General features: G+C 40.7%; 1 protein-coding gene across 1 annotated transcript; it reads left to right on the plus strand.

Annotated features, from left to right (window-relative positions):
* Positions 1 to 2,810: 2,810 nt before the first annotated feature.
* On the plus strand, positions 2,811 to 98,082 carry LOC310943941 (alpha-1,6-mannosylglycoprotein 6-beta-N-acetylglucosaminyltransferase B-like; the record flags this gene model as incomplete). The annotated part of the gene is made up of 17 exons (XM_083909637.1): positions 2,811 to 2,878; positions 9,136 to 9,248; positions 33,151 to 33,301; positions 39,323 to 39,432; positions 42,937 to 43,016; positions 43,178 to 43,357; positions 44,071 to 44,235; positions 52,908 to 53,077; positions 76,841 to 76,972; positions 86,752 to 86,885; positions 88,034 to 88,164; positions 90,470 to 90,625; positions 90,722 to 90,868; positions 91,522 to 91,638; positions 93,483 to 93,557; positions 96,607 to 96,890; positions 97,884 to 98,082. 17 exons carry the CDS (start codon positions 2,811 to 2,813, stop codon positions 98,080 to 98,082), a joined length of 2,412 nt encoding a protein of 803 aa, XP_083765763.1.
* Positions 98,083 to 144,179: the final 46,097 nt, after the last annotated feature.

The raw sequence follows: 144,179 nt of genomic DNA on the forward strand, positions 1-144,179 counted from the left end.
TTTTTTTTTACTTTATAAACTTCTTCTGTGTCTGCGGTGACTTTACAGAAGCTGCTTAGCTCAGCCTCAGTCAGGTTTAGATGCTGTGTGAAAGTAGAGACAGCTCATTAAGAGCGGTGACAAGTGCTGCAGACGACCGAACTTAACCGGCTGAGAGGGAGGAGGAGGAGGAGGAGGAGGAGGAGGAGACCAGGGCAAAAACAAAAGAAACGCTGCGTATTATCTGTGACAGGACCTGTGACACTTTAGAAGTGGAGAGCTGGACTTAATGCCTCATCCACTGAAATAATAGGCTTCTCTTCACCATTACAGTGGTCAGCTCCTGCCACATTTAAAATCCCCCACACACACCCACACACACAGAAAGAGAGAGCACTGCTTTCTAAATATTTGGCCTAGCATTATAACCTTTATAACATCTTTGTTTGCAGTCTAAGTATTTAACGTGAGGTGAAGCATCCTTGCCTTTGGGTGTTCTCTGGATCTGACAGAGTGCCTTTCAGACTTCACTGGTTTCTATACTGTGCGGAACTGTTCACACAATCCACAGAGAGGGGGACAGCATGGGTGGCAGGCCTGTCAGTCATATCCCCGTGTACCAGCGGCAAGTGATGCGTGAAGGGAGTTTCTGGTTTTTACTGTCATCTTCACTCTGGTTCCCTGTAGAACTCCACCTTCTGCCTCCGGTTCTGCTCCAACGCTCGGCTGGCTGCAGACTGAGTAATCTGTGCCACAGCTAAAAGTGAATGCTGATTATTTCACTCACTGAGCAAATAAGGTTGTCTTAAGTTGTACATGAGCCAGTCTATCTATCTATCTATCTATCTATCTATCTATCTATCTATCTATCTATCTATCTATCTATCTATCTATCTATCTATCTATCTATCTATCTATCTATCTATCTATCTATCTATCTATCTATCTATCTATCTATCTATCTATCTATCTATCTATCTATCTATCTATCTATCTATCTCCTTCCTTCCTTCCAGTGCCAATCCTGTGGCTGCAGTACCACAATCGGCCGCTGAGTGCCGCAGTTGCAGTGCTGATCTCATTCGCTGTCCGTGGTGCTGAACAACTAGGCACAACAAAATACAGACAAAACCAGCACCAAACACATGGATACTGACAATGTAGATCCTAATGAGCTAAATCTGTTCACAGGGAATCATAAATAATCACAGAGTTTTAATAAACACAAGTGTAACGCTTGAGGAAATATAAGATATAGATTTTTTTTTTTGATTAGGAATCAATTAAAGTGCAATTTTAATGGGCTACATACAAGAACATGTGGCCACAGTAAAGGCGTAGACAGTAAAAGTTGACTTTCTTGTGTGTCACAACAGCGCAGTGGAAAAGCCCATAGAGGCGGCGCCATCCAGAGACGACTGCTGCTGCTACAGAGAGGCTTCACATTCAGATCAACACATCTTTCTATTTTACTGTGCAGCCGGACCAGCTTGTCAAGTGAGCGGGAGGAAGATGCAACTGTGGAGGAAATGAGGGGAAAGCAACCTCCCAAATAAAAGAATACTCACAATACAATAATACTAACCCTAAACCTTTGATATAATGTCACCATAACACAATCAAAGAAGAATATACTTTGTATTTATTTATTTAAAATAGGTAACAGGCATATTACTAGACATTTTCATGTATATTTACAAGAATATAAAAAATGAAAAAAAAAATTGAAAAAAAACAGAAAGAAATCCCATTTGTAATAATTTTAATGATCATATTGCAGTTATACAGTTTAGCTTTAAGTAATATAAGTGTAACTATAATGTAATTTAAGCGTTAATATAATAACGCTTTATAATTTACTGGGTAATTACCCAGTATTTTGGCCATTGTTCTTACCTTCTAATTACAGGTTAATACCAAGTAACACATTTCTGTTACCATATATTTACTGGGTAAATTGCTAGTAATTGGGGGCTGTAGCTACCTGCTTATTACCAGCTTATAACCCAATAATACACTAAAATTCACCATATAGAAACCAGGTAAATACCCAGTATTTTTGTTTACACTTATTGGTCTGTATCCAGTAATGTCCAATAAATATTTAACAAGCTACTGTAGCTCCTGGATTTAAACTAGCATATTATGCTACTACACAAACTACATTTTTAGCATATTGTAAACCGTTTAATGTCAAATATATACATATATATATATATACACATAAAAATATGAAGCCTTGATTTCATTCACAAGCATAATATGTTCTCCTACATTAGAATATTGATAAATATATATTTTTTAATTTCCCGTAAAATATAGGCTCTTATCGTGAAAGGACTAACCGGACGTAGCAGACGTGACGTCATCACAGAGGAAACCCACGGCTCACTCGACTCACTCACTCGCTCCCTCGCCACGCTCGCGCAGTGCTGCTCGGCTACACTGTGAAGTTGAGACGCGGCGCGTGCACCCAGCTCCTCTTCTTCATCACGAGAGGAGGAAAGACGGCACGAGGACACACTTTTATTGACACGTTTGGACAACAACAACCAGGTTTCTATTATCATTTATCTCGCGCAGGATACACACACACACACACACACCAGCAGCAGCAGCAGCAGTTTTAGCTTCTCGGTGTTTTTCCTCGACACGAACCGGGACTTGGTGAATTAAACTTTCTACCTTTTCCTCTTTTCGGAGCGATAAAGGAGCGTTTCGTGGACGCTTTGGACCGTGGACTGTGGACCGCGGACCGCGATGTTTGGTCAGCTGAAGTTCAACCAGGACGAGAGGTCTACAACGATGTCAGGGGTCGCCCTTTTTGGAAAATGATTAGTGGCTACATCGACGGTACAATAATGGTCCGAAGATGTCTAGTCACGTTCAAACCGTTCAGGTAAGAAACAGCGATGATTTTTTTTTTATTATTATTTTTTAAATATATGAATCCATGTTTTATTTGAGGGTAAATTCACAGAACCATCATTTACTGACCCTGTAGTCCTCATGGAGACCGAAACCCAGGTCCTAATGAGGCAGAAGCGCAAGTGTGGAGAGGATTAAGATGATTAACGTGGATGAAATTGTGTTTTCAGTACCTGTTATTGAACAATTTCCACTGCGTTTCCTTTAAAATTGACTTTTTTGCATTTGTCTTTTACAATAAATGTGGTTCCTAGTTGGTACAAATCCCATATTGTGCACAGTTGAGTTTAAACCTATTTAACTGGTTTAAGGTGTTTTCCCCTGCTCCAACACACCTGATTCAAATAGTTAATCAGGCTTCAGCAGAGCTTAATGATCATTTGAATCAGGTGTGTTGGAGCAGAGGGAAAACGTGCAGGACTATGGCTCCTCAGGACCAGGAGTGAGAAACCCAGGGCTAGACCGTCCAGATAGTGTGTGTTTTTGTGTGTCATCCTGTCAAGGAGAAGCTGAACTCCTTTATATTAGAGCTGCATCATTGAAAGAGCGGTTGTTCATCATAATCCCGTTTTTATCAGTCAGCCGAGCTCTAACTTAGTTCTCTCGCTGCATGGATGGCTCCGTTATCGCTGTGTAGCAACGCTTTGTTTGTGATGATGTGAAGAGAGAGAGAGAGAGGGAGGGGGAAAACTGGAGGGGGATTTATTACACGTTAACCACTTTAACAGCTGATATTTTTTACAGTCCATTGAGCCATGATGTGCCAGTCTGCTTTATGTTATTTGCCTCGATGGGGCCAGAGTTATAGCAGCCTTCAAGTCATCAAATATCCATCTTTTTTTGTGTTAGTCTGCGCTGCTTTTAATCTCAAATTCTCTCTGTGGCAGAAGAACGAAGGACCTCCTCGAGTGTTTACCACCTTTCACTTACTCCTCGCCACAGTGCAGCTGCACCTGTGCAGCGACTGTCATCCAGAACAAACATCTATATCTGCTCAGTCGATGAGCATTAATTCAGGCACATTTAATTCAGCAGCTTTGTCGCGCAGCTGCACTAGTCTTGAGAGAGAGAATTTACCCAAAATCAAACCATATCACCATCCCAAGACTTAGTTTTCTGCTGTGGATGGAGGGAAAATATTGAAGTGCCACTTCCCTAGGCAGCTTTAATGAGGGATATAGTGATATAGTTATACATATAATACAGTATACTTGTCCAGTTAAAGCTGTAGTGCTTAACTTTGTAATGTAAACAAGTGTCTGTTTACATTCAAACCATTTCCAAATGAGTTCAACCAATGCTGATTGAGCCCATCTCAGTATGGCATTTTGGAAGAAGCACACCGCTCGTGTAAAGCGAGACGCCGTCATACAGCAGCACCATGGCTGGAAAACACCAAGAAGCTTGCCCTAAAAGGATTTTACTTAAACAAAAATAAAACCTGGATGTTCAGAAGAGCTTCACAATCGTATTTTAACCACAATCCTGACTCTAGCTTAGCTCACAACCGTGATTTCTATATTGAAAAATGCATGCTACTGCTACAAAAAAACTGCTTATTTACAGGCTTGCATGTGTCAATCTGCCTGTGTTTCCTGGAAGCAGTAATTCTGCAGTAAAAAGCAGACCGCTTCATACACTAAGTGTCCACTAAATGCTCCAGAAGTGGATCCATCTTAACCCCCTTGACAGCACTTGAAGAAATAAAGTGTTATAATAAATCCTGCTCGTCATACTCTCAAAACCGTAGGCGGCGTACGGATGCTACGATGTGACAATCGTGCCCACACTTCAGGCGAGTTCCTGTTACAGGAAAAAAAAAAGTTTTATTAGAAATCCCCAAAACGCCACACGGCTCCTCCCTTTCCTGACAAAACTGCTCGCTTCAGAAATAATCTACCTAGAGGCGCGTGGAGGAAGCCAATTAGCTGATAGCAGATCTCTCCTTCTGATCCAATTACAGCGAGCGGAGCGTTCACTTTTAAGCGTATTAATTAAAGGCTCGTCAGGCAGGACCGGGGCCTAATCCTCTCGTATCACCCACCTAACGCCACTGTGGAGAGCGGATAAATGATTGAAAGATCAGAGAAGGGAAACGCTAGACTAACATCAGCAGACCCCACATGAGCTGACGCTCGTGTCTCCGTAATTGTTTGTTTTTACTTCCTAGCATAAATTGCTGCTGTCCGTCAATCCTTTATTCACAGACTCTATCAAACCCATCACAGAACTTGTAGACCACACGGTCGGCGTTGTGGTTAGCACTCTTGCGTTTTGCAGTTCTCCCCCGTGTGCGTAGGTCTTCTCCGGGTTCTCCAGTTTCTCCCCCACAGTCCAAAACGGGGATTTACCTAAATTGGACACTCTTTTCCATTAAAAGTCACACTTTTATTCATCAAAAGTGTTGCATGATGAATAGAAAATGTAGTCAAGACATTGGCAAGATTAGAAATAACAGTTTTGCCCTTTCGTCAAAGAGCCAGCAAAACTGTTTTAAGCTGTGCTAACATCATTGCACAAGGATTTTAGAATCATCCAATAGCTTTCTAACGCGATTAGCAAACACAATGTACCATTAGAACACTGGAGAGATGGTTTAACAATGTATAGAGTGTATTTCTGATTAATTTAATGTTATATTAATTGAAAAAAAAGTGCTTTTCCTTCAAAAATAAGGACAACGGTAATGTATGTTCCCATGACCCTCATGTGGAGGATAAAGCGGTAGAAGACGGACATATTTAGATTGTTGGCTTCCATTTCCTCGGCCTGCTGGCCAGATGTTTATATATAAAGTGTGTCATCCATGCAGGTATAAGTCTTCCTCCCGTGGCTTCATATTTATGACTAATAATCCTTTGAGCTTAATGATCGTATGGGATTGGATTCACACCAGTTCCCATATCGCTGCTCTGTGGGTCCTCCTGACAATGATTGAGCTTTTCCAATTCATTCCACAATATGCCTGGAACAGATGGGGGGTAATATTTCATTATTTCATAACGCCAAAGTATCCTGGGAGAAGCACAGAGCAGGCAGAGGCACAGTATACGACGTTATGGAGTGGATAAGAACAGACTCTTATATAGAGGCTGGGTGATAACAGTCTTCTGATGCTTTCAGTGTAAACTGGTGACACATTTACACGCCGACACTTTGCTTTCGAAACCTCTTCCCGTCGTCCCGATGATCGCGCTGATCATCTCGTTGAAGTGTCTGCGTCCGCCGCCAGCCAATCGTGACGGTAATCAGATCTGAGAAGTTGACATTCAACACGTATTCATGCGCAGCCTCATCCGTCTGCCTCCTAAGTGCAATCAGTACAGTAATTCATTATGTCCAGCTCGGGCTGAAAATGGAGTCAAATCGCTTCGGAACACGATGATGAATTACTGCTTTGCGTGATCAGGTAGCCGTTGGCGTGTTTGACGGTGGCGGCGACGGCGGTGATTCCTCGTTATCAATTGTTTTGCGTGTTGCCTGAGACTAAAAAGCCCGTCCTTGAAGCCATCACAGTGTATAACAACCCAGGGGCGAGACACTTTTGGCTCCATCTGTGCATATAAAGTCACCCTGGGAGCTCGCCAAACCACCACGCTCTATACTTAACGGATTATTCAACATCATCTTGATCCCGTTGGGGTCAGTCGCACCAGTTCAACAATGGCTTTTGCGTTGGAACTCATTTCCTTTTCGTTGCTCATCAATATTAAGAGGGCTTTTGTTCTGAACTTTGCGTGACTGGAGCTACTTAGCATTCCAGTAGTGCTGTCAGATTTTTACACTGGCCTGTGCGTTCAAGCAAACAGCTTTTGTCTGAAGACAAAGCAATATCTTTGAATAATGCATTCACATGTTCACGTTCAAGATTAAGTTTTCTAACCTCAAGTTAAAGGAGACGTATTATACCCTATTTCTCCACGTTAAGCTACTTCCCTGGTGTCCTAATAAACATGTCGTACCTTAAGGATGAAGCACCACAGCAGTTCAATCACCCTGCCAAAACAGCCCTGCTCAGAACGCTCGTTTTTGAGTGCCTGTCTCTTTAAATGCAAATATGACACAGGAAACTACGTCAGCGTCACTGAGGCTAACGGTAGCTAACAGCAGTTAGCATTCGGAAAAACCATAATTTGCCAACTCTAGCCAGCACATTGCCGTCATATATAAAATGTAAATCCTCTGAGGCTGGAAGTTTGTGTAGAACTCTGTGCTGCACTGTGCAGCCAAGAATAGAACACTTCGCTGACTTCCGCTCTTCCGGATACTATTGCCCTCGCCTGCGCTCTCACGTTTTTTAGGGACAAAGCGGGACAACAATTATACTAATTATGTCACTTCCGGGTATTGGCCAATCACAAGACAGTTGGGAAGGCTCTAGCTGACTGGCCAATCACAACACAGTTCTGTCTTCTGGGTGTGAGATTTCAGTCTGAAACACCGCGGCTGACGAGAGCTTCAGCGAGGAGAGATTTCTATCTGCTCATTTACAGCAACTAGGAGGTTGTCGACCATAAAACATGTCCTCCATAACTCACATATATGTGCGATAGGACCACTCTGTGTGACCTTTAGAAGTTTAAGCAGCAATTTTGAACTGTAATAATTGTTTTGCAAAGAAAAGTTTCTTTATTTCCCGCTGTTTTATTCCTGCGTTTCCTCACACGCTGGAAACGGATTAGCATGACTGAGAATTGAAAATTAAACATTTTTGAAAAACATCAGCTGCTGAAGCCATATGGTATAAGTAAGTGCTGCAGTGTGAGCCATTGGGGATCGCAGCAGAGCAGCAAGCCTTTCTGGGGTTTTTTTAGAGTAGGGCTTAACTTGTTAGTCATGGAGGCTGACAGGTATTTTGTCCAGTGGATATGAATCAGCGTTGCCTTTTCTGCTTCCCCAAAGAACCGCGCGTAAAATAGCAACCCCTGATCCACATACACCTGAAGAAAGTAGCTTAAGTAGGGCAGGATTTTACACCGATAAAGAAAGACCTGATTTTCAACTCCTTTTAAGTCAAACATCTCATTCTCTCGTGGCTGTAACAAGGGAGATGCTCACAACAACACGTTTAACTTTAACAAAGCCAGGTGTGCAAAGTAGATGTGAGGCGACGTTTTCTAAGAAAACGATCACCTGAGACCGATTTACTGCTCGTGTCCCACCAGGAACTGATTTGAGCAACAAGAACTTCGTCTCTGAGCGTAGTTGTTTTTGATATGTGAGGACGACATGGTGTGAAGTTACATCGGAGTGCAGAAGATGGAACAATAGCAATAATTATCTGCGTAATTTTCTATCTAAATGTCATGTAATGTAAGGTTTCTTAAACACTTCTACACTTTAGATTAGGAACACATATTCACCATTAACTAGGTGTTTACTAACGTGTGTATAAGTCGCATACTAGCCCTTTATTAGTAAATATTAGTCACGAATTAGCACCTAATATAGAAAGAATCTTAATTCATGTCATAATAGAGGTAGAATAAGGACTATTATGCTACTTATATGTTAGTAAGCACGTAGTTAATGGTGAATATGTGTTCCCTAATCTAAAGTTACCAAAAATTAACATTTATCATGATAATTATCACGGTTTTCTGATAGTTTCATCACATTCTTTGAATGAAATCCAGTATTGTTGCTGTGCTTTGTGTGGTTCAGACTTTCAGGGTGAACACTCGTTATTTAAGCTGTCTTTAAACGCTCTTTACTCGTCATCTCCTGCTCTCTCCTTCCCCTTCTCCGCTCTCCTTTGTGTGCCTCCAATATTTTTAATTTATGATGAGAATAACCAAAATAACCTGCTTTTACCCTTTATATTATATATATATATTTTGCCTTGCCCTAGATTTATGCGAGGCAGTAATATCGTCGCGCTAAAAATGCTTCAAGTGCCTCTTCGCTTCCAAGTTCTTCTTTCCTGCATGTGATCAGTGCTCTATTTAAACGCTGCCTTCAAGAAGAGCCGCCTGCTGTTTCACGACCGTCTCTTCGTTTCTCTTCTTCTTGTTGCCACATTTACTCTCATCTTTGCCTGTTGATAATTCACCTTCGTTTTTATTATCGTCAAAACCTACATCCTCACCCAGAATTCGTCTCGCGCCTCTTGAAATGTCGCCGGTGGCACCCAAAACACCAATTTACCTGCCCGTGCCCTCAAATATGTTTCCCTGTTTCACCTCCTCCTCTTTAATGTGTGCCCTCCTTCCTTCCCTTGTGTTGCAGGATATTCGTGGTGGGAATAGGATTTTTCAGCCTCTGCTTTCTAATGACCTCTCTTGGGGGACAATTCTCAGCCAAGAGATTGGGGGACTCCCCGTTCACCGTCCGCACAGAAGGTACTTACATGTGTCGTGCGTGTGTGTGTGTGTGTGTTACCATATAAATAGTCCCTTCACTGCTCTATCTATGTGGCGTCGCTGGTGCTTCACAGCCACAGGAAACCCCATGATACATCAGGATGAAGCCATCAAATCATAAATGTAAATGCCACTCGTATAACCCTTGGCAGAAGAGGCTTTTCCCCCCCCCCCCTGTAGCTGTTGTCAAGATTTAAATGCTTACAAATGAAGATTTATCGTTACGTGTGGTGCATATAGGAGCAGAGAGTAGATGGGAAATTACCGGTCTGATCCGCAGCGGTGACAGGGGAAGCGAAGTGGGTGGCTATTATACAGAATCTGTGGCTTTCACCTTGACTTCTCCAGGGGATTCTGCACCGAAGACAGTCGAAATGTTTGTAAATACACTTTGGTGAGCTCTTTTCTGACTCCATCTTTGGTGATTTTCGAGTAGAGGTAAACTACCATTGAATAGTTTGTGGTCACTTAGAGATATCCTTATTTTTGAAGGATTTTTTTCCACTGAATATAACGTTAACGCCGCGTCATTTTATGCGGCCCGCGAGTGATTAATTAGTCTTAAAAATCTATGCTAAAATAGGTATATGCTGCCTTAAGGCGTGCGTTGACCATAAACTACATTTCCCACAATGCATGGCGATCACGTTACACGCAAAGTGACGCCACTAGATCGCAGTGCATCATTGTATATGCATCGTGCGATGAGTGAAATTGAATAAGTAATAAATACAGAAAGTTATTTAGCAATATGTTACGGAGTAGTTACCTTTATTTTACACTATATTTGGTTACATTTAGTTACATTTATTCTGTATGACAGTTACATCTGGCCCTTTGAGGGTCACCATTATGCTGATGTGAAAATGAGTTTGTCACCCCTGCTGTATACATTGTTAATGTGGTAAACGACTGTTCTAGCTGCAAATGTCTGGTTTTGGAATAGAATATGTACATAGGTGTATAGAGGCCCATTTGTTCTAATGGTACATTTTAGTATAACTTTGTCTGTGTCTGGCCGAATATAAAAATGAAATTCCATTGAAGAAAGCACCTGAACAAAACGTGTGCACTTATCAATTTGCAAGGTGAAATAAGAGGAAACGCACCGACCTTGCCTCGCTCTGCCTTCTAAATAACAGAGAGATGTATCTGAACGTGTGGTTAAACGTCATTAACACTTTAGCCGGCCAATGTCGCGTCACACGACCCAAAGCGAAGGCTAAGTGCCAGTAGTAAGGAAGGATAAAAGAAAAGGCACCACTCTAATAATCCCCCTGCTGTACAAGGTGCTGAGATTGAAAGGCAGAGGTCACGTTGTGGAGGCCGACCGTTTTTCCTCTCCCTCTATAGTTTGAGTTAAAATAAGAACTCCTGTGTCGCTTCTATATGTGTGTGCATGCTCTTTATAGTGGAAGCATGCCGTTAGTCAGCTGGCTTGTGCGTGAAATGCAAATAACAAACAAAGCAAATGGAATAAATGCAACCTTTTTGCATCCAGATATTGAAAAAATGACCAGACTAATGTTATAGTTTTGAAAATGAACCCTTAACACTCCTCTGTGAATGTAAATGGAGTGCTTTCACTTTGAAACAGACTCTGGATGTGTTGTGTTCGAGATGATGGCGGCAGGAATTATAGTCCACGCTCGCTCGCTCGTGTCGTAATCCGTCGCGGAGAGAGATGAACACACGGGAAAATGGAGATGCTTAAATAAGGAGAATGCAGAATACGTGAAAGCGTTATTAAAAAAACCAGATGCACTGTGTGTAAGTGAGAGGTAATGGAACAGTGGAGGGGGGGGGGGGATTTGGGATTATTGCGCTTGTGATTAATAGAGATTACTGTGTTTTTTTTGTGTCTGGTAAATTATGAATCGCGTGCGTCTGTTTACTTGATTAATCAACTGCTCGTGCACTGCGGTTTTGGGTAAGACATCTGCTCAGCTCATTAAAATCTGTGCAGTGTCCAACCGTGATTCCTTCTTAGGAGATTGGTGTGCGAGAGCGAGACGCCACGTGGATCCGTTAATGTACTTAAATACTTTTCTGCTTGTCTGTGCACAAAAGATTCCTGTATTGCTATAATCAACAGTGTGTTGATGTTGTGTGTGTGTGTGTGTGTGTGTGTGTGTGTGCGTCACACCCAGTTCTCTGCGTTTATGTTCGCCTCCGTGGTCGTCTCGCACACGCTGTTTTTTTTCGCAGTTCTCTCCCCCTCGAGTACGGTTTTATGTACGTTTGTGATGAGCCGGCAGGAAATTGGCTGTTCAATGGGGCGACGGCGGCAGCAGCGTGGGGACGCGATTGAGACCAGAGAGAGACTGCGAGACTGATCCATCTGCTCTCGCAAAATCAGCCCCCCGTGAAACAACTGGCCCTCTCATTAAGCCTGCACTCACCACCTGCAGACACACACACACACAGGAGGAGGGAGAGAGTTTTCCACCGTGTTTCATTATGTGAAACTGTGTAATTTCTGGCTCACGTTCAACAGTAAAATTAGAAAATGTTGCCAAATCTATAAATGTTAAAGGACTGATTTAAACTGAGCAGAGCTGAGGAGCGAATTCTCTTTATTACTTTTATTTGACCCCTTTATAATCAACTGTTTACTACCTGACCGGATCATATTTACCATTTACCCATGACCGTGTTTGTGACCGATGATCTGATTCCTTGTTGTCATTTCTGTCGCATGACCACATAGCTGGTAGTGCTGTGCAAATTAATGCAGGTTAATGCACGTTGATGCACGTTAATGCACGTTGATGCACGTTGATGCACGTTAATGCACATTAATGCAAGTTAATGCACGTTAACGCAGGACACGTTTCCATGACGACTGACCGGAAAAAGACGCGCATGACGTCATGTTTACGTGCCCCGACACCGGAGTCCAGGCACCGTTTACCAGTTAGCTCCGTTAGCTGCATTAGCTCCTTTTATCGCCAGTTAGCGCACCTACAGTCGAACTGGAGCGGTCTGTTTATTAAAGGAAAAGAGCAGCGCTACAAATAACCAGCTGCACCTGTGTTACTGCGTATGTGCGTAGTTTAGCGCTACTTTAGAGACTCGTTTTAACAATCGGGAGTCACGCAAACGTGACGTCACGCGCGGCATGTTCTCCCCCTGTGTGTGCGTGGGTTTTGTCCGGGTTCTCCGTCTTCCTCCCACTGTCCAAAAACATGCAGATTTGGGGATTAGGTGAATTGGTCACTCTAAATTGACCGTAGGTGTGAGAGTGTGCGATGGACTGGCGAACTGTCCAGGGTGTTCCCCGCCTATCGCACTATGTCAGCTGAGATTGGCGCTGGTGTATGGTGGAGGATAAAGCGGTAGATTGAGGTGGATGGAACAGCATGTTATTCAATAAGTACTGAAACATTGACCAAGAGTTTAGAGAAGGTTAACTTTGGTTTTGGTTAGAGAAGTTAAGAGTGCATTTCAGGTGCATTCTGACACTTTTTGTGAGTAGTGTACAGAGATGGATGTGTTGGTTGAAGCCAGTTTTCTTCGTCTACAGAACTTGGTTTTATTCCCACATTGTTGAGGAGGAATTGTCAGGTGTGAGCGCTTTTCACATTTGTGTAGGGCTTTGTCGCATTAGCGGGAGTTGTGTTGGTAGCAGCTGTTTGGGTATTAGCTCCACGTTTTTACCACCACATCATGATACTTCTCGGCTTATTGGCTTACAGTGAAACTTAGAGTTACATGTTCTGTTTTTTAAAACTCAAATCTTTGTAACTGACTGACATCAAGAGCTTGTTTTCCCAGAGATGGGAAAAGCCTTGACTTGTAGATGCTGGAAAGGATGAATGAATGTGCAACACCAAATATGGACTATTATCAAATCCTTTAATTTCATTCTTTAACTTTCAACACCTGTAGATAAATCAAAAGTCAAAATTTAAATGCTCTGTATTCCAGAATGAAGTTTGGAAAAACGTTTTCTTAGTTTTTAGTTGACTAAATTGTTTTTTCACTGCTAGTTTTAGAGTTTCCACTCGTGGTTGTAAATACAGTTAACAGGCGTACACGTTACACAGTCATGCGTGTACACATTAACGCGTGTATTTCCACTGGTACGGGTCGAATTGTACATTTGTACATCTCCCGCTCTGTGGTCCCCTATCATCATGTTTTTTTTATTTTTCTTCTTCTCCACACTGGATGTTAATGTCTATCACACGTTCCCTGCAGATGTGTCTTTCCTTCCTTTCCCTGTCACTTCGTGTTGAACAAACCTGGCGTGACAATCGCTTACGTGTGTGTGTGGCACTAGATACAGTACAGCTGCAGAGCCACTGTATCACTGCACTCCTGTAGCCTGTGTTTGTGTGCGTATGAGCAACTGGATTCATCGGCATGTGAAGGGTTAGACAGAGTGTTTCTTGAAGACAAAATGTGTCAAACTACCATTTTTAGATTAAATATTGTGCCGACAGACCGAAGAAAACACATTTGTTTCTCGTGCGTCTGCACAAATATCACATAATAATCATTTTAAATATGTGATTCAGATGAAAATTAGAATATTATGTATCGCAAATCATATCGCAGTCGCGATTTCAGTCAAAAATAATCGCAATTAGATATTTATTCAGAATGGTTCAGCCCTATAGTGTATGCACGTGTGGCTACACTGCTTTCCTGACCAAGCGGAATGATGGAATTCTTTTTTTCTTCTTCTTTGGTGTTTAAAAGCTGTTGGAATCCATAATGTTGCTCTTGTCTTTTCTTGGCTTGCTTGATCACACTGACGAGATGTCTTTTTGCCACCAGTGTGCTGTAGACTCCAGTTTTAAGAGAGTCAGGTAGTAGAGCAGATTATTGCATTTATTTCAGGAAAATCTTTGTGGAAAGAAGCACCAACATTTGGCACAAAAACTCCCCGGGGATTATTCTTTTGTTAAAAACCCATTAGTTGCACAAAAAATCACAATGGCTGCCATTTTTTCCCAAGATGGCTGCCAATACAAGCTCTGAAATGCTATTTTTGAGGCAACTTTGTATAAAATTGCCTAATGGGTATAAATAAGACCACAGAGAAGTCAGATTTATTATGCTGGAGAGAATAAGAAGCTTCTATTTATATTCATCGTTTGACACCAAAATCACTGAAATCGGCCCAGGTTGGAGAAGGCGGCCATCTTTAAAAATGGTCGCCATTTAGATGTTTACTTGGGTAATGGGATTTTTCAAAAGAATGACCTAAGAGGTACATTCAGTGCTTCTTCCAGACGTAAAATATTATTTTGCTAATCTGCTCGACTAAGGGTCATGCTATTGTTCAGGTGTAAGCGTAGAAGCTCGGTTTTTTCCCCCCGCCACAAGATTTGTTAGCTTAAAACAGCATGCGTTTCAATAGTGATTGAGAAATAATAGTCATAATAGCATTGCTAAAACAACAAATCTGGAGTTTTAGTTTATATTTTACTTATAATTGGTTTCTGAATGAGGAAATTGTAGTACCTATCCCAAAAGAACAAAGTATAATCCCTTATACATCCCACACTGTTGGCTCTTGGATGGCGTCGTCTGCTCGACACATCTGTAAACTCTGTATTTATCCCCCGATTCCCCCTGACCTTTATTTCCCCTCTGTTTAAACTTAGGCCTGCCGTGTTATTCCATCCTAAGGCCATTGCGAACACCAACACACATTAACCAGAAAGCCGATTCGTTTTACAAGCGGAGAGGGGGCCGCTGTTCTGCCCTAAGTGTTATTACCCGCTTGTAATTGAGAAATTTCTCCACAGTGAGTTTTATGATGGTTATGTCTCTGCGAAGGTTACGGTGCTCCCTCAATTAACCAGTCTGCATCCAGTATCGCCTATAAGTCGCTGGCTCATCGTCATCGTCGTCGGCGCCCTCTGACGTAATCCGGTCGTTTTTCGGGGTCCTGGTCGTTCACAGTCGAGCGTGCTCACGATCTCCTCCTGCAGATGAACGCTAACGGTGTTTGTGAAGACACGGCCTTGAATGGTTTTGGCGAGAGCTCTGATTGTATTATTGTCTGTGTTGACAACAGTGGCAGCTGTATTTGTCTGGTGTCTTTACTGGCGTGGCTGATAAGGTTATAGACTGCACACACACCCAGAATGAATTCAGATTATATCTTGTCCTCAAGCTACCTCCTTGTCTATTCTCATTTTCTCTCATTTACTTCCCTCAGACATGATTTGTTTTCTGAATAAGCACAGACTGTTGCTTTTTTCTTCTCCTCACCACCCTCCACCTATTCCCTAATATTCCCGCTTTCACATGCACGCCATTGTCGGCTCACTCCTCATCCTATAAAAGAAACGTCTCCCTTTGTCTGATAAGTGACAGTAATGGTCACTGCAATGCAGCGGAATTAATTTATTTGACACAAAGTGTATAGGAGACGGCAAGGAAATAATGGCTGCGTGGACCCATTCAATTATCTTCAAAGTGACAGATTTAACCCAAATAAATAAATTACAAACCTTGGTTTTCAGATGGTGAGCACTGTTCATACTCAGTTTATCACAGAGGCAGCACTTTTAGCTTTTTCTCATGTCAATTTAACGCCGTCTCTCACTCCCCCAGGAAAAAAACTGTACCATAAATAATCAAATAATATAATAATAAAAAAATGTCATACACTTGAAACCTGAAAAGATAGAACACTCAACAGTTGTATTGCTAACAAATTAAGTGGATTTTTACACTGCTGACCCCATTCTGATCTTTTAGTGGCACAAATCAAAGCACATGGATTCAGCCTCTGTTTGATTGGTTTCAAGCCTCAATTATGTGTAAGTAAATCAGATGTGATTTCAATTTTGGAAAGTTAAGGCCCTTTAAATAGTCTTAATGGCGATTTCACGAGGTATTACATTTTGTCCATAGAGTTCGACTGCAAAAAGTATGCGTAAATGTATTTATTTTCAGTGAACGTGTCGTCCTGGCGCAAAAATAATATCTGAAATCGCACGAAATGAACTCCAAAATCATCAGATATAGGGAAAATGTATGTTTCCTAAAAATTCAAATATGTGTTGCTGATTGATTGCAGCTTGAAGTGGCGATAAGGTCATAAAATATTATCAGACGGTCTTGAAAAAGTCTTTAAAAGGGTATTAATATAAATACCCTGAACTCCCAGAGGACGAGGGCTCAAACCAGTGGACTCATGCTAACGTCTTTTAAACCCTTGGAGTGAAGATTTAAAAAAATCTCAAACTAACGCTACTTTCCGACTTTGCCGACCCTGAGTTGTCTCCCCAAGTTTTCACGGGGGGATTTGTGCGCGACGGTGATTAAAATCAGCGCATGACGTGCCACACTCTAATTGTAGACACGGATGATAGAAAGCAGACATAAAGCTGTTGTGAGACATGCATGCATAAAGCTACCGTAAATAAATCCTGCGAGCAGCGTCCTGATTTTTAGATTAGGCCGCGCCCATCTCATATACTTTTTTATGTACTGTATCGGAGCTGCTTTGTTAGATACAGCGCTTATGTTGGCAGTACGTCGCCCGTGAGGGCTCGCTGGTGCTATTTCAGGAAAACGCTGCTCGAGGAGGAGCCGACGCGTCTCTGAGGGCAGTGGAGATGCAGTATAGATTAGGAGGAAACAACAGATGAGGGAGATTTGCTGCGAGAAGACTGAACTGTGCGCTGCTCTGCCGATTTGTTTTTGTTTGATTTGCATAATTTGCTGCGTGCACACTGCAGCTTTGTCTATATACACTGCTCTTTTCTTTATGGCTTTTTGGTGCAGGTGGCATTTAAAGGACCGCTATGGTTTGGTGGATTACGACTGGCTGCATCATGAAGATGAACTTTTGAGTTTGTGTTGGGTTGAATGGGTTTCTTAAGACATAAATAGTGACATAAATGGTGTAAATGGCAGCCGGGTTGGTCCCGTTTTGATGCTCTAGACTAAAGAGGGCACACTGTACAGTAGTACAAATGTCTGCCTCCCTTCTTTCTTTCTTTCTCTTCAGGCAATACTTCTCTAATACTTGTGTGCAATTGCAATATGAGCAGAGAAAACAGCTCTTTCTTACAGGCAGTGGCATAAGAATACGCCTAAAAGACAAAGAGGGATGTGGAGGAGCAGCCCTACGGAGTCTCTGTGAACTTACCCTCATCTGCTTCCATGTGTTTCAACAAAGATTTAAGCCCCATAGATGGACTGCTTTTTGAGGGTTAAGACCAGATTTTATGGTTCCAGTTACACAAAGTTTTACTTTAAGGTTAGCTTTAGGGCAATAATAGTTTTGGTTCTTATCTTCAAACACCCCCCCTGACTGAAAGAATCCAGGCAGAGCAGTACAAAGCTCAGTCTAAGGCAGTTTGAGGTGTTTCCACTTGAAAGCCGCGGACACACACACACACACACACACACACGGGCACAAAGCTAAATTAAGATGCACGCAGGCTGCAAACAGAAAATGCAAAAACACTGTCTTTTGCACATTCGTCACACCGTCAGTTGAAATTAAGGTCAAACGCTGCATTCTCCAGTTCTGCTCTCTCTCTGTGTCTCTGAGTGTCCTCCACATGACTTGAGCACAAAATCACATGCATCAAGACGATGGGACAGTTTGTCTCTAGAATAACACTGGCCTGTGAACCAGACATTAACAATGTGATGCCGACGATGATTAGACAGGTGTGACTCAAGAAAGAAATGCCAACACAAATGGAACAAGGTTTGTTTTAATATAAAGTAAATGACGTAGGGTTTTGTGCTGTTTTTAGTAAAAGTACCATATCCCCAGTACCGCAGCGACAAAGGCGTCATAAAACCATATCAAACTTTAAGAAAGACAGACATGCTGCATACCAACAGAAAGGCCAGAAACTCGGCTAAAAGCTCATATAAACCATTCTTATGTTCACGAAACACAGTTAAAACACCACAACAACAAATGGCACAGATGGTGCCCAACTGTGCCAAAAGAGAGAACGCCTAGACATCTCTTTACTAAAACCTCTGTAATTTCACTCTGCTTCACTTCAGCAGCATCAGTCTTTGCGCAGCTCATGTCCACATGTTGTTGCATGACCTCCATGTGTTTTTAAGCTCCTACTGCATATTTTAAAGGTGATAAAATACAATTTAAATTCTTTAAAATGCAATATTTTTTTAGACGAGAGAAAAAAAATCCTTAATTTATGTTGTGTTCCATGTACATTTACTCTGACACAGTAGCATATACAGTGAAACTTACACTTCTGGTGGAATCTAACAACTGTAATCTTTATTTTGATACCAAGATAATCCACATAGAGCTTGTAACTGCAGAGATTTACTCTATTTAGTTTGGGCATGTCATTTTCGAGCAGGGACTCCAAAAAGAGGGTCAGGGAAGAATAGGTTAATGCACACATTGCATGATTAGGTCTTGTTTCGGAGTGAGATTATATGAACATTGGTGGTTAAAATTGTTCTAAAGCGCTCAAAAAAATCAGTTTGGTAAGAAATAAATCCATTTTATTTCATTGCAGATCCAATACATATTTTTGGGGATCACTTTAAAGAGAAGTGGGCGGATGTTACTACGGAAGAAATCTTTAAAGACAATTTAAGAACTTTAAACGCAACAACATTAACTATAGTAATTATGAATAAAGAAATTAGCTTTAATTAGCTTGTACTTAACTTAATAGAATCATGGCTTTTAACGTGGTATGTTCTAGTATTAGCAGACGCTTTTTTTGAATTTAATGGCTGCTTTAATGGAATCTGTGATAACTTTTTTTAGAGACTAGAGACCAGACAACATTTTGAAGATTCATTAAAGATGCTTTTTTTTCATCACAGATGATTTAATCTGGAGCTGTGTTTTAGTTTAATGCACATTCAGTCTTAAAAAAAAGCACATAATGAGTAATGTGTGTTCTTCATAGCTGTTGAGCAATGCTTGTGCATTCAGGTTAGTCTATACAATACTATTATTTGTGTCTCATGTATTAAGAAAGAAAAACCTTTTATTCTTTATTAAGAAAACCAGCATTTTCTACATGCTGATACTGTTCCTCCACTCAGGCATTTATTTAGCAGCTTACTGAGCTGATCTGCTGTGCTGTAAGGGCAGGCCTACGGCTATTCGCCCTCTCTGGGAAATTATAAATGGCATTACCTGTCATCTCAGATGATAGGTCCTATTCGTGTAAACGACACGGTGAGGCACAACCCCAAAAAAAAAAAAGGTTTTCCCCAAATCTCTCATTGTCTGTTTGTGTCATGTAACGTTCGGTTGGTTTTGTCTGCGTTTGAACGAGCACAACAATCTTTCCCTGTCAGACATGCTCACCTTTCAGATGATGTGATGGAGCGCAGTCACTTTTACAAATAATCTCGCTCGCTTCAAGCACACGTCGAGCTTCCGAAAGCGTGAAGCGCCATGTATGTATTCGTCTGGGTGTATATGTGGGAGTATGTTCTTCTACGTGTGCATCTTTGCTATAGTTATAATTACGCACTTTTCTCAGCCTTTAGCAGATCAAGTTGGATTAATGCATTCTGATTGATCAGTCTAATTTCCCTAATGGCTCCCACCGGGCCATCAGTCTGTGAAGAATGAAAACCGCGTCCGACTCAGCATCTCATGGCTGCGGAATCTTGGGAAAAAACGCACACGCCTGCCTGCAGTTTGACTGATTCATAATAAAATACGAAGCAGTGGTGTGATTTGCAACAAACAGTCAAACCATTGGTCACACACACACACACACACACACACACACACACACACACACACACACACACACACACACACACACACACACTCTCTCTCTAAGCAGCTGAGCTCCCACAGTTTACTAAGTCAATGGCGGAAATTGCCTTAGGTTCTGCTTTGTGCAAATAATATCCATGCTATGTTCACAACGAGTATATAAAAAAAAAAGTGTTTACAGCGATTAAATACACATCACACTTATTTAAATGTGCCCAGCTGCAGCGCACTGAGTGTTGTGAGCTGAGTTTTTACTGTAAGTGTAACCTCGACTGTACCACCGGGCTTCCTGTCGCACTTAACTTAGGCATTCGCACCGAATAGACGGAGCTTGACTCGGTACGATTGGGGGTTGTGACATTCAGCCGCTCCGAGTTTGCTTTCACACTTTGTCGCTTTAGAGAAACGAACCGAAACTTTTGAATAACGTATTCCCCTCCTCACCTGAGGTGGCGCTGCATCAAGAATTACTGAATGAGAAGACGAGACAACAATGAGCAAGAAAACTCGCTCATCGATGGCGTTGTTGGAGTTAAAATCCTATCGTTCTATGTCAACATACGACGCATATATACGCTGCAACAATGGACTCGGACATTTCCCCAGGCTATCGTTCAACACGCACGTATGTTTTGGTTGCGTTTACCCACAATGCCCTGCTTTGTAGTCTGCTTTCCTCCGTTTGGTTAGCTTGTTTTAGGCGTTTGATGCGGATCAGAGTTTCGGTTGCGCGGGCACACCTGACCAAACGAAACAAACCGGACTTTCCGAACAAACGAACTAGGATTCGAACTAACGATTCTTTTCGTAATCGATGAATCGTTTGGTCCGTAAAACCAAAAATGATTCAGTTTTAATGATTTCATTGTTATGTGGAGCAAAGAAACGAAGAAAATATTCACATTTAAGAAGCTAAAACAATCGGAAATCTTGTTTTAATCATGAAAAAAGCTTCAAACGATACGAGTAATTTGGTAATTAATACATTTGAATTGGAAGTAGCTGGTGTGAATACATTTGTTGGCTCCAAAAATGGATGAATCTTGAAATCACATTGAAGAAAAACCTTGAGAAATAAAAACAAGCTCTAGAGACACAAACATTCCAGTGCATACATAGGTTAACATTTGTATTTATTTTTTTTGCCATTAAGCCATAAAAACTGGAGAAGGCAGAAAACCTGCAAACTCACATAAAATATGCCATACACAAAGATCTGCTAATACAATTATATATTTATTCACACACACACACACGCACACGGGAAACACACTTGGCACTGTCTAGTCGCCATCATCAATATTTCAAAACAACATCATCCTCAGCAACACGGGAGAGTTGATAAATAATTGATTGTCCGTCCTGTGGGATTTAAATTGTGTTCTTTGCGTACGCGACGTTATGATTTCTGTGCTGTGCAAACTTTCACCTTTTTATAGGGGACAACGATTCCAACAACAGAAACTCGCTTATTCCAAACATCCAATGACATCTCAGCAAAGTTCTGCTGACGGAGACAATATTTCTTTATTGTTTTATAGAGACTCGGGTAACGGGAAGATAATGCCATTAGAGTTTCAGCTACAAACGGAGGATTATTGAAGCCGACACCATGGTCGGATTAAGCTGAGAGTGAGATAAATCAGAGCCTGAGCATTAGTGTGTGTAGAGAAAATAAGCTCAATTTGAGGGGAAATATGGTGTTAATTAGAATAAGCATGTGGAACCACTTTAATCGTTCATTGTAGTCGGGAGTCGGCACAATAAAACTGATGATTATTCCTCTAAGTGATCGATCAAGAGGGTTTAAACACAAGAAAGAACCTGAACTCAGGTAGAAGTCCTGGAAGTCAGACTTTATAAATGTTTTATTATAAATGCGGAGAGAGATTGAACAGCTGGAGGTACAGTGTAAATATAGTTTGGTTAAAAAAAAAGGGTGATGCTCTGTGGAGACGACGTGAAAACGACGTCTACACATGTTCACGCACATTAGCTGATCGATGTTGCTCGAAAACATTCTTGAGTTTCAGTACACTCTTAAAAATAAAAGTGCTAAGTTGAACCGTTCTTCGGCTTGTCCTCATAGGAGAATACTCCAGGTAGAACCTTTTCCAGAACCATTAGTGTTACCAAGAACCCTTGAAATACCCTTTCTTCGGGGAAAGCAAATGGTACCAGTTAGAACCTCAGCCCTTGTAGAAAGACCCTTTTGGAACCCTTATTTCTAAGAGTGTAGTGATGTGTGAGTGCCCTACATATTGGACATTTATCAGCATTTCTTGCCATAATGAGTTGGAAAATATACTCCGCCAAGGCTTTTATTTTTTATTTTTAAACCATGAATACATAAAACCATAATAGAAGCATTTCATTATTTAGTGCACATTGGAGAGTAGCTACCTGCTGCTGGCTATGGTTCTTGAAAATTTAAGCATGGTCCGCTGTTTTTCTAAAGTTACAAATTCATACATTGGGGGAACGGGGGGGGGGGGGAGGGCAATATCTGCTGTTTTATGGGTTTTGTTTATGAGCCACAAAGAAGCTGCTTTCACTCTAACAAAATGCTTGCAAGGAAATGTTCGTCGAGATTTAGTGAAGTCCTATTTTTCCCAGTTGAAGTAAATTGAATGGAAAAAAGAACGTATCTGAGAGGTTGTTGTTGGTCCTTTATGCTCGTGCCATAGCCGTCACATACCTGAACACTTATTCCCTTATTTGCACTGTAAACATTTGTATAATATACCCAGCATGCAGCTCAACAGCCTCAGCCAGATGTCCATTTTGGCTCTCAGAACGCTTATATATCTTTTCTCCCTCACACATGGTTTCACCGGTCCTCTGCTTCATTACCTGTAAGTCAGAGTAAATAACGGCGTGAATGAAAGTGCCAGGTTTGCCTCGGAACCAAACGGGGTTGTGTCTGCCAAAGCTCTCAGTGCAAAGAAAAGACTTTGATATTAATTTATCTGCTAATGGCTGAATTATAGACTTCTAAACTTACAGGTTCATACGGAGGAGGAAGCGGGAGAAACGCTAGGATAATATTTATGGGCAAAGTCCTCATTGAGAGATCACCGAACAGATTTATTTCAAGGAAATTGATGTATTATTCATAGCTGAAAAAGCTGTTTAAGTTTAAGTATGGGCACCAGGACGAGAGTGGCACAGGCTGATGAGGACTTTTTCTTTTGTTCCACGGCAATCACCATAAAACTCTTTTTACAACAGCTGCCAAAACATCACCGATAGTTGCCAGGAAGTGAAAGTTAAGATTACTCCAACTTGGCCTGGGTATCTGTACGCTCCCCGCTGCTTTTCTACTACTCTCTTCTGCAGCTTTACATATAAATCCAACCCGGTTGCACTGTTTCAGGAAGCCGGAAAATCTGTTGTTCACGGACAACTGCAGCGTTTTATAATAAAACGTTGTGTTTTTCCGTCGTTATAAATTGATAAAACGGTATTTTAACATGCGGTAACTGCCAGATATTGAAAGTTACTCCGGAAAAATGGCACTTAGTTACAGGACATTTTCTTGTCCTGCTATGGTTAAAATAAGAAAAAAAAGGCAGACATTTTGAGGGTGTTTCTGCTGCTGGTGAAGAATTAAATGGAGAACTTCTGCCGGGCTGACAAGTTTTGGAAAAGGTCAAACTTCACAGGAATGATCCTAGCTGGAGAAAGACCCCGAGCAAAGTGAGCCCTCCACATTTATACCTGAGCAACTCCCCTTTTGCAGTCCTCCAATAGGCAACGAGTCTGCCATTCCAGGCTGTGTTTTCACACCTCTTTGTCTACTGTAGGTATCGGGGAGCCGACTGTTGTGGGGTGGTGTCAGTTTAGGCTAGACACTAGACACAATATACAATACACTATACACAAATGACCTGGTATTCTGTGTTCGGCAGGTATCGGGTGATGGGCAGTTGTAGCTCTGAGTCAGAGGAATTGAATTTACCATTACAATGGTTGTGTTTAAGGGCTAAGATAGACAGTTAATTGATTTTCGGTTATTTTAACCCATCTTCTACCTCTGTATTGCTTGCCATCGCCCTCATCTTTCCTGTGAACACACAGCATACACTAAACATACTTCCAAGTCTATGTAAAGGAGACTTTTGTAAAGGATGCTGGCTGCACTACACTTTGAGGCATTGCTCTCTATTGCGCGGCTAAATGATGCCTCTTATAATGCTATAATTGCCGCTATTATTCCATTAGCGTCGGTGTTTGCGAATAGTCAAGTGATGAGTGCTTTCAATTAGCCGTGTTATTTTGGATATGTATTATTTCTAATGTGAAAGGTATGTGGGTCATTTCACTCTTTCAGGTTTACTTCCAGTCATGTGTGTGTGTGTGTGTGTGTTTTGCGATTTTGTGCGATTTAAGTCAGTAGAGTCTGATGAAGAAATCCATTGTTTTGTATTCCATTTGAAAAAAAAAAGCATGGTTCCAAACGGCGGTTGCTCCATCACCCCGTTTCATCACGCTTTCATCAAGAAACAAATGCGCCCACGCACAAGACGAAACTGCGCTTGTCAACAGATTAACCTTTCATGCTGCACGTGTGTACACGCAATTTGCTCTCGACTCAACTATTGTTTTTTTATTTTTTTTGTGCTTTTGTGTGGAAGCTCAGTTGATGCCAGTGTTTCAACCTGTGTCATCATAATATAAAGATAAGCCCCGTAGACGGTGACGGAGGGAAAATTAAAGTAAGAAAGTGCATGAAAGATAAGGATAATGGGCATAATATGAAAGGATGCTGCAGAGATGTCTGGGAAATGACGAACGCTGCGACGACTCCTGTAAGCCAATCAAAATGCAGGAAATGAGGGCAAAGGGACAGAAGTTGTCAGCATTAATATGCAGTGTCTGTATGTTTTAATATCCTCTCATATCTGCCATCTCCCATCAGGAAATCCAATTTGTTGCATATTTCAAAAGCTGAACCTTTATAACCTTTTACATGTTAATCACCAGCTGATTCTATTCTATAGCTAATGCAGGGGTACGAATCAGCTTCGTAATCTTCCTTTAAGTTCTGGCCTTACGTCTGACTAAATTGTCCCTCGGATAATTTGCTATTCATAATGTTTACTTTATTGCCGGTTCAGCGTTTCGCTCCCTTCACGCTCCATTTGTCGTATTTGCGTCTGCTCCGGCTCACACCGAACCAACGCTTTCGTTCCCAGAACTTCCATCGCACAAATTTCCGTGTTGTGCTTAAATCTTTCACTTCTGTTGTTTGTTTAGCTGTAACGCTGCTCCTGCAACGTAATAATTAAACCACATGTAATTTGCGCTAATTGCGCGTAGGGAGGAGAAATGAGCGAGATTGTAGCGGAAGTGTGGCGTTGAGCACCGCCGTCTGTGCGCCGGGGGATGGCGTTGTGGCGAAGGAGTGAGCGAAAACCATGCGTTAGGAGGATAATATAAACATGAGGATTGTATTCTATATGTGAGGTTTCTTGCTCGACTCTATAGTCCACGGTCTCTCTCTCTCTCTCTCTCTCTCTCCTGAGGAGCGTCGGTTACGCTGAAGCGATGATGTAATCTCTAGGCAAATCCTGCAGCCCGATTGCGACTAATGGAGAAACGACAGGCAGAAACCGGCGTGAACGCAGTGACTTTAGAGTCGCAGCTGGATGATTTGATTGTTCTCTCGGAGAGGGGGGTGTCTCTCAAACAGGACACGGTGAACCCACAGTTATTAAGCATTGATTAAAACGATCAATGTGTGTGTGTGTGTGTGTGTGTGTGTGGTGTAGCAGCGTCGACTCGAGTCTTTATAGCCCTGACTTTAAACTATGATATAAAATCACAGTTGTGTTGCTTTTTGTCACATTTTCCTGACTTTTTCCCCGCTCTTTCTCTGTGTATGTGTGTGTGAGATCGGTCTGACATCGGTCTCCGGTTAATTTAGCTTTGTCAACCTTTCTCCAGCAGCAGGCCCTTCCGTTGGCATTCATCAAACCTCAAATAGTTTCCCCCTCATAAATATTCACACAATCCCTTCACCCCTCCTCCCTAAACCAATCAAAACACCATTCTGTTATTCAGACGTGTGTGTGTGTCTGTGTGTGTGTGTGTGTGTGTGTGTGTGTACAGTAGATGATTGGCTGACTCACAACAAACCCAGCACACAGCATAGATGATCTAGATGTTGTTTACTTGTTTATTTATCTGCATTTGTGATTTTTGTAGGTCAATTGACCTCCGGCATTTTGTTTGTTTGTCTGTTTGTTCGCTAGCAACATAAAGCAAAAAAGTCACAGACGGATTTGGATGAAATTTTCAGGAAATGTCCCCATATGGACCAGGAACAAGTGATTCAATTTTGGGCGTGATCGGTGCACGCCAGCAAGGGTGTATTGTGTAGGCACTTGTGTAGGAGGTCTGCGCTCTCCGAGTGCTTTTCTAGTCTAGTTTAATTCAGTTATAAAAGATGACCCTGCTGTCCTTTCTGTGACTCCTGCAGTCCAAGAACCTCGAGGCTAATTTTTGTTTTTATCCAGTGACATGAAAGAGGTTGATGGGTGCGATGTCATAGATGTTATATCACTCTTTCTGTGTCATTCCCATTGTCACAAAGCCAGACATGTTGGTTTCATTCAGTCACTTTAAGTGTCGTGTTTTCCGTGTGACACTTTTATTAATAACCCTTTAACACCTTAGCCTCTAAATGTCCGTCTGGATTTTTATTTTGCTTATTTTAACCATAAAAGGGCCAGAAAAGGTGACTAAGATGGTATTAATATTTCAAAATGAAGAAAAACAAAAATAAGTTTTATTTAAAATGAGTGCTGGACGCGTTAGCGGCGTCAACGTTGACACACATTAACGCATGACACGTTTCCATGACCGGAAAGAGACGTGCGTGACGTCATGTTTACGTGACTCCTGATTGTTAAAGGCGCTATATGTAAGAATGTGGCCAAAAACGGTTACTACACTCAAATACTTCAAAATACCGAGGTCTTTTAGGTTTCGTTTTCTCTGCCACTGTAGCTCAGAAGTAACTGGCAACCCGTGGTTGCTCGGCAGCTGCGACGCGACTGACTGCAATGATTGGTAGATGGCGGTAGGTGGCGCCACATGCCAAAACATGATTTGCAGTCTGCAAAATGTTTTTTTTATGCAAATATTTTGGCTGTACTGTTAATAACAGGTACGCTGGTTATTTGTAGCGCTGCTCTTTTCATTTAACAAACGGATTGCTCCAGTTTGACTGTAGGCGCGCTAATGGCGCTAAACGAGCTAATGGAGCTAACTGGTAAACCGTGCCTGGACTCCTGTGTTGTGAAAATTTTCCAGTCAGTTGACATGGTAACGCGTCATGCGTAGTGCCTAGTGCCCTGGACAACAGACGTTTTTTTTCCCGTTATGGCATCAAATATGCTGATTAACCATCTTCCTGCAACAACACAAATGAAATAACCGCAATAACCACAAGGTGGCTTTGACGTGCAACTTCTCAGCTTTCAGAAACCGTTGCAAATTTTTCCAGTGCAAATGAGTTGAAAAGTTAAAGCTACATCGTGTTGCTTATTTAAATTGCCAGTCACTAATGTTAATACTTAGGATGTAGCTGTCGGTTACAGTCTGTGTGTGTGCATACATGCTACATATACACCGACACATAATGTCTCTTGTGTTTCCACTTGTCTCTTTGTAGACACGAACAAGATTTCTGTTTAAGCTTCACGCATTTCAGTCCTTGGCAGAGATACGATGTGCTGTGACATTAAATATTCAGCCCAGTGTGGTGGCTGAAGCTGGGCTCTTTGAGTGTGTGTGTGTGTGTGTGTGCTGATTGTATTCCATCCATGGCACTGGAGGAAGCCAAACTCAACAGGAAAAAAGCATTCCAGCAGGTTGGTCATGTTAGGTCACTGTTTTTTTACTTTTAATAACATTTTAATAAAATTCTCATATCTCTATCATGGTTATTGAAATAGCCTGGTGTGGTGACATGTAAAGCAAATACATGTACGGGTTAATTAAGATTTTAACATGACCATGGAGATGTTTTATGTGCCATTTCAAACAAGCCTTTGGAACATTGGCACTCTGCAATTTGTTCACCTGTGTCAAACGCGTTTAAAAACATTTCCAGTGAGTCTTTCATCGCCGAGCCTCATTGGTTACAGCTGGTCATTCTCACACAGCGTCGCCGTCGAGCTTCTGTGACTAAGTTTCGACGCGGAGATTTGTCCAGAGACGCAGAGACTGGCAGAGAACAATTAGCCCCCTGACCTTAAATGATATTTGATACACGAGAAACATGGGACACGTCTATTCTCCTGTACCTTCAGGCTCGTTGAATCAATTGACTGCTGGACAGCACAGCTGTTTGTTGGTTATCTATCAAGGGCCAAGGGTTTTGTATTACTTTGGTGTTTTTCCCTCCCCCGTCTTGTAATCGCTCACGTTATAGTTTATTAAAAGCCGTTTAGAAAGAGACTCCCTCATTTGAAACCAATCACACTCTAAGTGTGTGTGAGGTTATCTGAAATCACCATCACTATATATATATATACATATATATGCATACATGTATATGTATGTATATATGTGTATATGTATGTATATATGTGTATATGTATGTATGTGTGTGTATATATATATGTATATATGTGTATATATGTATAAATGAGTGTGTACATATATGTATACGTATGTATGTATACGTATGTATGTATACGTATGTATGTATACGTATGTATGTATTCGTATGTATGTATACCAGGGGTCACCAACGTGGTGCCCGCGGGCACCTGGTAGCCCGCAGGCAGCCAATAGGGTGCCCGCGAGCTCACTTCACTTCACCTCACTTGCATGTATCCGTATGATGGCTCAGTAAAATATCTTTGATATTCTCTCGCGTTTGTCCTCACAGGCTCCGGTAGAAACATGGCGTCTCGCTGCTAACAGTGGCTATGCAACCGCAGCCCGCGACCATGTTATTTTACATGACTTTTTGAAACACTACGAAAATGAAACAAAAACTATTATACAGCGACTTGACAATGCAGGAGCACATAATATGTATAAAAAAGTGGATTTTGGGTTATATAAACCCATAAATACTACACAGTGTCCCTTTAAATGGTAAAAAAATGGTGCATAAAATGTTAATGTGGTAGCCCTCCATATAATTTTTTACCCTTAAGGTAGCTCTCTGTCTCAAAAAGGTTGGTGACCCCTGATGTATACGTATGTATGTATGTGTATATGTGTATGTGTATATGTGTATATGTATGTGTATATGTATACATATGTATGTATGTATGTGTATATGTATACATATGTATGTATATATGTATATGTATGTGTATATATGTATATGTATGTGTATATGTGTATATGTATGTGTATATGTATACATATGTGTATATGTATACATATGTATGTATGTGTGCATATTATGTATACATATGTACGCATGTATGTATCCGTATGTATACGTACGTACATATATGTATATATGGGAACATACGTATATATGTGTACATACTTATATATGTGTACATACGTATATGTATACATACACGTATGTATGTATATGTACATGTATGTATATGTACTGTATATGTATTTGAATGAATTTGTTTAAATATTCATAAATTATATTATATAATATAATTATATTTTTAGATAATTTTTTTCATATAATATAGATGAAATAATATCATGATATAATTTCTCTCTAAATCACAAAAAAATCTGACAAAAAAGCCTTCTTTTTCTTTTTTTACCCTTTAACAGAAGTTATTTTATTTGCTCCTAACCCTTTACATGGATGATATCTATTCATTTATTCCATCAGTCAATCACACAAAGATAACACCCTGACACGACTGTTGATCACAGGCAGAGAGGATGTGACGCTCCTAAGTCTCGCACAAATACATCTGTCGCCGCGGCGATAACTTGCTGAACTTGGATTTGCCATCTGCTCCTGCGAGAGATCCAGGTAGACAATGACCTTGCGTGTGCGCTGCGTCAGGCACGGGAGAACCCTTGGCAGTAATTGCCTGTCAGGTAGCAGACGTGTGGTTTGACATAGTGGTCAGACGGTGTAATCCAGGTGTTTGCCGTGTCAATATATGACGGGCCCTATGTGCTCTGATGGGAGGATAGAGGTATAAACTCTGACCCGCTGTGGTCGCCTTATCTCCATAGATTTATCCTTTTTAGCTGCTTTCTTTCTTCGTCGTGTGTAGTAATTGAAAATAACTAACGATTATTTTCTCAATTAATCATTTGGTCCATAAAATGTTGATCAGTGTTTGTCAAACCTGGAAATGACGATGTTCTCAAATGTCTTTGTTTTGTCCACAAACCAAAATGATTCAGTTTTAATGATTTCTTTGTTATGTGGAGCAAGAAATAATATACAATAATTACATTTAAGAAGCTAAAACAATCAGAAATCTTGTTTTAATCATGAAAAAAGCTTCAAACCGATTAATAAATCGTTAAAATAGTATAAATTAATTGTTTCAGCTGTAGTTTTGGATGGTGGTCAGATCTCCTTTGGCTCTTTTTGTCATCATTGCCGTAACATGACGTTAATATGCTACAGTGCACATATGGACAGATCAGATTTCATACAGATCTTAAACAGAATATAATAAACACACAAAATGGCATTCTTGCTTTTAGTCTTTTTTTTGGATTTGTACACACAATTATGTCTGATGACATCAACTGACAAATCAAATACTTCATAGCAAAACACATCGTTGTTCTAACATTTTTAACAGCTTTGCACAGGTCAAAAATCTTAACAATAATAATAATACTTTGACTTTAACTTGAATTAAAGTGCACGGGACTAACTCGATATCTTTTGCAGAATGAACTCCTGAGTTGAATCGTGTGACGCCGGACACCCCCACGTTTTTATTTACTTCACTTATTAATTTACCGTATAATTGCACAGGCTCACATAATGATTGTGGTTAAGTTAATTGTGCGGCGACACAGTTCTTCCTGTCGCTGATTCTTTTTATGGATGCGATCATTGTGACTTCTTCCACAACCGTATCTCCACCTTTCAGCAGCCTGTGTGAACCCCTCCGTGTAATTATTCTAATGAGGTCGGGTTCATCTTTTATACAGCCACAATATAAATATATGCCTTCTTTATCTCCCTGTCTCCCATTATATGAAGAGAAATCAATGCTGCACTGAGAAACAAAGACGACTGTAGGGGAGAATTAAAGTTGCACACATCCAGAGGGGGGTAATGCTTTCATGGTTTTAAAGCAGTGCCACGGCGGGGGTCATCTCTCTGTCATGCCCACAAAAATGAATATTCTCTTTAGCTTCCTCTCCTACAATGAGCCGTGTTGTGTGTCCTTCCTTTGTCGTTCAGGGCACGAGTTGTGTAACTGTGTGACCACGAGACAATTTGGGACACAGTCCACATTCCCTCAACTGGAGTCTTAGCGTATCATTGGCTTTACTACAAGTATAGGGACCTCGGTTGCCATGGCAACCACCGTCGGGGGGAATTGGGAGTTTCTGAATTCTTTTAGCCGGCTAAAGAGACGGAGAATAACCCGGTGGTCACATGTGGCCGAGCTGGGAGGCGAATGAGGCGTAAAGTAAAATATGACGGCGTGACCTGTGATTAAATCGATAGCGCAACCTTTATTTTGGGCTGGCTCGATGCCACTTTTGCTGCCGATATTTAAACAACATAATGCTTTAACTACGTGGAAGATATTTGCATCCGTGTGGCCTGTGCTTGTTGAAGCCTTTGCGTCGTATTTTTTATGCTTTATGGATCATATTCCTTGTTTTTCTTTTGCCAATATCCAATTTTTGGCCAGTATCGGACTGATACTGAGTGTTTTATCAGCTCATTTCTAGCTTTATAGCAACAAAATGATGCTCACGATGATGGCAGGGAACCAAGTTGGAAGGGTTTAATGCTTCGCTTTATCAAACTGCCAAGCTGTTTCGTGTTTTTAGGGTAGAAAGTGTTTTTTTATCACTTCTTATGGAATATACCATATACAATAAAGTCAAAGGAAGTATCCATTTACTGTAGATGCCATTTTCACAGTCAATGTGTTTACATGCATGTTAAAAGTCTTATTTTAGTTGGATTAAGACAATAATTTGGTTTTCTTAATGTCATGAGAACTCCTTAGTCTAAAATCGAGCTAGTCTGAGTCGGACAAACTGGAAATCTGGATAATGCGATTCATAGTCCGATTAATCGCTTAGTCGGACTAGAGTCGGACTTGGCTTTATGTGCATTCACCAAAACTGCACCACCTCACTGATTTTTGACCCGGAAGTAGAAGGAGATGCATAAACGTCTTTCTTAGGACAATAATTTGGTTTTCTTAATGTCATGAAAACACGTTAGTCTGACTAAAATCCAGCTAGTCTGTCGGACTAACATATCTGGATAATGCGATTCATAGTCCGATTACTCACTTAGTCGGACTACAGTCGGACCTGGCTTTTTGCGCATCAACCACCTCGCTGATTTTTGACCCGGAAGTAGAAGTAAAAGTATTTCCTCGTACAACACAGCTACCACAAGTGGTTTGTTTTTCTATGACGTGAAGTTTCAACAGGAAACTGAGTCATTATTCACTAGCTCACAGAGGGATCCAGCGCCACCTACGGAGGCGGAGTCAGACGTACACAAACAATAAATCGGTATTCTCCTCCACGTTATACCCGGACTCGGCGAGTTGTCCGATGGCCTGCCTTAGTCAGACTACGTCCTAAGCTCTTCTGTTACATTCTCATGATTTTTTGGATACATTTGATAAACTGATGAGAGGTCAAATGTGAACATTTCAAAGTCCTTCAGTTTTTACCACATATAATATGATGCGAGTCTGCTGTTGATGGATTCACTGGTAGGAAAAACAGACATAATTCGTTGTGAGCTGGCACATGAAATAAAGAAGTTTACTTTTGATCTTCACTGCTGTGCTGAGAAAGTCATCCAAAACGCAACCGCAGCCAAAATCGGCGTGGTGAGCGAGAGGAAGCTGCAGGCTTTGATTTTTAATGTGCATGCTGTTCTGCAAGATTGTCTTGCACTTTGCTGTCCGACGTTTCATTCAACCCTCGTCTTCTGCTTCTCTGTCTCTCTCTCTCTCTCTCCACGCTCAGTCCTGGGAGGTGTGGAGTCGCGCGGCGTGCTGAGGAAGATCAGCGACATGCTGGAGGTGATTCTGAAGAAGATGGACAGCCTGTCCAAGCTCGACAACACCTCCACCACTGACGCGCGGCGTCTGGACGAGCTCAGTTCTGCGATCAACAGGTACGCTTATGAGTTACCGACGTTTTGATGTTATTGCTCCATCTATCCATCTTCTGCTGCTGTATCCTCCGCATGAGGGTCTCAGCTGACGTAGGATGAAAAGTAAACCCTGGGCAGATCACCAGTCCATCACAGGGACACAAATCATCCACTTTCACACCTACAGTCAATTTTAAGTGTCCAATTTACCTAATCCCATATTACATGTGTTTGGACTGTGGGAGGAAGCCAGAAAACCCGGGGAAAACCCATGCACACACTGAGAGAACATGCAAACTCCATGCAGAAAGACTCTTCTTGGTCTTCCAAGGCCACTAGACCAACTCGTAGATGTAAATTGTGTTATTCTCATGCCTGGATCTTTACAGTTTCACACATGTAAGCTTTCACACATGCAATGGGACAACAACTTTGTCAGAGAGCGCCGTTTGTGCTGTAGTGTTTGAGCTAAAACACGTCGATTTCCTTCGATTTGGATGGTGCTTTTGCTGCCACTTGGAAAAAGTTGAGCATTTCTCAACATCTGCCAATCAACAGACCCACATTGTCAACACTCAAAGTGAATTAGAAACATTTTTCTGGATGCCTCCATTCGCAGTGTTATGTTCTTTGAAAACGTAATGAAAATCCTTGACTGATATGTGATTGTTTCATTGAATGGCAGCTTTATTATAATACATTTCAGAGCTTTAAAAATCTAAAACAAAGCAAATCTATTCTTAGTATTAAATGAGGTGGTATAACTTTAAACTTGACGTCTAATCTTTAAACTATAAGCACTGTAATGAGATTCGATCACCTCTGTATTGTCCAGACTTCTGTCTTGACAACCATTTTGAGCCATTTACTTTGGTATGACCTTGCCGCCAGAGCGTTTATCACACTGCTCTTCTCTTAGCGCCAGAACGTTCAATTGTATTTTCCGTATGAAGTTCTTTTCTCCTTTCATTTCCATACAGCCCTGACTAAAAAGTCAGCGCAGGCACAGTGTTGATGTGATACGCGCCGACGTGAATGCCCCCTCACCTCCTCATACTTTGTTAAACGATACCAGATAAATGCTCACGCTGAGGCTATAGAGCGGAAGGACGGGAGCGACGAACGCGGCCCGACATCGGCGTTAACTACGATCAATGTCTAGTAATGGGCCTGTTTAATGTGAAGGGGGCTGTTCTTCTCTTTCTGTGTGTCGTAAGGGACTCTAACAAGGGCGGTATAAGAATGTGTAACTGTAAAAGAAATCAATTTGCAGTTATTGGCTTAAAAGCGGGGTCGTTTTGCCTGTGTGGGGAGTATAATTGGTGTCAAATACAAAAGCTTAGATCAAAGTTGTGCGACCATCCTCATCCATGTCGGCCCATAATTTATAAAATGACAAAGATTATCCTCGAATAATAATCCGTAATTGTCATTAGAGATCGGAGACGCTGTTCATATTCATTAATTAAATCATACAGTCGTATCAGTGTTGTCTGGAGTGAAATACAGAGATCAGAAAAGCGTCATAAAAAGGTTGAGTTAGGCTTTATCTGAGTGGCACAGAGGAGAATAAAAAAATCTATCTTCCCCCCGCTGCAGACAGTGAGGCTTAATCCACAGTAACTGTGCCTCTGGCTTGACTACACATCCCATTACACGCATGGCATTAAACCAATTACCCACATTTATATAGCGGACGACTGCAGTTTGCAATTTGGTGATTTGCCTCAGCCACATAATGGAAACGACAGTGACGAGATAATAACTAATAATCATTTGTAATATTTTAACACAATAAAACCCTATTAAAAACATTATTTCATTATGTTGTGTAACATATTATGTGGATTATTTATTTAAAGGTGCATAATATGTCACAGAGACTCCGGAATAATGTTCATATAACAAACTGAACTCGCCAACAACAACAGTACAGACAAAATATTTGCATTAAAAAATATATATTTTGCAGACTGCAAATCATGTTTATGTTTTGAAATCGTGTTTTGGCATGTGGCGCCACCTACCGCCGTCTACCAATCATTGCAGTCAGTAGAGTTTCAGCTGCCGAGCAACCACGGGTTGCCAGTTACGTCAGAAAACGAAACCTCAAAGACCTCGGTATTTTTATATGTAGTAACGGTTTTTTTGGCCACATTCTTACATATGGCACCTTTAATTATATATTTATGTCATGTACCTCTATTAGAGCCAGACAGAGTAGTGGATATGTTTGTGGATTATTAGCAGTAAATGTCATTATAAACCTGGTAGATCTGCACACAAACTTCACCGCGTCTGCCTTTTTCGTCTCCGATTGATTCTTTTTGAAAAGTTTCAGCACATCGGGAACAATATGCAATCGAAATCAGCACAAAAAAAAAAAATCCATTTCATTTTTCACAGCGCGGTGTTGTTGGGCATGGACTGAATGGATCCTTGGAGTGAAGCAGCTATAATAACTCGAGTGATTATGTTTGTTTTTTTTATTCAGGAAGCAAAAGGGGAAAAAGCTACTGACTCAAGTAAATTGTGGCGGACATGTTACACACACACACACACACACACACACACACACACACACACACACACACACACTGTCGCAGCAGCAGTCGTTGAAATGAAGTCTCTCCTCAGTCCACTGATTTTAATTTTATTGCTTATTCCTCCTCTTCTTTGTGCATTTGTCTTCCTGTCTTCTTTCATTAACTTTCTCTGCTTTTCATTTCATTGCTCGTAATGTCCATTTCCCAAATATTTGTCTATGATTTCTTTTTCTTTCCTCCTCTCCTTTTGCACTTCGACACACGAGGCAGACGCTAGGTGTGTGTGTGACTGTGTGAAGAAGGGGAAAAAAGGAAGAGAGAAAGCTCAATAAAAACAATCCCAAATCCAGGCCATTTGCAGGAGCACATACGCACACACGGGAGTCTAATCTTGACGTGAGCCTCATCGATGCTGACACGCTCTCCGACTGTGGCAAATGGGAGTGGAAGTCTGAAGCCTCAGCCGGTGATTCAGCCGTAGGGCTCGCCACTCGTTAAGAGCAAGAGAACGTAAGAGAAATAACGAGGGAGCGAAGGACGGATGAGGACAGGAGGAAAGGAGAGTTGATTCCACTCCGTTTTACTGCGTCGCAGATGAGACGACGGAAAGATGGGGAAATAAGTCTCTCTCCCCTCAGGTGAACACTTTCTTAAGATCACCGCTCTAGCTCGGCTTTACTTACGTCTCCTCCCCTAAGCGCCCATCTAACAGCCGTTTTTATCCCAGGAGGCCGTCTTTTCTGCAGCACTCAAGTCAATGTCACGTTGACCGCTCGCAAGTTTGCTGTAAGTGGGGAAGCGAGGGAAGCTCATGGCAGTCTCTGATTTCTTTGTTGATGTTTCAACCTTAAAGGGCCACTTTATCCAAAAAATATAGTTCTTTTTTAATTTGTGCTGGCACGTTAACGCGTGACGCGTTTCCTTGGCGACGAAAACAAGTCTCTAAAGTAAAGCTAACCTTTAAAAACAGGCACACAGACGCAAAGCGCGGGGACGCTGGCTATTACTGAGGATGTGAATCTTTGGATGGCTCACGATTCGATTCATACGATTCTCAATTCAAACCATTCTCAATTCAACCATTCTTGATTCAAAAATTTATACAATGCATAGTGTGTTGAGGCAAATTATGGCATCAAAACAATACAGTTTGTATAAGATAATGTAATAATGTGTAGGCATGCTAATGGCACTAAAGGAGCTAACGCAGCTAACTGGTAAACGGTGCCTGGACTCCGATATTTTATTTGATCATGAGACACTGGCTCCGAGATGCACGTTTCATTCCCACAATATTAGAGGACGTTGGGATTGGAACAAAATAAAACTGATGAATGGTTGACGTCAAAGGGACTTCCTTTAAAGAAAATAAAAGCCCTACACTGCTCTTCACTGTGTTTTATGAATAAAAGATGTGAAAAAAAATTAATTCAATTAAAAAAAAAAAAATAATAATAATTAAACTCTGTTATAGAATGTGAATTAAACAAACACAGCAGCATTGTACTTGTTTTAAGTTTACTCTTAGTTTGACCAAGTGGGGAAAAAATGGCTGATAATAAGCAGTGGAATAGAATCGGCGCTGCTGTAGAGTGTGAGGTTTTAACATTGTTACATCAGTTGGAAAAGAAGTCGGCTTACATGCAAATAAATGGGCATCATCCAAACATGCAAACACAGTGACACAATCATCTGGACAGCTTTAGAATCTTCCAGAACTCCCCACTTCCTCAAAGAGTTTGAGCTCCTTAGATCCAGAGGGGGAGGTAAATTCAAATGTTTAACCCTCAGGCTAACATTGAATTTATCCACAGTGTTCTGCCGGTGAATCCCCCCGCATGTTATTTCTTCTCCCACTTCCACTTTTTGTTTTCTCTTCCTCATTCCTTATTTGTTACCTCCATTTGTAGAAGAGCCAACTGTCTACAACGACTATCAAAGTGGGGGCAGGAAGCCGTTATTGCGAGCAGCGGGTAACAGTCGGCCATCAAATATGCATTTGCTTGTAAACTTTGATCATGATTATTATTTAATGTTTCAGTGAAGCGGGGTTTATTCGGCTTCCCCAGAATCTCTTTATAGAGTCGCTCTTTCACGTCCGTAGAGAGACGCTCCCCAGATGCTCTCGGTCTTGTTGCTGTTGATCTCCGCTCTGTTATCTGCCTGCTTTCATTCCAGCGTTTCCTCGGCTTCTCCCTCACTTTCTCCGGCTGCTTCCTGCTTTTGGATCTCATCGTGTGTTCAGGATCCACCTTTTTTCCCCCTTCTTTTGTCCATTCGTCTCCCGACGTGAGTCGCTTCCTTTTCCCCCCCATCTTCTGTCTGCTCCTCCCTGGGGACGAATTCACATCGTAGCAGACATTTGAGGCGAGATCAGAAGGTCGTGTCGAGTGGAGCTCACCCCCAACAAGAGCCCAGGTTTCGTCCTTCAAGTTTTAGATCACAGAGACTAAGGTCACTCTGAATGAAGGACTTACTCCCAGATTCTCTCTATTGGGTTTCCATACTGTAGTTTCCAGCTGGAAAACCTATATTTAAAGGGACAATGTGTAGTATTTATGGGTTTATATGACCCAAAATCCACTTTTTTATACATATTATGTGCTCCTGCATTGTCTAGTCGCTGTATTATAGTTTTTGTCTCATTTTCGTAGTGTTTCAAAAAGTCATAAAAAGTCGTAAAATAACATGGCCGCAGTTGCATAGCCACTGTTAGCAGCGAGACGATATGTTTCTACCGGAGCCTGTAAGGACAAACGCGAGAGAACAAATCAAGCGTCTCTTTACTTGTAGCAGAAGTCCCGCCTCCACTCTCTCGCTTCGTCTGCTACGGCCGTGGTAGCTCGCCCTCTCCCTCACCTCACGAACCTCATCTGCTGACACGGAGAACGACAACGAGGACGACATTTGACCAGCTGCGGATACCGTAGCGCTCAGGGAAGGGAGGGGGTGAGCAGAGCAGCAGGTCTTTGTTGTAAATTTCAGCCTCTCCTCTAGATGGCACTATAAACTACTTATTTCCCCTTTAAGACATTGACCGGGCACGTATGGACAGATTTCTGATGCGTTTCTTTCTTACCTTGGCTATCTTTTAGCAGTAACCATCCATTATTATGTCTGTGACAATAATGGAAAAATGCACACAGAAGTTCGAGATGCCATCTGAAAGAAATGCACATAACCAATATTATGGCATATGGAGAGAGAGACGTACAGATATATTTCTCATTATGTGAGTGCGAAGTCTCGCCCGTCAAAGGAAGGTAGTATTAACAGCTCTGGTCTTTCATGCCTCGACCAAGGGTCTTCCACTTTGCATCTCCCGCTAGCGCTACAGCTGTGTGATGTTGAAGAATGAAATAATGTGAAGGGGAAGCAGAGAAGAAAAGAAAATGACTCTGAAGTAAAGGAAGAGCAAAGAGTCTAAGACCAAAGTGAACGGGGAAGAATGTGAATAAGGGAGTTGTGATGTTGATCTTTTTGTCCTTGTGTGCAGGTTTCAGCCGGCCGGCCTGGTGGAGAGGATCCAAGCGATTGCCCAGAACGTCTCCAACATGGCCACCAGGGTCGAGCAAATACTGCAGAGCAGCATGGTGCACGGAAGAGGTGAAATATTTCTTTATCCTCATTTTTAGGACAAAATTTTTTATCCGTGTCCATGTAAGTCGACCTAAGTATCTTGGCTTGCCATCGAGTTGGGCTACTAGGAGTCGTACAGGAGTTGTTGGCGAGTTGTTTCCACGTTGAGCACCACTCTGTCTTTCTACCATTAATCGAGTCCACAATATTAAAGGTGCCATATGTAAGAATGTGGCCAAAAACGGTTACTACATTCAAATTCAAAACACCGAGGTCTTTTAGGTTTAGTTTTCTGACGTAACTGGCAACCCATGGTTGCTCGGCAGCTGAGACTCTACTGACTGCAATGATTGGTAGACGGCGGTAGGTGGCGCCACATGCCAAAGCATGATTTCAAAACATAAACATGATTTGCAGTCTGCAAAAGTTTTTTTTTTAATGCGAATATTTTGTCTGTACTGTTGTTGTTGGTGAGTTCAGTTTGTTATATGAACATTATTCCTGAGTCTCTGTGACATATTAGGAGGATTTTATGGCCAGTTGCTTTAGATTTATTACATAATGCACCTTTAAATAATTAAGGTTAAAAGCATATATTTTGTCTTTTCAATACTGACATTTCTCTTAGATCATTTTCTCTGGCGTATCTTTGATCCTGTAGAGATACTACATCTTAGACCTAATTGCAGACAGCGATATAAATAAATATAAAGCACATCTTTTACAAAAAAAAGAACAGTCGATAAGAATACAAGTCTTATGAGACACTAACAATTTTTTTTCACCGTGGACACACAATTGAATATACTCAACTAAAACATACATGCTGCCATATGACATGGCAGTTACACGTGAACACAAATCTATTTGTCCCCAAGGGGATGATTGATGTTGCAACAGCACACAAAGCAAAATATACAACACGCATGGCATGATAAATTACAATAAATTACAAATTGCGATACAGACCCAACATAAAAACAAACAAGTTAATCTGCTAAAAAATAATATACTGCGATTTCTGTATAACAAGCAAAGAAACAGGAACTTTAGTTACTAAACTGCCAGAATGTAGAAGTTGGAATTGAGGTTCAAAGAACTGTTTGCTAGTTTATCAGGACACAGATTGCTCACAAAATTCATGGAGAAACCAAAAAAATAACACAATTATATGTTAAAGGGACATGTTTCCATCCACTTTATAATTGGAGTGAGTTAAAGGGCAACGAGACACTTAAGAAATCTATCTCAGAACGATGAACACAGGACATCTGTACAACTTCAGCACAGCTGTAAAATAAACATGGATTTATACATTTATCCATGAATTCCCCATTTACACATAGACGTATGGAAGCAGTGTTGTGAAGTAAAGAGACGAACAATCACGCAGAAACATCTCGTCTTGTGTTTTTGCTGCAGTGGAATTCGACTCTGCAAAATCTGTCGTTATTTACCGTTTATTTACTGGACTGATTTGTTTTCACTCCAAAAGTCAGACAATGGGAACGATTAAGAGACATCAAATGTGAGGAGAAATTTACGGAGCCATAGTCACTGGCGCGTTTTTATCAAAACCTTAATTATTTCACGCTTATGACAGTTCTACACACACACACACACACGTGGAGTGTAATCATTCTTTCTTGTTTTCCTGTCCTGTTTCTCTTTTGTGTAATTGCTCAACTCTCAATATGAGAACAAATGAGAATCACGTCTTTTGTTTTCCTCTCCATCTGCAGCAGCAGGAAGTGAAAACACTGCTGCTTTTCTCTAATCACAGGCAAATTGAAAACACCGCTGGCAGACTTTATTATCACGTGGCTCTGTGATCGTTTATTTATCTCGTGGCCAGACATGTACTGTATGTACAACAGGAGAACAGACATGATTAGAATTTCATTCTCCCTCGAGCACCACTGAGGCTTTTATCTTCTGTCTTGCGAGGTGCAGGAGTCGTAGTATTATCTCGTTATACGACCACAATTTCCCATTGTTTCTGCAGCGGTTTCTAATGTAATCATATTTTAGGCTCTCTGTGAAAGTCAATGGAGGGAAGCTCCCCCGGGGAGGACTTATGTGGAGGAAATGTCTCTTATTCATTAAGCAAATGGAGACAAACGGAGTTTGGAGAGGGAGAATTTGTTGGTCGAGAGGGAAAGAAGGGAGAGAATGAAGCTGTGTTGGTTTTTGACGATGCGAATGACGCTTTTCTGTCATGCTCGCAGCAGAGAGGCAGTTAACGGAGTCAGTGGAACGATAATTAATGCAGCGATGTGCTGCCTAACCCCGAGAACGCTCGTCAGTGGAGGAAATAACAGCGAGCTATGGTGGACGATGCACATGATACGTCATGCTAGGGGTGGGAATATTTTGCTCATGATTGGATTCTGATTTTTGGGGTTGTGATTCGATTCAAAATTATTTGATTCATCGGCACGCCCCTATGTCAGACGCTGTAAATGATCGTGGAAAAAGCGGATATTACAAAATATCACGATGATCGATCCGGGGGCCGAGCCTGCAGGTCACACTGGGATCAAAATGTGATTTATTTTCCAAGTCTCTGCTGGTAAATGAGCTCATATAATAATATCCTATTGGCCCGATGGCTGTTGGAGTCAATGGAATTCATATTCACTGTAATCCCAAGAGGTCAAGTTTGGGAGAATCTCTTCAAGCCCAGGTTAAGCTGTATAGTGTGAAACTGAAACATTAAAGGCGCCATATGTAAGAATGTGGCCAAAAACGGTTACTACATTCAAATTCAAAATACCGAGGTCTTTTAGGTTTCGTTTTCTCCGTCATTGTAGCTCAGACGTAACTGTAACTGGCAACCCGTGGTTGCTCGGCAGCTGAGACTCTACTGACTGCAATGATTGGTAGACGTGGTAGGTGGCGCCACATGCCAAAACATGATTTCAAAACAAAAACATGATTTGCAGTCTGCAAAATATTTTTATGGCCAGTTGCTTTAGATTTATTACATAATGCACCTTTAAGCATGAAACAACTAAATAAAGGACATAAGATGCACATGTAAAAATAATTTTAGGGACTAAAAATAAAAAGTGTATATTAATTCTGTCTTTTTTTCTCCTGGGAGTTTTTATTATGCCATATTTATGTTTAAGTCCTGCTCTGTAATGCCAGGCCTGTGTCTCCATGGTGTCCATGCGTTGCTCTGTGACCCCACTTATGATAATAAGATTGGATCAGTGTCGTCATGGTGGTGATTTACAGCTCATATAAGTGTCTGCCTGGACCTGTAGTTCTGTAAAAGCAGCGCCAGATAAAATACAAACGCTTCACTGGCCTGTTATTTAATTATTTATGGTAATAGGTCTGGTTGTCCGGAAAGGACGGCATCTGGGTGTGGATCCGGACTGCGGTCTGGTGTAGTGGTGACCTAGGCTGTAGAGTTAGCGAAGTGGTTGATCACACAATGCAGATATTTATCGATTGTTCAGTGTTTGTCTGATGTTTGTAATAGTTTATCATATAATAATTTCACTCACTGTTTCTTTTCAGCGGTCAGCAGAGATGGAACGTCGAGTCAATGTGAAATTCCAAGAGACCCACGTTTTCCAGAGTGTCCTGGGAAAGTAGACGTGAGTATCATTGAGTTGGCACGGCATTTCCATGTTTTGTTTTCTTTGTTTTTCGTTTCGTTTTTTACATATTCTACACACATTGTTTTTTTTTTCAACTTTGTTAGTGTTTTTTCTTGCTGTTTTTATGACGTTTATGTTTACTTCCTGTCTTGGTACAGTGGATGCGTGCTCGTTGGACGTCGGACCCGTGCTACGCCTTCTACGGCGTGGACGGCTCAGACTGCTCCTTCCTCATCTATCTGAGTGAGGTGGAGTGGTTCTGCCCACCGTTGGTCTGGAGGAATCAGAGCAGCCCCCCCACACAACACACACAGCAGGCAAAGGCCCCTAAGAGACAGGTGAGGAGACCGTCTTAACAGTCTAATAAGACCTATAACCATGTAACCAGGATTCAAGCAGAAAATCAGGGGTGTGAGGTGTGTGTGTGTGTCCAGTTTGACCTTGACTCTTCACCCTTCATTTGTGATAGCAGTAAACTGGAGGTACAGCAGAATGTCTCTGTACATGAAGACCGATGTCTCCGTCCTGTACCCTGTGACCCAAATTACTGAACAATCTCCCAGTTTCAGATCAGAGCCAAGGTTGTTTGGACAGGAGAAAATAAATCCGGACTTTTTAATGTCCTCAATTATGAAACACAGGTGGATGCACCTTGTCGTAACTTCTCGCCACACTTTTAGTGAGCGGTGTTCTCCAAACAGTCGCAAAAAATGATGTTCCCTTTCTACAGATTCCTACAGGTGTTTTCCTGGCATTTACAGAGAATAATGAATTGCCATCGCACACGAGAAATAGAAAAGCACTCGGAGAGCGCAGACCTCCGCCAAGGCAGCTCAGTGCCTACAAAATGCATACATTTAATCACTTATTCCTGCTTCTATTGCGGTCATTTCCTGAAAATTGTACCCAAATCTGTCCAGACTGACATACCTCCTTGGTGGAGGTCAATTCTTTATATTATCTGATGTTGTAAGTCTGCACAGACCACAAACAGTACTCCCAACACACTCTGTCTTCACCTCGTCTCCATCTCTTTTCTTTTTCCACTCAGGCTGCCTTCCGCACAGATCTCTCTGTACTTCTGGACCAGGTCGGGACGGGAAAAGAGTCCCTCAGCTTCATGAAGCGCAGAATCCGCCGCCTTGCTCAGCAGTGGACGACGGCCGCCAACCGCCTGGATGTCAAGCTGGAGCAACGTTGGAGGGACCAGAAGAAGGTAAGAGAACGTTGAGGGACAGAGTGGAGTCTCTTTTTTTCTTTCAGTTATGATCAACGGCAGTAATTATGTTTTTTTTGGGGGTGGGGGGGTGGGGTGGCTAAATTCAAAATACACGGCCGGTGCAAAAGTTATATATTAGAAGTGCCAAGTAACATGATAATAGCATTGTGACCTATAAACTACAAGAACTCCCTGAACAAGCTGAACTTAATAAATCAGGGAATAATTTTAATGAATTTTTGAAATTCAGGAAATGATACATTTTCCCTGATGCACTTTGACAGTGAGCTGACTTTCTTCTCAAAAACAAAAAGTATCTCGGAATGACTTGAAATTTACCATCATAATAGTCGACATCGCCCGGAACAAGGATCCGTTGAAAATATTTGCAAACCTCTTAAGGAATAATTTTAATGAATTTTTGAAATTCAGGTGATGAACCATTTGCTCTGATGCACTTTGACAGTGAGCTGAATTTATTAAAAACTAAAATTTTGAAATTTTACACAGTAAAATAAAGTGCAAAGTTAACAATATTATAAATAATAGCGAGCATTACAACTTACAGATTACAGTGGATCTATAAAGGCAAAACACGTTTAGCCACAGGTTTCTGGAGCTGAGAAATCTACTGTTTCACATTATAATTAGATTCCAATTGTGTGCAATTTACACAAATTCATCCTGCGGCCACGTTTGACATCCGTGCATTAGAAGTATAAGATGCTCACGATTTAAAATGATCAACAAATGTTGCTGTTAGCTGATCATCATTTTCTTTAAATATGATATTTGTGCCACGCTATCCTTATTCAGATATATCGTGAAATATCTCAGGATCTCAGATGACATTTTCTCTTCTGTAATTGATGTATGTGTTCTATCTATTAAAATCTATGTTTCTTCTGTTATTACTGTGCTGGAATTTCAAAACATAATTTTTCAGTTTACGTTACACAATTCCAGAAAAGCTTTTGCAAGTGTAGTGAGAGCGAGGTAGAGCGGGACAGGAGAGGAGGAGGAAGATGAATGATTGCTTTTACATCAAAATGACAAGCATGTGCCAGATGGAGCAAAATAAGAGAAGTAGGGAAATATACTATGGAATATGTATTACTGAAGGATTGATGGATGAACATAGGGGAGTCGGGAGGCGCAGCTGAGATGAGTGAGCTACAAAGGATGGTTTGTGCCATGGTGCCTGTAGAGATTGGCAGTTTATGGAAAAAAACTAGTTCTAAATCAAACACAGTGTAAATGCTTTAAATGGGGTTTGGGAAACTTCTTCTTGCAGCATATACAGCAACATTTTCACGACTAATTAGACCTCCTCCAAGTTAACGTATGGTGTTTTAGTTGAGAAAGAAAAGGACAGATGAATGAGTTCATGTCAGATGGCAGATTGAGCACAAATTCTGCTTCTTTGTCGCTCTCTAAAATAAGTTAAGAAGTGTGGAAATTGTCATTATCTGCCGCTGTGATTGATTTCCCTCTGTGTTGTCGTGTAATTCTCGATCATGGTTCTGTGGCTGCTTGAACAGCAAATACGCCTTTAAAACCTACTGCTGCTATTCCAACAACAGATGTCCTGGTGGTTTTTAAGAGTTAGCCTTGGCTGTCAAAAGCTGTTCATCACAATAATTAGCAATGGTGTGTGTGTGTGCATGTGTGTGTGTGCATGCTTTTATGTGCATATTAATTGGATATCACTGCAATAAAAGCCAAGGGCAGAACCTCATGCATTTCATTTTAAAATTAAATCTCTGTCTGCTCGACTCAAATTTACCTTTCTTCCTTAATGAGAATATTAATCTTAACTTTAAAAAAAAAAAAAAAAAAGCTAATTTTAATTAAGTTGTACCTCAGAAAAATCCGTCCAATAGGAAGTGACTGCGGCCCAGAGCTTATTTAACCTCTCTGCCTTTGACGAATTCCCCTTTTCATTCTGATCGAGTGCAGCTGTTACTATTTGATTCACTGGAGTTTCCTTGTTTAGCTGTTTCTGTAAAACTCTTTCTTATCTTCTAGTAACTGTGTTGTTTTTATGATTTTATAGTGACAATTCTATTCTAACTAAGCCCCAAAACTACATTTTTGAAAAGCAGTGTGCATGGGTATGTAGTAATTGGAGCTGCAACTAATGATTGTTTTCGTTTGCTCCATAAAATGTTGATCAGTGTTTGTCAAACCTGGAAATGACGATGTTCTTGAATGTCTTTGTTTTGTCCACAAACCAAAATAATTCAGTTTTAATGATTTCCTTGTTATGTGGAGCAAAGAAACGAAGACAATATTCACATTTAAGAAGCTGAAACAATCTTTGAAAAAAACTTCAAACTGATGATTCGATTATCAAAATAGTTGATGATTAATTTATTAATCTATTTATTGTTTCAGCTCTAGTAGTAATACTGTATTATAACTTGATCGGTGATTTTGCACCTCAAAATTATACAGATTGTGATAATCGTACCTGCTGCATTCAAATTTTTGCCATTGGCTACTCTAGTCCATCACTGTTAACACCTGTTTGTCACTATTTTGTCTAATCGGCACAAGGTTCATTGTCCCCAGACTCCTTTCCTCGTCGACGGCTGCAACTGTCAGATTTCAGGCCACGCCTGGTTTAAGTGGAGCAAATCTTTGCTCAGAAATGAAATAAATGAAGTCGTACAGAGACACGAGTACAAATAAAAAGATAAGTAACCGAGGCAGAGAGGAAAATGATTATGGAAAGTCACAACAGAAGCAAAGGACGATTTCCTTTCAACTGTCAGCCGCGGAATCAAGGACGGGTAATGAATGGGTGAGGTGTGCGTGTGCACGAGACTGACAAAAGAATACGTTTCATTCGCCGTGATAAGGACACTTTACCTCAGGGAAAAATGTGGCGTTGTGTCGTAACAGTGTGGAAAAAGCAGAATATACTGAGTGTAATATACATATAATACCCCATGTTGAGTCATATTGTTAGTATCTTTCTGTATTATGCTTTCTTGGAAATGCATGTTTCTTGTTTATCTTTACTGTATCTTATCTCGAGTGTCTCAGCAGGAGTCTGTGGGCATCTGTGCTTTTGAGTGCATTTGTCAGCATATGAGAGTTAATTGACCTCTGACTACGGTGGCCCTGAGGTGCAAAACGCAAATCACAAAACACAGCACAAATCAAAAAACACAAACGCAAATCAAAAAACACAAATGCAAATCAAAAACCAGAAAACATTAACTCAAAACGGTAACACAAATCACACAACACAAAAGTAGAAAACACGAAAACATTAACTCACAACGCAAACACAAAAGCAGAAAACACGAAAACATTAACTCACAACGCAAACACAAAAGCAGAAAACACGAAAACATTAACTCACAACGCAAACACAAATGCAGGAAACACGAAAACATTAACTCACAACGCAAACACAAAAGCAGAAAACACGAAAACATTAACTCACAACGCAAACACAAATGCAGAAAACATTAACTCACAACGCAAACACAAAAGCAGAAAACACGGAAACATTAACTCATGGAAAAGCAAAAAGCAGTGTTTCCGTTTTGAGTTAATGTTTTTGTGTTTTTTTGATTTGCGTTTGTTTTGTGATTTGCGTTTGTGTTTTGCACCTCAGGGCCACCGTATCTGACCGACGAAGTGCACACAGTGTTCGAGACTAATGGGGGACATTTGAAATGAGGAAACGACAATAAGTGAAGAAGAGAAAGCAGCCTGTGCAGGAAGAACGGGGAGAAGGTTAAACTAAGGGTAGAGAAGTGATGCCAGCTTGAGTTGCCACCCGTGGACTTTTTATCAGACAGCTGTGACCTTCAAAAGAGCCACAGTGCACGACTGAACGAGGTCGGACGCAGACAGTGTTGGACTTTTTCTTGCAGACGCTGAGACGAGCATATTTGCATGTTTCTTCATTAGCTGGTTAGAGATGAGTGGAGCCGCGTCCTAAAGAGCTACTTCTACTCCTGTGCTTGTGCGGTTGAACCAAGGACTTTCCAGTGATGTTTGCTGAGACACGTTCCTGTTACAGTACATGAAAGACACAAGTAAACAAGATTTTTTTTTTGAACAGCAGCTTATTCCACTTAAATCATCAACAAGCAGAGTTCAGAGTCGAGAGGCTGTTGTGAAAGGACCATGCTTTGCTGTTTTAAAAGTTTCATGAAAAGGACGATGCATGAACACACAAACAGGCAGACGGTGGTGCAAAGGTGAGCAAGAGCTTTGAGCGCAATTATGTATATAGTATAGTATACCTCTCTGTCTGTGGGTTTGGCAGGTTTTTGCGCTCAGTCCCTGAGGGATATTAACTGTAGAGAGCAGCTTAAGATCCTGTTGAGAATCTCCCTTGAGCGCATGGTGAGCGTGTGGGCATCCATGCTGAACACACACACACACGTTCTTGTACTTGCTGCATACTGAGGACCAGTATGGTGGAAAAAGTACTAAAATATTGCACGCAAGTAAAAGTACCAATACATTGATGAAGTATTACTCAATTGTAGAAGTAAAAAGTAGTTCATTTGAAATGTACTTTCAGTAAAAGTTACTTGGTTACTTTGCGTGGGGTGTGAGGGGAGTAGAAATATGACAAGGGGTCAGAAATCCTAAACTATTTTGGAGCTCAAGCGTCCGGAGCGACACTGGATGTTACGTCACTTTTAGCGCTCGCCCTCTTTGTTCACGTGCCAGTGCTGGTGCTAATCACGTCATCACTCGTCTGGTTCTGGTGTATATTTTCCCCCCTGTAGGTCTTCATTGGGCTGAATTTTAATTTTTACTCAGTAACGGATAGGATTTATAAAGTAACTAAGTACAATACTTTAGTCAATATGTACTCAAGTAAAATAAAAAATCCTGATTTTAAATTGTACTTTTTTGTAAAAAATACAATACAAAATACACACAAAAAAGTATTCAATACAGTAACTTGAGTAAATGTATTTTTCGTTACTTTACACCTCTGCTGAGGACCAGGTAAAGGTGCTGACAAAGTGAGGACCAGCATTTCCACTTTATAAATCAACACAATTACAAATATCTACTTCATGAATGACATCTTTAAAGAACTACTGGGTGCAGTACCATAAGATGTCTGCAGGTGGAGCCCCAGAGCATACGTGTGTGAAACACCAGGGCTGGAAAACAGGTTTTTGTACCAAATTGAGAACCTCTGTTAAAAACAGAGTATAGCATGTTTACAGGAAGTGATTTTAATGACAACAAAGTGAGGACCGGCCAAAATGTCCTCACTTCATAAAAATGTCCTCACTTTGTTGGTTAAAAACCCTCACTGGTCCTCAGTATGCCGCAAGTTCAAGAACACACACACACACACCAGCTCATTGATGTAAGCCAGTGTGGAGAAAAATCAAACACAAACAAAAACTCCAACACCATCCGTACAAGTCCGCGACATGAAGAGCTCCTCACTTTGCCTGTGATCGTTTTTCCTGCGAGAGGAAGCTGGCGCCGATGCAGAGGTTCATGAGTGAAGTTGCAGCTTTAGCTTCAGAGTCGCTCCCTTCTGTTGCTAACTCCCCATTATGTGGCTTTTCCAGCCGTTCATTTTCAAGTGAGACCCTGAGCAAATATGCGAGATTGAGTTGGCGGTGACCGTGTGCACCAGTGATCCACAGGGGGAAAACAGCGCCAGCCACCCACACAGTGGAGAGTTTCCCTCTCCACTCTTTATTGATTCCCACTCTGTGATATAAAGGTTGCTTCCCTTGAAATGTTTAATTGAACGCCGCTCTAATTTCTTCACCTTACAACAGAATTGACTTTAGCAAATGGAGATTAACACGGTCTATTAGAGAGATAGTGAAACCCCCTCAGCAGCTTAGATTATCGATGCAAATTGCTTTCGAGCAGATAAACCGATTTACTGATTTATATTTAGGGTGAATTCCAATTCCTTGCTCAACCCTTAATCTCAAAAATGCGCGCTCCCTCTAGTGCAAGTGCTGTCCCGATTCTCAAAAAAATTAAGTTGAGGGCCAAGTTTAAGGGCTGAATTGCCCTCAATATTGAGATTTTCCGAGACCACCCTTGGGAGGAAGGGCTACCCAGAATGCATTGCATGTTTTGACATAACAAAGATGGCGCCGAAAGCAGCGAAACGAGTACGCTACAAATTAAGTATTTTCTTTGTTAATAGAGATATAAAAATGATGAAAACCATTGTATTATCTTAGTTTAGGCCCATATTATGGATTACTGACGTCATTGTTGCGTAACATTTATTTTTATTTTACGATCTTTTGTCAATAGCCGGCCGGTGCGGACAAGCGATGGTTTGCTATGGTTTACTTTTCAATAAGCCGTGGTGTGTGGTAACTGTCAGCTGAATATGTCCGTGGTTGTGGTATTTGTAGGAGTATCATCTTATAACTAACTGACAACCTAATAACTTGACCGACAAACGGATCGTAATAAATAATCCTGACGTAAATGTGTTCTTCTTCTTCTTTTTGGAGTTGACAGACTGGACGCAGCTTTCGCGTTATTCTGACCCCTACAGTCTGAAGACGTATCTGCATTTAAGGGGTGTCCCATTTCTAAGTGACAAAATAACCCTCAACACTTGGTTTTGAGGGTTAGTTAAGATTAAGGGTTGAACTTGAGGGGTAAGATAGGAATTGGAATTGGCCCTTAGTGTATAGCGTCCACTTCACGGTTATTCAGCGCCTTCTGTCGTACGACCAACATCGCTGCCGCCGCTAAGTCAACGAAGTATTGGTTCCATAAATTGTCACTCATCATCTGCCACCTGATCTGTAATTACATCTCGCATCTTTTTTCCTTTATGTAGCATGAGTTAATAGAGCAGGCTCATTAGATTCATGCCAGCTGGAGTCTCACTGGAGCTTGACACTGCAGCATTTTTACACATTTTTGTGCCATATTAACTGTGCATCGTCAATATAATGACCTGCCCGAGGCTTGTAACAACAACCACTTAAAACGGTATGTACATATTTAACTCTATGACTTTGTTCAGAGACGGTTTTGCTGCCGTTTTTTTTTTTTTCCCCCTCCGTTTCCATTTCCATAATCGTGGTTATGTGATGGCAGAGTTTTACAATAACTTGGTGCATAGAGGAAAATGTAATACGATGGGGAGAGCTCTGCCGCACGCTTGCATATTTGAAATTTGTCATCATTACAGCCGCAGCTGTGCACGCACATTGCAAAACATCAAAAACTTTCCTGTCCATTCTGTCCAATATCGACCCTGAGCTCATTAGCTATGTTGCATGGGGGGGGGGAGAAAAAGGTGTTTGCTCCATTTCCTCCAGCAAGGCCAGCGGGGAGGTGTCCATGCTGTGTTAGCTAATCAGGATTACTCAGCAGGGCAGCATTTGGACACGGGTGTGCGGCTAATCCGGTGTGGAAAAAAAAAAGGAACTTGTTGCAAGTTTCTCGGTGGGTTTGCGCTAGTTATATATATTGCCGGTCACATTTGGGGTCACCAATACAATTTATTTGTGTTTTCCATTAAAAGTCACACTTTTATTTACCTAAAGAGTTGCAAAATGATAGATAAAATATAGTCAAGACATTGACAAGATTAGAAATTATGACTTTTTTCCAAATTCGAACTTTGCTTTTGTCAAAGAACCAGCAAAAGTGTTTTCAGCTGTGCTAACATCATTGCACAAGGGTTTTCAAGGGTTTTCTAATCATCCAATAGCCTTCTAACGTCATCAGCAAACACAATGTACCATTAGAACACTGGAAATGGGCCTCTATACACCTATGTACGTATTCCATTAAAAACCAGACGTTTGCAGCTAGAACAGTCGTTTACCACTTTAACAATATATAGAGTGTATATCTGATTAATTTAATGTTATATTCATTAGAAAAAAGTACTTTTCCTTCAACAATAAGGACGTTTCTAAGTGACCTGTATAAACTTAGAACTATGTTTTTCCTTTCACCCCAACCGGTCGATGCACATCTTTGAGTCTGTTCCTGTTAAAGGGAGTTTTTTCTCTCCATTGATGCCTAGTGTTTGCTCATTATTGTGTGAATTGTTGTTTCTCATAGTCCACTGGCCAGTGAGTTAATGTATGTTGTGATTTGGCGCTATACAAATAAAATCTTATCGTATAATTATGCGGTTGTGGTTACATGCAGCGTAAAGTGGGATAATTCCTTCTCGTATTATGAAGGATGTTTTTCAACTGAGGGGATTTCCCCGTTGAGTTCTCCGAAATTGCTTCCAGTCGTTTGGACGTATGGTACATACTAAACGAGTCGTACGGTTGAGTCCATAATGATGGATTTCCCATTGGGACATGAAGGGAAACGTTCATTGAGGATTTCAAAGATTTTTTTTTTTTTTTTTTTTTTTTTATAATTTCTTTTTGGAAGAGACTGAAATTGCAATGATTTAAATCCGCAAACTCATTAAAAACAGTTTGAACTGCGGGAGATTAACTTTCAAGGAGCTTAACTGAAGTCGGAACGCACACACGCCGGATAATAAAGAGTATAATGTGAATCTAGTTAAATTATTATACTCTATACTATAAAAAAAAATACACATTATGACTGTCATCACAGCACACACTAAGAAATGACTGTGTACGCTTATATTATCGACAGTGAAGTTGGCTCAATTTCAATCCTTTTTTTTTCTTTTTTAGATCTTGATCCATGTGGGATTCCTGACTGAGGAGTCTGGAGATTTGTTCAGTCCCAAGGTGCTGAAGGGAGGTCCTCTGGGAGAGATGGTGCAGTGGGCCGACATCCTCACAGCTCTGCACGTTCTCGGACACAACCTGAAGATCTCCATGTCTGTCAAGGAGCTGCAGGGGTGAGTTACCGGCCGTTCTCCAAGTGTGCAAAAACCAATGCTGAGATACTTGAGATATTTTCTTGTGTGTGAGATTTGAGATAGAAGAACTGTTTTTTCTAATGAATCGAATCAACGCCTGAGCGCTTTCGATAGGTAGCAGCTCTATATTTGCCGTTGCTGCTGCTGAACCGCGTAAATTTTCAACAGATCGCACCAGACAGGAAGTCACAGACTCGAAGTAAAACACTTCCTCCCCCCTTTCAAAATAAAATACAAAATCGCAACTTGACATCAACATTACGTCGTGACCGGTGCTGCCAGGTCAACAGTCAATTACTCAGAGCCTCTCAGAGAGTCATAACGTACGATGAGAGACTGGTTGTTGAAGTGGAGAAACACCTGATCGACAGTTCTTCCACGTCGGCGAATGAAAAGAAGCTGTGTTGTTGTTGGTTCCTTTACGCACAGTCGATCGCGTCCGTTTCGAGATTATCGCGAGATCGTCCGTGAATACCGATGGCTCCCAAGGCACCGGGCCGATGCTGTAACGCGCTGCCGCTGGGCAGAGGACGAATCGGAACCGGCTGTAACGCGTCCAGTGGAAATCCGGGGGTTATTGATCGCACAGTTAATGCTGGAAACCCCTCTGTAATAATTCCATTGTGTCCTTGTTGGAATTACTCGGGAAACATGTTTGCTTTTGAGAAGAGAACGTGTTTATCGATCGACAAGGCCATAAAGACGTGCTAAATGAAACCAAAGTTTGACACCATTGTCCATTAGTGTCACGCTGTTGAACACAGGTCACACAGTATGCGTCTGCCGCAGAGTAAACCCTTGATGACAGCTGTGACAAAAAACCAATGACCTTTTAGCAATCCTGCGCTCTCGCGACGCCACATATTATATTCAGAATGCGTAAAAGCGGCAGCATCGTGCTCCAATTACGCCCTATTTCCACTTAACCCGAGGATTAGGCGCGAGAGCCGTGAGGTCCTGTTGATATATTTGTCGCCGCATTGATCCGATATCGACGCCCTCGGCAGCTTCCTGTCAGTGTGACTGCGCTCGTCTTTTTATCCGCTGCATCAGCAGCCTCGCATGTTTCTGCTGACGGATACAGCTGTGGAGCCAACACACACACACACACACACACACACACACACACTCTCTTGTTGTGGGAGAGACCGCTCAGTCTTGTCCTGTCCACGCTTTCTCCTGAATAAATCACTGTGTCCATCAAGCTGAAGATGAATGACTTATGTTAAACAGCTGATGTATGAATAGGTATGAGTGTGAGGACACTTTCATTCATATTCACTGATTCACACTTTGGAGAGGAAACATCTTTGCTCAACTTTGACTGTGCCAATATGTGTCTTTGTCTTCCTGCCAACGCTGATCACTGCCATGACGTTGGCACAGCATGTAGATCAATATAATTCATGACGTTTTGAAGCTTTTTTTCATGATTAAAACAAGATTTCTGATCGTTTTAGCTTCTTAAATGTGAATATTTTCGTCGTTTCTTTGCTCCACATAACGAAGAAATCATTTAAGCTCACATAGAGTGGTCCTGTTGCACATATATGTTAGTTATGGAGGTCTACTTACATACATTAACTTGTTTTTATGGACAAAAACCTCCTAGTTGCTGTAAAAGAGCCGATAGAAATCTCTCCTTACTGACGCTCTCCTCAGCCGCGGTGTTTCAGACTGAAATCTCACCCCCAGAAGACAGACTGTGTTGTGAAGTGTTGTGGAAGTGACATAATCAGCACACCAGCTCTCAGAAGCGCAGCTCCCCCCTCTGGAACGGTGGATGCACTGCGTCTCATTATCAAAACATTGTTTTAACAATGTTTAAAAATAGCTTCTTCACGACTCCCCGCCACAGTCCCTTTTATGACTTTGACCCAGAGTCAGAAGACACTGTCTCTCGTGAAACACCTCCACAACGGACGTTATTCTTCTTCTGCGGTTCAATGTACGCAACCGGATGTGCCCGGACTAGTGCCCGGAGCAGGAGGATCTGCTGTTCAGGAGAACCGGTGTTTACTTAACCGGACCGGGTTTTTTCAGAGATCTTGCTGAGCCCGAGATTACAATAAAACACAGCGTTCTCAGCAGTGGCTGAACTGTTTGTTTAGAACCTTCAGGGCTTGGTAAACGAGTTAATGACGCAGATACACACTAAAAAACAGCATTAATTGGAACTTACGGTCTAGGTCCGCTTTAAAAACTGAATCATTTCGGTTCGTGGACATATACGAGACATTGGAGAACATCGTAACTCCCAGGTTTGACACTGATCAAACGATTAATCGAGAAAATAATCAACAGATTAATCGATCACGGTAATAATCGTTGTTGCAGCTCTAATAATGACGTCTACAGAGAACCCTCGACGATACTCTGTTTTACTGTGACGACTCCTCACAAATCACAGAATTGTGTAGCGTTTTCTAGACGTATAACAAATCTGCAGGGAGCAGAAGAGAGAGAATAATAATCTCAGACTTAAAGAATGACTTTAGAGATGGCAGCGACTCGAGTTCAGCCGTCACATTTGAAATGGGCTGCAGGATAATATGTTACCGCACACCTGTCACTGTATCTGCGTCTCGGGAGCCACGTTTTTTAAACCGATGTTGCTCACGACACCCGACGAACATAATCTTAGTGCATCAGCTTGAAGTATTACATGAGTTATTTCACAGCTTTGGATTACTTGGGGAGGAAAACAGTTTATTATTTCTTCAGACTGCATTTGGAACATGACTCGATTTCTTTTGAAAATAAAATACTCGTGTGAGAAATGTGGTTCCTGATATCAATTCTTCCGCATGGAAAACCTGATGGAGTGTGTTCTTATCATTGCTGTTGACACAGTCATCTGTTTTGGCCGCTGCCTTCACCAACACAAATAAGGCTTTATAATGCTGTCTGCTTCACACATATTTACTTTGTATGCTGTTATAATATGTTCTCTGCACATCTGTGAAAGGTTTTATTGATTCTTTGGCTCACTTTGATGTTCAAAAAGTCTTACAGTTACAATACAGCTTTCATATATTCCACACACATGCGTATATATACCAGTTTTACACATATATTGTCTTTGTGCACACCATTTGTTAGTAAATAGACAGGATAAATGATCTGCAATAGAGCTGCAACTAACGCTTATTTTCCTAAGCGATTAATCTGTTGATTTTTTTCTCTATTTTTTTCGTTTGGTCCATAAAATGTCAGAAAATGTTGAGAAACGTTGATCAGTGTTTGTCAAACTCAAATCATTCAGTTTTAATGTTATGTGGAGCAAAGAAAAGAAGAAAAATTCACATTTAAGAAGCTAAAACCAATCAGAAATCTTGTTTTAATCATGAAAAAAGCAGATTAATTGATTATCAAAATAGTTGACTATTAATATTTATATTAATATTAATATTAATATAAGCATGTGCTTAACATTTAAAATATAATCAGCATTTATGGGGAAAAAGGAGGGGAATTTCATAAAAGTGCATTTTATCCAATCCAATCCAACTTTATTTATAAAGCACTTTAAAAACAGCTGAAACAAAGTGCTGTATATCAGAGATGAATACATAAAACATGCAAACGTGTGACCTAATAGACCTAAGAACATAAAATAAAAGCGTACAATAAAATACCATATAAAATAACAATATAAGCTGAAAATGCAAAATGTTTTTTTTAATGCAAACATTTTGTCTGTACTGTTGTTGGTGAGTTCAGTTTGTTATATGAACATTATTCCTGAGTCTCTGTGACATATTAGGAGGATTTTATGACCAGTTGCTTTAGATTTATTACATAATGCACCTTTAATTTTAGCTATGGAATAAGCACGCTAAGGTTGATCTCAAGTTGCTGGTGATTCACAGAGTAGTTCCCCACCTACATTCTCTCATGGCGAGAATGTGGTCAGTTGTCTGTAGACAATAATGTTCTGTGTAGAAAGATGTTGGAGCACTTTTGGAAAAGGTTTCCCCCCCTAAAGACAGACAGACAGACGGACAAATGGACAAAACCAAGTAGCTTTGCTGTCCTTTGGGCCACACTGACCAGCATTAGAACAAAAGTGGACAAGAAGTGCCTCAGGACCTATCCACCTCCACAGCTCCACAATGGTGTCTTTACAAGTGTGTGTGTGTGCTCGTAGAATGTGATGCACGTTTTATGGCCCTGACTGAGGTTTGTTATTGGCTGAGGGGGTTTGCAGAAGATAGCTGTAATTGGCCACTGAGGGGCTGATTCAGATTGTGTTATAACGTGCCGTACAGCTCGGTTTGCGTTTCCCAGTGAACGCTGCAGTCGAGTGGCAGGACATTATTCACCAGAAATGCATAAACACAGCACAAGAACACACTCACTAATGCACTGTGAGCTCCACAGACGACGGCTGAAGGTAAAAATAGAGTTCATCGACAAAAACAGTAACTCACAGAGACGCGCGGAGATGTTCTTTTTTTTATTCTCCCGCCTTTTCCTGTAACGGTGTAAACGTATCACGCTATCAAGGCTGTAGCACTGTGCAGGTGAGCATGTGAGCCCCATAGGGAAGAAAGAGGAGTAAAAGTGCTGATTTGGCAGTTTGTGGAGTTGGTGCAAGAGTCTTGTTGTTCAAATATGCAAATGTTGGTTCTGTGCAGTGGATTTTTTTTAAAGGCTCATCTCTTTTTCTTTGTCTTTCCTTTTTTAATTTTGGACTCAACTTCAACTTCTCTTGCACCATGTATTTGCACCTGCACAAAAGCATGAGTTATATCCATACAGATATATAGTACCTAAGATGTAGTAGGTGTTAGAGGGAGTAAAGACGATGCTCTGTCACTGAGAGCTGCAGCAGTGATCGTGTTGGACGGTCACAATCCTGGTATTACACATTAACTCTACATAAAATGTATCCGGTTGCAAAAAGTTGCCTTTTTAATAGTACAGCATGTCAAAATTGTGATGTTGTCAAAAATGTTCTCGTTTAGAGGAAAATGCACAATAAAGTGTGATTGACGGCTAGTAATGATCAATACGTACCTGGTTGCAGTTCAAATCTCTTCAAAGTGGGAGTTTGCTCTGCGACTAGATCTATTTTTATATAAAGTTATTAAATTAGCAGCAAACACACAGCAGACATTCTCCCCGGGTGAAAGATTCAACAGATCAGAGACACAGCTGCTCCCTTCCTACATGTAAGTGTGACAAACATGCAAAAAAAGACAAGAAATCAGGAAGGGGGGGCAAATACTTTATCACAAGAATAGAAGGTGACCATTGTTTATAGCCAAAATTGAACGTTGCCTTGTTGAAAAAAATCAGCCGGCTCGCTGAATTCGCAAAGCATCATGGGTAATTTCATCTTCCCCTTCGTTTTAAGCCCCTATCATAGCTCACTATGTTTTGAGGGTTGATTATAAGGGCAAAATCACAGGGTCAGATATTTAGGCCTGTGGTAACATTTGGCTTCATTGTCATTCCAAATCAGCGTTCAGATTTAACAGAATATCCTAGTAGGATTGACTAAAGCAGCACTTTTGTGGCGCTGACAATTCTTGGGCTGACTATAGAGGAACTTGAGTGTCCCACGTGACCATCAAGTGCCCCTGTGATGTGACATCAAAAGACTACTTAATAAAACCGACTGGGCTGTCGGAGTGGAATCTTGGAACAATCCCAAGTGTCACTCCAGTGAAAATCTGTCCCTCTTCTGGTCCTAAAGTGTAGCTTTTATACCAGAGAGCATATTAGTTTCCCCGCGTATGTGAGCTCACTGATTTCAAGGCAAATGAATGGAAATTTAAATCAAAATCAAAGCATATCAGCATATTCTGAATGTCTAAAATCAATACTATACTTGTAGTTGTAGAATTATGCAAACAAACGACATGCAAATGTTGTGCCAGATACGAGGTCCGTCAATATTTTGATCTTATAACCCAGGATTATTCTAATAGATATAACAAACTAACTATTACATAAGCACTTCTGCTTCTTACTTCTATTCCACTGTACTGGAGGCATGTACTGGTGTCTCTGCAACTTCAACCTTAACTAAACCAGATTCTCATTTCCATGGCAACTGAGATATCACCTTCAGTTGGGATAAGTGCGAAAACACTGACACCTCAAGTTATGGCAGTAACAGTTAATGGCACTTTAAACCATCGCAGATCACAAAGGCTGCACTTTATTCCACTTTAAACACATTTTATTAGGGATTAGAGCGTGGCCTCCTCTGCAGCTTTTGGGTTTCCTGAATCCTACATGCATTTTTTTTCACCATCCATTTGTGAAATATTTGCAAGTCCAATGAACTCAGAGTCCTTACATTTAGTTAAATACAGGAGCACAGGCTGATTTTCCTAAAGCTAATAAATAAGTGTCCATATGCCTGTGTTCACTACCAGCCATTCTATATCGCTGCTTCTACAGTGGAACCACTCATCGCTTATTCTGCCTTTGTCATTTGTACAACTTGAACTATTCACGTAATAAGCAGAATCTCAAAGAGCATTAATGAGTTTCCCCCAGAGTTAAATGTCCTGGTTTCTCTTTTTGAGAATCGTCTACTTAGCTTTACTAAGGTCACTTTGACCGTAACTTGACTATGCAGAAATGTTAAAAGCCTGTAATGCCGCTCGTGTTAAAGCTCCCATAGAGTGGCACATAATATATGTGAGTTATGGAGTTTGTTTTTATGGTCAAAAACCTCCTAATTGCTGTAAATGTGCCGATAGAAATCTCTCCTCACTGAAGCTCTCCTCAGTCGGGCTGTTTCACACTGAAATCTCACCCCCAGAAAACAGACTGTTAATTGGTACTTCCGGTCTATGTACGCTTTAAAGCAGGGCTGGTAAATGTTACCTTTGGGTCAGCACCCAGATCGGTAGAGTTGCAGCATGTACGTGTGAGCTTTAGCTATACGGTAGTAAGAGAAACATTCTGTATGCTCTTGAGAATCCCAGTTAGTTTGGATCATAAGCTCATTGCTTTAAAGGTGCCATATGTAAGAATGTGGCCAAAAACGGTTACAACATTCAAATTCAAAACACCGAGTTCTTTTAGGTTTCGTTTTCTGACGTAACTGGCAACCCGTGGTTGCTCGGCAACTGAGACTCTACTGACTGCAATGATTGGTAGACGGCGGTAGGTGGCGCCACATGACAAAAACATGATTTCAAAACATAAACATGATTTGCAGTCTGCAAAATATTTTTTTTAATGCAAATATTTTGTCTGTACTGTTGTTGTTGGTGAGTTCAGTTTGTTTTATGAACATTATTCCTGAGTCTCTGTGACATATTAGGAGGATTTTACGGCCAGTTGCTTTAGATTTATTACATAATGCACCTTTAAGTCTACGCCGCAGCGACGGCTTGCATAACCCTGGAGATTAATGCAAAAAGAGCTATCGACTGAGGTTCTACAACGCCACAATAAATTGGAAGGTGTCCAGACAGTGGTGCTCTAGTTTGACCTTTTGTTGTGTTTTTAGTTTCCTGCGTCACTTCACCCTGTTTAAAGTTTAGTGTTTGTACTTATCCAACAGTGTCCTCTGGTACTTTTAAGCTGAAGTTGCATCTCAGTTTTCATCTCCGTCTTAACCTCAGTGGAGTAGTTGTGCTCTGACCTTGTGTGATGGATGCATTTTCACAGAGTTTCAACACTTTGGACGGAACAACCTTTTTCTCTGAGGACGTAGACGTGAGCGGCCGTGGTCGTGCGTGTGTGAGCTCGGTTCACTCGTCAGTCCTCGCGTAACTAAATGACTCTAAATGGACGATACTTCCTTTTTCTGTATTCACGCTCATTGTTACTCCTCACATCTTATCGGTCCCTGACTCGACACAAAAAGTCTCACTTGGTCTCTTTCGTCGTGGCTCATAAATCCTCCCTTTTGTCTCATTGTCTCTCCACGCTCTCACCTTCACCACCATCACTGAAGTAAAACCTGTAGAGAGACTGGAGTCGGTGACCTCACGTCACCTCCCCCACGTCTCTGCTAGGCTGGATACAAGCCACCGTATCCTCATTATGTTTAGTGCTAAGCAGATAGCAGCACACACACCCACACACACACACATGCACACACACAAATCCTCTTTAAAACTCCAATCATGCCTCCCTTGCCTCTCCCACGCAATTAGACTGCTCTCGCTTTCCTGACATTGCTGATTTTCTCTTTTTATTTATATTTTCTTCACAACTTGGTAGTGGAATAAATCAAACATTTGATTTGAGGAAACATGCTGAGGTGTGTGAAACTGCTGCCTCTTTAAGACGTTAACATCAGTTGTGGGAGATGTTCTGTCTCTTGTTCTGCCTCCAAATTTCCTTCTTTTTTTAACCTCCTTTAGTCTTAATTCCAGCTTTTACAGTATTTCATCACCCCTACGCTTACTTCTAACTCCTTTACGCACATACACAGATGCGAAAGTGCACACCTTGTCTCAGATTGGAAGAAGTGTGTAGGATAGAAGAGTCGTGGTCCTTGTTGTTTTGAAACACTAGCTTCTGCATTACCTCTAATTGGCCTGTGTGAGACTGTTGTGTCTCAGAAATACAAATATGAGACCTTTTAACATTGGAGCAGTTCTATAACATGAAATGAGGAATGGGTGAAATATTAGAGCTGGTTGGCACTGACAAACAATAATAATAATTTTTTAAAAAAGCACCCTCGGTATTTCTATTACTTTATTTGTTTTACTGCATATAGCAGGGGATATCTACGTGTACAAATAATGACGGCACAGCGTAGTGGGAGTCGCAAAACTGGTGGAAACTTCTCAGTTCATTTCTTTAATTTTTTACCAGATATTTAAATAGGATTTGTCCAAGTGAGTTTTAACTGACTTTAGCCGTTTTTAGCCATTTTTGTCCCGTCACTTCAAACTGAAAGAGAAGCCGTTTCTGGAATTCCGTAAAACACAGTTATACAACCACATACACTGTAAAAAAAAAAAAAAGAAAACGCAAAATTTCAAGGCAACTTGCTGCAATCACTTTTTGAGTTTACAGCCCAACAAAAGATCTTGAGTTTTTAAAAAAGTTCCATCAACTAATATTATTTTGTTAGACAAACTTCAGGGAAGTTCAAGAATGAATCAATGATGTAATCAATACCCAATCTATTTAACTCGGTTGATACCAAAGCTTTGGATGTTGAGGACGGATTGAAAGGTCCATTTGGGAGATTTGTTTTGCAGAGATGGAATGTACTCGCCGTAATAAATATGTTTATAGGTGTAGCATCATTTTAGTGTAGTGGACAAGTCGTCCATTTGTAAAAAGTTGTCAATCTCTAATCAGTGTCTGCGAGGGAAAACAATCAGATTTGCTCTTTTAATTCGTCTTTATGACAAAGGTGTTTTATTCTCCTGTGCTGAGCTCAATATTTCCCTGCTTTTTTATTCCCTGAAATTGACATCCTGTTACGTGATTAATATAAAAAGATAGATGTCAGGCTAGAAACCTGGTTCTTTATAATTGCGTCCAATTAAATCGCTGTCTGGTTTGTACAAGCACAACAACAGAGAAAAAAGAGAGGTAGTTTTCATCTTTTGACTGTGTAGAGAAATAAGAGAGGTCAACATCGACCAAGTGCAGTGCAGCCTCCAAACGGTTGCCTCTGGGCTTACGAAGACAGAGAAAAATATATATAGGTTGACAGACAGGTTCACAAAGGAGATGTGTCACAAATGAAGTGTGTGTGTGTGTTTGTGTGTGTGGGTGTGTTCCCTCATCCCACATCTATGTTCTTAGGGCTTTTCAATCTTCTCTTACTGGGGGATTGCAGGCAGAGGAGAGGGCAGCTCTTGCTCTGAATAGGCTTAAGGCCCGGGGACACGTCGGAGCCCGAGCTCCAGTAAAACCCACACCGTCGACCATTCATCATCCTCCTTCTCCTTCACAGAGTTTTATTTCTCACAAGAAGTCGCCCTAAGGCAGACGGAACACGGAATAAGGGAATGAAGAAGAGAGGTTGCAAAAAAAAAAATCTGTGTAATATCACGTCGTAACAAACACACCAGTGTAGACGGCGTCATCATAACTCACCCCTAAGTCTGTCTGAGCCGTTACAGCCCTGTTTCTCCCACTAAACTCAGCTCTACTGTGCAGACAATCGTGAAATCTTCATGTCAGGTTTCACATTTTTGGTATTATAAGAGGCGATTATGGCGAAAGGTCACAGTGAGTTTGGGGTGGTTCAAAATATCGATTTGGTGATATATATCGTCTAGAGCTGAAACAATTAATCGATTGCGAAATGAATTGTCAACTATTTTTATAGTCGATTCATCGGTTTGACGCTTTTTTCATGATTAAAACAAGATTTCTGATTGTTTAAGCTTCTTAAATGTGAATATTTTCATCGTTTCTTTGCTCCACGTAACAAAGAAATCATTAAAAGTGAATCATCAAAACAAGACATTGGAGAACATCTTCATTTCCAGGTTTGACAAACACTGATCAACGTTTTTTTAGCGTTTTCTGACATTTTGTGGACGATTAATCAATGAATCATGAAAATAATCGTTAATTGCAGCTCTGGTAATGCCGTCCCTCCTTGGGAAATACGCTTATCGGTGCGCCTAGGCAAATATCGCTAATTTACGGTGCTCTAAAGTAAAAAAGTCCCTGCCGATTTCACTCTTTCAAATTTGGGTGGAAGTTACCTGGTCGAAGAAGAGTGGGTTAAAGGTGGAGAAAGCTACTTTAAAAGATGCTACATCCACGTTCAATTCATGATTTTATGCTCTTTGTTCTCCATTTTGTGAATAAATAGAGAAATCCTGCACTTTTAAATACAGTTGGACAGATATCACGATGTATCGCTCGATTATCACATAATCGTCGTATTGTGATGTTATTTGTATCGTGGACCATCGTATTCTTGTGCTCACCATCATTAGCATACAGTCACATTATGTATAATGAGTTGTACAAAGTCTGAAGTGTAATTGTATTTTGTCTTTAAAACTACTGAAGAAACTTTGATCAAGCATTGCCAGAGGAGATTCTTTACTTCATGTTCAGAACAAGCAAAAAAAGAAAATTCTCGCCAAAGAATCCGAGTCCTTCTGTTGCCTGATGAATCCTGAGTTGCTACCAAAATAATGCCAGTATTTTCTCTATCATGGATTCTACCCAGTTTGAAAATAACCGTTCATCCCATCAAACTGCTGAACTTCATATCACTTCTTGGCTCTTTCAGCCGTACGTCAACACATTTTCAAACCATCTCACTTTACAAGCGTTGTGAAGCCGCTGTGCCTCCGTCGCTCTTCGTTTTAAATGAATCACTTCCTGTTGCACGGCAAGGGAAAGTCACCGGGGAACACGAGGATAAAACACTTGCTGTACTGCAACCACAGAGTGAGTCACATAGATGCTGATGGGCTTAATCGTCATATTTGTGTGTACTTGCATTTTAAAATCCCCTCCATTACAGGTTTAATGTACGTAATGTAGGGACTTCAGAATGTCCTGTTTTTAATCCGTGTGAAAGTGCACTGAGTCATGCGTCATAAATACTGTAGGGAGAGAGGTTGAAAACAAGAGTTCCTTCCTCGGGTCGAGACAAATGGCTGGCTCCAAAGATCACGGACCACATAATGGTTCATAATTGGTACTCACGTCGCTATTGTGCCTAACCACTGCTGATGAATTAGTGTGCTGTGTTTGTGCAGAGCAAGCACACAGTCACCACTTTTGATGTTGGGGGGGAAGTATGTCGTCATAAGTCTTCACAACAATTGCTTTAATTACACGAATGTTCCTGGAAATGTCTCCTACATGCCCGTATACAGCCTAATTTGAGATTTTTCATGACTTGGACTGATTTTTAAAAACATGGCTGACCACAGACACAACGGATTTGTAACCGAAAGACTAGATGATCCAGTCTAGACGCAGGATCACACACTTTAAAACGTTTAATCAAACGATTTCCGGGAGCAGATTCCGTGAAATTGAGATCTCACAGAATCTCGCGAGATTTTGAACGTTGACGTCAGGATATAATCAGACATGGAGGCGGACTGACTGTGTCCTTTCGGTCTGGACTCGGAAGACGGTCTTCACATTCAATCGTGGGGATGAGCTTGTGTTTCTCTCCGGTCTCTCCTTCGTCAGCAAACATTTTATGGCCTTATATAGCGTATGTGGCCTCACTCCATTTCCTCTCCAGTACCACAGATATAGGCCACAGTGGTGACGAGAAGCAGGCCGTCATTTCGTCTTAAAGTGCATCAGGGCAAATGGATCATTTCCTGAATTTCAAAAATGTATTAAAATTATTCCTTCAGAGGTTTACAAATATTTTCAACGGATCCTTGTTCGGGGCAATGCCGACTATTATGATGGAAAATTTCAAGTCATTCCGAGATACTTTTTGTTTTTGAGACTAAAGTCAGCTCACTGTTAAGGTGCATCAGGTCAAATGGATCATTTCACGAATTTCAAAAATCCGTGAAAATTATTCCTTAAGAGGTTTGCAAATATTTTCAATAGATCCTTGTTCAGGGCGATGTCGACTATTATGATGCTACATTTCAAGTCATTCCAAGATACTTTTCATTTTTGAGACTAAAGTCAGCTCACTGTTAAGGTGCATCAGGGCAAATGGATCATTTCCTGAATTTCAAAAATTCATGAAAATTATTCCTTGAGCGGTTTGCAAATATTTTTAACAGATCCTTGTTCAGGGCGATGCCGACTATTATGATGGAAAATTTCAAGTAATTCCGAGATACTTTTTGTTTTTGAGACTTAAAGTCAGCTCACTGTTAAGCTACGTCGCTGTGCTGTTTCGTAGCTGTAACACGACATGGCAAGATAGCTAAAGACAAATGTCATTTTTGAAGAAAATTATATCAAATTGTATAAGCTATTATAATTATTGAGGCCGTAAATGTTTGCTGATGAAGGAGAGACCAGAGAAACAAAAGCTCATCCCCACCATGGACGATGGAGGATAATTGGTCAGATTTCGGTCCCACCAGATCTGGCCCTTCCGACAACTGTGGGTGCGTTCCGATTTCAGGCTGATTTGAACAGATTATCTGGCCAAATAATCGTGTAGTTTGAGGGGTTAACGGACGAGATTTTAACATCATTGGACTCATCGGTCTTCTCGGTTTCTAGTCGAGTGTCGTGTTGGCGTCTCTAAACCCAGCCAAGACCCTCCCTCGCAGCTCATTTTCACAGTAAATATGTAGTGGTGCGAGAGCTAATTCATTAGGGTGTTGTCATTGTTTTGTGATCCGTGATCCTGTGTGAACAGCTTTATATTTACATTAGGTCATTGTCCGTTTCTTTTGTTCTTTATCATCCCATTAGAAGCTTTGACACCGTCTGGAAACAGTGAGGGAGTTCAATAACATTCAAGCCACAGAAACCAATTAATGGTGTCTGTGCCGACCACAGCTAAAAAATGAGGTCGGAGACCTCTTATTATCTCCATTTTCCTGTAGCAGACTTGACAGTGCTTGTTAGTTCTATCACAGGCCTTTGTTATCTCTGCTTTCACTGCAAAGAGAGCAGCTTAAGTGAGCCAAGTCGAGCATAATTGGGTTTGGTGTCTACACACTCTACCTCACCAAGCGTTCTTGGAGTTGTTATGAGTTAAGTGAAGAACCCCCCCCCCCCCCCAAAAAAAAAACAACCATTCAGCTCAATATTACAGTCACTGTCTGCTCTGCTTAATGGTTTAAGAAGTGATGAACTGTCAAAGCCCAGCTCAAACTGATTGTTCCAGATATTTCTGTGCCATCATCGGGGGAAAATTGAGCCATTTCAGGGCAGTCAGCCTTGAAATTAGGTTGAGTGCAGGAGAGGTGTTGGTTTTTCTAAATCTAAATAGATTGCCGTCTTTTTTTCCCCCCCACATTTACTTTTTCTTTTCCTACATATTTTTCATTTTATGATTTTTTTTTTTCCATTTAGTCTCACAGTGTGGGCTTTTGCACACATCACTCCAATCCATCACATTCCATTTCTGGTTTGTGAAGCAAATTCTGGGTAATCACTGTTAAGAAAGGCAGTTAGAAAAATGCACCGGCAGTTCCTTCAGTGAATGTCTGCTGTATCAGTGCTGAGTCTCCTCTTAAACTGACTTTTTACACCTTTGTCACCAGCAAACTTATGTCTGATAGAGGGTTTTCCGAGGGCTGGCGTCTTGAAGAATGAGTGAAGGATTTTAAAATAATTTATTTACATAATAAGCATCTATCAATTGGTATTCACATGTTTAATATTGACTGAAAAAGTCTGGAAAAGTATGGAATTTTGAAATGGAAAATGTGTCACATATCACATAAATTGTCTTGTATACAAATAACTTATTTTGGGGAAGGGAAAGCTCTTCATTTGGCTATAATTTGTCTTTTAGATTGGATTGGACTCAAGTGAACCAACAGAAAAACAACCAAAAAGTCACACTTTAGGGCAATAATTCAATAGCTTTTACATTTTTGTATAATTTTATTCAAAAATGTCCTCAGCCCAGAAGGTGACATCTTTGTTTTTTAAGCACTTAAAGTTAAGCAAATGTTAGTTTTGGGAGTATTTTGATTGTGGTTTTCTGTTCATCTGTGAGTAAATACACTTTTAATTGACCTTTTATATCTTATCAAAGCTGGTGAGTTGTTTTTTTTACCAGTTGTTTGATACTCCATCTCCATCAAATTAAAATCGGTGATGTGTGATGGCACTTGCTATCCAAACATCCACTTGACTTATAATAATTTGCAATTATAAGTTGTTTTTATTTTTTATTTTACACGTTCATCGATTTGCACGTGTGCACCACCGTAACACCGCCTGTCCTTCTCACTCCTTCCTGAGGCTCGGTGGCAGTTTGCAAAGTGGATTTATCTCATCAACTCCAATGTGTGAGAGCATAATGATGTGTATGTCTATTTATATCCACTTATCCAACCATATGCATATATTTGTGCGTCTGCATGTGTGCCCCTCCCCCTCCCCCACTTTGGTACATGTGAGTTTTATTCGTTCCCTCTGGCTTCCTCTGTCACAAGCAATGCTCGCTCTTATTCCTTTTGATTTAGTGGGATTAGGTGTTAAGTTGCTGATGCAGGGGAAACGCACCTGCACCTCCTGATGCCTGAAGCAGAAGTAGGCTTTATCAGAACAGGGTAACCATCAGAACTAAAGGCCTGACCCTTAACCTAAACCCAATTCTGACCCTGAACCAGAGCTTCAACCCCCAAAAATCCCCGTCACTTCTCTTGCTCACTGCTAACAGGTTTTCTCACACACACACACACCCAAAGAACTCAAATTCTTCCTTCTGTCAAACACACAAGCGCTTCATCTCTGACAGGGATGTTGAATCTTTTCCTCTAACTTCTTCTTTATCTCTGACTCATCCCTGTATTGCTCTCTCCACCGTCACCCTGCTGCCCCCTCTCCTTGTGCAGTATTGCCGTTTGATACCTTGTGGCAGCCTTATCTCGCGCTCCCTGCCTCGCTTTGATGATAACTGGCGCCTGTCGGCTGCTTCGAGCAGTGTGTGTGTGTGTGTGTGTGTGTGAGAGTGTGTGTGTGCTGGTGTGTAAAGGATTGCACTAAATGGCCGTGTGTGTGTGCGTGTGTGTGCGTGTGTGGCATGTAAGAGACGAACATTGCCGACAGATTGTCATTCGCTGGTGCAATCAAAGGCTGATGTGGAAATTGGTGATTACATGACTGCATGTTTATGTTCATTGTGTTTGTGTGTGTGTGTGTGTGTGTGTGTGTGTGTGTGTGTGGGCTGTGTGTGTGTTGCTCCAAGCAGGCAACACTGAGAAAACAGAGGATCTGTATGTGGATGTAGTTAAGAGCTGCAACTAACAATTATTTTCCTAATTGATTGATCTGTTTGGTCCATAAAATGTCAAAAAACGTTAATAAGGGTTTGTCAAACCAGGAAATGACGACGTTCTCCAATGTCTTGTTTTGTCCACAAACCAAAAATGATTCATTAAATGACTTTTAATGATTTCTCTGTTATGTGGAGCAAAGAAAACAATAAGAAAATCTTGTATTGATCATGAAAAAAGCTTCAAACCGATGAATCGATGATCAGAATAGTTGACGGTAGTTTGAGTATATGCATTTGCATGACATTAATGTGTCTAGAAGCGCATCAGAACGTCCGCAGTAATTACCACGTGGGCCAGCAGAGGGCACTCTTGAGTGCAGCGTGGCTGTAAATGTACTTCTAATGCAATATTGGTCTATGAGCAAAAATAGAACAATAATATTAAGTTGTTTTATCATGAAAATGGAGGACAAGGACAATCTAAATTGTCCACCTGAATAATCACCAAACCAAATAAGTATTTTGGGACCTTATATGTTCAAAGGTATAGTGTCACGTCATATTCTTCCCCATATTGGTCTCAAATCATGACATAGATTATATCAAGGCAATAAATCGGAAGTGGAACCCTGGAGTTAAATGTCGGACACGCCTCTGCTGAGGCTTGTTTCACGTCATACATTATTACCTGTTTTTACGAGACCTTTTTCTTTCTGCCCGAGGAGAAAATTGTCATGCATACACTTTTGTCAGGCTTTTATAGCGCAGTGACTAAATCGAGTCTTCAATACAGTTTTTTCCCCAGTCACGGATAAAAAAAAAAATCATTCATTTTCTGCATGTCAACATTATGTAAATGTTGTGACAGTAAAAGCGCTGCTGTGTTCCAATCGCACATTTATTTCCTACATGTTTTCTTTTATGCTCAAAACAAAAGTAAATAATCCCCCGTAGTCTGCTCAGGGATGTCTACATCTCACTATCTGGGAGGCTGCAGGTTATCAACGCGAGGATTATGCATGAAAGAAAAATAATTCAAAGTCTTTACTCCGCCAGGAAACTGTGAAATATATAGAACAATTATGCTAATCACTTCCACTCCATTTCCATACAGAGTGGGCAAAGCAAGAGAGAGGGCACTGTAAGCAAAGACGGTGTGAAATAGTCACTTCATGTGACTTTCACCAAAGGTCCAGGTAAAACTTTAAAGGAAATGTGCACATATTATGCAAATGAAGTGCATGATTACAGGCGCCCAGCAAGGATAATGCAGACGTTTAATTGTAAGAATAAAAAGTTTGTAAATGTTGACATAAAACCAGTCAAAGCTTGACGTGCAGCCACAAACCAAGCAGAGAAGAGCTGCTGGATCTCCTCCTTTGTTGTTTGCTGTGTTGCGTTCAATGTCTGGGATAAAAACTGTCCAAATGTGTGGAAATATTATCGGGTTAATTAATTCACACCGCCTTTGTCAGAGCGGCACTGTTGACATTAGCGTTTGTGGCGCTCAAACGATGGGATGCCACAAACCACATTATGCACAGAGCCTGTCACAAGGTTAGCTGTTGTGTACACAGTGTTGTCTGGTTTTTATGTGAAGTATTTGCGCTGTCAACATGTACACTCACAATGTAGGAAGGGACACTAATCTATGCATCGTCTTACAATGAGTATAGACCGAGTAGTAGGAGAATAAAATATCTCTTTGTGTCATTTTTATGTAGAAACACAAATACATTACACACCCGGTATGGGCATAATGACACACATTCCTCCATTAGTAATCCATTGTGGGGTTTTTTACATCGACATGTGCTTTGTGTGTCTAATATCACCATGCTAAATTACTCCTCAAGAGATCAATTCAGTTTAATTGTACTTACTTACTGAAGTAAAGCAAAAATCGCCAATAAAATCAAATAGATTGTGAATATAGGGTTGTTACTTAAAAGCAAGAGAACTCTCAGCGTTAATATTCACTTGGCTGTAATGCCTTTTATATTTGAAGGTCTGAGGAAAACAACTCTGCACAAGTGGAAACATGACAGCTGAGAACGACCTCCTGCCACCAGAGTTTTCCTTTTTATAAAACAACCAAAAACACCTCACTTTGATTAATGACTGCAGCACAGCCACTGCTTTTCCCCCCACCATGTCCTACATGTGTCCTAGTTTTTCCATATTTGGCTGTTTTCTGTTCTGTCAGCAGTGGATGTTTTTTTCGCACCCCCCGTTAAAAGGCTTCGTGATCACCGGAGCATGCCACGTCACTTTAAAGATTAGTCAACAAACACATGAGCAACACTTGTTTCTCTGTGTGTGTGTGTGTGTGTGTGTGTGTGTGGATTAGATGCCAGCCAGGAGTCGAGAGAGAACCTTGGGTAATTGGACTCCTGTGTGACATAGCATGGCACTGGAATTGTGTCTGGGATGGTTGCCATTGTGTGTATCCATGTGCCACAGAGACACATAGACGTCGTCCTCTGATTTCACCCAGAGGAATCAAACTGTGTGTTTGTGCAGTATGTTGGCAAAAGATCGTATTTAGATACAAAAAATTCCTCGAGGCAAAAACTTGGTATTCGTCGATTAATTCCTATCTCGCGCGAGGTGCAGTGTAACCACTGTAAACTACAACTGGCGTAACCACAACAGCACATCCTCAATGATTCAGCTTCACCCAAAGCATCCAGTTGCTAATGCTAACGCCGCCGGCACATGCTAACGTAAACGTTGATGTTAGCTGATTTAATGTAGCTGTACTAGGGCTGCAGCTATCAAATATTTTTGTAATCGAGTCTACCGATTATTATCAGATTAAAGGTGCCATATGTAAGAATGTGGCCAAAAACGGTTACTACATTCAAATTCAAAATACCGAGGTCTTTTAGGTTTTGTTTTCTGACGTAACTGGCAACCCGTGGTTGCTCGGCAGCTGAGACTCTACTGACTGCAATGATTGGTAGACGGCGGTAGGTGGCGCTACATGCCAAAACATGATTTGCAGTCTGCAAAAAAAATGTTTTCATGCAAATATTTTGTCTGTGCTGTTGTTGTTGGTGAGTTCAGTTTGTTATATGATCATTATTCCTGAGTCTCTGTGACATATTAGGAGGATTTTATGGCCAGTTGCTTTAGATTTATTACATAATGCACCTTTAAATAAAAAAAAATATATTTTTATTTTTAAATAAATATAATAATAATTATAGTTTTGTGTCATCCAAAAATATTCGGTTGAATACTCTATTACAAAAATATTTGATAGCTGCAGCCTGAGCACTTTCGTAAATATGCTTTATGAGTTTCACAGCCTGCAATAATGGTCCATGGTGTTAGAACACTAATACTTTAATTTCCATATTAAAAACTTAGTTATAAAGCAAGGAGAGTATTTGTGCTTCCAGCCATCGACTACACTGATTACACTTTTGAGGGCCACGGGAAGAATAATTATAAAGTACAATTAGAACAGTTGTTCACACAGATTAAATAGAATATTTAAAATGCTGATATGTATGTTTGGCCTTGACACCTCGAAGGCCTCAGTGTTTCTCTGCATGCATGTGCTCGCCACTCCTTTCTGCTGCCTGCTTGTTATATTCTGTGTTGTTTTTTGTTTTTTGTCACTAATCTGACATTGGCTGACATTGTCGGTTCATCCAAGAATAAATCTAGACGAGTTCAGGCACGAACAAAAGCATCTTCACTCTCGGCGCTAGTTGAAAAGCTGCCAGAGGAGAATAATTAGAGGGAAAGAGCATGAAAGAAATGGGTTGCAGAAGAAAAATGTCGAGCCAAAGGTGCTGAATTTCATCTGCTATCCTGCTGTTTGTCGGAGTTATTGCTACACGAGAGTCCTGTAGTGTTATATCGTTGGGAATGTCGAGTCTGCAACTTCTGTTAAATTTCCGTTTGGGATACTTCCATTTTCCAAACTCTCTCATACTCATTGTTCCCTCTTCTCTCTCTTATGCAGCCGACAATGGATATTATATTATTATAATACAATAACTGGGGATTTGATGTTGTGTTTGAGTACATTTTTTTCCTTCTCTGCCTACTTTGGTGGCAGCAGGATTGCGTCTCTCGAGGCCATTAGCTTTATTTCCTGCAGTTGCATTTATAATTTCTGGGTTGTGACCGTGTCTTGTTGACAATGTTGGGAGCAGGGTTATTATAGTTAGTTCTTCGTTTTTTCCAATTCATTCTGGAATACAGACCATAACTTTTGATTTAGCTGCAGGTGTTAAAGGTTAAAGAATGCACTTAAAGAGTTTGATCATCCATATTTGGTGTCACACATTCTTTCATCCTTTACAGCAGGGGTGCTCAAAGTTTTGATACTTGAGGGCCAATTTAGGAACCCAACATTGGACTGAGGGCCGCCAAAGAAAAGAAAAGGAAAAAAAAAAACAGAAATAAATCCCATTTGTAATAATTTTAATGACCAGATTGCAGTTGTACGATTTACACTTATTGGTCTGTATCCATTTAACAAGCTTAGTAGCTCCTGGATTAAAACTATCAACTGTAATTCATTGCGGGCCGCCAGAAATGTTTCTGCAGGCCGCCATTGGCCTGCGGGCCGCACTTTGAGAACCAATGCTTTACAGCAACACAATTTCAAACCTATACTAACCTTGGTTGGGAGTTTATCATGCAGATGGTAGAGCCACTGTTTTGGATATTTGCACTTAGCAGTCCATGCTACCCTCGCTACTGCTGATGCTAATTGTGCACCGTCACTCAGAGGGAGCTGCCTCAATTGCTGCTCTGAGATGCACTGGTCCGACCTCACATCTCCAAGATAACCTGATGTGTCTCAGCAGCTTGTTTTTTATTTTATTTTATTTTATCCCTGCAGCTCTGTTCGTCAGCCACTGCTTCAAGGCCGACTGCCAGAAAATCTCCAGCTGTCGCTCTCTCTCTGTCACAGATTCACCTCTCAGTCTTTCAGGGGCAGTAATGGTTGAGGGTTTGACGACATGTTTAACTGCCAACTGAACGCAGACGTGACAGACGCACAAACACGTGCGTTTTCACAAATCCAAGAGGAATAATCGTCTTTTTTGTGAATTTTGTGTGTATGTGTATACTTTTTGTCAAAATACTTAATTATTATGTCAATTATATGGTTTATATCACATTGTATGGTATAAAATAATGTGTTACAGGACATATGGTGGGTAACTTCTTAACTGCTCGGATGCAGACTGATATTAAATCTCCTAAATCCACTGATTATATGTATGTAAATATTTTTGTACACAAATAAGAAGACAAATAATCTTTATTTACACAATGTCTCCATTGCTGTGCTGTCAGTCCTTTAATTAACATCTGTATCCGTCTTCACTTTTACTGCTTGATCGAGGATGTTTTCCATCAATCAGCGACATGTCCATATGGAGAAATGACGTCCTGCTGCTGTTCTTCGCTTTATGAAACTCTCTTATTTGCATGTTTTCACTGCTGCCAGTAAAAAAAAAAAACATGCAAACCACCGCCTCACAACACAATTGCATTAAATCAGCCTTTTGTATGAAGCGCTGCAGCCAATGGGACTCCGTTGTAAAAACTAGCATCGCAAAAATGAAATTCACCGGGGTCCAAATTGCATTACAGTCTCCATTAGCCTTTGGCCTCGTCTGTCACTGGTATGAGAGCTAAGTAAGTGCTCGCCGACCACTCACAGGTCACATATCCAATAGCAGATCTGTCAGCACGGCAACAGAGGCCGTTAAAGTCGATAAATGAGCTGAAACTGAGTCAAACAAGGACTTAAACCTGGCCACGGTTGTGTGTGTGTGTGTGTGTGGACATCTTTTTATTTTTGTCTGCTGCACTCAATCCAACAACCAGTTTGTCGATTGTGTTACATGTTGCCGTCTCCCCGTCATCTGCCCTCTGGCTTGACATTGATTGAATGCAGATTTTACTCATTAAATAATCATCTGCAAACACACACAAACAAACCATTATTATGGTGTTTGGGAATTAGATTGTGTTACTTTGACATGAATTAGAAGTAGTTATTTTTTTTCAATCTTAATTCTTGATTGTGAATTTAACCACCTCTGCGTTGGGCAGCTCTTACCTACGCCCAGGAAAGCCTTGCTCAGGGGCACCCCAGCCCTTGACCCATCGTGGGATTTTAATCTGTGACCCTCCAGGTGCAAGCTCAAATCCCTTCCTCTTGCCCATGGACTGCCTCCATGAGAATCTCTAAGTAAGGGAGGATTATTTCACAACTCCACCATCTTATTTAAAGGAGACATATTATGCAAAACTGTTTCATCATTTGAATACTTATATTTGGGACTCTGGAGGCTCTATGAGTCGGCAAAGTGTGAAAAAAGATGTCATGTTTTTGTGGTCCGCCTCAGTCTAAGTACAGGAGATAAAACACGCAATGTTGACTTCCGCACTCATTGCAACATCACGATGACACATTCCTGGAATTGTTGTCTCCGCTTTGTCCCTAAAAAACACGAGAGTGCAGGCGAGGGCAATAGTTTCCTGAAGAGCTGAAGTTGGCAAAGTGTTCTATTCATGTCAGCACAGTGCAGCACAGAGTTCTACACAAACTTCCAGCCTCAGAGGATTTACATTTTATGTACGACGGCAATGTGTTGCCCAGAGTCGGCAAACGATGGCTTTTCTGAATGCTAACTGCTGTTAGCTGCCGTAAGCCTCAGTGATGCTGATGTACAGTAGTTCCCCGTGTCTCATTTGCATTTAAAGAGACAGGCACTCAAAAGAGAGGTATTTGAAGGTAAGCTATTTTGACCAAAGCATGTCACAGACATTTTCATTAGGACACCAGGGAACTAGGTTTATAATTAGAACACAACATGCATGTAAATCCTGAATAACGTCACCGCTTTGCTATATTTGCATACTGCTGTGCTCTATTTCTTTCACTTGTGTAGTGTTGCTCAGCAGGTTAACACCTCCAGATTCAGGGGGGATTTTGAATTAATCAAGGGGGGGAAATACAGCGCCTGTGTGCTTTGTTTTCTTCCGGTGGCTTCTTTAGTGCTAAAATCTCAATGCATAATATATTTGCAAATCTGCAGTTTTCCAGAGATCAGGCGTCAGTCACGCCAGGTTTTCCGCTGATGAAGTTCAGTCTCTGTAGCCGAGTCTCTGTTTCAGCTGACGCTAAATACTGTTTTTCTGCTCACAGAAATTAGTCATTCAGCAAATATCAAAGGTTTCCGGCTTTTGAGCATTTAAAATCTCTTCTGTAGCAGACGTATTGTGTTTTTATACAGTTTTAGAGGTGATTAATATCTGCAGCAGAACAAAAAACAGATTATTACAGCACACGAAATGCAGTGCACTAAGAGTTGGTGTCACGCCTGAGGTGGGTATTATAATAAACTATAACTGCATAGTGCCAAATATTAATTAAAAGATACTGTATTATTATGACTCAGCAGCGTCATGTGATGTAAATGGTGTTGACTCCTGAAAACAGACGTTTTCTGCAGTCCAGACATTTCTCACCTTCATTTGGAGCATTTGAATCTGAAGGCTCACATTTTTGTCCTGTTTCCTGTTTTAAGAAAACACTTTGTTTTTTTTATTTTCTCACACAGCGTGAGCTCGGTGAAGCTTTAAAAAGCACTTTTATTTATCTTTGGAGCGTCGAGGCACTTTAACTGTGCACCTGCACTTTGCAGCAAACTTAGTCCTTCAGCATTGGCGACGAGATGAAGGACTGGGTGTCTTTCAATGTGACAAACTTTTCCGAAATACAAAAACACATAATCACAAAAACATGAGCACCAGCTCTTCACATGTTGATATATTTGATGATTTGTGCTCGATTACTGTGGCAGCTCATGTTCTCGTCTTCACTGTCATGTTTCGCTACTTGTGTAAAAACCCATGTTTTACTTACTGTGTGTGTGTTGCAGGTTTCTTGGCGTGCCTCCAGGCAGAGGCAGTTGCCCACTCACTGGCCCGCTGCACTTTGACCTCATCTACACTGACTACCATGGCCTGCAGCAGATGAAGCAGCACATGGGGCTCTCACTCAAGAAACACAAGTGAGTGGATTTTTATATATATATATGTGTGTGTGCACTTGACTCCTGTGTTCTTCTAAATCCTCCACCTGGAAAGCGTCTCCTCCAGCCTCTAAACATCAATAATGTTGCTCTACGTCTCGCTGTACCTCGTAAACAAAGCCGCGTGTTGCAGTTGTTCTCCTTTGGCTTCCTTCTCGATTCTTACTTTTCCCATTTTCATGTCTAAAAACTGCTGCCTCTTGTGTTGTTGAAGGCTTTCTTTGATCAGGACTCTTTTTCTGGAGGTGGAAACTCTGTGATTAAGTCTGTGCTGCGCTCGCAGTCTGAGTGAATTAAGTATTTTGTTAGCGTCACCCTTGTGTCTGCAAAGATGTGTTTTATTTTTGCACACGCTAATTAGTGATAGTGAATTTGACCCCTCTGTGTTTAACTCATCGCCTTGACTCTCCAGTTACAACAAGCCCAAATCCCTTCCTCTTGCACACAAGCAAGCAACGGAGGGTTATTTCATAACTCGATCTATTGTTTGTAATTGCACTCCACCGTTTTATTTTCCTATTTAAAGGTCATGCTGGTTGTGGTTTATAATTTGGGTCACGTGATGCATGATGTAGTTGCTGATAAATGTCACTGCTTTTGGTCCATTTTCACAGTTTTTGTAAGTGTTGTTCAGCAGCTTCAGGATTCAGGGTGGTTTCAGAGTTCAGTCTCTGTAGCTGAGTCTCTTTGTCATGTATTTGTGTCTGTGTGTGTTGTGTCACTATTGTGCTGTCAGCAGTTTGTTAGACAGGGAGATGGGTCTTGTGTTTGCTGTGCTTATGGATTCATTCATTATTTATGGTCATAAGGTGGACACGTCTCTGTCTAGATGTCTAAACTTAAGTGTTAAATTCACATTCATTCACTTTTCCAGCTTTAACAAAATGGAAATGCGTCCTATTTGCATGAATCAGACACGCGCTAACATAGCTCGTGTCTCCCTTCTCGAACCAGCCATCCATACAACTTAATTACCTTAAAATCAAAACACACACTCTTTTCAAACACTCGACGTGTTGCGTGGTTTGGCATAAATGGATGGAAACGGGTCACTCGCACCTACTTCCTGTCATGCTTCATTACTCTGCACTGCAAGAAAAACGAAAGTTTTACATGATATTACGTGATATTGACATCTTTTTTCACATATAAAGTCAATACACAGATGTGCATGTGCTGCACGTTTTTGTGCCTTCTGCTTTTTTGCATGATTCGAAACATGGAAACCTTTTTCAACCAACGTCACGTTCATGGTGCCAGACTCACTTAGTAGTTCACAGTGGAGGAAAAACATGTGTCATCTGCGTGTGTGTGTGTGTGTACTGTTCATACTCGAAGTTTCATCTAAAGAGACCATTTATAAAAGACAAAAGCTTCATATAAAGTTGGCGAGGAAGTCGATCTATTGCCACTCTTGTGATAGATGTAAGTTTATGAACAGCAGCACACACGCGCACGCACACACACACACACACACACACACACACAGAGTAGTTCTTTACCCGTTCCTGATAACTATCAGCTTATTATCACTGTTCTTTGAATGCATTCGAATGCTCAGCAGGAGGGAGGCAGTTAAACTAGAAGAATTAGGTGAAAGGAAAAAAACATGTTTAATGAGAAAAAGGATGGGAGTTTTTTTTTTTTTTTCTTTTCTTGCTTTCACAAAAGTCTGCGTAATGAATTCTGGCAGCCGTGCAAACACAGAACAATGAGGCCATAACAGTCATGAGACTAAGGAATATTAATCAAAAATATGTCCAAAATAGCAATTAAGTGCCATTGAAAACCCCATGTAGCACAGAACATGAGTCACCGTTATTCCCTTTACAAAGATCTTTAACAACAACAACAACAACAACGACGTGACTGCCGTTTATTTTCATCACCTGTGAGTCGAGTGATGTTTAGATTAAGTCTATTTATTTATGACGTTTTTGAACTGGCCTCTAGTATAAGAGAGTTACTTGAGAGTATTTACATTAAACGATAACACAACAATGCTACTTACAGTACCGTCAATGTACTTAAACTAGTGCTGAAAGTGTGGTTTCAGATGATGAAGCATTACCAAATGATATCGACTTATCATTAAAAAGTTATTCCGATGTGTGTGTGTGTGTAGTTCATGTTTCAAATAGGCATAAAACAAAGAATAATCCAAAATATAACAACTAAATTACAGCCTTTTCGATTTGAAGAAAACAAACAATTGTGCAGCCCTTTGTTAAAGCCAGTCAGGTGCACACTGATGATGTTATATCAAAATGTGTAGATGCACAAACAGGAATAACTCGTGTAAAAACAGTGCAGTGAAGGTGAGACTTGTGTGGAACAATGATACAAAAACAGGAAGAGAAAACACTCAGATTGAAAATTCCGCTTAAGGCTCGTCTGCTCGCAGCCACCAGCTCTTTGCCCTGCTGTCATCTTTCTTGGTCTAATAAATTGTCAGCCTTATCTGCAACCCCCTCCCCCCCCCCTTTCCTGTGATGGCAAAACTTGACATTTAAAGTTCCTGGTTCTTGCTCCAATCACGACGACTCGACAATAAAAGATCATAGAAAAGAGCACGCGTACAGTATATAGATATAAATACTTGTAAGAGGCCAAGTGAAAGAGGTCGTAACACAGTGAAGGTTCAGGAATACACAAAGAGAGTGTACTGCAGAGAGACAGAGACGTACTACACAACAGAGGCTTCAAGAGTCAACGCCGCACATAAAAGGCTGCTCCATGTATTTTTAAAATCCAATTATGAGCGAGAGAAATGCATTACGGTGTCGGTCGGGGACCCATTTGTCCAGCACACAACCTGTTTTGGTGTCTCCCTCTTTGTCTCCTCGTCTTAAACACACACAAACACACACAGACACACACACAATCCCACACTTTCCCCAGACGGGATGCCAGTCAGCCTGCAGTGTGCACCTAATTGCTTGCTGAGGTCAGCGGTTTCCCCCGCTCTGCCATTATCACGTGGCGGTGGCTTGATTCCTGCCTTCCTTCACAGGATGTGACTCCCCTGTGCTTGTGAAGGAATGGTTTCTTCTTTGTTTGACCACGAGCTCACAGTCGTAGTGATCAGCAAGCAACACAGGTGGAATTATATCTTTGGGGGTTTTACATGATTGGTTTGTAGATAATAAAGTTATGCAGTGATGCGTTACAAGTCTTCAAATGTTCCAATTCGAGTGTATCACATATACGTTCACGCTAGCACACTTTGCGTTGCCGCGATTACACGACGGTTTGTGCTCGGGAAAATTCCAGCCTTTTCTGAAAGCTGAGAAGTTGCACGTCAAAGCCGAACCATCACGGTTATTACGGTAATTTCACTCACGCTGTTCAAATTAATACACAAGTTAATACACTATTTTAGCATAAAGAAAATTGACAATAACGGCCAGATATTGCAAAATTTCTGGGGAAAATGGGCAAAAATCAAAGCCATCATGTGGTTATTACGGTAATTTGACTCAGCAAATCAGCGTCTTTGTCACCAGAGAGGGATAAAAGTCTGTTTCCTTTATTTGGCCTGTTTTTAGACATCGAGAATGGCATTTTAAACATAGTATTGTTCAAATGTAACATGCAAAATCTGGTGTTCATTACTACGCAACTACAGTGGGGTTTTTTTGTTTGTTTTTCTTAAAAAGTAAAATATAACGATGTATGACAATAACGGCCAGATATTGAAAGTTATTCTGGAAAAAATGGGCAAAAATCAAAGCCGTCATGTGGTTATTACGGTAATTTCACTCGGCAAATCAGCGTATTTGTCACCAGAGAGGGAAAATGTGGGAAAAACACCTGTTCATAGTTTCCTTTCCATTATTTGGCCCGTTTTTAGACATTGAGAATGGCATTTTAAACATGTTTTATATTGTTCAAATTTAGCATGCAAAATCTGGCGTTCATGTACAACTACAGTGTTTGTTTTTCTTCATGTTAAATTCTTAATACACTATTTTAGCATACAGTAAATGCATGGGCAAAGAAATCACTCACAGGAAATGTTACGGTTAAAATTAGCAAAATGTTGAGGTTTACGTCTTAAAGGGTTAATTCGTTACCAAAGAATGTGGCCTCAACGGTTTGTGATGTTTACACCATGATGTATTTCATCTAGCTGGACACAGAATGCAGTCGTGGACGAGGCCTTTTTCCCAAATCCCCATAGGTGTAGAACAAGTCAATGTCATATCTTTTTATCGCTCTCGTTCTCCCTCTCTCATCTTGTTAGGTTACACCAGACCTAGTTGAGCCCTCTGCACTGAACAGGATCATTAATCAAGTGCGCTGAGCTTTGGGGCCCTTCAGCTCCCTTTAATTACTTTTGTTTTATGTTCCCACTAACATCCACATTCATTTATTATGCCTGGACAACATGGTGCTGTCCTGTGTGTGTGTGTGTGTGTACACTGTCGTTAAAGATGCTGATAGCTGATGAGACGCAGTCTTAAATCACACCCACTCATTGTATAATAGGACTAGCGTATTGATTTCCTCCGCGCGGTGAATTTATTGCCGCTGCTCGAGGTGGATTCGGAGCAGATATCCAGGGGAATGCCCAGGAAATAATCAAAACAAACCTCCTTAGTAAGACATAAGATGATGGAGGGCACCTGTGCCGTGGAGCGTGCCGACACCGCGGGGACGCATCATCGCTAACAACTCCGCGTTTAAAGGAAAGGGAGTCGATTTCGCGGCGATAACGGTAGCTGTTTTTGTTTTGATTCTTTGAGGCTCCCTGTCGCTTCATTAAGGTGAGCTAATGATTCTTTACAACGTAATTACGGCACTAAATTACTATTGCTTCATCTCCAGTGGGGTTGTTTCAACAACAACAAAAATGTAATGTTACGTAAAGAGTGATTTAGTGACTAACTATAATGTTGTTAAAAGGGCCCAAAATGCAGATGTAGGACAAAGTTGTGTTTTAAGACGAGAAGAATGAAATGGAAAGTTCTGTCGGCCGACAAGGCTTTATTTTCTTTGCAAAGAAAAGGTCAATCTACACAGCAGTACCTGTAGCTGGAGAAAAGACCAAGAGCATAGTGAGACCTAAACATTTATACCTGGGGAACATCGCTTTTCAGATCCATTTGTCTGGGAAGGGGTCTGCCTCTCCAGGCCGTGCTTTCACACCCCTTTGACTACGGCAGGTATCGGGGGGGGGGACTCCCACAGAAATTAGGAGACGTAGAAAGAAGCATTTGGACTTTTGAGACAAACTGGAGCACAAACACCAAGTGTGACCAAGCGGTGAAATAACGAGGAGAACTTCTCGGTGTTCAAATAAATGATCTCACAACGTACGACAAGTGAGCATCTACTGCAGTCTTTTAATGTCTTTAATGCCGAGCAACATAATCACTGGACTGTTCTTGGGCTTCTTTCCAAATCATGTTACTCCACAACATTTGCAGTTTCCCTTGATTAATAGTGCGCCTGTTTTCACAGGATAACACAGCGAGTTCAGACTAATGAGTAACACACAGTATAACTACGCTGTAGCAGCTGAATGATGGATGGACGAGTGTTGTGTGACAGCTTCTATCTGCACTCTCAACTAAAATAACAGTATGAAGTAGTTTTTGCGTATAATTAAGCATTTAAAATGTATGTTTATTCGCGTCACATCATCAGGACAAGAAAAGTTAAAGGACCTAGAGACACTAAAATGGTCCTGCAGCACAAACTGAGTTCTAAGAATGAATGAAACGCTGGGACTGAGCCACTTTAGGCAGGTGATGAACCACAAAAACAATAGTGTTGGCACTACAGCATGTTTGTGTCAATGCGTGTGTGTGTGTGTAGCTGCCGCGAGCGAGCACTTCACAAATTGCAAAATGTCAACAATCGCAAAGAGATACCGAATCAGCAGGAAGGATGATTATCAGAGGCACGGCCGCCTCATTCAGACCTCGTCCTGTAGTCGTGCTCGTATTAGCCGATCGCTATCAGCCGCTTCATTGATGATTCACTGCTGGTCGCCTCGTGTCCACTCATATTTAAATACACACGCACACACACTGTGTTAATTCTGTATAATCCTAAAACCCAGTCTGTCTGCGCTGACTCACCTTCATGCCCTTCAACCCTGACCTCGCTCTCTCTAATGTGCTTATATTCTTGATATCATTAAGTAAAAACAATATATTGAGTAAATTAGCCTTCTAACCCTCAGCAAACACACTACACACACATAAACACACACATCTTCCCAGTTGTTTATATTAACGATGCTCATAGTCTTGATAAAACAGAGCTTTATTTGTCTTTTTTAAAAAGTAGAAAAACCACAAAACCAGTGTCCGAGGACCAGAGAGAGAGATGTGATGGCTTAGTCGTCGTCAGTGAGCTGGAAATGTTCTGAGCGCTGAACCATGTCGTGATTTAAGAAATAAACAGGAGGTTTTTCTTTGGTGGAGAGTTTTGTCCCTGTGAGTTCATAGTGTTCATTCAAGTGTTCATAGTTGTTAATATAGAGTTTTAATGAGAAATATAACAGGTTGTATTTGTTAATGGACCGTAGGAGATTTATTCAAAGCATTTCATCTGTCCGTTTGGAAGCAGCTGTGTCAAATATTCATATGTACGTGAGCCTCATGTGGAGGATAAAGTGGTAGAAGATGGAGGGATGGACATCATATGTTCTGCCTAATGATGAATGAATCGATTTATCGTTTTCAAGCTTTTTCCATGATTAAAACAAGATTTCTGATCGTTTTAGCTTCTTAAATGTGAATATTTTCTTCGTTCCTTTGCTCCACATAACAAAGAAATCATTCAAACTCAATCATTCAAGGTTGTTGTGCTTTTGGCTACAGTGAGCAATGGCGTCCGAGAGAGAAAGAGAGAGAAAGACTGTTGTTGTTGAAACAGTGGCCGTTTCTCACTTTTCTGTGTCACGGAACGCAGTTTTAAGATAATTTGAGGCAAGAAATTGGCCATTTAGAGTCTAAACATGTGGTTTGTGTGTTAAGATATGACGTATTTATAGTTTGGCAGCGACGTTGTCGACGGTGATCAGCTCCGCCGCTGTGGACGCTCGGTGCTCACTGTGAGCCGGTACAGAGCAGCGTTAGCTCGGCCTGTCCTGAGGACCAATCGCAGCCCTTGCCGTCTCCGTTGTCCCTGGACGGAGTGACGGACACTTAAAAGATATTTTGTGCAGCCGGACGACAGGCTCTGCGTCGACGCAGAGGTACTTTACGCAGGAGTATAAATTGTGTTTTAGTTTGCTGCTCTACATCTAAACTGTGTTGTCCGGGTTCTTCTCCGTCGCCACAGGTGAAAACTGTGGGTGACGATATTGCCTCTCATCTTAGACGACTGTCGAGCTTTGCCGAGCAGCCGTTTAACCCAGATTAGCCCCCCCGTACTCTGATGTCCTCATAGATATTCAGCTCAACCACTTCTCTGCTTATCCTCTCTTCTTACACTTTTCCCCCTCTCTCTCTCCTTCTCTCTCTACTCTCGGGACCTCTTATCTTTGGGTAGCAACATTTTCACCATTTCAGATCTGGCAGGAGGCTCTAGAGGAGACGTGGGCGGGGGACATTTGTTTTTAATAATTTATCGTCAGCTTCTGTGGTCCAAGAAAAACGAGAGATTTTCTGAAGATTAAAACAAAAGAGACGAGAGCGTGTTGCTCAGATGAGCTTTAGTTCTGTTCATTTAAAGTCGGGTCTTTTTGAAGCTGCGGTTTGATTTGTGTCAGGCAAGAATAGAGTGTCACCTCGTCTTGAATAAGACACGCCCCCCCTACTGTCCACTTTTAAAACGCATCTCAAAACCCATTTTTTACTCTTTGGCTTTCGACCCAGTATGAGACTTTAGTTTTTATCTGTTTTATAGTTTTATTGTATGACCTGTTTTTATATTTTCTACAGTATTTTATAGTTTGTTCTTAGGTCATTAGGTCACATGTTTGTATTAGTGCTAATCAAGGCTTCAGGTGTTGATTCTGGATTTAAAATTTGCACAATTAGCATTTTATGCACGATGAATTTAACTTCTTTCTGTCAGTTTTGCTGAATACCGTGCATGTGAACACTTTTACTTGTTCCATGCAGTGTTGAACAAGGCCTATACTTTGGGAATGACTGATATAAAGCACAACAGCCGTATGCCATGCCTTAAGTGAGATAGTAATGTGCACGTTGTGACGTAAATATATACGAGAATATCAGCAAAAAACAAGACGTGTGTGTGTGTGTAGCTCCAAGACCAAAGATTTGCCAGAAAAGAGTGTGTGTGTGTGTGTGTGTGTGTGCGCTTTTTAATGAAGTATAGAGAGAGGCAATAGCCTGAGTGTTCTTCAGGCACTTCAGTGTTATTGCACTATTTCACATCACTCTTTAGTTTATGCACACACACACACACACACACACACACACACACACACACACACACACAAACAGAGTTATCTGCCAGGAAAGAGCCTCACAGATCTGGCAGTGGAGCCTTTAGCTCTTGTTAATCACTCGGAGCTCCACAGACTGTCCAGACTGAACACAGCTCAGTGAGAGACTCCATACTGAGCAGTGGTTTGTGTGTGCGTTTGTGCGTTTGTGTGTGCGTATAATTCTAAATGTGTTGTTCATGCACCGCTTCACGTACACTTTCCCTTATCTTCGGCGAGCTCACTGCTCTATCCTTCGCTCCTCCAAACCTCTTAACCTCAGTGATTTCTTCTGCTTCTCATCTTCATGTCAAACCTCCCACGCTGCACTACACAAACAAAGCTGCTGTTGCTTTTGTTCTTTCTTTTTTTTTGGCTTCCGTTTTGACATCTTTTCAGATATTATTCATGACGTTGTTGTGCTATTGGTAGTTTTACTGCCATGGAGACCTGATTGCTTTTTCTAAGACCTGATGAATGACGATTTCATTGCAAAAGGCCACATTAACTAACATGTAGTTTAGTCAGAATCTTTGCACTGACTTCCAGGTGTGTCCATTAAAGAAAATAGGTTGTGCTTCAGCAAGCAAAATGTGAAATTATACAACTTAAGAGAAAATAAGAAAGAATGAAGTTTGCATTTGCAAGCATTGCATAAACCTTGGTAATGAACTGTAATGTTTAAATTACTTCAATACATCCAATCCAAATGTACTTATATAAGACATTTGCATAAATACATAAAACAGGCAGACATAAACTAAAAGCAATATAAAAAAAACAATAATTAAAGCAATGGATATATGTATGTGTGTATGTGTGTATATACGCATGTATATGTGTATATATGTATGTATATATAATATATATACATACATATACACATATGTATGTATGTGTGTATACGTGTATATGTATGTATGTGTATATATATATACCTGTATGTATGTGAGTTTGTGTATGTATATATATGTATATATATGTATGTGTATATGCGCATGTGTATGTATATATATGCATGTGTGTATATATATAGGTGAATGTATATATATATATATAGGTATATGTATGTTAGGTATATATATAAATATATATATATATATATAAATATATATATATATATATATATATATATATATATATATAGGTATATGTATGTATACGTATGTATGTATATAGGTATATGTATGTATACGTATGTATTTATGTCACATAGACATCATGAACTACAGTGTTATCAGGAAAGCTGTAGTTAATGACATCTAACACAGTTACTGTGTATATAAACATAAACTATTGTCATACTTTCCCTGACGTCAGAGTCTTTGTGTTGTATTTTTTGCAGATGTCACATCCGAGTGATCGACACCTTCGGGACGGAGCCGGCCTACAACCACGAGGAGTATGCCACGCTGCACGGCTACAGGACCAACTGGGGCTACTGGAACCTCAACGCCAAGCAATACATGACCATGTTCCGTAAGCAAAACCTCCTTAAATTGAATGTGTCATAATTACACGCCATCGGTTTAGAATAATATAGAGTTTTATAGATCTGTTAAGAGTTCCGAGTCATTATTAGGAGTTGTATCTTCAGGGGTTAGTCGTAGGCTAATTCCTGAAGACTATTTCATCAGATCCTTGTGCATTATTCATATTATATAGAATACACCAGCATTTTTGCTAAAAGAATTTGAATATTACAACTTTAACTCATAAAAGTTAACCTCACCTTATCTGTTCTATTCTGATATGATGATAAAAAAGAGAGATGTCTATTATTCAGTGATGTCTGTGACTCTCTTTGACAGGTCTGGCTGCTTACTCTCATTAATTTGACGTATTTAATGCCGCTATTTTCAGCAATACCAGGCTGCAGCTGTTCTCCTGCTTTCTTTTTTTCCTCTGTTCTGCGTTTTTCAAAGCTCATACTGTTCGTCGTCTATGTCTTCGCCTGAATTCCTGAATGTGAAACTACTCTTAACTGTAGTGCATGGAGTCGTTGCCAATGAGTTCACAGTGCAGAGGTGGATGCTAATGCTAAAATAAACCTAAATAAATCTGTATAACAGAGGACTGGTGCGGTGCAGGATGTAGCTGTGACTGCAGTGTGTTGGTAATTACGTTCGGCAATGGCTCTTTAACGCATCTCTGCTCTCACATTCAGTGCTAACCAGTGTCGTGCTCATTCAGCTCAAGCTGTCACTCAACAGCCGGGTCATTCTAACATCTGTGGCTAACGCTGTACTCGGCTGCGATGTTCGTCTCAGCCTTTATCACAGAGACTTTTATAACTAATGACTGTTTACCTGTGAAGATGCTTGAGTTGAATGGAAATAACACTGCAAAAACAAACCGTGATGTCATTGTTAACGGTGGCAATAACAGCAATGATGATTCTGCCTTTTTAACCAAAGCAAACACGAATGCAATGCTCCTTTTTCTGCTTCACTCCTTTCGTCTGTCACTCACGGTCAAACATTGTTTCTCCCCCTCTTTCTCTTGTGCAATGCTCTCCATTTCTTTCTTCCCTATTACCCTGCCTCTCCCCTGTTGCTTACACGCACACGCACACGCACACACACACACACACACACACACACACACACACACACACACACATTCAGCTCACACACCAGACAATTCATTCATGGGTTTCGTTTCGGAGGAGCTGAATGAGACGGAGAAGAGGAGCATCCAGCAGAACAAAGTCAACAACATGGCTGTGGTGTACGGGAAAGAGGCCAGCATGTGGAAGGTACGCACAAGAAAACACACACACACACACACACACACACACACACACACACACGTTTGTCTGAAAGCATGTATTCATATACAGTTGTGTAGTAATTATAAGTGAATGTGATTGTCGTTAACCTGCTGTCGTCGAATGTTTCTCACACAGTGAAGGTAATGGATGTATGCATTTGCAAATGAATGGAAAAATACAGTAATATAAACAACATATACATGAACATTATGATGCATGAAGATTGTATTTTGTATTATTCAACTACATGTACGCAGACACACACACAATAAACATATATATATGTGTGTATGTGTGTGTATATGTATGTGTATATATATATATATGTAAAGCAGAATTATCTGCAAATCTGTTGAAAAGGCAGAAAACACGTCTTGTTTTTCTCTTACCAGAGTTGTTGTGTGTGTTTATTTATTTATTTAAATTAGGACAATGCATATTCATCGACATGTCAGCATAGAGCAACAATGTAAATATGCCAGAGTTAGCACAATAGCTAGTTTTCATCCGTTGTCCTACCGTGTTCCCCTCGTCTATCTACATATTTACCTGATTGTGTTTTCCTCTTTGTTGTGTTTGGCTGGACGCTCATCAGCTTCAGGTAAGAGCCTGTTCATTGTGATGTCACTCTCTCTTTTCTGTGAATCACTGACTTAACTCGTGGTTACGGTCTTGTTTTTGAAGATTTATATTCCACACAGAGAAAGCAGGCAGGGCCACAAGCGAGAAGGTTTGTTTTTCCGTGTGAAATTATTGGAGATTTAGTGATTAAAGATGTATTTCAGAAAAGAAAGTCACAGACCGTAGCTTTGAAACCAGTCGGCTGCAGACATCGATGAGTGAAGGTCAGACAGTGACATTTTCAGCATATAAAAATGATCATGGACGCTGAGGCTTTTTGAGAATAATTCCTCTCGTCGCGTCATCATATCCTACCTGAATTACATTTGTGATGTTTTCGAAAAAAAAACGATTTCTTAAATCCACATGGAATGAGATGAGCCGTAAAAACAAGCGCAGCAGAACATATGTATGACCGCTACTAATCCAATGCATGCTGCGAGCGTTAGCTCCGGTATGCACGCGCGCACACACACACACACACACACACACACACACATGCTGCTTCTCGACTCTGTGCTCTACCACACATTTTCTCCTGCTAATTCATGTTGTCTGCTGCACTTAGCGCTTGAGCTAATCTCCTAATTGGCTGGGAAAATCCTCACAGAGGAAGTTATCGATCGCGGCCGCCCGCTATTAAGACTGCGGGGCGGGGGTGTGTGTGTGTGTGTGTGTGGAGGGGGTTCCAGCACTGAGCAGGGATACAGTAAGCTTCTTAACGCTGGACAGTCACTCGATAACGTGGCCCCGTGGATTACGCTCCTTTCATGTGCTTCTGGTTTGATTGTTCTGTTTATGCTGCTCGATTTATTTGTTTTTTAGCCTTGACTTTGAAAAGTGTGACCCTTGGGCTCTTTTACATGCAAAAAAAATGGAATTCTTAAAGTGTCTGGAACACTAAGCAGAGGCAAGCATCACACAGCTCACACCTACTCAAGGTCCATCCATCTTCTACCGCTTTATCCTCCACAATCCCAGCTGACATACATTTATTTATTTACCTGTATCCCCATTAGCTACCAAGCTCCGGATTTCTTTATATAAAAACACAATTAAAAGGTAATTAAATTGAGAAGGAGCATAGAGAATAGGGCATGAACGATGGTTTTCTCTGCTTCTTTTTGTGATGATGAACGTCCAAATAACGCTATTATTGCCTTGATTTTGTAGCTGGTACCTGGCTAGGGTGTGTGTGTGTGTGTGTGTAGTGTTGTCAAGCAATCCGTGTTTCTCTCATGAGACCTCCTGATTCTGAGGACTTCAGGTCTGCAGTCCTGATCTCACACAACGAGCCATTTAAACATTAAAAATGACTCCAAAGTTGTTAAATTTAGGGTCAGAATCCTTCATAGCTCAGCTTTAACCATTACACCGACCAGCACGGTGATGTTTTGCGTGAAAACTATTTGTTTTGCGTGAAAACTATTTGTTTTCACGCAAAACAAATAGTTTTCACGCAAAACATCACCGTGCTGGTGCCATTTTATTTTACGTGCAGTGTAAAAGTGTTTTGTAAGACGGATCCACTGCAGATGTAAGTCTCAGATGACGACACACACAAAGATCATCGTCTAAACAAATCCAGCACACCTGCACGAGTCTTTAAAGTCCCTTACATCTCACTAAACCATTGTTCCAATCCCTCTCTCTCCCTCTCTCTCCACAGGGTAAGGAAGGTTTCCTGCAGATTCTCCACAGGTACATGGAGGTCCACGGCACCGTCTATTACGAGACTCAAAGACCTCCGGAGGTCCCGGCCTTTGTGAAGAACCACGGCCTGCTGCCCCAGCACGAGCTGCAGCAACTGCTGCGTAAAGCCAAGGCAAGAGACTGTAGAGAACAGCTTATATGTGTACTCGTGCTCACCGACGGTGTTGATTTTCATGTTAATGCACAATATGTCGTCTTTTATTTCCAGCTCTTTATCGGGTTTGGTTTCCCCTACGAAGGCCCCGCCCCTCTCGAAGCAATAGCCAACGGCTGCATTTTCCTCCAGCCCAAGTTCCAGCCGCCGCACAGCTCGCTCAATCACGACTTCTTCAGAGGCAAACCCACCTCCAGACAGGTCAGTCACTGAGAATACTCTGTATTTAATCTGTATATGTCAGGAGGGAAATTCATACAAAAGTGTTTCCTGTGATGGAGAAAAACGCTCAGGTGTCGACGTTGTGTCTGCTCAGGACTTTTTTGACCTTTTGAAAATTGTGTACTAGAGCTGAAACACAAACGGTTTTCACACATAACAGACGCACAACTGTGTGTCATACAGCACTGTTTTGCGTACCCAGAAACTGTTGAAATTTAAACGTTTCTTCATACTACACAGTTCACTCACTGTGCATCTGTTCCTGCGCACACAACAAAATGAATGGATTCTGAAACTGAAATGCTTTTTTTCCGTGCTGTGTTGTTGTGTCTGTGACAAATTGAACACATATGGAGACTGAAACTGTGATCAAAGCTCTATTTTGTTGTTATTTTGGTGAGAACTGTGCGCGGCTCGTGGAGGAATTGGACAAAAGCGGCGCGGCAGATTAGAGCGTCTTGAAATGAATAAGGACTCTTTTTTTTTCTTTTTTTTAAATCTCTGAATTACATATTATTGGCCACGGTGATCCTAATACATGCAAATAATTGTGCATACAACTTTTGGTGGAATCACACTCCCCTGTAATAGTGTACAAATGCTATGCCAATATATCCATGTGTCTTGTGAAGGTGTCGTCCCAGCACCCGTACGCTGAGCAGTACATCGGGAAACCTCACGTCATGACCGTGGACTACAACAACTCGCTGGAGTTTGACTCGGCCATCAGGGAAATTATGAAGACCGAGGTATTGTAACGCACTGTAGAAATGAATGTGTGTGTGTGTGTGTGTGTGTGTGTGTGTGTGTGTGTGTGTGTGTGTGTGTGTGTGTGTGTGTGTGTGTGTGTGTGTGTGTGTGTGTGTGTGTGTGTGTGTGTGTGTGTGTGTGTGTGTGTGTGTGTGTGTGTGTGTGTGTGTGTGTGTGTGTGTGTGTGTGTGTGTGTGTGTGTGTGTGTGTGTGTGTGTGTGTGTGTGTGTGTGTGTGTGTGTGTGTGTGTGTGTGTGTGTGTGTGTGTGTGTGTGTGTGTGTGTGTGTGTGTGTGTGTGTGTGTGTGTGTGTGTGTGTGTGTGTGTGTGAGTGTGAGAGTGTGTGTACACGCTGTCATCTGTTCGTCGAAGGAGCTCCAAACCCCGGCAGCGTCGGCTGACTGCTCCGTCTCCATCTGCACTGTCAGACCACTGAGGGAGCTGATAGACCCACTTCACCCTCCACTGGAGGCACAATGTCCCAGCACACACACACATAGAGTCAGATAAAATTCTACTGCTGTGACTTATTCAGACACACACTGTCACACATACACAGCCAGATAAAAAGGGAACACTGAAAGACACACGAGCACAATTGGTTCAAGACACTGAAATTGAACAGGTCACGTGTGTCATTAACTACATCACACACACACACACATAAACGTGAAGCTCATGTTCATTCGTTCAAGTCAAAGCAAAGTCCTCGCCTCTCTCCCTCTCCTTGGTTTCGTTTCCGACTTCCTGTAACGTCGTCATATTCAGGAGCTCAGACTGTGACGCTGAGGTCAGATATCAGGATGTGGGGGTGGTCAGTTTTTGCAGCCACAAATAAATCCTGCGTATGGGAGACGGTGTTTGCTTTGAAAATGTGCATCACACTACCTCCAGATATATGTGACTAATTGTCTCGGGGCCGTTCACACGTACACTTGCAATTAGATCACGCCCATATGGGTGTTAAAGGTGCATTATGTAATAAATCTAAAGCAACTGGCCATAAAATCCTCCTAATATGTCACAGAGACTCAGGAATAATGTTCATATAACAAACTGAACTCACCAACAACAACAGTACAGACAAAATATTTGCATTAAATAAAAAATATTTTTGCAGACTGCAAATCATGTTTATGTTTTGAAATCATGTTTTGGCATGTGGCGCCACCTACCGCCGTCTACCAATCATTGCAGTCAGTAGAGTCTCAGCTGCCGAGCAACCACGGGTTGCCAGTTACGTCAAAAAACAAAACCTAAAAGACCTCGGTATTTTGAATTTCAATGTAGTAACCGTTTTTGGCCACATTCTTACATATGGCACCTTTAATGGTCGGTATGAGCGTGGCCGACGTAAAAGCTAAGCTAACTCTGTTATGCAGATTTTTCTTGTGTGTGTGTGGACGTATTTACTTACAAAGTAGATTAACACACGGCTTTGATCAGGTTTGGAGTGTGTGGAACTTTTCTTTAAAAGTCTGATTTCACACGTTTCAGACTGTGATTGTTTTCCATTTCAAACGGTGAGATGTGGAGTATTTACCACACTGGTGTCAAAAAATAGAGTATAAAACCGTTTTATTGTATCAGCTAATGACTGTCATTTTATCATCAGCATCAGGAGGAAACAACAGAATATGGCGTTTCAAGCTCATCTCTAATTAGGCAATAAAACACGTGCTGTAGCTATAAAAACCTGCTCATGCGAGCCAGAGTAAGATCTACATCTAGTGATTTGGCGCAGAAGGAGCCTGACGACACTGAAGTGAATAAGAGAGGAGGAGATGGTCGTGTGTGCGACACGTGTGGAAAAAATAATCGTGTTTCTGCGTTGTCGTTTGCAGGTGGAGCCGTATCTGCCGTACGAGTACACCTGTGAGGGGATGCTGGAGAGAGTCCACGCCTACATCCAGCATCAGGTGAGGACCCGTCCATGTTAACACATGTAAATGCTCAGATGCTCTGGGTTTTTCCTCTTCTTTTTCAACCCAACATGCCGCCCTGCTCAATATTTCATCACTGTGTGCATTCGGCATCAGTGTGTGTGTGTGTGTTCTGGTACTTGTACTTGCGGCGTACTGAGGACCAGTGAGGGTTTCTAACCAACAAAGTGAGGTCATTTTTATGAAGTGGGGACATTTTGGCCGGTCCTCACTTTGTTTTCATTGAAATAATTTCCGTAGATTTTAAATATGTAATACTTTTAACAGAGGTCCTGAATTTGGTACAAAAACCTGGTTTCACCTGCAGACATTTTGTGGTACTGCACTCAGTAGTTTTTTTTTTTTATACATTCATGAAGTCGATATTTGTAATTGTGTTGATTTATAAAGTGGAAATGCTGGTCCTCAGTATGCGGCAAGTATAAGAGTGTGTGTGTGTGTGTGTGTGTGTGTTCTTGTACTTGTGGCATACTGAGGACCAGTGAGGGTTTCTAGCCAACAAAGTGAGGGCATTTTTACGAAGTGAGGACATTTTGGCCGGTCCTCATTGAAATCACTTCCTTAGGTCGTAAACATGCTGTACTCTGTTTTTAAACACAGCTCCTAAATTTGGTACAAAAACCCTGTTTTCCAGCCCACACATGTTCTGCTCTAGGGCTCCACCTGCAGACATGTTATGGTACTGCACCCAGTAGTCCTTTGTAGATGTCATTCACGAAGTAGATATTTGGAATTGCGTTGATTTATAAAGTGGAAAATGCTGGTCCTCACTTTGTCAGCACTTTTACCTGGTCCTCAGTATGCAGGAAGTACAAGTATATGTGTGTGTGTGTGTGTGCGCATGTGTGTGTGTGTGCTCCATGTACGCAGACTTCTCATTAATCGGCGCTCTCCCTCATTACCAACCACATCTCTGCCCGGCGGCTCTAAAGCAGAAGGTTCTCCTGACACTAATGAGGAGGGATGAGTTTGTGTAAAGAGTAAAAGTATGAGGATGATAATGATGGAGGGCTGACATGAAAGAGAGTCTCTCTTTTTTATATATATTTATATAATGAACTCGCTCTAGACTCTGGTCTCTGTGAGTTCCTCACTTGCAGCAGTTTTGGACACAAGCAGTATTTACACTGTGAAAGGAGAAGACGAAACTAGACTTTGCATTTTCATCCAGAACTTTATTTTAAAGTGTATTAGACATGAAGGGTGAAAGGATGGCTCGTCTAATAACTGTTCCCGAATCCACTGAATCAGCAATATAACCCCATATAGACCCACTCACCTCCAATATCAAATCCTCTGCAAGAAATATTGGTATTATTGTTTTGTTTTTTATATCATAACCTGCATTTTACCATCACTGGATTTCTGCTGATTCTAAAATGTCCTCTGTAAATTGTCGCATTTCATCGTTTTTGTTGTTTTTATGTTTCCTAAGTGACATAATACAGCAAATAAACCTTGACTTTCTTTCTTGCACAGCAATTTGCCACTGATATACAGCATAAATAGATCATGCTTGAGCTGTTTTTGTTGTCGTTATTTGCCGCCGTGGCCCACCGCCGTGTGACCATGGCAACCGCAGAAATCGAAGAATCTGGTCTTCGTGTTCAACTACAGTGTTTTTCTTCATTTTAAAATGTTAATGCACTATTTTAACATGCAGTGAATTGTAAATAACTGACAGATAGAATCACTTACAGGACATTTTCTGACCCCTTTTTATGGTTAAAATGAGTCCTGAGACAGACATTTTAAGGCTTAGGATGTTAAAGATTTAAAGCGCTTTATAAATATGTGTTGTTCTAACACATTGGTTCTCAAAGTGCGGCCCAGGGGCCAATGGGGGCCCGCAGAAACTTTTCTGGCAGCCCGCAATGAATTACAGTTGATAGTTTTAATCCAGTGGCTACTAAGCTTGTTAAATGTTTATTGGACTTTACTGGATACAAACCAATGCGTGTAAACTGTAGAACTGCAATCTGGTCTTTAAAATTATTGCTATTTATTAAAATAAATAAATTATTATTATTAACGGGATTTCATTCAGTTTTTTTCCTTTTTTTTTTCCTTTGGCGGCCCTCAGTCCAATGTTGGGTTCCTAAATTGGCCCTCAGGTATCAAAACTTTGAGAACCCCTGTTCTAACAGTTTTATTATGTATGTATGTATGTATTAATATAAGCTAAATTGCTATATTTACCCTATAATGTGGCGAGTATGTGAACCCATGTGATCAAACCCATTCAGATCTTCATTAAAGGTGCATTATGTGATAAATCTAAAGCAAATGGCCATAAAATCCTCCTAATATGTCACAGAGACTCAGGAATAATGTTCATATAACAAACTGAACTCACCAACAACAACAGTACAGACAAAATATTTGCATTAAAAAAAATATTTTGCAGACTGCAAATCATGTTTATGTTTTGAAATCATGTTTTGGCATGTGGCGCCACCTACTGCCGTCTACCAATCATTGCAGTCAGTAGATCCTCAGCTGCCGAGCAACCACGGGTTGCCAGTTACGTCTGAAAACGAAACCTAAAAGACCTCTTTGTTTTGAATTTGAATGTAGTAACCGTTTTTGGCCACATTCTTACATATGGCATCTTTAATGTTGCAATTATGAACAAACTTAGTATGTTTTCCCCTGTTTAATACTTTATTTTAAATATTGTGCATGCATGCTATTGTGTTGGACACCGTTCACCCTGTTTTTGCACACAACGTTAGAGCAGCAGCAGCAGCCTCCTCTCTCATATATTCAGTGTGTCAGTGGTATTGTAAAAGCCAGTAGCCGTGGCAGTGGAGAAATGCCCTCTAAGCTGCCATTAAAACACAGAGCAGCAGCGTCAGTGGGCACTCGACGCAGCGAAAAAACACTCGTTGTGTGAAAGAACCTACTTTTAATGTGCTGTTTTTACATCCTCGCTGCCTATAAACTCGGTAAAAAACACATTCTGGGAACAGAGTTGCCTCTAAAGTGTGATTGCATAAACATACTTTTTTTCTCTCACCTGCAGGACTTCTGTGCACCGGAGCCTCCCTTCGTCGCAGCCAACCTCACCAGACACGGCTCTGCCGGCGGAAACAGGATAACGCCGCCTCTGTTCGTTCCACTGCCCAATTCCACGGCGCTCGGCTGGTCGTCCGGCGTGACGGCTCCGGCCGCCTGGCCTCCGCTCAGCTCCCTCAGGCTGCTCGCGTCTCAGGAGGGTCAGGCCTGCGTGGAGGCGTGTCAGTCGGCCGGACTCGTCTGTGAGCCGGCTCACTTCCGCTTCATTAACAACAAGGAGGCGATGCGCGGGTACGACAGCCTTAAAGGACTTTATGTCAACCAAGCATTAACGTCATGCATTCACATACTGCTCCAGAGTTGCTTCACTTCCTGATTGGTTTGATCAGAATATTTTTATTATCCTGGAGGAAATAGTTTTGTTACACTTGATCCATATAACTTACAGAAGAGTTCAAGAAAGAGCACAAATTTAAAACAATTAAGATAAGATAATTGGGGAAATAAATATCATAAGGATCATAAATAATAACCATGCGTTAACAAGAAAAGTACAATATGAAAAGATATTAACACTGACACTATATAAATAAAAGTTAAATACAGTTAAATACAGTGTATAGTGTACGTAATAGACAATTTCCAGAATATATACACTATGGACTAGATGTGTATATAATATTATTATAGACAGAGATTATTAGAAGTATGGGATATTATATATATAGCACTTTTGTAAAAAAGACAGTTTATTAATTATAAATTAAATTAAAGAGCACCAAATAGAGCACCCAAAAAATAAATAATTCAAATTAAAATAGCACAAAACCTTCGTTTAAAACAAGAATGACGATGATGTCATATAACGTGTTGTGTATATCCATATGTTTTTAAAGGTCCAGTGTGTAATCCTTTATTGGTAGAAATGGAATATCCCACATATGTTTGTTTGTAAATGTTAACCGTGTTAAAGTCTCACCATTAGGTGTCACTAGTTCTTACACATTGGACCTTATACATTTTAACTTTTTAACCAGGTCGTTATGTACTTTATTTTACAGCGCTCTTTCAAACCTAAAAGCTGCTCATTTGTGAGTCTTTCCCCCAAAAAACACTATTTTCTTGACTTCTTCTATCCATAAGTGTCTTTTCTGTCTCTTTGTTTAAAACACATCTCTTCATTGTTGGAAGTCTTTGGGTCTTTCTCTTATCCTCCACTAAACGTTACACTTCTGTTTCTCTTTCACTACTTGTTTTTATTTAATCTGCGTTTCCTTCCGTCAGGTTGGAGGTTCAGTGCGACGTCGTGGACTCGGAGGTCAACCACGTCCTGCCCGCCTTCTCCGTGCTGCGGCAGGAGTGCGGCCTCCAGCAGGACCCGCTCCTCTTCAGCTGCGCGGGCCACTCACCTAAACACAGGCGCCTTTGCCCCTGCAGAGACTTCCGCCGCGGCCAGGTGGCGCTGTGCAGAAACTGTCTATAATTACCGGCGGGGAGGCGAACCACGAAAGGGACAGTGGAGAGAATATGTCGCGGCGGGTAGAGCAGGGCGCGCTGCGTTTGTAAGGACACAGCAGATCAGAGCAGAGCAGCTAGGACAGAAAGCTTCTGCCCCAGAATGTAGGTGATGAGGAAGCAGCATGTGCACAGTGTTATGACTGTAGAGGTTAAATACAGTGCGGTAACCGTAACTAGCTGCAGACGCATAGACGGGCTAGTGTTATTACAGCGAGGAAGTACACACGACTGAAAAGGTGAAGGTTTGGATGCTATTCACCAGCCAACTTTTACGCTAACCTTTACATTAAAGTGATAGTTGGGAGTTTTGGACATGAGACCTGTTTTCCAACTCAGCCGGTGTGATGGAGACGTCTGGAGACGTTTTCAAGAAATTTCATTCAGTTCTTCTAGTTGCCGAGTTCGCTGGTCAATGATACAAGTTAGCATGGCATTTAAAACACACAGTGCACCCGAGGCAAATCGATTGTAACGGCAGACTTTCGATGTATATATCTGTGTTGATAGAATGTTTGAAATAAAACCAACCTTGCAATTTGTAGGATTTGTGTCTCAGCAGCAGCAGCAGCGCGTCATACTTCCGGCAGCGCTATACTTCCGCTGCCGGAAGTATAGTGCTGAGAAAGTAGTTCCTCAAAAATCCATGCGATGCGACGTTAGTTTTGTTTCGAATATTATTCTATCAACACAGATATGTACATCGATCGTCTGCCGTTACAATCGATTTGCCTCGGGTGCACTGTGGAGTCGCTATGAGTGTTTTTAATGCCATGCTAACTTGCATCATTGACTTGCGCTAGCCATAGCATCAGCGAACTCGGCAACTAGAAGAACTGAATGAAATTGCTTGAAAACGTCTCCAGACGTCTCCATCACACCGGCTGAGTTGGAAAATAGGTCTCGTGTCCAAAATTCCGAACTATCCCTTTAACGTTTTTTTTGTGAACTGCATCTCACAGAAAAAACAAAGAAAAAACAAAGAAGTGTGCTTTCCGTTTTTTTTGGAGAAACTCCGAAATCGGAACACGACACGAGCGTCGATCCATGACAGTCTTCAAAAATCCTGTCTCGGAGACGACAACCTCGGGTCAATATTCAATCTCCTCTCTGCGCCTGGACAAAGGATGACGGACAGCTGGGTTATCTCCGCCCCCCCAAACCCCCCCACCACCACCGCCCCTGGAGTCTTTCCTCCAGTGACGGTCGGAGTCATTTATCAGACTTAACACAAGTCTGAGGCAAACGCCGGTCAAAGCAATCATCTCTGGTCACAGCAAAAAAAAAAAAAAAAAGACAGGAGGACGAAGATAAAGTGTACAAGATTATTTTTCAATAAATAAGCTTTCAAAGCTCCCGGGTTGGATTTTTGTTAAATGAGTGCTTGTGGGTTTTATTTTTGGGGAGGAAAAAAAAAAAAGATAAATAAAATGAAGTCAGAACAGATGACAATGGTAAGGTGGGATTTATATATTTATATATATACGTGTGTGTGTGTGTGGTGTCCACGCCGTCCTTTTTAAGTTCACTGTCCAAGAAGACAGTGACAATATTATTAAATAATTGGGGAAACAATCATTTGGTTTTCTTAATGTCATGTAAACACGTTAGTCCGACTAAAATCGAGCTAGTCTTAGTCGGACTAACATGCCTGGATATTGCGATTCATAGTCCGATTACTCCTGCTTGTATTTAGGCTGAGTTGGACTGGATTTGGACTGGAGTCAGACTTGACTCAGACTAGAGTCAGACTGTAGTTGGACTAGACTCGGACTGGAATTGGACTGGAGTTGGATTAGAGTTGGACTGGAATTGGACTAGAGTTGGACAGGAGTCGGACTGAAGTTGGACTGTAGTCGGACTGAACTAAGGCAAAATATTCTATCCAAACCTACAACCTAACCCTATCCTGAATTTCTTTAGATCGTATCATGATGTCTTCCTTTTTTTGTCCAAAAAAATGTGATTAACCACAGCTACTTAAGCCACGTAGGTTTGGATACTAGTTTATTTCCCTTAATGAATTAAAATCATCTCCTAAACGATGCATTTTGTCTTTAGTTGTGTTATCTCTGTCTAATATTGACAAACATGCAAAAATAACAACCAGGAAGTACTTTTTCACAGCAGTGTAAAGAGTAATGACAAACACCTGGTTGCCAGGTCAGGCAGCTGGACTGTGCTCCCTCCACATAATGTTTTTTTTTCACCAGTGCATCCAAAATAGATCTTCTTTCTCCAGCTCAGTCAACCAATGATGCTTCACGTCCACGTGATGAGGCCGAGACACGGTCTGGAAAAAAAGGATATTCAAGTGATTATGTTTTGTGCTTGAGCCTGAGCTGCTCCTGGTCTAAAAATCCTTTCACGACTATAAAGCCCAATCCCATGAATAATAAATCCTAAAAGTGTGAAAAAAAAGCCAGAGCAGATTCATCAAATCATCGTTGACCCCACTCTCTCACCGGGGAGAAAACAGTCGACCTGGCTGTGATTTGCAATTTAACACAATTGCAATTGTGATAATAATGAATATTATTTATACAGAAAATCACTTCTTTATTTCTGTGTTATCAGTGCAAATATGAAATATGGTTGAGTGACATACTGTGTGTGTGTGTGTGTGCTGTGTGAGTGAATCATCTTGTCATATCTCAAAGGTTTTAAAAATAACTTCCTTGTGCCAGACTGTTGCATAACGCAGGTCACACAGGTGCAGTCGCTTCTTTTGCAGCTGAAAGGCAACCAGTGGAGAAGTCGCTGCTTCCTCGTGTTAATGATAAATGACTTTATTTCCTAAAATACTGTGAGAAACTGGACCGTTCTGCAGCTTCATGTTTAGCCTGTAAACTCTGGAGTCGTCTCCGTCTGCTCTCAGGGTGACTTTGACTTTCAAAGTGCCTGAAAACCACGTGGGAATTTTATTTCATTTTTCTTGCAGCTGCACTTTTTGTGTAGGACAGAGAACAAAATCTCTTGACATGAATCTGAAGGACAAAGTGTGTGTGTGTGTGTGTGTTCCTCAAGTCAGAATAACTCGCAACAGGGCCTTTTTCATAGCAAATATTTAGTTTTTGATGATGTAACCTGTCAAAATAAGAGCGTTTTGGTCCATCTTTGATTAAATTAATGCTCAGAAATATTACATAAAGAATATCCAGCGGCATTTCTCAGTCATAAACACCGTGCACTTATAAAAACTCAGCTTGCCTGAGTAGACCAGTGAAGCCACAGTGGGACACGCACTCACACAGAGAACGGCTGATCACTGATGATGATGCCTAATCAAGCCTCTCTTCACTGAACATCACATCTGCCTTCTGTTTAAAACCACGCTCAGTGTGTCGTGTACTTCGCGTTTTCTAATCCCAGTGTGACGGCGTCGGGCTCTTATCAGCAGTCATTGCTTCATAGAGCTGAGGCATTTAGTGGATATATATATATATATATACTGATTTATTTACTGCTTACTGATTTATTAACTACCACTAACATTTGTAAAAAACACCAATTTATTGATTATTCAACAAAACGATCGGCTCATTCATGACGAATGAAAAAGTTCAGGTAGATTTGTCAGGACAAAATAAATTATGTTTTAAAGTGTCATTTTACCATAAAACAGAGGAAAAGGTTTTTTTTGTAGTATAGTATGTAGTATTATGTATGTACAAAATGTTTGTGTGTGTGTATATATGTGTATATGTATATATATATATGTACATGTGTATATGTATATATATGTGTATATGTATATATACGTACATGTGTATATGTATATATGTGTGTATATGTCTATATGTGTATATGTATATATACGTAAGTGTGTATATGTGTATATGTATATATACATACATGTATATGTCTATATGTGTGTATATGTATATATGTGTATGTATGTATATATGTCTATATGTGTATATGTATATATACGTACGTGTGTATATGTATATATGCATACATGTATATGTCTATATGTGTGTATATGTATATATGTGTATGTATGTATATATATATACATATGTGTATATATGTCTATGTGTATATACATGTATATAAGTATATACGTGTGTGTATATGTATATACATATGAGCATGTGTGTATATATATGTGTATATACATATATATAAATGTGTGTATACACACATCTGTATATGTGTGTGTGTGTGTGTGTGTGTGTGTGTGTGTGTGTGTGTGTGTGTGTGTGTGTGTGTGTGTGTGTGTGTGTGTGTGTGTGTGTGTGTGTGTGTGTGTGTGTGTGTGTGTGTGTGTGTGTGTGTGTAACAGTATCCACAGAGCAGCGTTATTGAGCTCATTATCAGTCTTATTTGCTCCGTCGGCTCAGCTGTTGGGGAATCTGAATAAGAGCCATATCCGCGCGTTTGGTTATTGATGGTGTTTACACAATAGTTAATCAGCACAGGAACAGATTGATGTACACAGCTGAAACATCACCCAGCCATAAATGATGAATACGCATCCGTCAGCGGAGCGTGTGTTTGTTAGAAAACCTGCTCTTCTTCCACTTAAAGACTGAGCGCAAACACTCATTACATCACTCACTGAGGAGCACATTTAAACATTCATACAGTCAAATGTCAGACGTTCACCTCCTCTCTCGTCATGTCGTGTGTGTCATTTCTCTCAGGATTCTCCGAGGTCCAATTTCCCTGGCAAACATTTGCTATAACAGCGTTGCTTACACACACTTTGTTGATGTTTGTTTATTTGTTTGTAAAGTGTCGCTGTGCTGCCTTTATGTGTGGCTCCTCGGCACGAGCGTCGGCTCGTATATTAGTATTTCATACGAGTACGGTAAGTACTGCTGCGTTGACGTGTGCTCATCTCTCTTTGTGGCACTTTCTCAGGTTTCCTGGCGCAGCTCTTTAATGAAGCAGGCGTTCGTTTTGAAGTGCAGGAGGAGGAGGAGGATGAGGAGGAGGAGGAGGATGAGGAGGAGGATGGATCCACTGCCTTTAGTCATGTGGTCAGATCCCCGCTGGGCTTTTCACATCAAGGTGGAGTGGGCTTGGTTTCCTGCTTGGCTTCAGATGTGCTGCTCCGTCTCAGTCTCTCTCCCTCTGGAAAGAAATCCTCCCCCTGCTGCGCCAATACTGGAGGATTAGCATGGCTTCAGTCTCTCTCTCTCTCTCTGGTTTTATTATACAGGTGTTTTTTACTCTTTTTTGGGAACAATAGAGAGAGGTTTGTGAGTAAATCCTCCCCAAAAATGTATAAGATTGAGCTCTGAGGGAATGGAAAAAAAGGGGTTGAGTGCAAAGAAGAGTTTAGAAAGTGAAGGTGGGAGAAGAGATCCGTATCCCACTGTTTCACCCCCACTGAGAATTGGCACACATGTGATCTGAATGAATAAAGTCTGAGCTAAATAACACGGACGCTCATTTATTTAAGGACCAGCGAGTCGATGGCAGATACCTCAGATTAGCAGGTGAGCAAAAACACCTCCTCCCTCCCTCTCTCAGAGGATTATGCCCTGCAGATGACACCTCGTGTGCTTATTTATGTGCATGCATTTCCTCTGTCTTTGCTCACTCCTGCAGTATTCCTCTCTTCATCTTTTCCATCTCTTCTCCCATCATCTTCACCCTCTGCATCTCCTCTTTCCTTTCTCATCACTGGCATAGGTGAAGCCTCCTAAACCTGATAAGGATCCCCTTCAGGGAACTGCAGTAATGTGTGTGTGTGTGTGTTTGTGTTGTGTTTCGATTAAAATAGAGCACAATCAGATACACACAATAACACGGCGGTGAATAAAATAACGGTGTGAACCTTTGAGGGCAGGTGTGTTTTCCTAAAGACGCAATAACTCACTACTGAGTTTATTACGGTTTCTCTTTTAAAGCTCTGGTCGGTTCAGAAGAAGGAAATCTCCATCGACCCCCCCGGTGGTGGCACACGGTAATGCACACTGATACTCGTTCATCCATGTATCGTCTGCCTCTGATCTGGGATTGAACACAAACAACGTTGCTCTCTCCAGATCCAGAGAAGTCTCCGAGCCAGAGGAGATGCATGGTCTCTGTAATGTCATCGACAAACCAGGACTCCAGTCCAACTCCAGTCCAACTCCAGTCCAACTCCAGTCCGACTAAGCGTATACAAGCAGGAGTATTCGGACTATGACTCACATTATCCAGGTATGTTAGTTCGACCAAGCGTATACAAGCAGGAGTAATTTAGTCCGACTAAGCGTATACAAGCAGGAGTAATCGGGCTATGACTCGCATTATCCAGGTATGTTAGTCCGACTAAGCTTATACCAGCAGGAGTAATCAGACTATGACTCGCATTATCCAGGTATGTTAGTTCGACTAAGCGTATACAAGCAGGAGTAATCGGACCATGACTTGCATTATCCAGGTATGTTAGTCCGACTAAGCTTATACCAGCAGGAGTAATCGGACCATGACTCGCATTATCCAGGTATGTTAGTCCGACTAAGCGTATACAAGCAGGAGTAATCGGACCATGACTCGCATTATCCAGGTATGTTAGTCCGACTAAGCTTATACCAGCAGGAGTAATCGAACCATGACTCGCATTATCCAGGTATCTTAGTCTGACTAAGTGTATACAAGCAGGAGTAATCGGACCATGACTCGCAGTATCCAGGTACGTTAGTCCGACTAAGTGTATACAAGCAGGAGTAATCGGACCATGACTCGCATTATCCAGGTACGTTAGTCCGACTAAGCGTATACAAGAAGGAGTAATCGGACCATGACTCGCATTATCCAGGTACGTTAGTCCGACTAAGCGTATACAAGCAGGAGTAATCGGACTATGACTTGCATTATCCAGGTATGTTAGTCCGACTAAGCGCATACAAGCAGGAGAAATCGGACTATGACTTGCATTATCCAGGTATGTTAGTCCGACTAAGCACATACAAGCAGGAGTGATCGGACTATGACTTGCATGATCCAGGTATGTTAGTCTGACTAAGACCAGCATGATTTTTAGTCACACGTGTTTACATGTCATTAAGAAAACCAAATTATTGTCTTAGTCTGACTAAACTCTGACTTTTAACATGCATGGAAATAGTAGGAAGCGTACATTCGCCCTGCACATATCACATTTGAACATCTTATAACATTTCAATCCCACATTCAAATATAAATGTGAATTTTAACATGGATGTAGACCGACTGACTGTGGTGAGGAGCTTGTAGAGAATTCTTATCTGGATTTGGAACGTCATTTCCATACTGATTCAACTCTTTCTGTGTTTACTCTTAAACCCTCACAGATATTATTGAACCAGTTTAGCCATAAATCTCATTCATTGCCATGAACTCGCAGCAGCAGCAGACAAATACAACACAACAGATGCTTTGTAAGATTGTTTTAGATGTAAAAACACCGTATCCATGCCGAATAAGAGGCTACTCCAACATTTCTAAACACAGTAACACTTAAAATGTTCAGGAATGGGTTTGTTCGGGGTAAATTTATGCGTCGTTATTCTGCAAAAACAAACGTACTCAGTCGTTCGATTAGTCCAAAAATAATAAATGCCAAACAAAGCTTGTCCTTGTACAAACGGTGGCTGCAGTTAATGGCACTAATGCATCACTGAGGTCATTTGTCTCCTCACAGTCTGAGTAAAAAATAAATAAAAAAGGCTGCGTGGCGATTATTAAATCAGCCCTCGAAGGGTTGATAAACATCAAAAACACAACATTTGAAAATAGGATATAAGGTCAGTTCAGGCACCGCAGAGAATTAAGAAGAGACGTTGGCTAATTGTCGATAGCACAAACCGTCGCGTAATTACGGTAATACAATGTGTTTTCGCAAACGTATCGTCTGCGATACGCTCGGTGTTAAAGGATTAATATTTAACGAGTGCTGTCAAACGTTAACGCACGATGTGTTTCCATGACGACTGACTGTAAAAAGACGTGCATGATGTCATGTTTTACGTTTCCCGGTGGTTCTCAGTGGTATTGCTACTTATTTGTCTTGTTTCATCCGTATCATAAAATAACATAAATAAGCTTTTACTTTAATGTATTCACCACCATGGGAATGTTTAGGCCTTTAGGGGAGGGTTTTATTTAATGAATTGTGTTAATGTGTTCACTCAGGGCCAAGAAGACTGAGTGTTTAGCGTTAGTGTTTCAAACTCAGCTTGAAGAAATTACCTTTCTCATTTTAATTATATTATATATATCTCTATATATATATATATATATATATGAAACCTACGTATATTTTAATGAGCTATTATGAGGAGCGCTGACTCCTTGTTTATGAAACTGCAGCAGGAAATGTTTCTGTGTATTCACGCCTCAAAAAATAGACACGAGTGTTAATTATAGCTGATGATTGTGTGTGTGTGTGTGTGTGTGTGTGTGTGTGTGTGTGTGTGTGTGTGTGTGTGTGTTATTATTCATGCGTAGACCTCTGGGACAAGAGAAAAAGAAGCTTTGATCAGCTCAAGGCGACATGGAAAGTGAAATAGTGGATTACAGCATCTTTCAGTGGTCTTCACGTCTCTGATCCTTTCTTCCATTGTTCTTCATACATACATGAACACACACATACACACACACACACACACACACACACACACACACACACACAGTCATGAGGACTTTGAAGATTGTGTTGACAGGACGAGACACAAATAGCTGTTAGCTCTCCGTCGTTGTGTCTGTACATGAAGCTACAGACGGATGTGAGGAGGTCGCTGAGTGAATGATGTTTATTATTTACTGTACTGCAGCTCAGTCTGCAGGGATTTACTCTACGTATGTATGTTTGTATATGTACAGGAGATGGATCATTTAAAACAAAACCATCAAAAAAACAACTGTCTTTAGTTCATTTATTTAGCTTGTTCTGTGAAACCTCACACGTTTCTAGATAAAGATGGAGAGATAAAGTGACTAGTTATTATTATTTAATTCATTATTATTAGTATTATAATCTCTTCTCTTCTCTTCTAATCTCTTCTTCTCTTCTAATCTTTTTCTAGTCTCTCCTAATCTCTTCTCTTCTTCTCTTCTAATCTCTTCTTCTCTTCTAGTCTCTTCTCTTCTAATCTCTTCTCTTCTAGTCTCTTCTCTTCTCTTCCTGTCTCTTCTTCTCTTCTAATCTCTTCTCTTCTTCTAATCTCTTTTCTTCTAGTATCTTCTCTTCTTCTCTTCTAATCTCTTCTCTTCTAATCTCTTCTGTTCTAGTCTCTTCTTCTCATCTAATCTTTTTTCTAGTCTCTCCTAATCTCTTCTTCTCTTCTAATCTCTTCTCTTCTAGTCTCTTCCTCTCTTCTCTTCTAATCTCTTCTTTTCTAATCTCTTCTCTTCTAGTCTCTTCTCTTCTAATCTCTTCTCTTCTAGCCTCTTTTCTTTTCTAATCTCTTCTTTTCTAATCTCTTCTCTTCTTGTCTCTTCTAATCTCTTCTCTTCTAGTTTCTTCTAATCTCTTCTAATCTCTTCTCTTTTTTGACTCCTTCTCCTCATGCCTTTGTTGACGTGCGCCCTCTGCTGGTCGTCACAACGACACCATATGAACACAGATGTAAATAAACCAGATGTTGATGGTGAATTAATGAAGAACTAACTGTGTTGAAAATAATCCTAATCTCAGCTGCTGTTAGTATCAAAGTCACCTTTGATTGAGTTCTGCTCTTTGTTATTTACTTTATTGTCTCTGGGCAAATGATTACATTTAAGTTTAGGTTGTTGTTTTGCATTATTTTGCAGTGACCCTGTGTCACATTGCTCCGGGGCCAGAATCATTATAGTTGATGTGAACATTTTCTTTAAAGTTATTATCTTATTTCTGTTTTAGAGCCTGCAGGCTGTGTATGTGTATACGTTACATTATTCCTCTGCCTCAGTGCAAACAGGGACAGCTGGTTTGCGCTGAATTAGCATTTTCTTCATTAAAAAAGTCTGTAATGAGTGTCAACACTGAACAACTGCACCGTTTGACCACAAGAAAACAACACAGATGGTGGAAGATGACGCCTCAGTGCATCACAGAGCATTGTTTATGACGCTTTTACGGCTTTCACCTTCACCTGCCTGCACCTGCACACTGTACTGCACACACACAAACATTGTTCTTTTGTAAATGCATACTATTTTGCAGGTTTGTTCACCATGTCAATACTGATTTGTGATGCTTTTTTTAATCTATTATTTAGACACATAAATTATGATCTAAAACCAAATAGAAATTTTTTTTTTTTACTATTTCATTTTATTTTAACCCCACTGTATTACCATAACAGTTTAAAGGATATAAGGGATATAGTGGAGGATCAGTTTGTATTGATACTCAGGACGCACAATATCAGACTTTTTCCAGATATGCGGATATATCGCAAGTGATTGGGCCGATAACTGTGTATGTGTATGTATATATATGTGTGTGTGTATATATATATATATATATATATATATACATATATGTATATATATGTGTATGTGAAAATGTGTATATATGTATATATATGTGTATGTGAAAATGTATATATATATGTATATACATATATGTGTGTGTATATATTTATATGTATATATATGTGGGTGTGTATATATGTATTTATTTATATATGTATATATACGTGTATATATTGGTCCAATCACTATATATATATATATATATATATATATGTATATACATATATGTGTATATATAGGTAGATATGTATATATACGTACATATAGGTGTATATATACATATGTACGTGTATATGTACGTATATATGTGTATATATATGTATACACGGGTATACGTATATGTATATATATATATATATGTATACACGTATATATACGTGTATATATATATGTATATGCGTATATATGTGTATATATATATGTAGATATGTATATATACACGTAGATATATAATATACACGTATATTTACATATCTACATGTATATACACTTGTATATATACTTACATATAGCTGTATATATACATATGTAAGTGTATATGTACGTATATATGTATATATACGTACATATACGTATATATATATATATGTGTATATATAATGCAGAGAAGAGAGGGAATTTACAGGGAAACAGGGAAGTTTCCTCACTGTGCAAATAAGACGAAGGCGTATCGCTGTAAACACGAGAACAAGAAGTGCCCACTTTTTCAGAAGTGACTGCTTCCACTGCTCAAAGTCAAAGTTTGACAGGATAAATGCTTTTCTGCACCGCCCACCTCTGCACGGCCACTGCACACAGACGCAGCCTCGGTCAGGGTTTTCAGACGATTAAGGATGTAACGGGCAATTAATGCCAAAAAAAATAATAACACCAACAACTGCGGCTTCAAGTCACACTGCTCCGTCCACCTTGATGAGTAAACTCTTCTCCTTCTTTCATCTCACAGTGTATTTACAGATACAGAGGATCATTTCACTAACGTGACTTGAAGAGTTGGAGTCGTTGTGCATATCTGATCACAGACTATAATATATATATTTAATGTGCAGTGACTTAGTGACTCCATCCTCAGTGGAAACACTGACAGCTTCTCCTTGGACCGGGATGAAAGTTTTAATAAGATTTGGAAATAGACAGAAAACTTCTTTCACCTGCAGCAGCAGCTGTCACAGTCTTTTTTTTTCTTTTTTTTTACCTCCTCCTTGAGGCTCTATCAAGTATCTCAGAGTAAAGTGATATTACAAGGCAGTTTCCAAACAGCTGCCTGACCTCGAGGAGTCTCTGTGATAACACTGTCCATTCTTCACTCCAAACTTTTTGGCAAGAACACATTTGACTTCACCTCCGACAGAGAGAGAGAGAGGAGTCAAACTCTGTGGTGATGGTTTTCACCTCCTTTGCTCTAAAGAAACAGGATCAACATCTCTCTTGATATCGCTCTCGTCTGTTTCTTTGGACTTCTGCAGACGATCCCTCACTTCTTTAAAGTTTCTAGAAGTTTCAGCTGTGTGAACGCTTCCCATGAACTCCACCTGTGTTGACAGTGAGAAAGTGTTTAATCATGAGAATATATTAAACTAGTGGAAAGGTGGTTATCATTGGTGCACTGTTGCCTTTGTAGCAAGAAGACCAAGAGCCTTTCTGCGTGGAGTTTGCATGTTCTCCTCGTGATTTACTCCGGTAAATCCAACTGTTTGCAGAGTTAGGGGTTTTTCCAGGTGCTCTGGGGGGAAAACTCAATATTGGAACATGGTTCTTCCATCACAGACAAAGCCCAACCACCTGAGAACAATTCTTTTTCCCTCACATTATCCCTCAGGGCTTCACTCTCTGTCCCTGGAGTTTTCTGAGACAGAGACACAGGAAATAATCCGTATTCTGCAGAGCAAGAAACAACATCAAACTCCAGATTCCCTTAATATGCACCGAGCTGATCTTTACACAGTGGTGGCTGTAATCCCAATGAGCATTCACTCCTCTCTGCTGAGGTTTTCTAACTTGACTTTACTCCTAGTTTTCTCATTCGACTGAGGACATTGTTTTAAAGGTGCATTATGTAATAAATCTAAATCAACTGGCCATAAAATCCTCCTAATATGTCACAGAGACTCAGGAATAATGTTCATATAACAAACTGAACTCACCAACAACAACAGTACAGACAAAATATTTGCATTAAAAAAAAATATTTTGCAGACTGCAAATCATGTTTTTGTTTTGAAATCATGTTTTAGCATGTGGCGCCACCTACCGCCGTCTACCAATCATTGCAGTCAGTAGAGTCTCAGCTGCCGAGCAACTACGGGTTGCCAGTTACGTCAGAAAACGAAACCTAAAAGACCTTGATGTTTTGAATTTGAATGTAGTAACCGTTTTTGGCCACATTCTTACATATGGCACCTTTAAATATGTTTGACTTTGTCAATTCTATATTAATTGTACAACAGTGTTTCGTTACCTTAGGATAGTTGGTTGGTTGGTAGGTAGGGTTAAGGTAGGTTGGATGGTAGGTGGGTAGGATGATTGTAGGGTTAAGGTAGGTGGGATGGATGCACGGTAGGTAGGTAAGGATGTTTGGTTGGTTGGATGGATGGTTGGTAGGGTTAAGGTAGGTTGGATGGGTGGATGGTAGGGTTAAGGTAGGTTGGATGGGTGGATGGTAGGTGGGTAGGATGGATGGTAGGTAAGTAGGTAGGATGGTTGGTTGGTTGGTTGGTTGGATGATGGTAGGGTTAAGGTAGGTAGGTAGGATGGATGGATGGATGGTTGGTTGGTTTGTTGGTTGGTTGGTTGGTTAGAAATCATGTTTTTGGCATGTGGCGCCACCTACCACCGTCTATCAATCATTGCAGTCAGTAGAGTCTCAGCTGCCGAGCAACCAAGGGTTGCCAGTTACGTCAGAAAACGAAACCTTAAAAGACCTCGGTATTTTGAATTTGAATGTAGTAACCGTTTTTGGCCACATTCTTACATATGGCGCCTTTAAATGTGAACAAAACCCATCATTTTTATTTGAACAACTAAACAAGCCGTTTCTTTGGATCGTTTCATCTCTCCGTCAAAACTTGGTTTTCAGGTTCTCTCCTTTATTATCTGTGCTTATCCTGAGGCCATGAAGAAGAGTAACCATGGCAACATGGCTGATATATATATAAAAAGCACTAAAGTAATTGAAATATTGCTATTATTCACACGTGTTTCACATCAGAAGTCGTCACACAGAGCCTCTCCAGAGGATAAGTCGTGGGGCGTAGAAACCTGACATGACGGCAGGAACAGAGTCGTCTTTGTTTCTGTGTGTGACTTTAGTCCATGGATCATAAATCCACCAAATCTGAGCATACAGACGTGTCATAATCTCAGCAGGAGTCCCATCTCACTCACAAAGACTCGGATCAATTGTTGTGATATTGGAGCCTTCGGTGTGAAAAAGAAATCGACCTCAAAAAGAAATAGAACGAGCACAATTATGATCTGTACTGTACTGAGTATTGAGTTCTCCAGGAAAAGGGATGGAGCTACTAAATAATTCATCTTTTGTGGCAGATGCAGAGATGTTTTTCACTGTCATGTGTCGTCTGTACATTGGTTTACCTGCCTCTGACTTCCCCCCCCGTCTGTTGTAAGGTGATATTATTATTAAGTGCCTGTTACTGTTGCAGCAGCTGTGGAAACAGAGGAGTCACTGAGGTCCAGGTATAATCACGCGGCGCTTTAACGACGCTCGGTGTGGCGCTAACAGCTGTAGATACAGGCCTGCAGGCGTAGAGTGGTTGCACCTTGTTACCCTCTTCACAACATGGGCCTCAAACCGAACATTTGAGAGGTTCTGGTATGAAACGGCGAGACAGAATAACAAAGGAGTCAGTAGTTATCAAACTGTGTGAATATCAATAAAGTGCAGCTCAAATATTATCCTTAAATGCTGTAATGTGTTCACCTTGAGACTAAACATGGCTTTTCCTTCTTGATGCACTGGAAAAGAGATGCTGAGATAGATAGAATAGAGTTGCTGCTGTAAGAGAACCTCAACTGTTGATGATAATGATTCTCTATCTCCTCAAAGCTCACTCACAGGTCAAGGACCAATCATTTCTCGATCTTGAGATTTTCTTCTTAAATAACCAACATAACGTATCACAACAGTCACAAATAGTCTCTGTGCAGGTGACCTTTACAACTGGAAATTATAAACATAAAAATATAAAATATGGAAATGTATGTATCTGATGACTCTGTCCAGCAAACGGGTGAATAATTGTAATATCATCCACACACATTGTGAGTGTGATGTGTCCACTGTTCTTTTTCTTGCAGTCTGTGTGTAGGTAGGTAGGGTTGAGATAGGTTGGATGGATGGATGGATGGTAGATAGGTAGTGTTAAGGTAGGTAGGTAGGCTGGATGGTTGATTGGTTGGTTGGTAGGGTTAAAGTAGGTAGGATGGATGCATGGTAGATAGGTAGGATGATGGTTGGTAGGTAGGATGCTAGGTAGGGTTAAGGTTGGTAGGATGGATGCATGGTAGATAGGTAGGATGATGTTTGGTAGGTAGGATGGAAGGTAGGGTTAATGTAGGTAGGATGGATGGTAGGAAAGTAGGGTTAAGGTGGGTAGGTAGGATGGATGGTTGGTTGGTTGGATAGATGGTAGTATTAAGGTAGGTAGGATGGATGGATGGATGGATGGATGGATGGTTGGTTGGTTGGTTGGTTGGTACATAGGGTTAAGGCAGGTAGGATGGATGCATGGTAGATAGGTAGGATGATGGTTGGTAGGTAGGATGGTTGGTTGGGTGTTAGGTAGGGTTAAGGTAGGTTGGATGGATGGTAGGTAAGAAGGTAGGATGGTTGGATATATGGTAGAGTTAAGGTAGATAGGTAGGATGGATGGTTGGTTTGTTGGTTGATAGGTAGTGTTAAGGTAGGTAGGTAGGATGGATGCATGGTCGGTAGGATGGTTGGTTGGTAGGTAGGGTTAAGGTAGGTTGAATGGATGGTCAGTGGGTAGGATGCATGGTAGGTAAGTAGGTTGGTTGGATGGATGGTAGGGTTAAGGTAGGTAGGTTTGAGGATTTTCTTCTTAAATAACCTTCATAACGTATCACAGCAGGGACAATGAGCTAAATGTCACGGTAACTTTACTCTAATCATGTGGTCTGTGCTCAGGCTCACACACACACACACACACACACACACACACACACACACACACACACACACACACACACACACACACACACACACACACACACACACACTCACAGAGGGGCACAGAGGTCATGTGATTCCCTGCAGCTCCATCAGACCTGGAGCTGTGGTTCTCCACAGTGATTACAGTCACCTCCTGAGCAAAGAGCACTTTTATGGTTTTAAAATAAGCAGGACATTTTGAGGCATAGGTGTGAAGGGATAAGATGTTTATTCCTGTTTTATCTGATGGAAAAATGATGCAGATAAGATCAGACAGAGAAGAAGAAGAAGGAAACAGTGGCTGAGGACAGTTTCTCTTGTTGTTTTTTTCCCCTTCAATTTCCTGTCTTTTTATTGTGATCGGTCATGTTTACTTCAGCTGGTCCACAACGTTGTCAAAGACGCTCATTGTGTGTGAGCTCTTGTTGTCGTTGCTCGTGTCGCTGCTGATCTCAGCTCCGATAGAGAAGAATGTTAATGAGAGAGAAAACGTGCGGCACAAACATTATCACACATTTACATATTATCCACACGCTTAAAAATCACCAACCGAGACATTATTATCAACACACACACACACACACACACACACACACACACACACACACACACACACACACACACACACACACACACACACACACACAATCACAGGTATTTTATAATTAAGCAAAGGTTTTCATATATAAAGGTGACACAGCGATGGGAATACAACTGTTCTATTTTCACTCGGGTGCTGGGATGAACTCAGTTTCTGTCTTTAATTAAAACAGCAACGCGGTAGCACAGTGTTCAGGGAATGTGTGTGTGTGTGTGTGTGTGTGTTTGTTCTTGTACTTGCGCCATACTGAGGACCAGTGAGGGTTTTTAACCAACAAAGTGAGGACATTTTTACGGAGTGAGGACATTTTGGTCGGTCCTCACTTTGTTTTCATTGAAATCACTTCCTTAGGTTGTAAACATGCTATACTCTGTTTTTAACAGAGGTCCTCAATATGGTACAAAAACCCGTTTGGTGTTTCACATACTTTTTGCTCTGGGGCTCCACCTGCAGACATTTTATGGTACTGCACCCAATTGTTCTTTATAGATGTCATTCATATAAAGTGGAAATGCTGGTCCTCAGTATGCAGCAAGTACAAGAATGTTTGGGTGTGTGTGTACTTGTACATCTTGGGAAAGTGGGGGACATTTTGGCTGATCTTCACAACTTTACAAGGGCTTTATTCATGGTTATGACTTGGTTTGGTTTGTTAGTGTCAGGTTTTAGAATTAGGATTAGGCAGTGGTGGACAAATTATACACAAATCACGTACTTGAGTCAAAGTGCAAAGACGCCTAATGTAAAATATTACTCCAGTAAAAGTGTAACAAAAGTTAAACGTCGACTTGAGTAAAAGTATAAAAGTACTTGGCTTCTCAAAAAAGTACAACATATTTCGTTTTGTGAGTATACTGTGACCATTTAAATATCAACTGTGAGTTTGAACACAGCTATTTACTTTAGTTCAGAGCTTTTATTCTGAAAAAATAGATTCTGTTGCTAGAATTTACAGTTAACTTAAACTCGATGTTTGGTTTAAAAAATAAAAACTCTGCTGTTGTCATGGAGACAGCCAGGTTTGCTGAGTTAATGTCCGTAAAATAACTATTAACGCATGTTTAATCTCAAAGAAGAAGCAGTCCGAGTATGCGTCTCATACGCATTTGTCTATAATTGTTAGCTTAATGCAGCAAACGTAGATTTTTGTTTGCGACTAAAGGCGTTTTATGGCACTTTTGCCTGTTGCAGATATGATGTTCTGGCCGAAACATTCCATTGCTTACAATCGGCCACATTTACATTTGCTGATCCCTGGACTAAAACATCAATTATTCCCTGTTCCTTTGCACATTTGCCCCAATCCCAAATATTATGCCGGGATTATCATGACATTGTAGGCTTAGAATTGGAGCGGTCAATATGAATCAAATCCTCTGTTATGACAAGTAATATAATACCAGATTAGAAATGTTTATGGGTATTAAAAAAAACCCCAACAACTTCTGTTCTTGTCTGTTTCTGTGGTTTTTAATTAAATATCCATGTACTGGCCTGTCGTTGACTGTGTCACAGGGAGATCTGGAGCCTGTGTGTTTGCATCTGTGTTTGCCATGCATGGCTGCAAAAGCAGGATGGTGAAACGATCCACTCCGTCTCCATGAGTCCAACGCTGGCTTCATGCAGGCTGAGTGCGCTCGTGGACCATCTGGACCGGCTGGCATTTGCAGGCTAATGGAGCGCGGGGCTTCAGTTTGCAGTGGCAGTGAGAGTCTTCAGTTTGGATAATGACTATAGTGATGAAAATGTGGGGTAATGTGTAGATTTTTGAACGTGGACGCTGGGAAACGTCATGAAGTAAAACGCCCCGTCACTGGGCTGTGTAACGATATTGTGCTGGGAGAGAATGTGAGCCTGGATGATAATGTTGATGAACCTCATAATATAATCAACTCTGCTGCCCAGTTAGAGATTGGTTGTGCTGCATTGGTCGAGTGGAGAAGCCCATTCAAATGAGGATAATATGTGTGAAAACTAACAACAATTGTGATGAGATCTGTGCTGCAGATCATGTGACTGTTGAGGCTCCACTGCTTGTTGCTCTGAAGTTATGGACGTTATTTATCAGTGACTTTTCAGTGACTCTGCATATTTTCAAGGACTTGAAGAAGGCTTCAAAATAAAGTGAATTAAGGCAGTTTATTTTTTTGCGAGGCAGTTAATCTCCAGGTTCGACTTGTTTGCCTGTGTGTGAAAACGAAGCAGAAATCATTTGAGGCAGAATTGGCAGCGACTCATTTGCAGCGCGCTGGAGAAAAGCCCACGTTGACACAAATGGGGTTTTGATTCCCCTCGGGCAATGCAGAGGTCACTCTGGGAGCCACTCTTATCTTCTCCTTTGCAATGTGTCTTTGCCTCGCTAATTTGCTCGGAGGTCCTTGGTTGTTTTTGGCCTCCTTTTCCCGTTCGAACACAACAATACACTAATGTATAAGTGCCCACAGACAGACGTCTAGAAAAGCATTATACAGACAGACGATGCTTTCTGGATATTGATATTGAAAAGACTGGACAGCATTCCGCAGATATTTAATAATAAACACTTCAACGCTCGCACAGATCAACCTTGTGCTCGACGATAACGAAACCTTCGGGCACGTGAGGCTTTTCCTGGCACCGTTTCTGTCTCATCTGTCGCTCACCTCCCCGTGTTGTTCCCCTCTGTTAATGCAAATCGTCTCTGTGCAGGCGACCTTTTCAACTGGAAATTATAAACATAACAATATAAAATATGGAAATGTATGTGTCCAATGACTCTGACCAGCAAACGGGGGTGAATAACTGTGATATCATCCACACTCATTGTGTGGAGTGTGATGTGTCCACTGTTCTTGTAGTCTGTGTGTTTGTAGGGAGGTAGGATTGAGGTAGGATGGATGAATGGTAGGTAGGTAGGTAGGGTTAAGGTAGGTTGGATGATAAGTGGATAGGATGGATGGTAGGTAAGTAGGTAGGATGGATGGATGGTTGGTTGGGTGGATGGTAGGGTTAAGTTAGGTAGGATGGATGGTTGGTTGGTTGGTTGGTAGGTAGAGTTAATGTTAGTTGGTTGGAAGGTAGATTTGAGGTTGGTTGGATGGATGGATGGTTGGTTTGTTGGTTGGTTGGAAAGTAGGGTTAAGGTAGGTTGGATGGATGGATGATTGGTTGGTTGGAATGTAGGGTTAAAGTAGGTTGGATGGATGGATGGATGATTGGTTGGTTGGAAAGTAGGGTTAAGGTTGGATGGATGGATGGTTGGAAGGTAGGGTTAAGGTTGGATGGATGGTTGGTTGGTTGGATGGATGGTAGAGTTAAGGTAGGTAGGATGGCTGGTTGGTTGGTAGGTAGGGTTAAGGTAGGTTGGATGGATGGTAGGTAAGTAGGTAGGATGGTTGGTGGGTTGGATGGATGGTAGGGTTAAGGTAGGTAGGATGGATGGTAGGGTAGGTTTAATGGTAAGAAGGTTGGTTGGTTAGTTGGTTGGTTGGTTGGATGCATGGATTTTCTACAGGTAATGCGACTGCATGTATTAATGACATTATATCCATCAATTTTATACTATTAAAAATATTATCGTTGTCTTTAGTGAACTGTTTGGTTTCTCTCTATAATATTGTTAGGTTTCTGCCTAACTGTCTAAATGCCTTCAGTATAGTATTTTGTAATTTTTGATTTAAAACATCTGACCAGCAGAGAAGAAAATGGCTAACTCTCCCATTGGAGTGAATTTTGTAGCAGATTAATCCAGTTTTCATGAGCGTATTGTCGACCCGCTATTGTTGGCGCACTAATACAAATTCTCTGTAAAAAATGGCATCAGCATTCACAGACTGGAGCTCGTAGAGCAGAGAGTGAAAGAGGCTCTTGAGGGAAAGGACGTCCTTTGACTTTGCCTGATGATTATTTGATACGAGTGGTTTCTTCGTTCGCAATTTATTTCATGGCAGCCAAAGTCAAATCCACTTCATTCTACATTTGTATTCTGACATCCAACAAATGTGAGTGATTGAAGCACTAAAACCTTGTACCTATCACTCACCGCTTTGAATTATGATTTTATTGGATTTTATTGTGAGGTCATACAGGCATGTTATAGACATTTTTCATAGTGAGATCTGCAATATCTGCAAATGATGCACTGAACAAACTAATATGATGATCGTCTTTAAAGAGGGAAATATCTGGCATCTGCAGCAACTAAAGGAACCCAGACGTCCACACAGTGGTGATGATGGTGGTTGTTGGTGACGTGATGAAGGACGAGGAACGATGGATCAGCAGAATGAGAGAAATTTTAAAAGGACAGCAACGAGATGACGCCTGGCTAATGAGTCAGTGATAATGGGGCTGATGATTGGCTGATCCATGGCATTGGCGCAGAGGGAAATGGTAGCTAGGCGATCGCAGTAAACATGCTGGAGTGGAGATTTAAGACGGAAAATAACTTAATTTCAGCAACAATTAATTGGTAAATTCACCCCGTGACAAAGTTGGTCAGATGCTGCGACCTCTGCCCCTTTGAGGTGAATATTATTGGGGAACCCTTCGTTGATCACCAGATTTCCTTTCCTTGCTATGATTTCTTATTCCCAGAGGCGATTCTAGAGTCTGTAGGGGCCCTAAGCAAAAATTAGTCCCCAGGGGGCCCTTCTGTCCAACCATCACCATTATGTTATAAATAATCTGACACCAACGAAAAATGTATGAGTCCAATTTTTCTTTTTCGAAATGAATGAAATAACATGGAAAAACCTTGTAATTAAAAAGTATGTGAAACTATAATTGTAAAGAACAATAAAATACTGTAAATAGCTTTTAAAAAACTATATAAACTTAGTAAAAAAAATACATTACACTATAAGGAACCCACATTACAAAACGATATAAATATATAGAACAATAAAATACTGTAAATAACTGAAAAAAAAACATATATAAACTTTGTAAAAAATATATGCATTACACTGTAAATAATCCTCTTCATTTTCCAACTTGCAGAACGATAACTTCACACAGGTTAAAGTGAGGTGGGGCCCCTTTAGGGAGGTTTACTACTGAGATGTCATTGCAAATGGCCCATTGTTTTTTAAGGGGGACGGGGAGGCGGCTGGTCACTGCACATTTCAGTAAAAAAAAGCCCTCAGGCTCCGAGTGTCGGGGGGCCCCCTATAGGCTCGGGGCCCCAAGCAGTTGCCTGTCTTGCCTGTTCACAAGCTGCACCTCTGCTTAACTGTCGACTGAAATGCTTCAACTTTAGCTTCTTTAAACCAAACCAAAACTACTATTGTAGTGCACAGCTGTACAGTTTATCGTCCGCTCTGGAAATGTCAAGACACCATAATGTGGAGCTTTACTGTGGCGCTCGTTCCTTGGCTCACCTTTGGTATTTCCTTTTTTTTTCTCCCCGGGATGCCAATGTATGGTCCAGTGTTATGGTAATGTTCTTTTTGTTAAGGCAGCACTGTGCCTTAATAGACGAGGCCCTGAACAATAGCAGCTGCAGCCCAATCACTCTTGGCGCTAAGGCAGCGATACAAAGGAGACATAATGAGCAAAGATAGCATTGTGATGGTGGTAGGCTGCGTACGAGGCATGCTCAAGATATTGGGCTCTTTTTGTGTGCGTGTGTCTGTGTGAGTGTGTGTTTGGCAAAAATACAGAAAACTTTCTGATCAATAGTCTATCCAAGGGTGATGGAACACCAGTCGTTCTCTCTCTCGATCTAGTTTAACATGTTAGAAAATCAAATATCACTGATTATTTCGTTCCCTTCTGCTCTGATGAAAAAAATCCATACATTTTACTCATTTAACACATGACAGTTCTATATTTCTCGGTGCGTTATATTGTTATGAGAGGATAATGTGTGTGACGATGCGTTTTCACTCCCTGTACAGTGAATGTTCCTTTGGAGGAAACCAATTCTGTCAAACGCGACCTGACATAAACGTCAATAAAGTCCTCATTAGCCAACTTAGCTCATCTGTTAACCTCATATTTATTTCCCAGAAGTGAGGAGCACTTTAATAATCATCCTTAACTATACTGACCTGTTGTAGCTGATGTTTCCTGTGATTATTTATCCACGTTGGCGCAGGATCTTTGACTTTTAGAGCTCAGCTCTTCAAACGTACCAAGAGCCTCCTTGTAGGTTAATGTTTGATTGAATTAAAGGTGCCATATGTAAGAATGTGGCCAAAAACGGTTACTACATTGAAATTCAAAATACTGAGGTCTTTTAGGTTTTGTTTTCTTACGTAACTGGCAACCCGTGGTTGCTCGGCAGCTGAGACTCTTCTGACTCAAAATGAGCAGAAAGTACATTTTTTTGAGTACATTTTGCTCATTTTGAATATGTTTTTGAGTACATTTTGTATACTTTTTTGAGTACATTTTGAGTACTTTCTGCTCATTTTGAGTACATTTTGATCATTTTTAATACTTTTTTGAGTACATTTTGAGTACATTTTGCTCCTTTTGAATAGTTTTTTTAATACTTTTTTGAGTACATTTTGAGTACTTTTTGCTCATTATGAGTACTTTTTGAGTACACAGCACGCTGATTAAGTCAGTGGCATATCAAGATACACACACACACACACACACACACACACACACACACACACACACACAGCACATCCATCACTAACAGCCACACCAGGCAGACGTGTTTACTATAAGGCAGTGAAATGTGTGTCTTGTCTTCATTAGCGTCTCTGGCACCAAGTGTGTTCACCAGCTGACAGTGACCAAGCCGTCCATCCCAGCCACATCGTATGGGAGGAGGAGGTTTAAGGTACTGACCCATATCCTGGAGAGAGAAATGTGTTTCATTACAGAACTCTGGAGAATGAGAAGGGGGGAAATGTGGGGATGGAGGGGGGGGGGGGGGTCTACACTGCAGTAACCTGTGCCCATGGTGACTCATCACCACAGCAACTGCTTCTGATATTCTGCGAGACTCACACCGCAGGACACAGCACGCTGATTAAGTCAGTGGCATATCAAGATACACACACACACACACACACACACACACACACACAAAGCAACACAGTTTTTCCTCATATGTTCGCTGTCAGATCGCTCTGTTTGTCATTATATGATGGTATAAATGGCACCGTAATGATGATGTCATCGTGAAATTCTGTTATTATTACAGTAGAATGAATATTTAAATTTAAAAAAATAAAAAATAAAAAATTTGGCAGTACACACCAGTGAACAGTCACATGTAAATGGCTCATTTCCATCTGCAGTCCCATGGCAAGTTGATGTAAATATAAGCGACGTTAAACATACAGTAATACACACACACAGTGGTACAAGTACAAATATAGATAAAACATGCAACAATGTCAAATTTTTTTTTGCAAAAGTGGATCATTCTTTAGGAGACATTTGCATTTTGACTCAAAGGCGCCATATGTAAGAATGTGGCCAAAAACAGTTACTACATTCAAATTCAAAATACCGAGGTCTTTTAGGTTTCATTTTCTGACGTAACTGGCAACCCGTGGTTGCTCGGCAGCTGAGACTCTACTGACTGCAATGATTGGTAAACGGCAGTAGATAGATAAATCAATTACTATCTCCAAAAATAAGGTGCCACAACAGTATATTGAGTCTGTAACCGACTGGAAAAAAAATGCATTACTTTTTATTGTGTTTTATTCTGATGCCAAAATTTATTGATAACATAACAACGATAAGACCAATGATACTGTCCCTGAATCTCATAGAGAATTGGATGCACACCAAATTCAAACACCATACTATACCTTATACAGAGAAATCCCAGTGAACATTATTATAAACGAGACTTTATACAGTTTATACAGAGTTTCTTTGGTTAAATCTAGAGAGCAGAGTAGATCAATGTCTGGATTAATTCTCTTTTCCATTACTCTGGTCTGTCCTGGTAACTCAACAGCGGGTGGAGGACGTGGAGATCTGCAAATGAGCGGAAATGTATGGGGTGACTGTAGCTCAGAGGTAGAGCAAGGCATCGTTCAGCTTCAAGGTCGTGGGTTTGATTCCAGAAAATATGAGACTGATCTGACTGAAAGTTGAGGTCTAGATGTATATGTGCTGTATTTCAGTGTCCAATACGTTACTGATGAAGACGAGCTCAATCTTTTCTTTGCATAAGGAGAAGAACATATCTTCACTGTGAACAGCTCTGTCTGTAATTCACTTGGATCTAGGACATATCGAGTGGCCTTTTTCGTGATTACCCCCCCTCACACACACACACACACACACACACACACACACACACGGTCAGGCCAAGTGATTTCAAAGGCTGATGAATTGCTGTATAAAGGCCTGCTCAGCATCGATCAATGAAAAACTCCTTGGGGCAGGCATCTAAACAAAGGCAAAGAGGTTTCTTTATTTTGAGCATGGAGCTAAAAAAAATATACTGAGATTTAATAAATTTTTAAAAAATAAACAAATATTCTTAGACGAGTCACTGGTTGGTGATATTCGGCTACAGACTCTAATTATTCTCACTACCTTTAATTAAAGTTGCAGTGTGTTGCTGCTTGTATTATTCTGCCTCTGTGAAGCAGTACTATCAGACCTGAATTGAAGCCATGGTCCCAATAGACTTTTTTGTCCATGTTTCGTTCAACAATGTTTCCACCAAGTTTATAAGTTTATATATATATATATATATATATATATATACATATATATATATATATATACACATATATATATATATATGTATATGTATCTATGTGTGTGTATATATATGTATATATGTGTATATATATATGTGTGTGTATATATATGTATATATGTGTATATATATATATGTGTGTATATATGTATGTATATATATGTATATATGTGTATATATGTATGTGTATATATGTATATATGTGTATGTGTATATATGTATATATGTATATGTGTATATATGTATATATATGTGTATATGTATGTATATTTATGTATGTGTATATATGTATATACGTGTGTATATATTTGTATATATATGTGTGTGTGTGTGTATGTGTGTATGTGTATATATATGTGTATGTATATATATATATATATATATACATACACATTATATGTATATATATGTGTGTATATGTATATATGTATACATATAAACGTATATATGTATATACATACTGTATATACGTGTATATGTATATATATATATACATACATACACATTATATGTATATATATGTGTGTATGTATAGATGTATATATATGTGTGTATTTATATATATACGTATACATATAAACGTATATATGTATATACATATATACGTGTATATGTATATATATAAAAGTGTACACAAAGTCACACTTTTCTGTAATATATAGTAACAATATATTTACTTGAATTAACTTTTCTCACATATTTTTCACCTTCAGGTTTTTTTTTTTGCTGAGACGAGCATTTTTATTTATCCTCATGTCTCTAAATGAGGTTTCAGGGCTTTAGTTTCTCAGGGAGTTGGAGGAAGAAAAAAAAGAGGATGTTCATTTTAAAAGTTACACATTCATCCTCTGCACACTCAACAAAGTTGAAATTGTGTCTCACATGGACTGTGATTTGGCTTCACAACGCAGTATAACTACTAATTAAAGAACAACACAATGTATAACTATCACTTATAAACAAACCTTAATAACAACGCAATATAAATACATGTAAAAAAGTCCTATAACATAAATACTTAGTGGCACAACTGCATTGATTCTCACACAGAAGCCACTGAGGGAAAAAGTGTTTTATTACACACTCACAAACACACAAACACACAAACACACAGGCATAAAAACACATCTGTTCTATCATGGTCAACCTTCAGAGGACAAAGTCATTACAGTTTATTCACACACAGTGAAACAGGCTTCTCTTTATGACCTGTACCAGCCACAAATAAATACTCAAGTCATTTAATAATCGCCTTCCAATTTCCAATTTAGACTCGAGCTCAAGCAAACAGAACCAGCTCTATAAACAGTTACAGTCTCTGTTAGAAACACCATACTGATAAAGTGACCCACAGGACCTCTCAAAGCACTTAATTGTGCTTTGAGAGGTCCAATTATATATCGGGATTGTTTTCTCCGCAATAATTTCCATAACTATTGCATTGTGCTACATTGGTCCATGCCTTCGATTATTTAATTTAATTCAATTTAATTTCGTGAGGCCTTTAATATCATCAGTTTATTTTTGAAAAGTGCTGGGAACAATATCCATATGCTGGAGTGTGTACAATTATGTTCCGTTCGTTTTTGACTTTTGTTAACACTAGGTGACCGATTCGATTCATACAATTCTCGATTCAAACGATTCCCGATTCAAACAATTCTCGATTCAAAAATTGATACAATGCATAGTGTGTTAAGGCAAATTATGGCATCAAAACAATAGAGTTTGTATAAGATAATGTGATAATGTGATCACACAACGTCAAACTTATGACAAAAGTTAACATTTATTTATTCAAAACTAATAAAAACTTACTTACTGTACAAAAAATAACTTGCATAAATAAAAGTTTAGGCTAGCTGCCTTTTTCTCCCAGAAGTTACAACAATAAACTGTACACAAATAACACAAACTTGTGTTTTGTGTGGTTTTTAAAAAATAGAAACCTAAAAAAAAATATATATATATATTTTTATTTTTTTTATGTAAATGTAAATGTACTTTATTTATACAGCCCTTTACAACAATCCTTTCGGTGATCCAAAGTGCTTTACAAGAAATAATAAAATAAAGAGGAAACACATAAAAGTAATTAAAAACAATAAAAACAATAAAATAGTGCAAAATAAAATAAGATAGAATCAGATAAAAGATAAGAAGACAACTTCAATTTTTGAAGTTTATGAATCCATTCGGAATCGTGGATGATTAGAATAGCAATTCCTATCTGAATCGATTTTTTCCCCACCCCTACTGGATACAGACCAATAAGTGTAAACTGTAGAACTGCAATCTGGTCATTACAATTATTACACATGGGATTTCTTTCTGGGTTTTTTTCATATTTGTTTTTCCTTTGGCGGCTCTCAATCCAACGTTGGGTTCCTAAATTGGCCCTCAGGTATCAAAACTTTTATCTACACCATTACATCAGCATCAGCAGCAGCAGCAGCCTGGTCTGTTGTTACAAGGCAGGTGTGGCTCCGTGGATTCACGATGTAAATGCTTCAATTTGACTCTCATTCACAGCTTTGAATTTCTCTTGCCGGGGCGACGGGAACTGGACTGGACACGGTTTTCTGTTGTTGTAGTGAGCGGTGCAGCTCATGCAAAAGCTGCTTTTCTGCTCACGTGCATTTGGTTGTGGTTAGCTGAGCTCCAGTTTCTCACGTTCTCTTTTCTCGGCTGCAGAACGTCCACTCCGGTGAATGCTGTTTGTTTTTTTGTTTTTTTTTCTACTCACTCCTTCCTGATTAAATTGGAGAAAATCCCACAGATTGGCAAGAAGCAGTGAAAAGAAGGCGCGTGTCTGGCATCGGCAAACAGGCCACAGCCAAAGTCTCTAATCCTGATGTTGTTGATGGCACCAACCCTATAACAGGTGCAGTTAGTGCTCTGTGTAATGTAAACACTGTGTCCAAAAATAACCGCAGAGTTCGAGGAAGAAGCAAAACTTTATAGTGATAGACGTGCATTGGTTTAGAGAGAGAGAGAGACGGTGTTGTCCAGGGAAATTTATTTAGGCTTAAACCTGGAGCTGTTGTGGGAGCTTTATTGGTGTTTGTTAGATATTAAGTGCCCTGCATACTGAGAAAATTGTGCAATTAAAGAGAAATGCCTCAGAGGTTGAAGTTTTGCAGGTTTATTGAATTGCATTATTATCTTTTTTTTTTTTTTTGACAATTTAAAGGTGCATTATGTAATAAATCTAAAGCAACTGGCCATAAAATCCTCCTAATATGTCACAGAGACTCAGGAATAATGTTCATATAACAAACTGAACTCACCAACAACAACAATACAGGCAAAATATTTGCATTAAAAAATATATTTTGCAGACTGCAAATCATGTTTATGTTTTGAAATCATGTTTTGGCGTCATGTGGCGCCACCTAACGCCATCTACCAATCATTGCAGTCAGTAGAGTCTCAGCTGCCGAGCAAACCAAGGGTTGCCAGTTACGTCAGAAAACGAAAACCTAAAAGACCTCGGTATTTTGAATTTCAATGTAGTAACCGTTTTTGGCCACATTATTACATATGGCGCCTTTAAAGTCTACAAGGTTAGACCTGAAAATATACCCTCACTTTTTGCTCATTATATGTTAGATATTTTTGCTGAACTCATAGATATGTTTTTATTGGAAGAGGCCAGAGGAGATGGAAGATTATTTCAGCACATTAGGGTTAAAGCAGTCGTAAATATGACTACAGGTCTTGTGCGGGGGAAATGTCAAAGGCGTGAGCCTTTGTACCTCATTAAAACAACTCGGAGAAACAACACAATAAATATGACCTATAAAATCCAAGCAATAAAGTCAAATGGGTGCCTGTGAACTGAATTTCAAAAAGCCATTTGGACTTCATTATAAATGAGGAAGAGATGAAAGGAGATTGCGCCGTAACACAAGTGCAAATGTTTGCAGACATCAGCGGAACAAAAGAATAGTGAATTCCACGGTGCCCAGACTTTCAGAGATCAAAGCGATGGCTCGTATTTTTTGGGGGGGTTTGTTGGTTTGGTGCGACTGTGTCACTTAGGTAAATCCTGTGTACAATGATGTTCAATCAGTCTCGTCCAGCTGTCTGCAACAGTCCAAACTCTGACATATTGGGGTTAGATTATTCAGAGACAGAATATATAATATTTGCCTGCTGTCGTCACTATCCTGGTGTTTTAGTCTCCCAGTAATATTGAAAACTCCCGTGTCGTGATTTAGGGCCAATTCCAATTCCAATCTTAACCCTCAAACTCAACCCTTAATCTTAACTGGCCCTCAAAACCAAGTGTTGAGGGTTATTTTGTCACTTAGAAACGGGACACCCCTTAAATGCAGATACGTCTTCAGACTGTAGAGGGCAGAATAACGCGAAAGCTGCGTCCAGTCTGTCAACTCCATGAAAGAAGAAGAAGAAGAACACATTTACGTCAGGATTATTTATTACGATCCGTTTGTCAGTCAAGTTATTAGGTTGTCAGTTAGTTATAAGATGATACTCATACAAATACCACAACCACGGACATATTCAGCTGACAGTTACCACACATCACGACTTATTGAAAAGTAAACCATAGCAAACCATCGCTTGTCCGCACCGGCCGGCTATTGACAAAAGATCGCAAAATAAAAATAAATGTTACGCAACAATGACGTCAGTAATCCATAATATGGGCCTAAACTAAGATAATACAATGGTTTTCATCATATTTATATCTCTATTAACAAAGAAAATACTTCATTTGTAGCATACTCGTTTCGCTGCTTTCGGCAAAACACGCAATGCATTCTGGGTAGCCCTTGCTCCCAAGGGTGGTCTGGGAAAATCTCAATATTGAGGGCGATACAGCCCTTAAACTTGGCCCTCAACTTAATTTTTCTGAGAATCGGGACAGCACTTGCACTAGAGGGAGCGCACATTTTTGAGATTGAGGGTTAAGCAAGGAATTGGAATTAACCCTTAGTTTGGACAACAGAAACAGAAAATTATCACTTTTTGAATGAATGAATGATGTTTTCCATCATACAAGAATATTTCACCTTCTGCTTCTCTTAGCTTTACCATTAGATTTGTGTTTGTATCTCACTTCCATTCCTCTGCTTTGTCCATTTCCTCTCCATCTATGAACACACACACACACACACACACACACACACACACACACACACACACACACACACACACACACACACACACACACACAAAAGGAGTAGACGGAAATGGAAGCATGAGCAATTTTCGAGAATCTTGATTCTTCATTCTGTGTCCTCGCACACAAACTCAAAAGGGTCAATCTCCAGGTGGCTGAGCAGCTCCAGCCAAGGTCGCCTTGGTGACATGATGGAGAGCCTCTCTGGAAACATTTAGCTAAGCTTCATCACTCTCTTTTTCCCAAGCCCCCTGTGTCTATGTGTGTGTGTGTGTGTGTGTGTGTGTGTGTGTGTGTGTGTGTGTGTGTGTGTGTGTGTGTGTGTGTGTCTCTCGCTTTCTTTCTGTATGTGTGTAGGTCTGCACTATGAAGTGATTAGAAACATGGCGGCGATCAGAGGAGAGCAGGCAGGAGCAGTGGTGTGTTCACACTGTACGTCAAGAAAAATAATAATAATAAGCTGAGGAATCACGTTTCCGTGTCAATGTTTACATTTGTTTTAAATTAAATCACGTACAGTAAGGAACTGCTTGATTGAAAGGGTGTCTGCCTCTGCTATGCCGGATGGTGAAAAGCCAATTAGTTGTGTGTGTAACACAGTTTATAGCAACAACGTTGGCTGACGGCGGCTAGTTGGGGGCACGTCAAGTGTCATCTGAATCTTGAAAGTGTAACTAAACCCCTATAACAACAACGTTAGCTTCCCGGTGGCTAATTGGTAGCATGTCGAGTGTCATTTTTTAGTCTTGAAAGTGTAACTAAACCCCTATAACAACAACGTTAGTTGATGGCTTCTTATTGGTAGCACGTCAAGTGTCATTTTGAGTCTTGAAAGTGTAACTAAACCCTACAACAACAATGTTAGCTGACGGCGGCTAGTTGGTAGCACGTCAAGTGTCATTTTGAGTCTTGAATGTCTTACTAAACCGCTATAACAATAAAGTTAGCTGCCCGGCGGCTCAGTGGTAGCATGTTGAGCGTCATTTTGAGTCTTGAAAGTGTAACTAAACCCCTATAACAACAACGTTAGCGATTGCGGCTAATTGGTAGCATGTCGAGTGTCATTTTGAGTCTTGAAAGTGTAACTAAACTCCTATAACAACAACGTTAGCTGACGTCGGCTAGTTGGTAGCACGTCGAGTGTCATTTTTTAGTCTTGAAAGTGTAACTAAACCCCTATAACAACAACGTTAGTTGATGGCTTCTTATTGGTAGCACGTCAAGTGTCATTTTGAGTCTTGAAAGTGTAACTAAACCCTACAACAACAATGTTAGCTGACGGCGGCTAGTTGGTAGCACGTCAAGTGTCATTTTGAGTCTTGAATGTCTTACTAAACCGCTATAACAATAAAGTTAGCTGCCCGGCGGCTCAGTGGTAGCATGTTGAGCGTCATTTTGAGTCTTGAAAGTGTAACTAAACCCCTATAACAACAACGTTAGCGATTGCGGCTAATTGGTAGCATGTCGAGTGTCATTTTGAGTCTTGAAAGTGTAATTAAACTCCTATAACAACAACGTTAGCTGACGTCGGCTAGTTGGTAGCACGTCGAGTGTCATTTTGAGTCTTGAAAGTGTAACTAAACCCCTATAACAACAACGTTAGCTGACGGCGGCTAATATATGTGTTGTGTTGCTAAAGCTAAAGGATCACAACTGGAAGATTAGAAAGGGAAAGTGACAAAAAAGTACAAATATGTTAATTTATCCTGATTATTATTACTATATCATCATAATTATTATTACATATTTTTCAGCATATTTCAGCTGCTACATTTACACACGTACCTGATCTTTCCTCGTCGGGTCACTAAACATATATATTAGCCTTAATGCTTCATGCTTTTAGTGTACAGCAGAACGCGTGCAAATTAACATTTTCAAAGGCAATTACCCACAATCCTTCATAGAGTGATTAATCATTGCAAATGAGCCACGGGTAAGCCGTGCTGCTGATATGAACCCCCTATATTAGTCACATGTATAATGTATGCAGATATATTTCAATCCTGAGCCGTGGCATGCGTGTATATATTAATCAAGCTCTCATCAAACATGTCATCACTTCAGAGGAACATCTTTTAACTTGCAGTTAAACAGTTGTTGTTCATCGTGAAAATGTCACTCGTCTCTTTGTGCTAAATCAAACTTAAGGGCTTAAGGTTTGTGTTTTATAGTGTTTGGCATTTATGTCCCAGTCATTATTCATCTGCAGGTGGGTTTCCATCCATTCAGAAATGTATCGGAATAACGTTTTTCGTGCTCGAGGACCATAGAAATTTCGGCGTGTCAACAGGAAGTCGTCGTAGACGCGACACGGAGTGCAAAGAAAAGTGTTTCAGAGGACGTTTAGAAGTCACGTCCACAGCAGCTGAGACTTCCTCTACTGTACATGTGTGGACTGATGAGAAAGACGAAATACAGAACCATATAACGACGGCTATTGGTGCTCGTTATAGCCTCAAGTTGCTCCTTGTTGTGCTTCTGTGGTGACGTGGACGTTTGCTCATCTGCTAATATTTAAGTGCACATCTTTGAAGATTTAGCTTCGATTTGCGATCATATTAACGGAAACCAAGCTTGCGTAACAGTTTTTTTTATTGTGAAAATGCCGCATCCAGCAAGAGAAATGTACCTAAACATATTTATAGTTATAATTTCAGAACACACAAGTGCATCATTTTAAAGTAAAAGGAAATTCTTCCTCAGTTATCCTCACCAATCACAAGGTCAACACACATATTCATATTCATAACCACACACACACACACACACACACACACACATGGTGAGAACATGCTAACTGGATACAGAAAAGCCCTTTTTCAAACATCGGTGCTAACCACTGCATCACTGTGTGCACAGACTCAAACACTAAATCGGTCACACAACTTAAACCCAAAAAAAACAACAACAATCAACTTAGTTTTGTCACAAATTTAAATCCACTTTGAATCAAAGTAATAGAAAAAAATTGTCCACGTGTTTTTACCATATCTAACAATAAATACCTGCGTATTCTTTAGTTTTAAACTTTATATAAAATTAATACAACCTGCTGTCTGCGATGTTACGAGCGCTGAAAAATGAGATTTGCGTCCAGAAGCTCATCGTTATGAAATGAGCGCCTCAGGTTTATCGTTATCGTCTGTTTGGTCATAATCACAAACATCACAGTCTTAATGAACAGCACAGAAATAGAACTACGCGTGCAAATATGACTCATCAACGCGACTCTTTAGCGTTTACCTGCACTAACGGTTGGTGAGTGATGAGAGGCCACAGTGTGTCCGACAACATCTTTGCACCATTTACTGCTGCGGGCTCATTAGCTCTGTCTGTGTTCGAGTAATCGTCAGACTGAAGGTAATCCTTTGCTTTTTGATTGAGGCTAATGGTGTTCATTAGCTGCTTCTGTCTGTGTGTGTGTGTGTGTGTGTGTGCGTGTGTGTGTGTGTGTGTGTGTGTGTGTCGACGAGGGCCACTTGACTGACCTTAAAGGAGCCTTTGGGACAGAAAACCCACTTGACCTTCCACTGGACTTGCTATTATCCACTCAATCTGTCAAGAGCCACAGTGTCAGTGTCACCTCGGGTCAACGCCCTAATCATTGATGTAATCGGGTTGTGGTTGTGTTTGTGTCGTCGCCAAGAGCAGCGTTTTTTTATTTCAGTAAACAAACAAAAATGGCCCCCATTATCTCGAAGAACGCACAATGAATCCACGTAAATGCTAAGTTATCTTCGTCGTCTAAGCTCCAGTGTTTGTTTTACACCAGTAAACACTTGTTTACATCTCCCAGGATGTGTTAGGTGTGACATTATTAATTACACTGGGTTACAATTTTTTTTTTACATTTCTATGTCTATGTCTTTTCAACTGAATTAGGACCATTTTGCACCGCTGAATCCAAAAATGACATCCCTTTTTCTAAATCAGGTCAGGTTTTTATGCTAATTTGATTTTGAAAAATCCGATCTTCTGACTAAATAGATTTCATTTTTGTGATATTATACCACACTTAATACCAAAATAGGCACGGTAAGCACGCTTTATGGAACTTGTGACTAGATTCCTGTTAGGAACAACGGTGTAATCACCGCGGATTTAGCAAAATATGCTTATTCAGGCTTATTTTTGCACAATCTTCTCGTCGAAGCCATTTCATTCACTTGTAATATAAAATAAAACAATTAGTCATAAGTTGGCACAAGCAAAATCTCGCAAGAAATAAAAAAAAATTTGTAGCATCATATGACGTGAAAATAGCCGTACATGTAAACAAAAGCGTTAAAGGTGCATTATGTAATAAATCTAAAGCAACTGGCCGTAAAATCCTCCCCTAATATGTCACAGAGACTCAGGAATAATGTTCATATAACAAACTGAACTCACCAACAACAACAGTACAGACAAAATATTTGCATAAAAAAATATATTTTGCAGACTGCAAATCATGTTTATGTTTTGAAATCATGTTTTGTCATGTGGCGCCACCTACCGCCGTCTACCAATCATTGCAGTCAATAGAGTCTCAGCTGCCGAGCGACCACGGCTTGCCAGTTACGTCAGAAAACGAAACCTAAAAAGACCTCGGTATTTTGAATTTGAATGTAGTAACTGTTTTTGGCCACATTCTTACATATGGCACCTTTAAAAAACAAATATGTAGCTTTGTTCAGAAAGTTGACCTGGATTGTTGTTGTAGCACATCAAAATGATCTTAAATCAGCAAAAAAAAAAAAAACTTAATCAACGTAAACAATAAATTTGGCGTTGACCAGTGTAATATGTCAGTCAACTTTAGCCAAAGCTAACTCTAAATCCTGTGAGTGTGTTTCCCACATAGTGGCCTGCCTTCACTGATTGTGGGAATAGCAATAAGCTTTAAGTGGAAAGAAACTAAAGTCTGAATCCCCGTAGAGTCCGTCCTTCATGCAGTGTTGTGTTTTGAAGGTTATTCGCTTATTCAGTTAAGAGTGTAGTGTGTGTGTGTGTGTGTGTGTGTGTGTGTGTGTGTGTGTGTGTGTGTGTGTGTGTGTGTGTGTGTGTGTGTGTGCTGAGGTTAAGCAGCATCAGAAATGTATTGCTTTACTGAATAATGCAGTGGCAGAAACCACCCCTCACACACACACACACACACACACACACAGCCTACACACTCGTTCTCATAAATAAACATGTTTATTAAATAATTTTACACTGAAATTACCATTCATCCGTCCATCCTCTACCGCTTTATCCTCCGTATGAGGGTCGCGTGGGGGGGGAGCGGCGCTGGTGCCGATCCCATAGGGTGAAATGCGGAGTCACGGCCCTGGACAGGTCACTAGTCCATCACAGGCACTGAAATTACCCATGAATATAATTCCACCAGCTCAAAACCTGTATGACCCACATTAAACTGCATCTGCATCTTTTTCTGTGCTGTTTTGAGGATTCCTACTGGTGACTTTTGCACCATTTTTGCACCATTTTTGCACAAAGTTTGATTTATGCATATTTGCAACTGCATTGTGATGTTCTGAAGACTTAAAGTCAACCAATAGGGGCTGTTCAATATATTTTTACTTCCTATGTGGCTTCAGGAGGAACTTCTGGAAGTCTACATACTTTTTTTTAAATTTTATATATATATTATATTTTATGTGCTCTCCTTCGTCTGAAGCCTTGAGATTTGGTGGGCGTTTTGCAACTACAGGTTCATGGGGCGTCACCCGTTTGCAACTCTGAACGATCGTCTTAGCGTCATTTGTTTTTTTTCCTCTTTGAGTGACAAGTCTACCGTGAAGATTGTGTTTGTGTGTGTGTGTGTGCAAATAAGTTGATGCAAAATCCTTTCCTCATAAACCCTGAATCTTACGTAACCCATCCAGACCAGAGGACAAGCTCGCTACATGCTACATGCTACATGCTACGCTACAGAGCGACGACCATGACGAGAATCAACTTCTTCATTTTCCTTTGTGCAGCTGTGGAGGCAGAAATAGGAAAACACGTTTTTATTCCAGAACTGAAAAATTGGGACACGGCTCTGTCTTACTGTAGACAGCACCACACAGATCTGTCCATGGTTTATAGCCAGAGTGATCAAGACAAGCTTTTAGAAGCTGCAGGTGAAAACGATCCTCGGGGATGGATCGGTCTCTACAGAGACCAAGACGACTCATTTCAGTGGTCAATCGGAGGAGAGGTCTCGTATCTACATTGGGATGACGGTCAACCAGATAATTATGGCCAAATGGAGGACACTGTACACGTCCTACCATCTGGAATGTGGAACGATCAGCAAAGGACAAGAGAGATGGATTTTTACTGCTTCAGCGTAACTGTGGTGGAAGTGAGACGTACCTGGGAGGAGGCTCTAGAGCACTGCAGGGAGACAGATACTGATCTTCCCAGCCTGCACTCTGACACCGACCGTCATCTGGCCCAGAGAGAAATCCAGCAATCCCAGATCACCGAGCCAGTGTGGATTGGCCTGCGTTTTCTGAGCGATCGCTGGATGTGGATGAACAACGACCCTCTGGTGTATGAAGACTGGCCCCAAGGAGACAGCCACCAGTGTCCAGTGCAGAAACGCTGTGGTGCTCTAAGCCCAAATGAGAAGTGGGTGAACTTGGACTGTCAGGATAAATTAGCCTTCATCTGCATCTGAGAATGACTTCAAATCAATTCTATCATTGTCTATTATTGCAGGAACGATTCTGTAAAATACAGAATATGTAGGCATCAGGTTACTTAAAGGTGCATTATGTAATAAATCTAAAGCAACTGGCCATAAAATCCTCCTAATATGTCACAGACTCAGGAATAATGTTCATATAACAAACTGAACTCACCAACAACAACAGTACAGACAATATATTTGCATAAAGAAAATTTTTTTTTTGCAGACTGCAAATCATGTTTATGCTTTGAAATCATGTTTTGGCATGTGGCGCCACCTACCGCCGTCTACCAATCATTGCAGTCAGTAGAGTCTCAGCTGCCGAGCAACCACGGGTTGCCAGTTACATCAGAAAACGAAACCTAAAAGACCTCTGTACATTGAATTTGAATGCAGTAACCGTTTTTTGGCCACATTCTTACATATGGCACCTTTAAGTCAAGTTTAAATCTAGCAAAAAAAAAAGAAAAGTCTAGAGAAGAGATAAATTGGCCTGCCTTCATTGATTATATTTTAAACTCCTTGTTCTGAAGCCTTGAGATTTGCGATTTTGTGGGCGTCACGTTTTCAACTCTATACATTAGTTTTTTCCTCTTTGAGTGACAAGTCTACCATGAAGATTGTGTTTGTGTGTGTGTGCAAATAAGTCAATGCAAAGTCCTTTCCCCATAAACACTGAAACGTATGCGACAGCCATCCAGACCAGAGGACAAGCTCGATACATGCTACATGCAACGCTACAGAGCAAAGGACCATGATGAGAATCAACATCTTCATTTTCCTTTGTGCAGCTGTGGAGGCAGAAATAGGAAAACACGTTTTTATTCCAGAACTGAAAGATTGGGACACGGCTCTGTCTTACTGTAGACAGCACCACACAGATCTGTCCATGGTTTATAGCCAGAGTGATCAAGACAAGCTTTTAGAAGCTGCAGGTGAAAACGATCCTCGGGGATGGATCGGTCTCTACAGAGACCAAGACGACTCCTTTCAGTGGTCAATCGGGGGAGAGGTCTCATACCTGAATTGGGCTGACGAGCAACCAAATAATTATTTACAAGAACAGGACACTGTGCAACTCTTCTCATCTGGAAAGTGGAACGATCGGCAAAGGAGTTGGGAATTCAATTTTTACTGCTTCAGCATAACTGTGGTGGAAGTGAGACGTACCTGGGAGGAGGCTCTAGAGCACTGCAGGGAGACAGATACTGATCTTCCCAGCCTGCACTCTGACACCGACCGTCATCTGGCCCAGAGAGAAATCCAGCAATCCCAGATCACCGAGCCAGTGTGGATTGGCCTGCGTTTTCTGAGCGATCGCTGGATGTGGATGAACAACGACCCTCTGGTGTATGAAGACTGGCCCCAAGGAGACAGCCACCAGTGTCCAGTGCAGAAACGCTGTGGTGCTCTAAGCCCAAATGAGAAGTGGGTGAACTTGGACTGTCAGGATAAATTAGCCTTCATCTGCATCTGAGAAACTCACCGTCATTAGCTTGTGAATGGCTTCAAATCAATGATATCACTGTCTTTTATTGCAGGAACGAATCTGTAAAATTCTAGAGATCAGCTGTCATTTCTCATTGTTTTCTTATTTGTGACGCCTAATACGCTTCATTATTTTTCTTTTTCTGCACCTGTATTGTTATCAAATCTTACATATTCATTTATGACAATGAACATTAAATCATGCAAATGTTTAATAGGCCTATGCTGAACAAGCTTCTACAAAATTGTTGGTAAAAAAAAAAGTGATTGCTGTCTCACAGAAATGACAACTCAAAACTTTTAATTGAGATTTGATGCTCACTCTCTGAGATTCCTCCCTTTATTTATCGTCTACACTTTATTTGTTATACATTTCTTACATTGACTTGTATTCATACTGTCTTGACAACAAATAAAACATTTAAATCCCCCCCAAAAAATACTCTCTTTGTTGTTTTGTTGTTGTTTTGGTTTGTCTATTTTACCTCTATGGATGTTTAGTTCATGACTTGACAGAACATGAAGGAAAAACTAAGGCTAACTCAAGATGTTGTACTTATTAAGACAATAACAATACTTCAAGGAAGCATTTTAATTGTTTTTTTAATTGTGTGCGTGCATGCGTGTACATGTGTGTGCGTGCGTGCGTGCGTGTGCGTGTGCGTGTGCATGTGTGTGAATAATTCTTATGCATTAATTTTATAGAAGCTTGTTGGGCATAGGCCTATTAAGCATTTGCCTTTATGTTCATTGTCATGAATAAATATGCTAGATTTTATAAAATTATTTTTAATAACTATGAGAGACTGGCTTTTGTCTCTCATAGTTATTAAAAATAACTTGATGACGGATGACGGTCGGTGTCAGAGTGCAGGCTGGGAAGATCAGTATCTGTCTCCCTGCAGTGCTCTAGAGCCTCCTCCCAGGTACGTCTCACTTCCACCACAGTTATGCTGAAGCAGTAAAAATTGAATTCCCGACTCCTTTGCAAATCGTTCCACATTCCAGATGGGTTGATGACGACAGTGTCCTGTGCTTGTAAACGATTATTTGGTTGATCGTCAGCCCAATGTTGGTATGAGACCTCTCCTCCTATTGACCACTGAAATGAGTCGTCTTGGTCTCTGTAGAGACCGATCCATCCCTTAGGATCGGTTCCACCTGCAGCTTCTAAAAGCTTGTCTTGATCACTCTGGCTATAAACCATGGACAGATCTGTGTGGTGCTGTCTACAGTAAGACAGAGCCGTGTCCCAATCTTTCAGTTCTGTAATTAAAACGTGTTTTCCTATTTCTGCCTCCACAGCTGCACAAAGGAAAATGCAGATGATGATTCTCATCATGGTTATTGCTCTGTAGCATGTAGCATGTAGCATGTAGCATGTAGCGAGCTTGTCCTCTGGTCTGGATGGCTGTCACGTACGTTTCCGGGTTTATGAGGAAAGGACTTTGCATTGACTTATTTGCACACACACACAAACACAATCTTCACGGTAGACTTGTCAGTCAAAGAGGAAAAAACAAATGTTTAGAGTTGAAAACAGGTGACGCCGACCGAATTGCAAATCTCAAGGCTTCAGAAGAAGGAGTTTAAAGCGGACCTAGACCTGAAGTTCCAATTAACGCTGTTTTTTTAGTGTGTATCTGCGTCATTACCTTGTTTACGAAACCCTGAAGGTTCAAAACAAACAGTTCAGCCACTGCTGAGAACGCTGTGTTTTATTGTAATCTCGGGCTCAGCGAGATCTCTGAAAAAACCTGGTCCGGTTACGTAAACACCGGAACAGCAGATCGTCCTGGTCCGGGCACTAGTCCGGGCACATCCGGTTGCGTACATTGAACCGCAGAAGAAGAATAACGTCCGTTGTGGAGGTGTTTCACGAGAGACAGTGTCTTCTGACTCTGGGTCAAAGTCATAAAAGGGACTGTGGCGGGGAGTCGTGAGGAAGCTATTTTTAATAATAATAATAATAATAATAATAATAATAATAATAATAATGAGGAGCAGTGCATCCACCGTTCCAGAGGGGGGAGCTGCTGCGCTTCTGAGAGCGGGTGTGCCGAATATGTCACTTCCGGGTATTGGCCAATCACAACACACTCTGTTTTCAGGGTGAGAGAGTTGAGTCTCAAATATCGCGGCTGGGGAACAGCGTCAGAAAAGACAGATTTCTATTGGCTCGTTTACAGCAACTAGGAGGTTTTTGACCATAAAAATAAGTTAACGTATGTAAGTAGACCTCCATAACTAACATATATGTGCAACAGGACCACTCTATGTGAGCTTTAAGATATAATCAATGAGGGCAGGCCAATTAATGGGAAACACACTCGCATGATTTATAGTCAGCAGAGCTTTGGCTAAAGTTGTCAGACATGTTACATATTAATTATGTTATATTATTAATAATGTTACCTTTATGTTACACCTTTTGTCAAATATCAATGCCTGTAAAGCAAAATGAAAGACGCAGAGTTCCTTCTTTTTTGAGGATCTGTTAGGGTTAGGGTTAGGTTTAGGGGTTAGGTTTGAATTTTGAACTCCTTCTGAAGCCTTGAGATTTGCAATTTGGTCGGCGTCACCTGTTTTCAACTCTCGACATTTGTTTTTCGTCTTTGAGTGACAAGTCTACCATGATGCTTCTGTGTGTGTGTGCAAATAAGTCAATGCAAAGTCCTTTCTTTATAAACGCTGAAACGTATGCGACAGCCATCCAGACCAGAGGACAAGCTCGCTACATGCTACATGCTACATGCTACGCTACAAAGCGACGACCATGACGAGAATCAACTTCTTCATTTTCCTTTGTGCAGCTGTGGAGGCAGAAATAGGAAAACACGTTTTAATTACAGAACCGAAAAATTGGGACACGGCTCTGTCTTACTGTAGACAGCACCACACAGATCTGTCCATGGTTTATAGCCAGAGTGATCAAGACAAGCTTTTAGAAGCTGCAGGTGGAACCTATCGCTGGGCGTGGATCGGTCTCTACAGAGACCAAGATGACTCCTTTCAGTGGTCAATCGGGGGAGAGGTCTCATACCTGAATTGGGCTGACAATCAACCAGATAATAATGGCCAAATAGAGGACACTGTGCACCTCTTCTCAACTGGAGAGTGGAACGATCATCAAAGGACTTTAGAAATGGAATTTTACTGCTTCAGCATAACTGTGGTGGAAGTGAGACGTACCTGGGAGGAGGCTCTAGAGCACTGCAGGGAGACAGATACTGATCTTCCCAGCCTGCACTCTGACACCGACCGTCATCTGGCCCAGAGAGAAATCCAGCAATCCCAGATCACCGAGCCAGTGTGGATTGGCCTGCGTTTTCTGAGCGATCGCTGGATGTGGATGAACAACGACCCTCTGGTGTATGAAGACTGGCCCCAAGGAGACAGCCACCAGTGTCCAGTGCAGAAACGCTGTGGTGCTCTAAGCCCAAATGAGAAGTGGGTGAACTTGGACTGTCAGGATAAATTAGCCTTCATCTGCATCTGAGAATGGCTTCAAATCAATTCTATCATTGTCTATTATTGCAGGAACGATTCTGTAAAATACAGAATATGTAGGCACGTCTCATTGTTTTCTTATTTGTGATGCTATTACCCTTCAATATTAAATTTTTCTGTTGACCGTACCTGACCAACCAGGACACTGTGTAAGAAAAAAAAGCCAATCTTTCATATTTATTAAGTGAAAAAATAATCAAATCTTAAAATCATGCCTATGCACAACAAGCTTCTACAGAATTGAGGTATAAAAATGATGATGTCTCAAAGAACTGACAACTCAAATGCAGTTTTTGGGACACTTTTAATTAAGAATTGAATGCTATGGAACACACAGCATAGCAAATGTCTTTCTAAAGAGCCCTTTACTGGGTCAGAGTGCATATCCACGGTAGATAGTCTTAAGAATTTGTTATCTGACCTGAAGTGTGTTGTTGTTGTTTTTTTACCCCATATAAAGAAGTAAAGTGGATAAATGGTTTGTTTATTTTATTGTTGCGTCTAAATTATAGCTAAAGGTCATATCAAGAGAAAGGTTTGTTTCAGTAGACCAGCAGTGCAGTAGTATCTTCATATGATGGATCAACTCCCGTGCAGTTACTGACACTGCAGAGCTCTTCTCCTCTGTCAACACCTGGATATTACATTATAGTTTTTGTGTGCGTTTACCTTTGGTTCTGTGTTTCTTAAGCTTAAAATGTTGTATAGAACTCTCCTCTCAACAAGTTCTTGGACTTAATACTTATATTATACTGTTATGACAAAAATTAAAACCTAAAAATACTCTCTTTCTTATTGCCCATGTGTTTTTTGTTTTGCGAGTCTGTTTATTAATTTTTCCCTCCATGGTTCTTTAGTTCATGACTTAAAGGACAAGAAGGAAAAACTAAGACTATACTAATTGTGTGTGCGCGCAACAACAAACCTCTCTCTTCCACAACGAAAGCTTCATCTTTTTTGTCTGCCCTTTGTCTCTGGTCAACACACTCTGGTCTGTGTGTTAACACAATCAGTTGTGAACTGTGACCTAACCGGGCGGAAGTTAGCCACACGGCTAACGCTAGCCACACGGCTAACGCTAGCCACATAGGGGTCGTGGGGGGGTCGTACCTATGTTCCCCGGGTCCTATGTTCCCCGTTTTTCCCAAAAAAGGTCCACTTTGTATTTGACAGGGGAACATAGGACCCTTTTTTGGAAAAAGGGTAGGGTTAGGATTAGGGTTATAGAAAGGGTCCTATGTTCCCCGTTCACATACAAAGCGGGGAACATAGGACCCGGGGAACATAGGTACGGTCCCGTCCCGCCGAGTTAGCGGCTGACCCCGTTCAACTAGAACGCGACATGTCACGGTTATCTACGCGACTCGGCGGGGCAACAAAAAAAGACATGCAAATGTTAGCAGTAGCGCCGTGCTAGTTGTAGCGCTGCTAGCGTTGGTAGCTAATGCAGCAGACTTTTCATGAGTCAAAAACGGTACATTCTTCCCATGTTTGAGCAGTTGCATTGAGTAACCTAGGTTAGCAAAAGGCCTCTTAAAGGTGAAGTAAGCAGTTTATAGTGCCATCTAGAGGAGAGGCTGAAATTTACAACAAAAGGTTGGGTTATATAAACTCATAAATACAACACAGTGTCCCTTTAAGACTCTCCCTTCTCATTTGCTCTGTAATTGAAACCCGGTCGAGCTCGTGCGTCGTTATCGTGGCAACGTAATATACATGAAATATCTTAATATCTGTAAGGGCCCTTTTTCACTGCCCCAGGTGGACAGAGAAATGATGCTGTGAACCTGTCAGGTGAGGCGCTCAGTAGAAGGAGATACTCCACCGCAAACTGTGAGGGAAGCAGATGGGAGTCGGGCGAGGAAGCTGAGAGAGGCCATTTATCTTCATAAGACTCTCATTCCATCAGCGCTGGAGGAAGCAGAGGGAAGAGGGAAGGAAGGAGAGGAGAGGGAAATCAAGGATGAGAGGCTAGAGAGGGTTATCTGTAAATGTTGAAAAGGAGATATCTGTGTTGTCTGCTGCTGCTGCTGCTGCTGCTGAGGGACAGTTGTGTGTGTCATCAGTTTATGTAGTCCGTCCCCATGGTGTTGGTGAAGGAAAATGATGTGCGAATGTGAGGAGGGCACTGAGGAGAAAGAAAAATCCATTCAGCTTCTCTAAAAAGTTACGTGCAAAATGATTTCAAAGTCAAGAAAATTAGCTTTTTCCTGTCCTGTTCATGTCCTGTAGTGGGCTGAAAACAATTAGAATAGAATAAACGGGAACTGTATACATTCACATGCCCACACACATAAACAATGGATAAAAATGAATATGTATATGAACAAAGAACAAAGATTTTAATTTAAGTGCTTGTATCAGAGCAGTGGTTCTCAAACTTAAAGGCGCCATATGTAAGAATGTGGCCAAAAATGGTTACTACGTTCAAATTAAAAATACCGAGGTCTTTTAGGTTTCGTTTTCTGACGTAACTGGCAACCCGCGGTTGCTCGGCAGCTGAGACTCTACTGACAGCAAATAAACATGATTTGCAGTCTGCAAAAAAAAAAATTTAATGCAAATATTTTGGTTGTACTGTGAGTTCAGTTCTTTTGCAGACTGCAAATCATGTTTTGGCATGTAGCGCCACCTACCGCCGTCTATCAGGCATTGCAGTCAGTAGAGTCTCAGCTGCCGAGCACGACCACGGGTTGCCAGTTACGTCTGAGCTACAATGACGCAGAAAACATAAACCTAAAACACCTCTGTATTTTGAATTTGAGTGTAGTTACAGTTTTTGCCCACATTCTTACATATGACGCCTTTAAAATACATCGACGTTGTAAATAACTAAAGTAAATTAAAGATGGACGACGCCATCCTCAATTGTGCATCTTTTTCCCGAGGAACACAAGGATCGATTCTGAATCGATTCATAAACTTCAAAAATCAATTTTTGAAAAAAAATTAAACTTTTTATTTTTATTTTATTTTTTTTAAGTTTCTATGTTTAAAAACCACACAAAACACCAGTTTGTGTTATTTGTGTACACTTTATTTTTGTAGCTTCTGGGAGAAAAGGGCAGCTAGTCTAAGCTTTTATTTATGCAAGTTATTTTTTTGTACAGTAAGTAAGTTTTTATTTGTTTTGAATGAATAAATGTTATCTTTAGTTTGCCTTTGTGTGATCACATTATCACATTATCTTATACAAACTGTATTGTTTTAATGCCATAATTTGCCTTAACACACGATGCATTGTATCAATTTTTGAATCGAGAAATCGATTTTGAATCCAATCGTGAGCCTAAGAATCGGAATCGAATCGTGAGCCACCCAATGTATTCACATCCCTTCTTCACAATCTCTGTATTTCAAATGAAACGCTCCCTTGTGGGAAATGAAGGATTGAGCATGTGGTCAAAGGGTAATCCCCACATCCCAGATGAGCAGGATATTTAGGCTTACAAGTCCTCGGGCTCAGTGCTACTGTGCTACTGTGCTACTCTACCTGCAAATAAAAAGCCTGTTCTCCTTCCCTGTCAGTGGGCTGCTGTGAGCCCCGGTAAGTGCTGGGGGTTGGAGTGAGCGTCTAATCAGGAGACCATGGGCGATGGTGACACGAGAGCGTGCTCCGAATAAACCCCCGATTCAAAGAGGTCGCAGAAGAAAGAGAGAGGCACAAGGGATTTAAAATTAGTATTAAAAAAAAATAATAGGGTGGATGCAGAGGGCAGATTAAAATTAAAATCAGGGATGCTGGAAAAGATGAAGCAAATATTTAATGAGGTTGTAGCAGTTAGTATTCTCAAAGGCTTGACCCATTTTTGTAAGCTACAGTGTTTGGCTCCATCTTGTGGGAATAAAAAATAACTTTTAAAAAAAAGGTGATGATGATGTTTTGAAGACGCTAAATTGTGATTTAAAGGCGCCATATGTAAGAATGTGGCCAAAAAACGGTTACTACGTTCAAATTCAAAACACAGAGGTCTTTTAGGTTTGGTTTTCTGACGTAACTGGCAACCCGTGGTCGCTCGGCAGCTGAGACTCTACTGACTGCAATGATTGGTAGACGGCAGTAGGTGGCGCCACATGCCAAAACATGATTTGCAGTGTGCAAAATATTTTTTTTAATGCCAATATTTTGTCTGTACTGTTGTTGTTGGTGAGTTCAGTTTGTTATATGAACATTATTCCTGAGTCTATGTGACATATTAGGAGGATTTTATGGCTTTTATTATTATATAGATTTATTACATAATGCACCTTTAAGATTACAGAGTGTAGATATGATCAGTGTTTAACCCCAACATGTTTACACTTATTGTATATTCTTTCTCTCGGGACAGGGTTGTGTGTGATC

Source organism: Microchirus variegatus (genome assembly GCF_963457635.1).
Source record: "Microchirus variegatus genome assembly, chromosome: 23".
Lineage (NCBI taxonomy): Eukaryota > Metazoa > Chordata > Actinopteri > Pleuronectiformes > Soleidae > Microchirus > Microchirus variegatus.